A 116265-nucleotide genomic window follows, 5' to 3' on the forward strand; every position below is an offset into this window, starting at 1 on the left:
CCCTCCATTCCGAATTGATCTACATATTTGATAGGTACACCAAGATTAAGAAAAATTAATAACTCTCTCATACTATTTTTACTCTAGCAATAAACTCAATGCATGCACCATCCCCACTATTTCCTACTCCCTCTGTCCCAAAATAAGTGCAGTTTTAGCACTATTCATGTTCAACGTTTGACTGTTCGTCTTATTTGAAAAAAGATTATGATTAGTATTTTTATTGTTATTAGATGATAAAACATGAATAGTACTTTATGTGTGACTAATTTTTTTAAATATTTTTCATAAAATTTTCAAATAAGACGGATGGTCAAAGTGCTAAACATGGATATTTATGGTTGTACTTATTTTGGGACGGAGGTAGTAGCCAATAGCAAATCAAGATATTGCATGTGGGTTATAAATGCTTGTGTGTATGGATGCATGCATCAATGTCCATTTACTCCAATGCACAAATAATGAATAGACTTAATAAATAAACACAAATATGTAGATCAATTTAGAATTGAGAGAGTATAATTAAGTAACGTAGAGAAACAAGGCCCTAGAGAGTTTCTGGCAGCTTTACTCTGAGAATAATTAACACTCTCAAACGGCCTATATTTTTAGTTTAGAGTTTGAAACGGCTAGATAAATGTACGTAGTAACACTTGGTTCTCATATCTTCCCCCTATTATTGCAACCTCAGAATCTCCAGACAGGGACCAAGTTTTAGTTCTGAGATCTGCTCCCCTATTGCAACTTCAGAACCAAGTTGTACTACTGGCAACCTTGCTCCCGTCGCTACTCCCGTCATGTCCAAACGAAGGCTGATGATGGCACGCATCACAGTTTGATACCCTTGAGGGGTGTTTAGATGGGGCTAAAATTTTTTTTTAGCCCATGTCATATTAGATGTTTGGACGCTAATTTAGAGTATTAAACATAAACTAATAAAAAAAACTAATTTCATAAATGAGAGCTAATCCGCGAGATGAATTTTTTAAGCCTAATTAATCCATAATTATCAAAAGTTTACTGTAGCATCACATTGTCAAAATTATGGCGTAATTAGTGTCCAAACATTCGATGTGACAGGGACTTGGAATATTGGACTAATTCCAATATAAAACATACACTAATTACAAAACCCATTTCATAATATTGGACTAATTCGCGAGACGAATCTATTGAGTCTAATTACGCCATGATTAGCCTATGTGATGCTACAGTAAACTTTTGATAATTATGGATTAATTAGACTTAAAAAATTCATCTCGTGGATTAGCTCTCATTTATGAAATTAGTTTTTTTTATTAGTTTATGTTTAATACTCTAAATTAGCGTCTAAATAAAGAGACTAAAGTTAAGTCCCTGGATCCAAATACCACCGCAGTCGTACGCTCCGAAGGCAAGGGGACGTATAAACAACCCAAGACATGTGTAAAATGCTCCAAAACACAATGCAAGGACACCACTAATAACAAAAGTTGGCAGTTTTAATTTAGTTTTGTGATGATGTGTATATTATTAAAGTTCCGATGCAAACCCTCTTGTCGCTACCCAGATGTTCCGTTTCAGGACAACACATTCTAGTAAGGGTCAAAGGTTGTACGCATTTTGATGATGGCTAGTTGCTTTAGGGCTCGTTATTTTAATGCAAAATAAATCTTACCAACTTTTATCAACACCAAAATTTAGTTAATTTGCTACTTTTGTCAAATATTATTGTATTATGTGAAGAAGTTTCTAGTAATCACTAAATATTTGTACAGTAGGTATGGTACAGTATTTGGAATTTAGTTGGATTGCTGCCTTATTAAAATTTACAAATGCTAAAATATGGCATAGTTGAAAATGGTAGCAAACGGATAAACGCCCTTACCTCCCACTTGATTGAAAATGGTCGATCCCGTCGACCGCCAGCACAGACGACATCACCCATAAACCCACTTGACTGTGTGTTCGGCGACCCCATTCTTGTTCCACTGGGGAATGGATTTGTGTCGGGTCGGTGTGGAAGTTGGAAAACAGATGAAAAATTGTGTGTGGTAAACTCCGGGTACATGGACGAAGGGACGATGATGACAGAAACCGAAAAGCTTTTGCATCCCCACGGCCGCCGCAAGGTCGTTGGCTGGGCCGGCAGGAGCAGATCGGTTAGTTGACGAGGGAGAGCGGTAGCGAATGCAGCCGCTGCACAGGTCCGCCCGCAATTGGCCTCGCGAGGGCGCATAGCTGATTGCGCAAGATCTCCCCACTGCGAACAATCTGAAAACGAAACAGATTCTAGTGCACAAATTATTTGGCCCGAACGACAGACAGAACGACGTGCGTGCTTCGGACTCGAAGGGGGTGTTTAGATCAGGGTGTAAAGTTTTGACGTGTTACATTGAGTATTATATAAGGTGTCGTCTGAGGTGTTCGACACTAATAAAAAAACTAATAACAGAATCCATCATTAAACCGCGAGACGAATTTATTAAGCCTAATTAATCCGTTAGTACCAAATGTTTACTATGGCACCACATTGTCAAATCATGAAGCAATTAAGTCTAAAAGTTTCATCTCGCAAATTAGTCGTAATCTATGCGATTAGTTATTTTTTAGCCTAAATTTAATAGTTCATGTATGTGTTCAAACGTTCGATGTGACATGGTAAACAAGGCCGAAGATGACGGACGAGGGTGAGTACGTATACGACAGACCAAATATTTTTGGATGACGAAAGTAAGAGTATCAATGTTTCAATTAGGTAGAGATAGAAGAGCTGCGGCAGGTGGGAAAATAAGGTTGAGTCCATGATATAGGCCATTCACTTGTGAGAATACTGTATTAGTCATAGTCTGTAGTACATATTAATGGAAACATCATATCCAGTTTCCTCACAACAAATATAGTGTTTGGGTTTACGTGTGTGTGAGTGAGACATCCTGGTGGTGGGCAAAATTAAAATCAATGTAAAAATTATCTACTCTCTCTAAAAAAAACTCAAATCTCTAGGATTTATTTTTTTTTGATACAGAAAGATTGTGGCCGTGTTAAGATTTAAAATTTTTTCTTCAAACTTTCAATTTTTTCGTCACATCAAATATTTGGACACATGCATGGAACATTAAATGTGGACGGAAAAAATCAATTGCATAGTTTACATGTAAATCGCGAGACAAATCTTTTGAGCCTAATTAATTAGACTTAATAAATTCATCTCGCAGTTTACAAGCGGAATTTGTAATTTGTTTTATTATTAATCTACATTTAATATTTCAAATGTGCGTTTATATAATTAAAAAAAATTGACATACGAAATAAACACAACCTATGAGAGTGAGTAAAGAGCAGCCAAAAGAGGAAGTATGTGCGAGTGAGTAAGGAGCAGCCAGCAGTAAGCTACTGACCAAGGTTTGAAGCCAGGTGCTCACCGTCTCAAAAATAAGCTCTTCCTCGGAATTCTTATACATATTTTAAGTTTACTTGCTGCTCGTATATAGTGTCGGGGTGTGCATTTTAATCCTAAAATCTAGTGCTCGATTTTTTACACACTCATTTTTTTAGTTATTCAATATTCCGTACTAAGTTTTTCCGTTGGTCGTTAGAGTTCTTTCTAGAACGGTGCATCGCTCAGCCGATAGAGCTACTAGCGTAGTCACTTACATGGGTTAGAATTCATATGAGCTCACCACCTACTAAAATTAAATTCTAGACAGGATTAATGTTGCTTATTTTTTGATAAAACAATACTTCCTCCGTCCCAAAATGTAAGCATTTTTGAGGTTGGCACTGGTATTAAGAAAGTAGCTGAGAATGATTGAATAAGGTGTGTGATTAGTTGAAAAGAGAAAGTAGGTGAAAAAGAATGGTTGTGATTGGTTGAGAGGAGAAGGTAGGTAGAAAAATAGCTTCATTTTGGGACAAAGTACTGTGCTAGAAATAACTACATTTTGGGACGGAGGTAGTACTTAGGGTCTGATTGGAGGAGTTTCTAGTTGATACAGCTCCTCCAAACAATCCATTTTTTTTTGCAGATTTTGAGAAACTATAGTTGTAGAATCCAGACAATAAACTACTCCCTCCATCCAAAAGAAACTTAACCTAGAAGGGGATGTGACCCCTCCTAAGATTATGAATCTAGACTACCCTTTGTCCAGATTTGTTGTTCTAAGAGGGGTCACATCCCCTCTTAGATTGAGGTTTTTTTGGAAGGAGGGAGTAGAAGTCAGAAGCAGGAAAACTTATTTTTTTTCCAGATTCTCAGAAGTTGTTACCAGCCAGCTACTTCTCAGAATTTTAAACTCCTCTAACTAAGCCCTAAGCTTCTTAGCTGGTAGGGAGCCGCTGGGAGGAAGGCACCGGTCTCGGTTCAAACCTAGCCAATAACTTTTTTTTTACTTAGTTCTGGATGTAACACAACAACATTTTAGGACAGATGTGTGCACAGTACGCCCTTCCGAGAACATCACCTTCTAAAAAACGCATATGCTCCTGTTACAACAGAAAACTAGCAGAACTATCGCCCCGACGTACTACACAGCTACCCGACTCACGACGACTCCCAAACAGAAGCCCCCCACTGATCGACTTGACGGACTGACTGAGGGCCTGTTTAGTTCCTAAAAGTTTTTCCTAAAAACATCATATTGAATCTTTAAAGATATGTATAAAGCATTAAATGTAGATAAAAAAAACTAATTGCATAATTATGATGGAAATCGCGAGATGAATCTTTTGAGTCTAATTAGTCTATGATTAGCCACAAGTGCTACAGTAACTTATATATGCTAATGGCGGATTAATTAGGCTCAAAAGTTTCGTCTCGCGGTTTTCAGACAAGTTATGAAATTAATTTTTTAATTCGTTTCCGAGAAATCTTTCCGACATGATATGACACCTAAAAATTTTTATTTCACCAATAAACAGGCCCTGACTAGTCCTATTTGCAGGGACGATCGACATGTCGTGAACTCGTGATCCTTCGGTTTCCCGGCCGTATACATGCTACCGGTAGCAAGCATCAAAACTTTCTCTCCACAGTGGTGCCATGGCAGGTGTACGTGCGATCCCTACTTTGATTGGCTACTCACCGTGACGTCGTCTACACCGACGTAATACGGCGCGGGGGAGTGCTGTGCCGGGGACAGCACCATGCACACGAATCTTGGCCGGATCAGCGGCCGTCGGCATCGGCCGGATCGCGAAGTCGCGGCTACAGGAGAACGTGACGGATCGCCGAGAGAGCGAGAGCGAGTACTCCACTACTACTCGAGACAGGCCGACGAGACGAGAGGAGGAGGCCGTGGGCTCTCGTTGGACGCTGGTGCTCCCCCGAACTGTTGCTGATGCTACCGGTGACACGTACTGTGTGTGAGCAGCTGCTGCTGCTGCTGCGTGTGTAGCTGTGTATGCTGGCGACGGACGGGGTGAGTGGCTGTGAGACTGGAGTATGCCTGTGAGCAGTGTCTCCCACTGTGTGCCTGTGACTGTGCTTGCTTTGCTTCTTGCTTGTTGGGCCGAGAAGCTGTGACATGGCTCCTGCAGTGACTGTATCCCTCACGAGTACTGTAGCTCTGTTTGGACTTCCGGTTGGTTTGGATTTTGATAGGCCGAGAGTTTTCCACTGATAAATGCAAGAGTTTTTTTTTTGTTTGATCAGGATAATCTTGTGTAACGTTTCACAGGCTGAGAATTCAGCGTACAACAGTAGTTGCCGCGACCACGAACATTTAAGGACAGACCATGTGTGTGAGAGGTACTTTTGGGATTTCCATCGTCCTTCACGTTAGCCTCGGCGCTCGCTTTCTCCAACTCACGAACGATGTTTACGTGCCAGATAGAGATAGGTCTAACACAAATAGCACTCTCTTAACCCCTGTTCGTGATGCGTACATCCACATGTGTAGCCAGATGATCCCACCCCTCCCAATCTCAATCGTCGTGCTGAGCCCGGCGGCGCCCACGACGCGGACACGTACGCCACCCACCCATCCCCCATCATCGCCCGCACGCCCGGCTCGCGTCGTAGCCGTAGCCCGTGTTGCGCGATGGCGCACACGCCGGTGTCCCCGCGCGACCACGCGCACGCGTGGAAAAGCAGCTTTTTCCCCCCCGCGCTAGCTGTCCCGGCTGGTTGGTTGGTTGGTTGGGCTTCCCATTTGCAGTGATGCTACTGCGTGCGGCCGGCCCAGCGGAGGGCGGCTGGCCGGGGTCCCCATCCACTACTGCGGAGTACTACGGGGATTGGATGGCACACGGAAGTGGAGGGGTTACCGGTTCGGTCGCATTTACAGTTGGGCTAGGGGGTACGTGCACGTACTACGTGTGTTGTTGTTTGTGTACGTTTTCTGGGCTGCGTGTTTTCTTTTCGGTCTGTTACTCCTGTTGGGCCTGTACCTTGTGGGAGGACGGGGAACAGTAATAGTAGCAGTGACGGGAGCGAGAAGGACTCCGTCGTCCATCCATCATCATGCTCGGCCTCTCCTGAACTTATGAGTTTCACTGTTTTTTTTTAATGGAAAATCGTTTAAAGTTGGTTTTGTGATGTTGAGTTTGGTGCCAAAATTTTGTCAACAGGGAGAGAATGTATAAGGCGATACCATTATTCCGATAGGGCGCCATGTTTTCAAAGGACGGATACCGAACCTTTGCTGGATCACCGTTGGATCACAGATTACCATGGATGAGTCGAAGCAATCATTGAATAACTGAATCTCTGGGCAAGGCGGAACGGCACAAGACTAGTTCTCACAATCAACGAGATGCTTTGCTATGGAGATCGATGCCTATTGCGTCAGGGTCGGCATACATACAAATTAAGCACTGTTCATAGGATCAAAGACTTTCCGGCTATGCCAATCTGAGAGAAAGCCTACTTGACTAGCGCCTCACGCTGCAGGTTCACTTGGGCTAGTTGCACGTCGATGATCTGTGACAAACGATAGGATGAGAAGGAGAGGATTACCTAATCTCAGTAATTGCATACTCTATGATCAACAAAAGAAAACCATCCGCCACATTCTTATAGCATGCTCGAAATCCCTCTAACTTTGGTGGATCATACTAGGATCTATTTGGGGAGTGTTTAGGAACTACAACAACTTCTACCAGAATCTCCACGTACTTCAAACAGTTCATATTCTCGCCCATATTATGAGAATATATAGTTATAAAATTTTAATCTAAAAAATCTAACTTATTTAGATTTTCACCAATAAGCTAGCTTCCTTTGATGCGACAAAATGAAAAGAAAATATTGCCAAACATATATGGCATGGGCTCCCGACATAGTGGCCATCCTCGCAACTTGGTCGATTTCTCTCTGTGTTTTTTTAGCGTGAATATGGTGCTCTTTACTGGTAGTAGAAAGTAATCTGAACCGTTGATCTTATTTGATCAAAGATTTGGATCTACTTTTACTACCACCCCAGTTAGCGGTAGTAGAAATATGAAGGGGCATTATTGTTTTAAAAAATATGTGTGAAAAGGGTATAATCATTATTTTGCATTGACTAAACCTTGTTCTTCTTATTTTTAGCTTTTTCGATGGTAAATTAGCGATGCCAGCGGAATGGATGAACACGATAGACAGAAGAAAAACGTAAATGACAAAGCTACTCCAAATCACTGTTAAAAGTTATTTTAATAATGAACCGGTTCGGATCATTAACAGAGAGCACTACAGCACCGGAGCATATCGATCTCAAAGGAAAAAGGGACAACAGATTGTTCAATCGGCAACAACGATCCTGGCGCGAAGAAGCGAGCACGGCTGCTGAAGCGCGTGGAGGCCACCATCACGGCGCTATAGTACATTGTTGGTTTGCTGCCCTAATGTATGTAGTAGCTTGGTCGTGCGGTAATTAGCCAATGTTGTAATCTTTGTGTGTCCTTTTTTTCTTTCTTTGATCTGTCGTTCCTGTACAACTCCATGTCCATCGAATGAAGTAGCCCATGTCTGGACAAGCCCAATAGCCTCATTGTTTGTTAATGTCTTTTTGAAAGAAAAAGCTTATTGGGTCTCTGAACTGTTGATCTCAGGCTTTTTAAGCTCGCACCAGCATGAAGCGGCTTGGTGCATTGGCCCAATTGGTAAAGGCCACTAGATCAGATTGCCCAAATGTAACGTTTTTCCATTTGCTCCTCCTTTTTTTTCTCTGAACTTACTGCCGTGTAAATGCCTACTCTATGATCTCTATCACTTATATACCTACATGAATGTGAATGGTAGTATCAAGTTGTATGCACCGACCAGTTCAATCCAAAAGCTTAAGATGATGAAGAAATCCGGGCAATTCACTTTATATTCCAGCACTTCTCATGCGAGGCCGTCTCAAGCCTCTAGCGTGGAATAGAAGTGGGTTGCAACTTTTATTTAATTATGCATTAGCCATGATTTTAACTTGAGTCCTTTGGCTCTGATACCATATTGAGTTGGTTGCACCGATCAATTTCAACACAAAAGCTTAAACTGATAAGAAAATGCGGGCAATTCATTTTGTATTGCAATAGGTATAAAAAAAAGTAAACAAACGGAGAAAGGCAGTTCAAGAAGTGAGATGTGGTGGTTTTTCTTAAGAGACTAACAGAAAATTTCGGTCAACTCTCCTAATTATCTACATATTTCTTCTCTCTTTTTGCATGGTTTCCAATACTTTGATTATTAATTTCTTTTATAATATATTATCAACAATTACAAAATTACTAGATATGAAAATATTTTCAAATACGAGCATAATGATACTACATTTTATAATATGTTTTTAGTTTAATTATTAGTCAAAATGTTCAAATATTGACTTTGTGGAAAACCAGGATGTTTTTTTAGATTATATTTTATAATAGAGAGAGTACTATGCATAGACCTATGATTTACGAAACATCAGCCCTAGCTGAACTTTACGATTTGTGAACTATTAATATTTGATCAATTTAGGATGTTTTGGAAGTCGTATGAACTGACATTTAAAAGAAAACCGCTAGCGAAAGCTAACTTGTAATGTAGTCATCGATAAAAGCTCTTATGTCCATGGTACGCACAATTTACCCATTTTCACTAGATCTGATTAAAATATTCTCTCCACAAACAACATCAAGAATGATATATCTGGTAGGGACTTTTCTCCTGTGTTAGATGACGCAACATGCAACCTGGAGTGAGGCGATGCAACATCCTGTGACCATGGAGAAAGGGATGTTACGCCCTTTCTCGACCTCAACGACGGTGGTGATGATGGGTGGTTAGATTTGGATTTGGCACCTATATCTACAGAACGCACGACAGGGCATAGACCTCGACGATAGTGGTGATGATGGGTGGATGGATTTGGATTTAGCGTCCAACCCTCCACAGCACGCGAAGGAGGAGAGAGGTGGGCCATCGAAGGCGGTGTGAGCCAAATCCTTGCTAGGCAAGGACGGGTGTGCCTGGCCCCTAAGATGATATGGTTGATGGCGGTTTAGGTGGCGGCGGTCTACAATGTCAAAGGTGATGGACCAGATGCACGCGTGAGGAGAGCGATGTGCTCGGCTCTACCACGATTTGGCCCGCCATAGAGCGATATGATGGTTCCTGTTGGCAATGTTGATGTTGGCATGATAGACCAACACTGGGGAAGGGTGCTTGTGGTCGACTGGGGAAGGGTGCTTGTGGTCGACCCTCGTGACGGTTCAAGCTGCGATATGACGGTGGTGGCATGTAGGGGGCGCTTGGCATGCAAAGATAGGCGAAGGCTATCTAGCGGATGAGTGTTGGTGTATCGGTGTCTTCACGCCAACAGTAGTGGATGCTAGTGGAGCAATGTGGCAGTGTCTATAGAGGGTGGCTAGGCGACATCTGACAAACAAAAGCCTAGCTCAAAGGACTTCTTGGCTAGCAATGGCAACGAGTGCCATGATCACTCTTTAGAGCGTTGTTGACGGACCTCACTATCTTCTTAGCAGGACATTCACAGTGAAAAACCTTGTTAAATTTTCAAGTCGGACGACATCGTATCCTTTCGGGAGGCGTTGCATAGGAAGTCTCATATCTACCTCTTCTGTCAATTGAGCCAGCACTTTTTCACAGCGGTGGGTTATACAAAGAATAAGTGGATCTTTCTTCCAATGGCGCTCTCTCTCACACCTCTTCTTGCAAGTGGTGTTTGGAAGGCTAGTTTTTCAGCTTTTTGGAGGTTTATTTTTTAAAAAACTGAAGTCCGGCAGAAAACCATCTTTGACTAACTGCAGTTGTGGTTTTCTTTTGAATTAAAAAACACAGTCACACAGATGCCGTGCATAACAACAAACATGGAAGCAACCAATCTCTCAGGGTGAAGTCCCTTCACAAAATTAATGGGGGATGCTATATACCGGAATCCCGTTCAAAAACGGGACGATTTTGATACCGATATGACATCGCTCTGAGCAACTGTCACCACCTGCGTGCATTGCAGCAAAATGAGAATGACGACCAGCGCTTGCCAAACGCCGGCTTCCCGGCATCTCGGCGAAACCTCCTCGGAAGCGCTCACCTCCGCGCGCGATTACTCGCTTCCTCCCGCCGGCGCGCGCGCCGTCCACCGGCTTCTCCCCATCATGGCGAATCCTCCTAGAAAGCGCGTGATTCCTCGCTTCCTTCCACCGCCGCGAGCATCGTCCATCAGCTCCTCTGCATCCCGGTGAAACCTCATTGGAATCGCGCGCCATTCCTTGCTTCTTTCCAGCGGCACCCTCGTCGTCCGCCGGCTCTTCTGCTTCCTGGTGAAACATCCTTAGAATCGTGTTTTGCAAGGATATGATCTTACAATCAAAATAGTACAAGGTTTGACAGAGAAAGCTTGCATCAATGAACTTGACACCAGTGGGAGGACAACATGCTGAGAAGGCCCGGTTTAAGAATCGAGATGTTAGGCAGTAAAAATCTGTGAATGAGAGTAACACCATCAAGACTGTGAGTATCTTAACTGCTATCATGGTGCCTGCGGGTTTCATTGATGATACATTAGTAGACTCATGTGATACTTGGGAGGTTTCACGATCCTTCTCGGTATCATAAAACCTGAAGGTTTCACGCATGATCCCTCGCTAGGTATATATCATCTTGTGTGATACCTGAAGGTTTCATACATGATACATCAAAAGTATCATTATGTGTGATACTTATGATGTATCACATGCTCCTACTTAGATATCATGCATGGTATCATGGTTCCTGCGGGTTTCACGTATGATACTTGAGGATGATCATGTGATACCTAGGAGGTATCATGATCCTCCTCAGTATCATGGATGGTATTATTAGGTTTCACCGATGATACCTTAGGAGGATCATATGATACGTGGGAGGTATCATGATTCTGCTCAGATATCATGTCTAGTTTCATAGATGATACCTTAGAAGGATCATGTGATATGTGGGAGGTATCATGATTCTTCTCAGATATCATGTCTGGTATCATCAGGTTCATAGATGATACCTTAGAAGGATCATGTGATACATGAGATGTATCATGATTCTGCTCAATATCATGACTGGTATCATGGTTCCTGTGGGTTTCACAGATTATAACTAAGTATGATCATGTGATACTTGGGAGGTGCCATGATCCTCCTCGATATCATGGCTGGTATTTACTCCACAAAAAGTCTACAACCATGTAATACACTTCATTTGTTCATATATGGGGAAATGATTTTTACTTCCGTCATCTTCCAGATCAAATATATGTACATGGAGTGGACATGGATAAGTTCATATCATTTGATTCGATCGATGTATCGTCTGACATTGCTTAGAGCAAGAAAATGAAGAACCTCCTGTTGATGGAGACCGTCAACCAAAGAAAACGCGGTGGGTGTCGGCGTCGGCGCCACCACCACGCTCACGCCGCTCTCCCGCACTGACCTCGTGTGCATCGGCGGCGACACTGAAGAGGTGGAGCTGCCACCACCACGCTCACGCCGCTCTCCCGCACTGACCTCGTGTGCATCGGTGGCGACACTGAAGAGGTGGAGCTGCCGCCATCGGCGGACGCGAGCAAGTGCCGCCACCGGCTCCGCCGCCGCAACCGCCGCCGTCGGCGCCAGCGAGATCTCATGCGCCATGCCCACGGTGAGAGAATATGAGTGGGGGACTCGGATAAGCACAAGAACGTTGTGTCTCTGTTGAGAGTGGGACTCGGATAAGCTCGTGATGATTTCTGGTGATTCCTAGAAAATCTGTCCCGTCCCAACCGTGCCCAAACGGGATCCGGTGTTTAGCATTTCCGAAATTAATTGATACTTTCTCCGTCCTATAATATAGCAATCTAATACCGGACAAGACACTTCATAGTACAATGAATTTGGACATGCTTCTTGTCCAGATTTGTTGTATTATAAAATATCACATCCGGTACTAGGTTGCTATATTATACTAGGACGGAGGGAGTACACTAGTACTTACCATTTAATATAGGATTGTCTGACATCAAAGTCTCTTTAATTCATACTGTCAAAAAATCTTAAACACTAGGACTAAGCTACTGAATTTTAGGCTAAACCGCTAGTAAACAAACTAGGTGCTATACTATATATAACTACCTACTGCCATTAGGCAGCTTATCATTCGCACACATTCTCACAAGCCATACATACATAGTACTAGCATGTTGGTGTGCGCTAATGCAGAGATGTCACCATGGACAACTTCATCTACATGTAACAAATGGTGATCACCGATCAAAGATTTCAGAAACTTCCATCACTTGCACTCCACTCCGGCCTCGGCGGCTCTCCGCGGCGTGGAGTTCTTCCGCCGGCTCCCGTGTTGCCGGAACCCGTTCTGCTGCCGCGACGACGACGGCTCGCCGCCGTCCTTCCTCCGGCACCGCTCAATGGCGGAGGCGCTGTTGCTGTTGCTGTTGTCGGAGCCGCGCTTCAGCTGCCGCCGCCTCTTCCTCCCCGGGTTCTGAGCTGCGGCCTTGGACGACCCCGCCTTGCTGGCTTGTGGCGCCGCCGCCGCCGCCGCCGTCGTCTTCGCGGCGTCGTCGTCGATCTTGGCAATGTCGTCGTGTTCTTCCTCCTCCTCCTCCTCCTCGGTCTTGGCGACGCTGTCGTCGTCTTCGTCCTCGTCGTCGCCGGCGGCGTGGTCGTCCTTGAGGTGGTGATGCTTCTGTTGTTGTGGCCTTCCCCTCCTCTTGTACGCCGGGATCACCTCCTCGCCGCCGCCGCCGCTGCTGCTGCCATCGTCGGCTTTCGCAGCTTCGGTGGATTTCCTGCCTTTCCCACCCCTCGGCCTTCCCATCCAGGCGAACCAAACAAACAGGGGATGAGGTGGTGGTGATGTTTAAGTTGGTAACTGCAAAATAATATGATAAACAAATCGAAGTTAGGATATATTTTTTCTCTCTCTACTTATCTGTAATATGTGTGCTGCTAGTTTCAACTAGTCACAACTCACAAACTCAAATAGCTGACTAGATTTGCATCTATGCTCGTGTGAAAGAATACGAAGAACTGATTCTTACAGCTAAAAGCTGCAAGCCTATAAGCATCACATGTTTGAGGCTTGTGGGGTGAAAGATTTGAGCCAGTTATTATTACAGTGGGAAAAGAAGTTTGTTTGATGGATACAAAAGGAGAACCAACCACAGAAATACTATTGGAAGTTTGGAACAACCTAACACAAAGGCAAGAACCATGTGAATGACTCATTCATGTCCTGTAATCTTCTATCCACTGTCTAGAACTTCAATCCAAAGTCATAACTACCTCAAGAGCATGAGCATCCCGAGTACTAACTAGGTAAGTAGAGATTGGAAATCAGAAGAACGATCAAGAACAAGAACAAAAATATGTACTGACCTGTTATGATGTCTGGCAATCCGAAAACTTCCCTCGACAAGCCTTTTCCTCCGGGATTAATAAGAGGGTTTCAGTTTGCAGCAAAGAGATCTTCAGAGACTAGCTAGCTGAGCTATTCTACGATTGCTATCAGGCAAGAACCACCAACCAGGACATGAACAAGAGAGAGAGAAAGAACAGAGGAGATTCAGATATCAAGAAGAAGGCGGCGAGATCGAGTCGAGAGCTTGAGATCGTGCACAAGACTACACGAGTTTGTGCACACAGAAAAGAGAGGAACCAAGAGAGCAGGAAGAAGAACTGGCTACACCATTTCTGCAGATAGAGAGAGAGAGAGAGACTGTAAAGAGATAGGAGAAGTAGAAAAGATGGAGATGGGAGTTTGCTTGCTTGCTTGGTTTGGCTGCCGGTGGTAACAACGTGCAGCAGGAATGTACGGCCCTCAGGTACAGCAATAGCACAGTGAAAGCATTTCTGATGCTCGCTTACTTTCTTTCTTTCTTTTTTTTTTTTGGGAGTGGAATCTCTGTTTCAGGTTTTTTCCTGTTACAACCAGGATGAAATTCGTAGAGCTCCAGTGTCTGGCCCTATTAAACTATTGATGATTTACTGCGAGATGTAATAAGAGTACAAGTGTGTGTACAATGGCGAGTTCTAACTTATACAGACACAGAAATTATGAAATGCACCCCCTGGCTCAGTACATATGTACACTGCTGATACACCTGCTGGTTTCTTGTCTGGTGAAAGGGCGAGATCGATGAAACGGTGAAGAAACAGTAGCTAACCCTGGCATCTTAATTTGGTGGTACACACCCACCAAATGCATGTGCCGTAAGAAGCCAGTTACCATCTCTGCCCGATGGACGAATCGAATCGGTGATGGTTTCGAGCAATACCTGGTGCTGCTACAAAACCGGGTTTATTGCATGTATCACAGACCTGTGGGCCACCTTGTGCAGCCACACAGAAACACCAGTGTACTGTGTAATAATGCACTGGTGCAGGTACACTGGCTGTTTGCAAATTGCATGTAGTGGAACTTAATGCTAATTATGGGCCACTTGTTTGGCTATTTCTAGGTGATTTTCTCTGTGAATGATGTACAGATGTGCAGTGCAGTGATACGGTGTGGTTAGTTGATGGTCCTGCCTGTCACGGAAGATGAAAATATCAACGAAATTTTCACGTTGTTTAGTTACCAAAACAAAAATTTTCACGCTATCATATTGAATGTTTGGACATATGCATGGAGTATTAAATGTAGGAAAAAAAACCAAACCAATTACACAGATTGTGAGTAAATTGCGAGATGAATTTTTTAAGCCTAATTACACCATGGTTTCATAATGTGGTGATATAGTAAACATTTGTTAATGACGAATTAATTAGACTTAATAAATTTGTCTCGTATTTTTTTGGTGGAATCTATAATTTGTTTTATTATTAGACTACATTTAATACTTCAAATGTGTGTACCTATATCCGATGTGATAACCAAACCCAAAAATTTTTTCCCAACTAAACTTGTGATGGCCCTGCCTGTCACGGAAGATGAAAATCTCAACGGAACGAACCACTTCTCTCCAACACCCGACCAAACGCGATTCCCTCTCGCATGCGAGTCAAAGAAAAAAAAAACGTTCTCTTTTGGAGAGAAAAAGGGAAGCGGCCGGCAGGCAGCAGCAGCAGCGAAGGCGCGCACCGCACCAACGACGCATCATGCGATGCTGCTGCTGGTGCTGGTGGTGGTGCGACGGTCGCGTCCGGCGCACGGAAAGACGCCGCCGGTGGGCGGTGGCTTCCTCCTCACTCACTCGCTGCGCTGCCGAGCCCATGCCGCGGCAGCAGCAGATGCACTCATTCATTTACGCCGCTGCCTGCCTGCCTGCCATCGTGACATGCCAATTGAAACATGCTGCGGCGAGAGGTACATGGGCGGCAGCAGCAGCTTCAGCTTCAGCTCGTGTGGGTGTGGGTGTGGGTGTGGGCGGCGCTGGCTGCTGTGACGTGCTTTCCCTTTCTCGCCTCCGTTAGGAAACGATATGAATAACAACAGATCAATCACATAAGATACGGGATTTAACGTGGAAAACCATTCTAAGACAGGAAAGAGAGAACCATGGATACCAGCCAGCAAATCTTCACTATATCAGATAAGATTACAACGTCGAACAGCGACTTACAAAATATATATATAAAGGTAAAACCCCTAAAAGTATGACGGTACATACTGCTATGTGAAAATGAATTTGGATCCTAACTCAACAGCCTCGCAGGAGATATCGAGAACGTACGTAAGAGTCTACGTAGGTACAGCGACCGAGCGAGCGCGAGTGGCGAGCAAAGCAGGCAAGCGGCAGCGTTGGTGGTGTTGGTGGTGGTGGTGTGTTGCGTGTGTCTGCCTGCCTGCCGCGTCTGCTGGCGCCGGGCCGGCCGACAGCCTCGTGCCAACGCCTGCAGACGCGCTCGTCGCGCGATCGCCGATTCGCTTTCCCGGTTTCAAACCAACCATCATACGCGCGCGCGCGCGTACGTACGCGTACGTGAAGTGGTGTGGGTTTGCTGCTGCTGCTGCGGCAGCGCGTGGCCGCGCGCGCCCGTGTTCGAACAGTGGAGGAGGAGGGGAGGGCTCCAATGATCTGTCAGTTTGGTCGGCACGACGACAGTGGGGAGAGGAGGGGAAATCACGGAGGAGCTAGCTAATCTCTCGTCTCGTTTCTTTTGCAGTCGTCGTCGTCACGGTCACATGCGGATGCAGGGGGGGTGAAGTGAAAGGAAGGACAGGATCACAGGAATTTACTGGGGGATGATTGATGAAGCCCATGAGGAGGGTCCGACAAAGCTGAAAGGGCATTGGGCTTCCGGCCTACAATGTCCCCATGGGCCTACATGTAGGGGAACCACGTTCCTTTTCATTTTTATGGTATACTCCTATCTTTTAAACACAGTTTTTTTTGGCAAAATTTTATAAACTATCACAATTATCACTCTAGTTTGAATTTTTTTTCTTTGAAGCAGATCTCTTGTGTTTAAGCGATCCATGAAGAGTAGCCAGAGAAATACTTCAAGTTTTGCAGTACATTTACTCTTTCAGACGTGTGTCATTGGTATTTCTGGCTGTAGATGAGCGAAGAGGAGGGAACGGACCTTCTTTGATATTTTTTTCGTATTGCTCCAATTGTATACCCATTGATCGTGATTGCTGGTTAGAGAGGTGTTCGGTATGATGCAATGTAACTCAGACCACTAATGTGCAGCATGAGTTGAGAGAGGGAGGTGAAAGAGCTCAGATATGTCGTGTGAGTTAAAGAGTGCAGACATGTCGTCTTCTTTTGCAAAATAGAATAAGATTTGAAATTGATCTTGTGGAATATGTCCATGCCATTTGTTTTTCCAAAGTGTATCTTTTACAAGCAAGAGGCTAAAACCTATAATTATGTGATAAGGGAGATACTCAATCTATAGTTTCGTGAGATAAGTTTGTTTTGTGATAGATTTGTGCAAAATACATGTAGTTTTATGAAATTTATTCTTTTTATGATTACATTTGAAAGTTTCTTTTAAAATAATTTATGGTAGTTTTATAAGATAGTCGCATAGTTTTTGAGAGAGACCAAAAGGGAGATATTTAACTATTTATCACTCCTACAAGTGGCAATTAATAATTTGTCACTGGATTCACATGTTATAGGCATATAGGAACCCACATTTCATAAACTATGAATGGCAAATTCTTAATTGCCAGTTTGCCACATCTTAAAAGTGGTAAAAAGTTAAATGCCCCACCGAAAGAGCCTCCGCGTTGGGGTGAGTCTACTATGTAAATATTCGTGGACGACGAACGGTTTCAACAGCCACGTTTGGGCTTTCCTATCCTAATTGATCGTTCCAAAAAGGGACATTTAACTTTTTGCCGCTTTTAAGATGTAGCAATTAATTATTTGTCACTCACTGTCTATGTGTCTATGACATGTGGATCCAGTGGTAAATAATTTAGCACCAAGTGGCAAATAGTTAATTATTCTTCCAAAAGCACAGAAACAAAAGCAGTCGACAAGTTCAGATATAACAACAGCCAGTCAGCAATGGACGTACAATGCCTGTCACACTGTGTAGATCGAGCTCTACCATCTCTCTGACTCTACTCTCTAAACTCTACAGGCCGCCGTCGCAGCAGGGAGGCAGCGGGGCACCACACAGGCACCTGTTGCGAGCGTAGCAATCCGCGCCGTGCGCCGCCATGAACCTCCCCGCCGGAATCTCGCCGCAGAGCTCGTTGTCGCTGACGTTGAGGTGCTCCAGCCTGACGTCCATCAGCGACTTGGCCACCTTCCCGGTGATCCGGTTGTGGCTGAGGTCGAGGTACCTGAGGTGGTGCGGGAACCTCACCCCGGTCATGTCGAACGCCAGCTCGTTCCACGACAGGTCGATCTTGGCCGCCGGCGCTGCGATCCCGAACAGGTGCGGCGACGGGTCGCCGGTGAGGCGGTTGTGCGAGAGGTCGACGGTGTCCACGTCGCCGTAGCAGCGCGGTATCTCGCCGGTGAGCTGGTTGTGGGAGAGGATCAAGAACCTGAAGCTGCCGTGCACCAGCCCCGGCGGGATGGCGCCGGTGAGGAAGTTGCCGCTGAGGTCGAGGTACCGGAGGTTGGGGTGGTCGCCGGCGAGGGACGGCGGGATCGGCCCGGCGAGCCTGCTGTCGGCGATGACGAGGGTACGGAGGTTGGTGGCGCCGGCGAGGTAGGACGCCGGCACCGGGCCGGAGATGGAGGTGCCGGTGATGTCGAGGTCCTCGAGCAGCGAGAGGTTGGCGAAGGAGGGCGGGATGGGCCCCGACATGCCCCGGACGGACGCGATCTGGAGGACGGCGAGCCCCGTCAGCTCGCCGAGCGCCGGCGGCACGGGCGCGGCGACGCCGGCGAGGGAGAAGAGCGCCAGCCCGGTGACGCGGCCGGGCTCGCCGGAGCAGAACACGGCAGGCTCCCACGCGCAGCAGTTGGTCGACGGCCGCCACGACGACAGCCTGACGGGGTCGCCCAGCTGCGCCTTCACCCTCAGCAGCGCGGCGCGGTCGTCGCCGTTGCACTCCACCGCCGACGAGACGGCGGTGCAGGCGGACAGGACGACGACGACGAGGCAGAGCAGTGGAATCCACGACGAGGCTACTACTGTTGCATTGGCCATTTTCTTGGGTTTTTAGGGTTTTTTTTGGCAGCAATGCAAGCTACTGTGATGATCTGCACTGAACTTGACCACCTGCATATATCTATAGAAATCGCCATGAAATTCGTGTGCTAGCTTCTGCATCAGATTCTCGTTTATTCACTTCATGTAAAGGACGTTCTTGTGTTCTGCATTCAACATGCATGTGTTAGCAGCAATAAAACCGCTCAAATCCGTGCAGGATTCTGCAGAGATTGCCTCAACATGTGCCTCAAGGTACACAAGTCAGAATTCAGTTAGCGATCAGTTACTGCCATCCAGAGATCAATTGGATTCAGCAGATAATAAGCAGTGCAAGAACAAAATTATTTTCTCAATAAGATACAGATTTTGGTGGTGTTTAAAACTTATGTAGGTGAGATGAAGATGAAGATTAAGTGTTATACACAAAATGAGGTGGATCTCACCCAATCCAAATGTGGGTGAGATCGAAAAGGCCAAGAAACTTTTGCAAGTGAGTTGGCTTGTCTGTTGTTATGCAGTTTTCTACAGAATTATATATGATGGAGAAAAGCTCCTTATAGATATCCTTCGTCTGAGAGTTGTGAGGTCAAATGGTTGTCCTTGTAGGACCAGGAGCAGTCATTACTCGATGCTATAGCCAGACTTGACGATGCATCAGATAGTGAAAGTGGTAAGTTACTGGCAGACTCTACTTGCACTGTTAACAGTATCTTTGAAGGGTGATGAGTATTAGCCACATTAGTATATTTGGTTTTATAATGCACAACCAAATAATTAGAAAGAGTGAAACCTGGAACTTCAAATTCTGCCCAAACATTGAGAAATTTTGGATGTGACTCAGTATGTTTTGATCGAAAATTTGTCAGTCTTTCGTAGTACTGGCCACCCACTTGTGTCGTCCTTGTCTGATGCCTCAAATTTGTTACAGCTATCAACTATTATTCTAACTAGTCATTTTATATGACAGAAGATATGGCTGTCGGGGCCCAAATGGTTTCTGCTGGTGATCACATGGGCAGGAACGGCGTTGCTTGTTGGTAACAACTGGCAAAGTGTTGGATTTTGAAGATTGTGTTTGTGAAGCGCCTGTGTAGATCACCGGTCAAAAGAAAATCATCGATGGGGCATTGGCAATTTGGCATGCCAAAAGTGGATGTACTGAACATGTCCCTGATAGGGCCTCTTCTTTAGGCTGCGAAAAGTTCAGGTCACAAGGCGCAGAGCGCTTTTCCTTCAGTGATAACGGTGGCTGTATTTGCCCCCTAACAGACTTGAAGGAACTCTAATCTGACTATTAACATTCCAAAACTGTTAAACCCTTTGCCACCATCTCCAATCTTCTTGTCTCTCTAGTGCAGGATTTGTAAACTCCACCTGAATGCAACGTGAAAACGAAGACTGTATCTTGCTTTCCAGTGATCAGGTTGTGATAGGTAAACAACTATAGAGACTATATCTAATTCTTAGGGCACATGAATGCGGGGATAGCTCAGTTGGGAGAGCGTCAGACTGAAGATCTGAAGGTCGCGTGTTCGATCCACGCTCACCGCATTTAACTTTCTTTTCCTTTTCAGCATTGCATTTTTTTTCTTTCTTTTCCTTTTCAGCATTGCATTTTTTTTTCTTTCTTTTCCTTTTCAGCATTGCATTTTTTTTTCTGAATTGTGCATTGAACTTTCTTTTCCTTTTCAGCATTGCATTTTCTTTTCTGCATTGTGCATAGAACTTTCTTTTCCTTTTCAGCGTTGCATTTTTTTTTCTGAATTGTGTTCTTTGAATGCACCTTTTATTTTTTTTCCTTCTCTTTTCCTCTCATCTTGATTTCAACGTTGCATTTTTTTTTAACTGCATTCATTCAATGCACCATTTTGTGTTTTTCCTTCTCTCATTTAAAGAAGGATAACGAATTGCATTCTCAAGGTGTGAATATATTCTCCTTTATAAGATAACTAAAAATTATCTTCCAGTAATAAATAAAAAAAGTAGGTCGACTTTCACACCAACAAAATCGTTAGCCTACTCCCATCCCTGCGTGGGCGCAGTTGTCCCCGATCCCCTCCCGCGAACAGTAACACCTTCGGAGAGCGGGCACGCCTAACTTGTGGAGAGCTGAGAAGCATGGGGTTATGGATTTCAATTTTAAATTTCTTCATAGGGTAACTGTTGGAGCCGATCTTTAAAATTTTTTCTAAAATTTAGCACCTTGAGATTGATGGAGTGGGAGGGAGCAACCATGACTAAACTCGTAGAGAGCGAGAAATATGAATGTGGTTGTGGATTTCAATTTTGGGCATACGGAACTGTTGAAGCCGATTTGTTTTTCTTTCAAAAAAAAAACCCAAAATTTTGAGATTGAGAAGGGAATAAACCAAACGATGTGAGAGTGAGACCCTGGTGATGGGTAACGATCAATTCAAACCATCAATTTGTAAGTGATCAATGGTGTTGCTTCAAACACATGGTGATGGGGAACGACAAATTCAAACAGCAATTTGCAAGTGATCAATGGTGTTGCTACAAACACAGACGACCAGTTAGTCGACTACGGAATGCAATACATTAGCCTCCAAATGCTGCAGACGCAAAACTACGTAATTTACTCATACCTTGAACTATCCACCTTTGCTACTTGCTACAGGTCACATCTGTTCTACTAGCTTACACTACACTACCCCCAAATTGGCAAATTTCTACCTCCTCCCACCCCGCTTCGCCGCCGTCGCCGTCGCCGCCGTCTTCTCCGACCGGTTCACCTTGGCCCTCTTCGACGGCGGCGTCGCCGTTGCGGCGGCGGCACCTCGCTTCGACGGTGGCCGCCCCACGCTTCTCTTCGGCGTGGCGCTCTTGCCGCCCTTCTTGGAGCCGCCGCGGCCGGCATCCTTCCTGCCGGGCCCCTTACGCGTCTTCTGCGGCTGCTCCGGCGACGTCGCCGCCGCAGCACGCTTCCGTGTCCCCATTGGTGAGCCTTTCTTCTTCTTCTTCGACGGCGACGAGCCCTGGTTTAGCCGTTTGAGGAAGTCCACGGCGTTCCGCTTCTTGGCGGGCGTGGCTGCGTCGGCGGCGATCTTCTTGTCGGGCTTCTTGCTTCCGTCGGTCGCCGCCTCCGTCGCTTCCGAGAGCTTGGCCATTTTCCGGCCGCCGACGCTGGCCGAGTTCTTGCCGGGGCCGCGGCCTTTCTTCGTCCTCAACCCCCACGCCTTGTCCTTGCTCGCTGACGCCGACACGGAGACCTTCTTCTCGCCGTCGTCGCTCCCCTCCCCTTCCTCGGCGGCCTCACCCTTCTCCGCGCTCTCCTCCTTCTTCGCCGCCGCCGCGGCCTTAGCGATGGAGCTCCGCTTCCGGCAAACGATGAGCGGCTTCCCTCCCTTCTCGATCAGCGACCCGACGATGCCAGCGCCGCCGCCGCCGCCGCCGACGGAGACGACGCCCTCAGCTCTCCGCGTATCCTCAGCCGGAGGGGACCCTGCCGCCGCCGCCACCGCGGCGGCGGCGGCGGTGCCAGGCTCCTGCTTCGGCTCGCGGAGGCGGAGCGACGAGTACACGAGCGCGCGGGCCTCCGCGGCGGCGCCGCGCTCCGGCCCGGCGCGCGGGAAGAAGACGAGCGCGTTGGCGCAGAGCAGCAGGAGGTCGCGGTAGAACTCGGCGGCAGCGGCGGCGCCGCCGCCGCCACCCGCCGGCGACGCGTCCAGCCTCCGCCGCACCATCTCGATGTCCACGTGGCGCCTGATCGCGCCACGGTACGCGTCGCTCTCCTGCAAGTGAATTTTAAAAAAATGAAAAAAAAGAAAAAGAAAAAGGAAAAAAAAAGGAGAAAATATCTGTGGGGGCATCTGGCTGGAAGGCACCCCACCCGCCCAACTGATTGCTACGCTGCACCCAACCAACCACGCAGAATGATTCAAACCAAAAATCGAACAAAAAACTAGGAATTTTCAAATTCACCATGAGCTAATCCGATTTGAAACTTTCGCGTTCGTTCGTAGGACACAAAAAATATGAGGTGTGCACATGCGTCTCACCTACCTACCACACAACAAACCAACCCGAATTCATAAGCAAGCGATGACGCACACGATTTTTTCTGGTCACGTAATTCGGATTAGTGCTAGTGCTATGTCATCATGCCACATGCGTGGCCCTAATCTAATCCATAATAATCAAGAGGACACCCCGTTAATTACGGGTGGGTCCCACCCTCTGACATATCGTTTGAAATTCCCCGCTTTACCCCTCCCCTAACTTTTGACCGGCGGCGGTAAAAAACAAAGGGTAAAAAGGGTAAATTGTAAATGAGCGGTAAAATTCATTTTTACCTGGCTTTCGTGCAGCCGCTCGAGCAGGGGACCGAACCTGGCGGCGAACGTGTCGAGCAGCGCGGCGAGCGGCTGCGACGACGACGACGACGACGGCGACTGCGAGGGCGGCCGCAGCGCGGAGGCCTCCTCGCCGTCGGCGTCCTCGTCGGCGCCGGGCTTGTGGCGGCGGCGGCGGCGCAGGCTGGCCGAGCTCCGCAGGTCGCTGCTCTCCTTCGACGCGGCCACCGACTCGCCGGAGGCCTGCTGCTTCGCCGCCGCCGCGTCCTCGTCTTCCTCCTCCGCCTTGACGCTATGGTCACCGGCGCGCGCCGCGGGTTTCAGATCTGTGGAATTGGACTCCCTGCACGACCGGCCGGGCTCCTCGCTCGACAGCCGCTCGTCGCCGTTCGCCGTCTCCGGCTTCCCCTCGCCGCCGCCGCCGCCGTGGATGCTTTGTTCTCTCTCCTCTCTCAGCCGCTTCACTTTCGTCTGCAGCGTCCTGAGACATGAAAATAATAATAATAAAATAGTTATTTATTTATTTAATAAGAATTCAATAATTGGAGACCGAGAGATCAGCATCAGACGGCTCATGAAACGCGCGGTTTAGAGGCTTTTTGAAAGAGAATTTGGTGATTAGATTTTTTTTTTCTTCTGGTGTTTTAGTGTTTTTTACCCGATGGAGAGATCGCATCGCTCGACCTCGCGGCGGAGCTCGGCGACGCGGAGGCGGCGGAGCTCGTCCATCCACCCGTCCGCGGCGGAGGCGTCGGGGCCACCCTCCTCCGCCTCCTCGTCGTCGTCCTCCTCCTCCGCCGCCCCGCCGACGGAGAAGCGGCGGTGGAGGTGGCGGAACCGGAGGCGGCAGCTGGTGGGCGTGAGGCCCGGGCGCGCGGCGAGGGGGCTCCGCGTCTGCACCTCCATGGCGACGGAGTCCCAGCTCCCCGTGCCGTGCCTGCTCACGGCGCAGGCCAAGAGCAGCTCCTCCAACGTCCCCCAGATCTCACCTCCACCTCCTCCTCCCGCCGCCGCCGCCGCCGCCGGAGACACGTCGGGGCCGTCCGATCCGTCCGCCATGTGCTCTCGTCGTCGGCGGCTGCTTCCCCCCTTTTTCTTCTCTCTCGCTCGCGCACGCTTCTTTGTTCGATTTTTATCTCGGAGAGATGGATGGGATGGATAGATAGCCTCTGCCTCTGTGATTCGAGCGCGCGGCGGCCTCGCGCACCCAAAAGACAATTTCGCGTTTCTCAGGGGGGTGTTTTGGAGAAGGCGAGCGTGCTGTTTTCAAACTGGGGCCCACCTTCTGCCTTTCTTTTTATTGTACGATCCCCATATTGCCCCTGATTGCGCATACTATTATCCCGTACTATATATGAGACGCAAATGTCGCAACAAACCGTGTTCATTTCTTAGGCCTTGTTCCATTAATCCCTATAAGTAAGGGATTAGAGGAGATTTATTTCACACCTATTATAGTGTGAAATTATCCCCCCTCAATCTCCTACAATCCTATTCAATCCCCTCTAAACCGAACAAGGCCTTATAGGGGAAAATTCTTGCTCCAATTCCAAACCGCAAATTTGATTCGCAATACTCTCTCTAACCAAAAAAAACTCAGCATATCCAGATTTGTTGTACTATAATTCCATCCCAAAATAAACTCATTATGTACAAATTCGTTATACTAGGATATGTCTCTATATCCAATTCGTTGTAATATGTCCAATTCTAGTACGAGGTTTATTATTTTTTTACAGAGGGAGTAAGTTTTTTTTAGAAAAAAATTGATTCACAGTAAACGTGTAAACGATCTAAGCAAAGTCAGACCGTGCACTTTCTTTCTTTTTTGACACGGACGGCAACAAAATGCTTGATCCTGAAGGTGCATGATCCTATAAAGTATGCCAAGAATTCATCAGGATGCGGATTAGCCCGTGAGCTGACACGTGGGATCTGAATAATTTTGGCCCGGATTATCGGCTGCGTTGGATTGGTACGGGTGAACTGTTTGACTGGGCCTCCTTGATGATTCGCCAATGAACCTGTCCTTGCTTCCGTGCTGAACCCGTGTCTTCACTGTGCGGTTACAAGAAAAAGATTTGAACGAACAGGGCATGCCACTCGTCAGAATTCATAGTTTCAAACTAGTATTCCCTAAACTCTCAAATTCATTCATGCCGAATGCAAAAGCTGGCACTCTGTTTATCATCAATTTTTTGTTTAGGAACTTTGATCAAAGGTACAAGCACAGAGATAATGATCATATGGATTGAAATTGTAATAAGGATGATCTGGAAAACTAAAGCGTTTCATACATCTCAATGGAGCTGAAACTTCAACTAACAAAAGAGCGAGTTTATACATGGCGAATTGGAGATAAATAATACTACTAGTAGCAGTCTAGCACAAGCAACGGCCTGGAAAATAAGGCGAGATTATTACATCACCTTATGAGAATTCCATTTGCTTCCCTGGGGAAGCAAACTGCACCTACCAAATGTATTATTGAGCGCAAAATTTTAACCAAGCAGCGATGTCAAGTTGCAGTATTGCAGGGGGTTGCAATTTCAGCAAATTCTGATACTTCTTCACTTCCGGCGAGCCTCCAGTGCCTTCTTCAACTCCTCGCTCGCCTCATTCGACACCGGCTTCGGTCCACTGTCCACCATCTCCTTGCCGTTCCCGTGGCGATCTGGCTTCGCCAGGAATGGTTGTGGTGGTGGTGGTGCCAGGGACGACGGCATCCTTCGGGCGTCGCCTTTACCGGGCATTGAGGCGGCTCTATTGCCACCGATCTCGGCACGCAGGTCCTCCACGGTACGCCGCAGCATGATGCTCTCTGCATTGAGCACCTCGAGCTGCCTCTTGACGAGCGAGAACCCTTCAGTCTGAAATTCCGGCGCATCCTTCTTCTTCCCCTTGTCGGCATCGGAATGTGGAGGATTCCGCGGCGTGTGCTCAATTGTGATCTTGTTCATGACCAGCAGCGGCAACTTGTTGATGGCCAGGTTACCCGCCTTGCGGCCGTACCCGTCGTCGGCGAGGGCGGCCTTCAGCTCGGGCGGCACGCGCAGCCCCCACTGGAACCGCAGGCTCGCCTTGCTCCACAGCGGCAGCACGCTCCTGGTCGTGAGGCGCATCCCGGACAGCAGCGCGCCGACCCCGCCGCCGCTCTTCCCCGCGGCGGCCACGTTCGCGGCGAACCCGTTCCCGCTGAACGAGAACGCCCTGTGGTCGTCGCCGCCGTTGGCGAGGTCGGTCAGCTTGTGCGACGGCGGCGGCGGCGGCAGCGGCGGGGCCGGGGACGCGGACGCGGGCGGGGAGATGACGGAGTTGGCGAGCGAGAAGTCGCCGATGCGGGGCTTGAAGAGGAGGGAGAAGGCCGGCGGGCTGGAGGAGAGGAGGTTGAACTCGGCGGAGATGGCGAACGGCGCGCGGGCGGGGGACCCGAGCGGGCCGAGGCCGGTACGGACGGAGAGCGCGAAGGGCTGGAGCGGGTCGTTGGGGCGGTACGAGAGGCGGAGCGCCGGGCCGGAGGCGAAGGCGGTGGAGAGGTCGAAGCGGAGATCCCGCGAGTCGCCGCCGCCGCCGGCCGAGACGCCGGTGAGGAACGGCAGCCCGAGGACGCCGACGGGCACCTTGGCGCGCACCAGCGGCCGGTCGTCGTCCCGGAACTTGATCGACGCCTTCATGGCCGGCCACCTAGGGTTAGGGTTTGGTCGATGGGGGAATTCGCCGGATTTGGTGAGGTTGCGGGAGGATAGCGGCGGTGGAGGTGGGGAATTTTGAAGTGCGGAGGTGAGGGATTTGGGGGATGGGGCGGAGGTCGTCACGCCATTTCGGAGGAGGGGGCGTCGGCGGCGGGATTGAATTGGGGGGAGGAAGCGGAAATGGAAGGGGGACGGAATTGGGTTGGATGGCTCTCTAGCTGGATGGACCGTTTTTACTCTCCTTCCTTACTCCCTTTCCTACCTGTAATAAGTTTATTTTTAGCTCCTATGTTTATTTAAAATAAATTTATTTTTAAAGCAATTATTGCTCTTTACATTTATTTAAAATAAACTTATTTTAAAGTAATTATTGTTCGTTACATTTATTTTAAAATAAATTTATTTTTAAAATAACTATTGCATTGGAGTTTATGAAAGTATGAAGTTATTAAAATTGAAAATATGTAACATGAGAACATGTTGTATTGGGATTTGATAAAATTGACTGCCCAAACTACTCACTCGAGTGCAGGTTTATTATAATATAATTCGCCCGTTTCATATAAGGGTTTTTATGTTTGTTTAAGTTAAACTATTTTAAGTCTGATTAAATTTAGAAAATAACAATAATATTTATGTTATTAAATGAAAATAATTATTGTGAAATATATTTCATAATTTACTTTTTTATATAGCATATGATAATATTTTTCTCAACAAAACCTGGTAGCACTTATAATAGTTTGATTTATAAAAAGAGAAAATCCAAGAAATGTTAGTGATAAGCACCCAATTTTAAGAAAATGTAATCGGTAAGTATGAGTTCTGTAAAATATCATTGTACAAGCGACTTTTCTCAGAAATGTTATCGTCGACCATCCGCGTTGTTAAATACATCATTCATCCTATAGCACTTAACGGAGGGTTACCAACGGAATCCTAATGATGATGGTATTTATAGAACAAGTTGTTTGTACGATGACATTTCATGACACTCACACTCGTCGATATCATTTCTTGAAATTGAATGATTGTCAATGACATTTCTTAGACTTTTTTTTCTATGAAAAAGATATAGAATCTTTTATATTTTAGAAACATATATGTTCATAATCCACCGTTTGCGAAGCAAATTCTTGTTTTCTCAGAAGATTATTTTCGTAATAATCCACATGTGCATAAATTAATTGTTTAGTTTGTTGTTTTGGACTCTACCGTGCACATCACCACCTTCTTAGTTCGTGAGTACATCCCTCCATGATGGTCTAAGAAAGCCTAATGACAGGTCCAGTCATTAATTCCTGATATGGACTTTAGGCCCAAAATTGTACTCTCAAATAGTCAAATCTAAATCTCATTATTATTTTTTTCCCTATAAACCATCCATTTTTCAAACCTTGGCCATCCAACTGAATTTTTTTTCTTGGGTGAAAAACTGAAAATGCATTACACGGTGCAGTCAAAACTGGCCTAACATCCTCCAGGAAATCAATCCTAAACAAATTATCCAATTGCTAAGCATAAGCTACATTTACAAAGGGATCAACAATTCAGAGTTCAAATTATCCAATTGCTAAACATAAGCTACAGTTACAGAGGGATCAACAATTCAGAGTTCACTGGGCATGGCACGATCGCGGCGTGCCTGCACGCCGCCAACGACGACGACGCCACCGCCGCCGCCGCCGCCCCGGCGCTCCAGACCACGCCCTCCTCCGCCTTCCACACCCCGTCGTCGAAGTTGCGCGCGTAGCTGTCCGAGTCGTACTCGTACCTCGCTGGCGCGGCGAGCCTCCTCCTCGCCGCGCGCCGCCGCCGCCCCGCCGCGCAGTACAGCCCCGCGGCCGCCGCCCGCCGCACCGCCGCCCACCACGCCCTCGCCGCGGCGGCGGCCGCCGCCACCGCCACCGCCACCGCCGTGCCGCCCCCTCCTCGCCGCCGGCTCTCGCACGCCGTCAGCCTCCGGTACGCGATCGCACCCATCTCCAAAAACGCGCCTCTCCTCTTCCGACTCGTGCGCGCGTGTTTTCCATTTTATAAACTCTTCACATCATCATAAATGTGTTTTTCCGGACCAGCTGGCATGTGGGACCCACCCGTCGGGGAGGAGGACCTGTTCGGTGCTACTCCAGCTGCCAGGTGGGCCCACCACCAGAGGCAGTTTAATAATTTTATTGTGAGCTCTAATCCGTGTTAGTACTACTGCTAAAACAAAAGATTTGGGTTGAGTTTAGTTCACATCAAAATTAGAAGTTTGGTTAAAATTAGAACGATGTGATGGAAAAGTTAAAAGTTTATGCGTGTAGAAAAATTTTGACATGATGAAAAAGTTGGAAGTTTGAATAATTATTTTGGAACTAAAGACAGCGTTGTTATCCGAGATGGGAGGCATATTGGCATTGTTTCCGGATGCGTATAATCAAGCTGGGAAAGAGCAGAAGTACAGGCTGTTTGATTGCATTTGGTGACCTGATCAAATCAAACCTATTAGTGTGCCAGTTGCTGGGCTTGATCTTTGTTAGGAACAAAAAAGGCTGGGAGATGAATAATAATAATAATAATATAGTATCAGAACAAGTTCTTCCAAATCATTGGTTATGAACGGCAATGCTTTGGATTTCAGAAGTTGGCATCTGGTAATGAGGGGCCATGACAGCTTCTTAACAGCAGCCAGGATTCCAGACTACAGAGTGCTGGAATACCGACACAGTATCACAAGACTAGTTCTATGTTCTGGCCAATTAGACAATTAGTACCCATAAACGGATATATAGCTGCTCTAATTGGCAATCACCTGTTAACAACATAGTAGCTGGGATTTAGTAGTAGGCATCAACTGGCAAAGCAAGCTTCCATGATCTTAACCTGATTGCAGCTGTTAAGGGAACTACCCCCAAAATGCATACAAATATGAAAGTATGAAAGGCATGTAGCCAAACTACTATGGATATTTTACTGAGTTTACGCACGTTTCAGAATTCCCTGTACAAAAGAATCCAATTTGAAACAAAATAAGGTTTTACCATTACCATGAATCTGTCTTACACAACTACTTCTCGATGCCTAAGTTCATATCTCATTTCTTTGCCTTAGAGAAACGAAGGCACCTGTACTTTTCACCGCTAACAGTGATCTCGAGGGCACCGTCTTGGTTGTCCTGATTCGAAGCAGTGCCCATGAGCACGCTCTTTTCCTTCTCTAAGTTCTCCTTTTCCATCTTCAGCCTTGCCTCTTGCCGCGCAATCTCAGCCTGTGAAACATGCAATTGGATCAAGTCATGCTGCAGGTCAAGCATAGTTCACTCTATCTGTCAAAACAAGTTTGTCATTTCATTTGCGAATAAATAAATATGAGTAAAATCATCAAGCATAGTTCACTCTTATATGTGAAAACAAGTTTGTTCAAGCTTCAAACCATCTGAAAGAGGAATGTGTTCTCAACTTATTCTTTCTACTAATCTGGCAAAGATATAATGGTAACAGGTCACTCTGCACTAATACAGGGTCCAAAATCACTCGGCATGACAAATTGACAATTAACCAGAATGGAACCAAGTGATTGTTTTGGATAGGCAAGAATCAAGTGACTGGGAGTTTAAATTTCCCCTATCAAATAGGATTACCTTATTACAGTCAGAACAACAACATTTAACAAATCTCTTAACCAACAACATAGCCTTCCATACGCAAAACATTTATCCAAATGAATTAAGATCAGAATCCGCCAACACAGCCATATTGCTTATATCTCAATAGTAGTCTCTGAATGGAACTATGAAAGGATTCAGCCATTTTTGGGACTTGCTGACACACCATAATCGATGGACAGGAGGAGGGTAACATACTGACTACTGAGACAAAACGACATGATAATAGGAACGCCAACAAAACATGTAAAGAAGAAACAAGCCAAAATGTATGCAATAAACTTCGGTTGACATAATATAATTCATGTAACTGTACATGTCATGTGATGAAGCAGGTATGACTATTGAGGAAAGATCCCAAATGTACCACGAACTAACCCACAGGTCTAGATTATCTAGGAAAGATTTTGTTCTCTCACAACATGATTCAAACCTATTCATCCTTAAAAATTGAAACCTTGAGAAGGTAGTCATAAATAATACGGCAATCCTACTCATACACTCTAGTCTACATATGCATATTCTTCACATTTGGCAGCAGTTCCACCAAATGAAATTCTTCACCATTAGCAGTGTAGTCAGATTCCTATCGGCATAGGAGCTAAACTACTGAAAAAAAAAATCTAATAAGGCATTACATCCTTGTCCGCTTAGTTGTTTGACTTGTTTTTAAGCCAAAAACTGAGAAAAGAAAAAAAAAACAAAGAAGAAAGAACAGGGGCGGATTTGGAGTGATGGGGGAAGCAAAGGAAGGGGATCATCAACATCAGATCATCACCGACCTCGCGGCGGGAGAGCTCGGCCTTCCAGGCGGCCTCCCGCTCGGCGACCTCGCGCTCCCGCTCCTGGATGTAGCTCTGCATCTCCCGCTCCTTCATGACGCGATCCTGGATGTCCGCGTCCAGCGCCTCCTGCAGCTCCTTCACGAACCTGTCCACCACCGCCTTGATCCGCACCGACATCTCCCTCCCCCTCACTTCGCCGCCTCGCCGCCGCTGGCGCCGGACTCCGGCGGCTGGGCTAGGGCTCCGATGCGGCCGCGGCGCGGCGAAATTTTCGTGGGCCGCTCGTTTCGTCGTGGGAGAGAGCCCAGCCTCTGCTGAGTCAGCAACTCTCCTGGGTCCGTACGCTTTCGACTGCGAAAGCCCGCAGAAAACGTATTCCAGAAAACCGTAATCATCAAGTGAACACGTACTCTTTGTAAACTTGCAACAAGCCAGCAGGATGAAAACGGTTGGGAAAACATCTTCGTCCTTCGACCATTCTAGTAACCATACTTTTCTCGGAAACAGAAATGGTTTAGAAAAATAGAAAATATCAAAAAATCAAAATCACATATTTAATTTAACATGGCTATATAATATAACCACATAAATTCATTTCTATTTTTACCATTTTCATTTTCCTTTTTCTTTTACCATTTCCGACGGTTTGGTAGGTACAAATAAGAAACGGGCTTTAGTCAGTCGGTTGAGAATTTTCGTGACCATTTTCATCCTACCTATGACCTCCTTTGAAAATTTTCATTTTTGAGGATTTTGGTAGAAATTGAGCTAATTTCTAATGTTCCAAAGAATCCAAAGTATCAGCATCTGAGATGCGGCATAAAAGAGATGCCTCTTCTGTTGGCATGTCCTTGCCAACCGAAAACACATGATCTCCCAACTTCACAGACAGTCACACAATGCAAGACATACAGTGACAAATGGGTTAGCATCAGCAACAGAGAAAAATGAAAAATGTGCAGAACATTTTTCAGCTTCACACAGAGAGAGCATACCAGAAGGTAAAAGAACTGAGCCACAAGCTAACCGCAACATGCCAACATAGTTACATAGAAGCAATGAGCTTTTTCATCGGTGTCTGGAAGATAAAAAAAACAATTTAACCACCTAAATAACACATTGAGTCTAGTCTCCAATAGTAACAGCACCTACACCAGAAGAGCTAGCTAGAGATGCAACGGCTACAGTTTTCTTCCCTGATTCAGGTTCAGACATTACACTAGATAGGGGGGCTAGTTAGGATCCATGGCGTCGCACCGGAGTACCTCGAGTACCACCGCCACGACATTTCCTTTTGCAAGTTCTACGGCGGTCAGACGGGACCAAGGTCTGGTCACTGATGATGATGAGGAGGAGGAGCTCACTTCCAGGATAAGCTGGGTAGCCCTGGCTGGCCATGGTTGCTGGCCGTGACACCTTGGTTCAGCGGGCTCCCCGGGCCGCCCGATGATTCACTCAATGTGCCCCTTGATGGCGGGCTGCTTGGCCCCGTCCCGCTCATCGGCACCATCTTTAGCGGTGCAGACATTGGGTCTGAAGGAGCATGCAGCTTTGGCCCCTTTTTCCCTTCGGTGTTGAAGCTTCCCACCACAATCTGTGGACACAGGAATGGTAATTGTTCATTATACATAGTGTGTAACACATAATTGTTCATTCTGTAGTAGTGTGTCACACACTTTAGAAGATAGAACAACCTGACATAAGCTACAGCTTCAAAAGTAAATATTCTATAAAAAATCCAAAGATGTCCACCTAGCATCATTCAGATAATATTTCCTTATCGAAAACTACATGAAAGCCAAAAAACTTCAAAGGAAGTCCAAGACAATGAATGAATTTCAGCAAACCATATACTATAGTAGTTAGTAAAAATAGACAAGATCATAAAACTATAACTAACAAACTTACATACAGAGAGATTTTCTAGAAGTTTATGGTTGATGTAAGGGGGAGTACCTGCACTGGTGAAGCAGCTGTCAGAAGTCCAGCAACTCCACCACCCAAGACGCGACCATCAGGGCCTGCTAGAGAAACACTGAGCCCACCAGTTCGACTACGATGGCCTCCATTCTCTGATAGAAGGAATGAACCGGACAGCGACAGTATCTCAAATCGTCCCTGTTCACAGAAAATAAGAAGGTTTCCTGGTTTATTCTTCAACGGTGGAATAAGAATTTCCACTGTGGTAATTCTACACAAACCTAAAACTCGAGCTAGATAATTCATTAACACCCACAGTTTTACCATATACAAACTCTTGTATTAGTATTTACAGCTTATGCAGTGGTTGCATTTGATGTTGAAAATAGATTTTCTCGATATCTTCTGACGGTCAGAAGCACATACCTCGTATGTTACTGTTCCACCGGAAGTAGCAGCTTGCCGAAGTGTCACATTTGATATGGCGCCGTTTGCTGACAGAACGCATACTCCACGAGTTCCATGCTGGGAGAATGACATGATCTTTGCAGATACATCCTGAAATGTAGAATTCAAGTCATTTCCAATTAGAAGACTGTCCATATTTGATTTCTGCACCCTTATCCTTGTATCTACACACAACCAAAACTTGCCAAGTGCTTCTATAGCATATAATCTTGTGATATGTAAAGTACAATAACTAAGATAATGGGTACTGTAGTTAAAAAAAATCTTAAGATCTCACAAGATAGAATTCCATTCATACACCATGCATAAAGACACAGCTCACCCGTAGAAATGTAAAATGGAACTATGTTAGCATGAGACTATATTTTTTTCACACATTTAATTGAAATTAATAGCTACAAGATAAAAAAATGCCCAGGTGTTAGTATGTGCTCAAGTGACAATAAAAACCAGTAATCTGATCAAGACAGCAACACAATCAACAACAACCAAATGTCCTATGTTGCATCCAAAAGCAAGTAGATGGATGAAAAGAAAAAAACAGAAAGCAAAGACTGAACATTGCTTTACCTCTCCAGCTTTAACAAAAATAACATGAGGTGTGAATCCAGCTCCTGCTGACCCTGCAAATTGCAATTCAACCAATAATGATCAAACACATTTACTGACCTCGAAAAGAAGTGAAAAAGACACATTCCAAAACACCAGTCATAAAAATCATAGTTCAGTAATGTAACAGCTAAATAGTAACCACGAAGTCGCACAAAAATTACTGAAAAAATAAAACCAAACTTTCCTATTCAAATTTTGCACTAAAGAAGGGTTCCCTTCCATGCTAGAAACAAAAGAAAAGGTTTCCTAACCACTTAACCAATAATCTGCATACAGTAAATCATCTCAGATCTAGTAAAAACAGCCAGCAAAACCTGAGCAAGTGCAGAGTTAAGTACTCCTGACAGTAACTTTTTATCCTCTAAACAAACAATAACAAAATGAAAAACCAAATGAGTTTCCTCTAAAACTTCATCTCCTCTTCTTGAACATAACAAAATAACAAAAAACTTTAGCAAAAAATGGAATAGTATTATAGGTTTAGAGATATAGTGATATACCGATATCTCCAATTCCGAAAGAGGGCACGTGCTTCTTGTTCGTGGAGCCCTTTGGCCGCCCCCTCTTCTTCGCCCCCGGCGGCGGCGCCGACGACACGGCGTCCGGCGACTTCGCGGCAGCCGCCGGCGAGAAAGGCCCGGAGGCCGCCACCGCCGCGGTGGACACGGGCACCAATGCCAGCGACATGGAGCCGTCGGGGCCGTACTTCCTTGGCCGGCCACGCTTCTTCTTGACCACCGGCTCGCCGGCGTCGAGAGCCGCCGCGCCATTGCCTCCTGCGGGCGGGTACGTCGCCGCCGGGGCCGGGGCCGGGGCGGAGTTCACCGGAGCGAAGATGGGCGTGCCGTCCGCCGTGTACGCCATGCGCACGCTCTGCATGCCGCCGGACGACGGCGGCGGCGGTGCAGGCGCCGCCGCCGGCGGGCTCTTGGGCAGCACGAACGGCTCCCTTCCTCCCGCCATCTCCGACGACGCCCTCACCTGAGTCACCTCCATCATTCCCACACCTTCTCTCGCAGAAGCTCAGCTCAGCAGCTCACTCGGCTCAGTGATTTCTTGGACCGAAATTTCAAGGCGAGCTGAGGAAGAAGACGAGAGCTGCAAAAACCACCATAAACCCCGCGCTGCTCAAAGCTGTGGAACAATTTTTTTTTTCAACGATTTTACAGCGGAAGGATGGTGATTTCTTGGAATGGGTGAGAAGGAAGCTCAAATGAGGGGAGAAAATGGAAAAGAAAATCGGAGGAAGAAATGGTAAACCCACAATTTCCCAAATAAAAACGGAAAAATAGCTGGAAGGAGTTTTAAAATCCAAGGTTTAATTTGGTTCGGATTTAGCAAGTGAGCACTGAAACACAGATCCCCGCTCGAGCAAAGTAAGCAGCGAAAAATTACCAAGAAATTACCAGGAAATTAGGGACACTAGCGAGTACTTAAGAACAAACCGCAAGAAAATAATCTGAACAAAAAAAAAAGAAAAAGGCTAGAGCAAAGCTTGAAAAGCCTTATGCGGAAAGATGGAAGCTCAAGAGCACTCGCAGAAACTCACTCAAAACAACTCGCGAGGAGAGGAGAGAAAATTTAGGGATTTCGCTTGTCTCCTACGTAAATTCCCCTAACTCGCCCGCCTCTCCAATTTTTCTCTCTCCGTTTTTTTTTTCCTTCTCTTTCTTTTCCTTTTTCTTAACGCCCCTACTAGCACGTAATCTTTGGGGAACAAAAAAGAAAAGGTTTTATAATTTGGGAAATAAAAAATGAGCAGGTGAGGTGAAGCACGTCAGGATTGCATTGGTAAAGGGTCTACCTTATTTGACCCCAGGGGACTTTATTTTATTTACTTTGTGTCCTTCCTTTGCTCTTGGCTTTATCTGCTTATGTATTTCTTCTTCTTTTTTTTATCTTCCTCTTTTGTTCTGTTTGTTTTTCACTGTGCCCATGGACCTAACCAAAACCATTTCCAATCTGCCCACAAACTCCAGCCAAGCACATGCCAACTGTCTTGCAACATCTCATAAAACAAAAGAGCATGCCTTTTGAAGTTTTGTTTTGAACAGATTCATATTGAGGTGAAAAACATGATAAGTTGATGTTTTAAACTGGTATGTCATTACATGTAAATATATATGCCTTCACATGTACACTTTGTATGCTTGTAAAAATACAGGAGGTAATATTTAATATTTTTTACCATCACATGATTTAATATTTTTATCATTTAATTATAAATCATATGGCATGAAAAAGTCACGACTATGAGAAAAAAAATCCAAGAATACTAATGATGACAATGAAATAGGGAGCAGTAGTCGCATATATCCTCCTTAGAAACCACTATATCTCGTCCTTAGATCCTACGAAAATAATTGTAAAACATAGATAATTCTAACATTGTTGTTGACCAGCAGAGTTATGATAAAAACATGGTTATAACAACAAGATACAATAATATTATATAGTGGTGAGATAAGAGATACCTAGAAAAGTCTATAAATCTTGTATTAGTGATTTCTCCGTAACATCCCCTGCAAAGGGAACCATAGGTTTCTATGACACTACAAAGTAGATATGTAGTAACATAGATTGAAATGGAATTTGCTGGGAGAGATGAAGAATGTGGGTGGAATGGTGAAGTAATATAGTGGGATGCGAATGGTTATATATCATTTGAATCTTTCAGTTTGTTGATTTACGTAACCAAAGAAGGAAGCTCTTAACCCATAAGCTTTGTACCAATCGGATATGTGCAACCGTTAAGTATTCACATATTTTATTACCCTCTCCCTATTTCAAAATAGCAGTATGTGAATGGATATATGCCATCTGAACGTTTCGATTTTATCGATTCATCAAAGAAGGAAGCTCATAACCCGTTATTTGTACCAACCAAATGTGTCTAGCCATTATGCATTCACGTGTTTTAGTAACTGCTCTATGTTTCAAAATAGTAGGATGTGAATAGCTAAAAATCATTTGAAAACTTAAAATGATTTTCGCTCATTAGGCATTACACATTCATATGCTCATTAGGCATTCGCTTTTCTGAGCATCCGCTCTCGATTTCAAAATTAAATCAGAAAAAAAAATCGTGTGGCCAATACATTTTGTTTTCCAAAAAAATATTAAAGTGAAACCATCGGAGTCTGCAATTGTATAAACTGGACAAGGCACTTGAGATTCCTACAAACGCACCAATTCTTTTAATTTTGGAAAAGTTGTTGTGACATAATAAATCTGTAATTTGTAAAAGCAATACTCTTCAAATTAAAGAAGATGAATCACCAACCAAGTTATGCAGTCCTAAAAACATCATTGATGTAGTTTCCTCCTCACACATAACATAATCATAGTGTGTAGACCACAAAGACCATTCCAGTAACGAATTTACAAGGAAATTCTAGCCTGAGCCATTCTAGTATTTTGCTAGGTGACACAAAAAAAGAAAAAAGAAAGAAAAAGTCGGCACCACAACCCTGGACCAGGTCAACAAATCCGGATTTAATTTTTGATGAAGAAACGAAATCGAAATAGGACACGGCATCATTAAGTCGAGCACTTTTATTCCCCTAAAGATCCAAACACAAGCAGTACCAATTGCTAGGCATGGCCCATTTTTGCACCCAAAATTTCTAGCTTTTCTTGTCCCATGCAATGCTCCATCTTCACGGCAAAGTAAATGGAGTATATTTACATGAATTTTCTCATGTCCATGATGCTTTGAAATAATTGCAGTCACTAGAGGAATAATAATTATTTGGAATTACCAAAAAGAAAGAGAAAGAGGAGGGCCTAAGCAGGAGAGATTGAGTGCCTGCTAAGAATTAGCCTGCAAATCGAATAAAGTTCTGCACTTTATTTATACCACCACTCTTTATCAAACTTGTCCACCACGTGTCGTTTGCATCGTCCTTATCGCCGTCTGTAGATTTTTTCATTCTAAAAACTTTAATTCGTTTACTGTTTGATACTATCTTCCTCTTAATATAAAAAGTTTTAGAGTTGAAAACAATAATTAAAAAAGTAGCCAAAGGCCGTGTTTAGTTCACTCCTAAGTACCTCCAACTTTCAACTTTACATCACATCCAAAACTTTATACATACATAAACTTCCAACTTTTTTCAGGAACTAAACACAACCAAAGTTAAATAGGAAGATGTTGTGATTGGTTAAGAAGGGTAGGAAAAAAAATGAATGATGAAGGATTATGATTGGTTGAGAAATAAACATTGGTGAAGAAATTATTATATTTTAGAATAAATTTTAAGTGCTAGAAATTATTATATTTTGGAGACGGAGGAAGTAACTATTTAATCCTTGTTTGACGCCTTGACGTTGTGAGATGGGCTGTTATTGTTGTTGCATATATATATATATATATTTTGCCGTCCAAGCTCTAGACTGATCAGTCCAATAAATGATGGTTAAATCCAAGTGTCACAGTTTCATATATGTCTATAGGGAATAAATAAATAATTTTGGTGCATACATCTGAGATTATAACAATATTACTCTTAAAGTCTTGAAACCATAATACAGATGTGCTATGCTGAGAAATCGCAATTTAGGTACTGGTTTGGATTATCACACCAGTCTGACATGACAAGTAATTGTTTGGAATATATATATTAGTATTTTTTTCAACATAAATAGGCAGTTGAGATGTAATAAATATTTTTGTTCAAAATAGTAGGATGGTACATTGAGGAGGTGTGAGTGTGACAGAATGAGCTCCATCTGTACAGAGAAAAATTAAAGCAGAGTGACTTCACTATTTTCAGTTTTGCAAGCAGTGACTTCAGCTAACACATTTGCACGTATTAACTGCATTGGTACAGAAAAATGAAGACGGTGAATTTATTTACGTGGAGCAAAACACGGAGAAAACGATGAAATTGTACTGGATGCATCTGCAATTCTGCATCCTGCTGACACCTTATCACTGGAGCCAGCAAGAATATACTGAACTTTTCCCGTGAAAAGTGAGAAGAATATATCAATATACTCAGTGTTTATCTGTGTTTTCCTTGAGAAAAAAAACAGAAGGAATTCACTACAAAATGAACTTTGAAGCAAGATGGACGTGATTATTATGATCAATTCATGTATAAAAAAATTCATGTCAGTACTCATATTCCCAAAAAAAAAACCAATTAATTCAGATAATTTATTTGGCTGGGTACACAATTCAGATTAATTTTGTACTGCAGGGATTAGCTAAGTCCAAGCTAACATAACCTAACCTACTTGTGAAAACTAACAAAATGCTCAACAAGAAACAAAAGACAAAGAATGTTTTTTTTTTCAATAAAACTGGGTGAAGAGGAATCACTCAGAATTAATATTTGTAAGTGTCATAATCATCTTTAGATACATACACATTAATTCACTGTAATTTCTAGTGTGAAATATTTCTCTTGCCGAAAGCGTGCAACCATTGCATACTGTGATGTTTGCGTGCACTTATTGACCACTTTTTTCCCATAATAAACAGCAAAGCAAAGTGAGAACAAATGAGCATTGTAACTTGCTCCAATATATTTTTTTTCTTGATGGCCATACACGCCATCCTTTTCTCTTTAATACAAAAAACAAGCCGTCTATTTTCGTGTATCTTCACCTTCTGACTTTCTTCTGTTTTAGTGCGGCCAAGCTTATCCATGAGATAGAAAGAAAGAAAAAGAAAATCTTTATCAAAAGTAACCCTTGTAAAATAAATTTTCATTTCTTGAAGCAAGCATTGAGAAGAAGATAAGAACAAGATTTAGCCACAAATTTCCAGGGAAAAAAAAATCTTCTTTATGCTAGAGAATGGATGGAATCTTTTTGTTATTTTAACATGCTAAGTGAGAGACGACAGTGAGTAGATGTGTGGTTCTAAATCCTCCTCCACTGTGGTGTGGTGTTGTTGCCTTGCAAATCAATTATTGGTGGGGAAAACTGGAAAAGGTTGGAGAAAAATCGACCACTTATATTGACTGTTTCTCCTGTTTATGTTCTGAATATTTTTCTGAAGAAAAATAAAGGAAGGGTGTGTTTTTGTGTCTAGGGGGTATGCACAATTGCGCATGCTAATTAGGTAGTAGAGCATTTTCTCCTGTTAGGCAGACATTTGTTGGAAACTATGTACTTATTGACAAATACTAGTGTGGTGACACACTATTGAGTCACACCCTCATCAAGAAATTGGTCCTATTAGGTAAAGGAGAAAAAAAATGCTATACTCAATTAAAGTGATATGATATTGTTGCTTCAATTGAGCACACCAATAGTGTAGGGACTTATGGTGGAGCCAATTGGCATGTCAATTCCACACATATAAAAATAAAACAAAATGCATTAATGCAATACAACAAACTGTAACAGTCTTTTATGTTTAGAAGAAATGGACGCTCTTTTAAGTAGAGGGTTATTGTCAAATCACAAGAGAAAGGAAAAAACAAAAGCATGATTACTACTGGAAAAGAAGGAAAGGAAAGAGAAAGGGAAAGCAGCAAGGAAGGAGGGCTCACCCCCCATGTGAGCTTCCCCCTGAAATTTGATAAATTCCACTTATCTTTTTTTTTTTTCACAACAGCCGGCCATCCATGATGGCTTTTGGAGCCTTGTAACCTAACAATCCGTTCCTGATTTTAATACCACTAGACTGCTATTACATATCTCATTTGGCCAAATTAATACAAGCTCAAATGCGATTATTGCACATGACACAAAATTAAAGCCCTTTTAGTTTGTTCATCTGCAATTTTGTTTGCTCATGAACTGTAAATTTATCTACGGTTTTACTTTTAACCTCAAAGTTTTGTGTTGCTGCTTTTTCTGCTCGTGAGCTCCCGGCTTTTTATTGGTTTGTCGGTGTAAAGATCAATCATCTTTCGACAAAGCTCCCAACAAACGGTACAATCTTCGTTTCACCTAGGGAGTTTAGACTCTACTCTACCTGTTACTAAATATAAATATGTACAGGAATCAAATACATAATATAAATATTTCTGAGACATTGACTCCATTATACAGGAATCCAAATATTTTTAGGCAATCAGGTGCTCAGTAGAGAAATCCAAGCAACTCAAAACTCAAAATTAATCAATAAGATAAATGCAATGAAATCTTTTCTATCTATCTTAACGTTTGCCACTGAGAGAGGTAGCTAGGTGGGTACGTCTGTACCCCCAAAATGTTTTACACAATACTAGTATATAATTTTAATACGGCAAAAATGTACTTATAATTCATACACAAATAAGAGCTATTCAAGAAAATTAAAAAGTCATTTGCATGAAGAAAGATTTCAACTTTCACAAATCAATACAATATATATTAGTTTGATAATTTATTGATAAATATCACTATTTTCTTATAGCGCCACCAAATCAGAGTCTGAACCCATGACGAAAATCCTGGCTCCGCCACTTATTTTTACTACTACAAATAACCTATAACCTATAAAAGTTTATATTTAACACAGTAGCTGCTGAAGGAGTAATTACCACCCTGACTGAAGACTCCTTGTGATCATCTGCTCCAATGTGTTTTCAATGCGGCCAACCTAGTCGTAGACACTCCTAGCTAGGTTCACCACTTCACTGAACATCTTTGAGAGAGAGAGAGAGAGGCCGTGTTTAGTTCACCCCCAACTTTTAACTTTCCATCACATCACATCACATTCAAAACTTTCTTACATTCTAACTTGTTTTTTTAAACTTTCAACTTTCCTTAAATTTTTAGCTTTTTTCAGAAACTAAACACAGCCAGAGTAGTAGTAAATGCGAGCGGCAGTGAAGAGGGCAGTCGCAAGTAGCAGCAGTAATGAAAGGCGTTTCCAAGAGGAAAAGGATGAACCCGTGGATGCAATCACTCATGAGATGAGCAACGTAGGGCCGTCGTCAATGAATGTCCTTTTTCTCCAAGTCGCCAACTGTTTTCTGCTCCATCGCCTCCGATCCGGGGAAGACAGTACAGTACAGTACAGTATAGTTACAGTCACAAGCCGCCGCAAGATCGTCGTCGTAGTAGTTGTTGTTTCAGTCTTCAGAGGCCATGTGAGTGTGGCCCAATTCAAGTTAGATGAAAATAAAAATTAAGATTAAGCTGAAGTAATAGTATGCAGACGAGAAAGTATGAGTTTTAATTATTATAAACTTAAAGTTGAATTTAATTGATATTTTAAAGCAATTTTTATATAGAAAGTTTTTTAACGAAGCGTATTATTCAGCAGTTTGAAAATCGTGCTATAGAAATCGAGATATAATCTGCATCTCAATCAGAAATGAACGGGTAACGGGTATATGTTACTACTAGATGTTAATCGAGGATTTGTCCGGACCTCTGTAAATTCCGAATGTCCTTGCCGGATCTATTCGTTTATTCCTGCTACATTTCTAAAATTACAATTTTGAAAAAGAAATATTTGTACGAAATACATTGCCTAGACCCTTAGTTCTAAACTACTCGTCCACTTCAGATTATCTGTCATCCTAGTATTCAGATTTTTTTAATCAAAATATCACGTTCCAAAGCATTTTTTGGTGTGAAGCTTGCCAAACAACAAATAATCTGAAACGAAAGGTTGTACCTGGCAGGTTTATAATTTACTCTCCCCTTCCACTTATATACTCCATGATGATAGTTAGATCATTTTTGAACTAACAAACGTCGTATATAAATAAAAGAAGGGAGTATATTGTTTATCTATTTTATAAACAGATCGATCATCTGTTAGCCATCGTCCTCATTTCACCTTAGAAAAAACATGCCTGGAAGGAATAGACTGATCCCACGCAAAAAAGATTAAAAGAAAATAAAGGAAATGGGCTGATGGCCTGATGGGTAGAGGAAGCTGCACCGCAAACCTGCACTTGTTTAGCCCATTCAGACAGGTAGCTGTAGCTCACTCCATTAGTGGATAGAAATAAGTCCACTTGGAGTCCCTTAATTATAAAGATCCATAACCCTAAACCATAATACCGGATATCTTGATCCATCCAACTATTAAAACCGGTGTAATTTGACTTTCTCGATGGTTTTGAGAGTGCTTTTCATTGACATGGCATGTTGACCTAGTCCGACTTGTGTTGACATGGCACCCTAATCACAAAATAAAAATGAGGCCCACATGTAAGTCACAAAGAAGAAAAAATAAAAAATTGTAGGGCACATGTGTTAGTCCCCTTCTCCACTCTCTAGTCTCTATCTTTTCCCCAACCATAGCAATTTCTCCCATATGGGCGGCGCAGCTGCGCAACCACGTAGCTCAAGTCTGGATCCGGCGGCCTCGTCCTAGCATCGTCGCCGCCAAAGAAGGGGGAGGGATCCGCCGCAGCGGTGGAGGATGTGGTCATCAGGCGACGATCGGCGGGGAGCACAGCTTGTGGTAAGAGTAAGTAGGGGTGAAAACGGTACGGAAACGGACGGAAACAACCTTTATCGTTTTCGTTTTCATATTTTTTTCGGAATCGGAATCGGAAACCCCAGAAACGAAAACAGAAACGAATATTATCGAAACCGAAAACGGAGCGAAAACGAACCGGCGCTGATACGGTAACGGAAATTTATCGGAATGCAAAAACCCCTCAAACTGAGCTTCAAACTTTTGTCAAGTCCAATTCTCAAGTCTCAACAGTCAACAATTCATCATAAAACACAATTATATGAAATCGTCACAACAGCAAAATATATTCTTCTATAACTTCATATAATTTGCATAACAAATATTTAAAAAAAATTACATCAAAACACCCTTTATAAGATATATAGTATACACTATTATTCAGTGCTATACTGCTAATCTGCTATGAGCTATCACTCCATCATCAGTACATAGTTCATCAATTGTTTCGGTCATCACACAACAGCAGCACACATCAATCCATCAGTACAGTACTTGGATCAATCACAAAACAGCTACTTGCATTTGATGATTCCATCATAAATCTACAGCACAAAAGAAATCAAATCAATGGTTTAGGCTCGTCGGCACGTCGCTGGGCTGTTGGCTGCTGCCGCTGGGCTGTTGGCTACTGCCGCTGGGCTGCTGGCTGCTGCGACTGCGAGGCAAGGCGTCGTCGGCTCCTTGGTGTGGCTGTGGCGTCATCGTCAGTGGTGGTAGCGGCGGTGAAACAGTGGGACGGCGCTGCGGCCGCGAGACGGCGCTACGAAACGGCGGGACAGCGTCGCGAGATGGTGGCGGTACGAGACGGCGAAGACGGTGGGGGCGAGGTCGCGAAGAGCCGAGGACGGCGGACCAGCGGTGGCGCGGGCGCCGGGCGGTGGGCGCTAGCGGTGGGCGGAGCGCAATGCTTCGCCGCCGGCTCGCGGTCTCGCAAAGTTGCGATGCCGTGTGGTTGTCTCTCTCCTCTAGGGTTAGCCACTATTTGGGTAGATGCCGCGATTTGGGTTGGGCTTAAAACTTGGGGACGAGTTATAGACTATTGATTCTATGGGCCTTTTTAACTTCGGAAATTCCGATAATTTTTCCGGAATTTTTCCGACCGATTCCGAGTTCCGACGGAAACTGCTATTATCATATTCAATTCCGTTTCCGAGAAAATATTTCCGTTTTCGATTCCGTTTCTGAGAAATTCCGAAAAAATTCCGACCGGCTGATTCCGTTTCCGAAAACAGGCCCGGAATCCGGAAAGTTTCCGTACCGTTTTCACCCCTAAGAGTAAGAAGGGGGCGGGCAGCCTCACCCTGGCATCGTCGTCATTTGAGGAGGTGGAGGGATTAGCTGAGGCGGTGGAGGATGCGGTCGGTGAGTGGCAGAGGATGCGGAAGGCGGGCAGCATAGGGCGTGGTCGTCGAGCGACAGTCGGCGGGGAGCACTGCCAGTGGTAGGAGGAAGAAGGTACAACTTCTACAGTGGCCACTGCTAGATAACACCGCTACGCGAGGCTCGTGAGCACTGTGGCAGCCATCTGCCGCCCCCTCGCCTCCGAAACATCGTGGCGGCGGGGGAAGGCAATGCTCACACTAGAGGAACATGCGGAAACCAATGGCAAGGGGCAACGGGATGGGTCAAGGGAGAGGGTGGGACTCGTCGGTGGGGGGAGGAGAAGTAGGGAGGAGCAGCATGCGTGGAAGACCTCACCAGAGCACGATAGCTTCCTTTTTGTGTTCGCGGATCCAGTGGGATCTATTCTCTCCAGCTCATGATAGTGGACGAGCTCGAGGAGACTTGCCAACCGACGGCCACCACCCAACTCCATCTTCTCGTCTCCGTGCGCTAGTCCCTCCGTCCTCCCACCTCCCATGCCACGCCACCGGCAGGCGCCACGGCATTGAGCTCCATGATGACGGTGCCCATGACCATGCTACTCTAGGCGAGGGGCATGCTACGGCAGTGGACTTGGTGACGGAGGGCTCATTGTAGCCGGGTGCCTAGAGGACTGCCCTACCGTTGCCCGCCATTGCCCCACTACATCCTGCAGATGCTATGTAGCCGAGAGGAAATATGATGATTAAAAGGAGACATAAGCAAAGGAAGAGAAGAAAGAGAAGAGTCACTAACACGTGGCCCCCACATGCTGACTCTAACATATTGGACTAGGTCAACGCACCACGTCAGCAAAAACCATTAAAAGAGTCAAGTTATACTGGTTTTAATAGTTGGGAGGGTCAAATTATTCAGTATTATGGTTTAGGGATACGAATCAGATTGGACCTGTATTTAAGGGAGTCAGAGTGGACTTAGCGGATAACCGTTTCTCGCTGGATCCTGGGCCATCCCGGCCCGGCCCAAATATCGATTAATTTAGCCAAAATGTGGCGGCAAACACACACGCCGAATTACAGATAGTAATACAAATCACAACATTATTTGCTCGGAATGAGACAACGAACACGAACGCCATGAATTGCCTTAGCTAGATGTCGCGTTGCATCTTCTCCAGCGACGCAAATGCGATGCAGCAGCAGCCGCGCCGCCCTCTCGCCGGCGTCATCTTGCCCGGTCGCTTCATCCTGTCTCGCCGGAGGAATGCACCGTACGTCTCGCCGTCGTCGTCTCTGAACCCCCTGAAACCTCCTCACGCCGGCACGCGGCGTCCGATCGATCGATCGATCTATCACGACAGCGTCCACATGAAGAACGCCGACCACACCGTCACCGCGACGGAGGCGAGGGCGTACACCCACACGAAGATGACGGAGCACTCGCTCTCCCCCACGCCGAACAGCTGCGTGATGGTCCCTGAACCAAAAACACACACACCAAGATTCAGTATTAATTCTTCAGTTGACATGAAGATTCAAGATGAGTGGGGTAAGAATTACGATTAGCCTCTTCGCGCTACAGTGCCACCTTGAAACCCACAAAATCCCTCGTCTTTTTCGTGGGTTCTAGGGTGGTACCGTAGAACGAAGGGGCAAATTGCAATTCTTCGCTGCTACAGGGGGCTGGCTGTAAATATGTTGCCTACGTGGAATGCCACATCGGCGGTCAGCTCCGGTCAAATAAGATTTGGACCTACTATAGTCCATTAAACCAAGATAGTAGAACTAAATGTGCAATTTTCAAGTGTATGGATCTAAGTAGCATTCGCTCTCAAGTTTAAGGACCGGCCATGTATTTTACGTATTCAAGATTATTCCATTCTTTCTTTCCTACCAATGTTCATCGCCGGCGGCACGGCGTACTGAAGCAATAGGATGAACTGGTAGAGGGGATCAGGGTGGATGAGGCCCAGGTGAACCGCCGATTTGACGAGCAAGGTGCCAAGCGAAGGGAGAAGAATGTATCTGACGACGATTACGCTCGCTATCACTGAAGGCTGGACGCTTGCTTCTCCTCGTAATCCTGGAAAAAAAGAGTTAATGTTTCAGGTCATCAGATTAATGGCATTGTTCTTTTCGTCAGTAAAATGTACTGGTATTTCTGTCAGGTTGTTTAGTGTGAGAATAGTAGCATGCTTACCATTGAGGAGGTTCCCTCCCATTATCAGTGTGACAGATGGAATTGCTCCTCCACTGTGCAGGAAAAAAAAACACGTAAAAATGATTAGAGATCGGAGTTAATCCAAAAGGACAAAATGAAGAGAAAAAGGCAGCATTATCATTGATCAATAGGATTTGGAACACCATGAAGAATGTTCAGAAAACAATAGAAATGATGTGGAGGTGTTACCCTATTAGATCAGCTGACTCATGAATGACACGAAGAGGAGCGTTTTCTCCGATAATAGCATTTCTAATTAGAGGCGTTCCTCCAATTATAAACCCAATAATCTATACAAAATGAAAAATGATACTCAGCATAGTTTTATAACACAATGTTAAAGTTTGTAATACTCAGCATACCACAGCAATGGTTGAAGGAGCAAAGATCTTCTTGAAGTCAATTGCTCCGAACATTGATGATACAAATCGCTTCGCTCTCTCTGACAATGTGACCTATGAAAATTTAAAGTTTATAATTCAACAAATTGTCATAACAACATTGTGCACTAAAACAGTGTACAACTTGAACTTGTAAAAGGTAAATATTTCTTCCAGCATTAAGAGACCTTAGTTTTGCTTGAAGGTACACTTGAATTGGATATTAAAGGGAGTGTGCATTGATTGTTATCGTTTGGGATTGATAAATTCTCTTCTGACGCTGTTCCTGTACTGCTCCCTGAATTGGATACTTTTGTATCATTTGTTCGAGCATTACCTTCATCAGCCACTTTTGAAGTGGCTCGCATAATGTTATACGCGACAGTCCACAGAAAGACAGCACCAAGCTGCAGCAAATCACTGACGATTGTGACACCGGTGTTCTTAATCACAATTACAGCTCACAAACATAAGACAGTTGCATCGACTATCTGCAGAATATTTTAGATACAAAAAACAGATATAGCCTTACAGCCATTGAGAGTGAAGAATACGCTAATCCATAAGTGTGACAAACATCAGGTGCTCCAAACGGGCTTCCTTTCTCTTTGCAAAGAGCAGGAATGATGATGAGAAAAATATTGCCCCAATTGCCTGCATCCAACCAAGGGAAATGATCAACGTTAGGCACCGGAAGAAACAAAACGAGGGTTGTAGTATTCTAAGGTGTGATTATTCAAGTTCAGTTAGTCCTCTAAATTGTCCCATTCAATGTTATCAAGTATCAATTGACTACAGACTCTTAGTAAGGTGTAACTGTCCAAGTTCAGTTAGTCCTCTAAAGTGTCCCATTCAATGTTGGCAGAAAATATTGTACAAATAATGTTATAAATCCTCGACATGTTCAATCATGATCTTGTCCTAAGATCTCCTTTTTGTTACATGTACGGTTCAAGTCCAGCAGAGGTGGTTGGTTATCAGTATTATGGCTAGTACAATGGTCCAACAGGACTACCTGATCTATACCATCTGAAATATAAAGACAGCCTTGTCTGTTGTACTCATATTGGCTGATTTGAATTGTGTCAATAATGGCCTACTGGGATGCTGGGACACCTTAAGATTGGATAATTGGAGGTACTGGTAATGACTTACTGTATACATACAATTGATTCTCAGCTTTTCCATTTGGTTATCCATGAAGAGGTAATGTTTTTGACAATGACACTTGCATGATGCGTTGCATACTCAGATTGACATTGATTTGTAGTAGTACTATAAACTCCAGAGGAATAACCAACAGAAAATAAATATAAGAGTTTTATAACTATAAGTGGAGCTTTGCATAAGCATGAGAAGCTAGCACTTCATAAAGCAAAGAGTTTTCCACACTAACATACATGGGCCCAAACATCCACACAATAAATATGTATGTGAAGGATTTGTACTATGTTTATCTACTATAAGGGCATGAATTTTAAAAGATATGTGCTGTCGATTTACAAGAGCAGAGGAACTCCTAGTTACCAGCAGAACAGCAACCCAAAATGAGGCCTCTTAGCCTAGCCGGTGCTCTGGTGACATGTACCACGATCCATCCAAGGATTAACCCAAAGGTACAAGCAAGAAGAATATTCACAGGCATGAACCACCTGCATTGTGGGTAAAAAGAAAATAATTGTTTTATTTCAGTTGTTCAATGACAGTTTGGCAAAGAAACATGGGAGACTTACAATTTAGCCAAGCTTTCCAATGTGATTGTTTGTGCTAAATAGGTCGCAACAAGAGATGGATTAAATACATAAAATACTATCTGCAGGCAAAAAAGTTTATTTATTCAGAGATGATGTATGGCTTGTATTAGCAAAATATTTACTACAATTTTGCACAATTGAATTTACCCCAATCACCACAACTTACATTGTTTAGATATTTCCGTGCATCTTTGTTCAGTATGCCAACAAAATCAGTTGCCAGGAATGATCCAACACCAGTAACCAGAAGCATGTTCAGAACCGGCACACATGCTGTAATAAAGAGCTCCAGGAGGCCCATGATTGTTGTAGCTTAGTTCAACAAGCAGTCACTGTTCCCTGTCCTGAAAAGTAAAACCATCAAACATGCTAAGTGCATCGCAACTAATAATAGTTCTCATGTTTCATGTCGAGAAATGCGTATTTGATCGTCTAAAAGATAAACTTCTAAAATAAAAAACGTTTTTTTTTTGCTACAATGATGAGAAAGGACCATTATTGGACCAAATGTCATGTCCATGGTACAGAGATTGCAAATTGTACAGCTCCAATAATTCTACTACATGCGAAACCAAACAAGTTTTAGAAGAAGGGCGAACTACCAGTCTACCACAAGGAAGAAAAACTAAGGGCTAGAGGATAAATAAACTAAGAAGTTGATTTTTTTTTTATTTTTTTAGAGCAGGGTATTTTTTACCCGGCATCTACATCCAACCGGATATATGCGGCCATTTAAATTAGGAACTTAACTCCGCAAACAACTTAATCTGAAATTCAACCCAATCTGAAATTCGCTTCTATGGAGATTTGAACTCAGAACCTTAGGGTACTGCTCAGGTCACTGCAACCACTAGGCTACAAGAAGTTGATGCAGCAAAGTATCACAAGATTAGCTTTTAAAAAGAGCAGGTAACTGAGATTCTCCCAAAGGAGAAGAACACTACAGGAGCATGTGAAATGAGCTTCAGAGTTTCAGACTTCACATGGTTCCGATCCACCCCTATATCGATATGCTCATCCATGCAAAGTGCAAGATCAAAACAGCTTTGAACTGAGTCAATGCAAAGCGCAAGATCAAAACAACTCCAAGGAGTCAGTCAACTGTACAAAATACTAGAGCTCGACTACCTTATCTCTAAACGACTTACAGAAACAGAATCGGGAGAATAGGGAGGAATCCTAAATTCCTAGCCTAATTCATATGGAAACTTAATTTTAACAAACTCTAACATCAACTCCAAGTGCATGCAGCTCATTCGCACAGCCGTGCAGCAAATGCCATCAGTAGCCTGATCTGATCGTCGCCGACGATGGAGCTTGCACTGTACTATACTATTTACTGACAAACTAAACTGTAGCTTACATCTGCCAATCATCTAGCTCTGACTGATGACTGATCGAATGAGCACACTCCAATAGGGAGAGTACTATAGCTTTGACTGAAGAACAATTTTTCTTCTTCTTCTTCTTTTTTTTTTTAAAAAAAAAAACAGATGCAGATAGGAGATAGCAACGCGCGCGGGCACACGTCGGAATCGAGATCTCCTCCGGGATCATGCGGCCGAGGAGGAGGTCGACGACGGGAGGTGGGCTTGGAACGCGTACCTTAGCTTCGTTCTTGCTGGCCTGCACGCGCCGCCGCAAAACCGCAGCGGCCGCCGCCAATGAAGAAGATGGAGGGAGATGAAGAAATTAAAGCGCGCGCTCGCCTTCGATTCCGAGAGAGGAGAAAAGCCACCTGGCCGATACCGGCGGAGCTCTGCGCCGGCGGCGGAGGTGGCGGCGGCCGACGATTCCGTGGCCGCCTTTTCTTCTCTTCTTCTCCAGCTCGGGCTCTCGAGGGTGTGGTTCTGAGGCTTTTCTCACTGAAGATTATATATATATTGCTCGTTCGAGTTCAAAGTCGTCGAAGCTTGTCTTGAAGTGTGGGATCGATCTCCGCAGAAACGTGCCGTGTATGCGTGCCGGTGACTCAAGGAGGGTTCGGCTTATCTGATACAGGTGATTATTATCTTGATATCTTGTCATGTTTTGTCTTTTATTAGTATTGATATTGTTGACTTTTTTCATATGAGGTTTGTCCATTTGCGTCTTATTATTACTCCTTCCGTCTCTAAATAAATATAGTTTTTAGCTAGTCAAAGTTATATTAAGAAAGAGATTAAAAAATACTATATATATGCAATACGAAGAGAAAATGAGAAACTTAAGTTATTGGACTAAAATTATATTATTTAGAGACAAAGATAGTAGTACAAAAGAACAATGTAAATACTCTATTTGTCCAAAAAAATAATAATTTTATCTTTAATCATAGGTGTTCAAAAATAAGATAGAGTAAAAAAATTGTCTCTGGTAGCTAAGTGATAGGTAAGTGTGTCCTGAAAGAATAAAATTTATCGATTTACTAGTCAAGGGTAGATTAAAGGGACGAGAGCAAACTTATTTTGGGACAAAACGTAGATGCTAAGTTATTTTTGGGACAGAGAGTACTGTCTATTTTGTTGTGACTTGTTTTATCATTAAATGTATTTTACATATGACTTATATTCTTATTATATATTTTCTTTGAATAAAATGAATGACTAAGTGCTCATTCGAAATGCAAGTTTGAAAAAACATAAGAATATCATTAACACAAAACTATGCTATGAATACATATACAGAACATGAAAACACAAGAATCTTCGAAAAGAGATTCATCAAGCAGGATCACAAAGCGACTCAAGCGAACAAAGGAAATATTATTTCATCAATAAACCTTCGAATATTTTAAATTGTATAATACTATGATATAGAATTATACATGCTAGGGTGCAAAAATATAATAATACAACGAACTAAAAAAAAAGAAGTTTCCAATGGAGAAAGTTTGAATAATACTGGAAACGCTTAGTATCGGACGTCTGACGTATCGTGAAAAATCGGATGGGAAACTACTATCCCCATATCCACTTTATATATCCATTACATGACATAATGATCTTTAAAATATTTTTTCTCCTAAACTACTTATCCAATCGATGATATGATCACACCATTATATTTTTTATAATTAAATCTTTACAACAAGATATCACATCATTACATTCCGATGAAAGAAAAGTATATGTTTCAATCCGTTAAAATTTAATGTTTCAGACACGATAGCAATATGTTTCAACACATGTTTTCATTATGTTTCATAAAAAAAATTTAAATGTTTCGATAACTGAATTTTTTATTTCACCATATATGACCTAATGTTTCATAAATGACCGAGAAAAAGTATGGGATGTTTACGCCACTACTCTCTCATGCCATTCGATTGGCTTTCTCCCCACACCATACATGTATGCATGTATTTAGTGATCTTAAAAATACTTTTTCTTCCAAACTATTTATGCGATGAGTGATTTGATCATACCGTTGAATTTGTTATAATTAAATCTTTACAATAAGATATCACATGACTATATTCTGATGAAAGAAAAACATATGTTTCAAACAATAAGAACTTAATGTTTCATACGTGATAGCAATGTTTCACCATGTATTCTAATTGTGTTTCACAAAATTTTTATATGTTTCAGAGGTTGATTTTTTTTGTTTCACCATGTATAACGTAATGTTGCACCAACGGTCAACTGAAACATTTGACCGTCCGATTTTTTTTATATCATCGGGCGTCCGATTTGTAGCTCTCTCCGAATAATACTCACAAGAAGTATAACTACTTTGCCTTTAATGGGCTACAAAGCCTGAACATGTCAAAGCCCAAAACTTCTACCCCGAATCTTTCAGAACCGGCCCAGCCCACGAGCTTAACCCAAAAAGCCCACAACAGCAGGAACCTTCTAGTATTCTCCCGTCCAGCGCATCTGGACCGTCCATACGACAACCGACGGCTGGATTTCCCTGGAAGGCCTTTATATGCGCTTCCAGACGCTACTCGAAGCAGGAAACCCACCACCGAATTCGTCCGTACTCCTCCTCCTGCTTCCCCTCCGGCGACGGCGGCGCAGATCTCCGGTAAGCCTCCTCCGTCTCCGTTTCCCGCGTCCGATTGCGTATGTCACAGCGGTTAGCGTAGTAGTGGTAGATTTGATTCGGATTTGGATTGACTGTTCCTCTCTCGGTTGTGATGGATGGATTGATTGATGTTGTATTTTTGCGTGTCTTATTATCTATCTATCGATTCTTATCAGGTTGGAAGTTAGGGTGTTCATCTTGACACAAAATCATGCCGAAATCAAACTGTACCGAAGCGAAAATAAGATATGGATTAGCTCTCCTTCCAATTGATTTATCGTTCTGTCAATATTGATCCGAATACGAAAATTTTAAGTGCTGTTATTTTGAAGGTTTCGGAACCGGAATTCGGAATTGCAGTAGCAGTGGATGCCTTTATAAATCAAGTTCTTGTCCTTGGCTTCAAATACTCGATGTGTTTCTTGGCTAATCCTAATCCCTAGCTGCTTGTGTGTTGCGTGTGCAATTTCTGACCCTTTTGTGGTGGTGTATATCAACAGAGAAATCTCTAGCTTTTTCAGCGGCGAAGCGAATCCATGGCCGAGCACCTCGCTTCCATCTTTGGCACGGAGAAGGACCGCGTGAACTGCCCCTTCTACTTCAAGATCGGCGCGTGCCGCCATGGCGACCGATGCTCCCGCCTGCACAACAAGCCGTCGGTCTCGCCGACGCTGCTGCTCTCCAACATGTACCTGCGTCCGGACATGATCACCCCTGGAATTGATGCTCAGGGCAACCCCATCGACCCTGAGAAGATCCAGGCCGACTTCGAGGATTTCTACGAGGACATCTTTGAGGAACTCAGCAAGTACGGCGAGATCGAGAGCCTCCACGTGTGTGACAACTTCGCCGACCACATGATCGGCAATGTGTATGTTCAATTCAGGGAGGAGGATCAGGCCGCCAGAGCGCTGCAGGCGCTGACGGGGCGGTATTACTCCGGCCGCCCTATCATTGTCGAGTTCTCGCCGGTGTCCGATTTCCGGGAGGCCACCTGCCGGCAATATGAAGAGAACAGCTGCAACCGTGGTGGGTACTGCAACTTCATGCACGTCAAGGAGATCGGCAGAGACCTGAGGAAGAGGTTGTTTGGGCACCTGCATAGGTCCCGGAGAAGCCATAGCCATGGCCGGAGCCGCAGCCCGAGCCCGTACCATTACCGGAGGGACTATGATCGGAGGAGCTCATCGCGGTCCAGGGACCGCGACGATTACTACCGTGGAGGTAGCCGGAGGAGCAGCGAGAGGCACCGCAGCAGCTACGACAGCGATGGCAGCAGGCGGCGGCACAGGTCCAGGACTAGGAGTCCTGTCAGGGATGGTAGCGAGGAGAGGAGAGCTCAAATTGAGCAGTGGAACCGTGAAAGGGAGGCTGCACAAGTGTGATCTCTGGATTAGTTGCTGTTTGCAATGGCCCATGTTTCTCATCTTGTACTGGTAGCCCTAGATTAAATTAGCATCATATCTTATCTTAATGATCTGAGCTTGGATGTACTCGAGATTTTCCTTACTGAACTTGAATTTTCTGTCAGATGCATGTGTTAACTGGACCTATTTGGTGTTAAATTATATTTGTACTGATGGTTGTGTGCTTTCGGTTTTGTTCAGCATTCAGTATGTTTTTGTGCATGTGGTCAGGACTAGCTGAATGGTTGAGTAAATCTCGAGTGATCACGATCCATAATGCATTCCCCATTCGGTAGTATGCTATTGTGCATGTGATCAGGTCTAGCTGCAGTAGAATTTGTTGACTTGTAATGATAATTGCAGCTTGGAGCACCAATTGTTTTTTGTTTTCATTCAGAGGTTTCAGCACGTTGCATCTTTTAGCACCTGTTAGTGAGATGAAATGATTTACAGGTGAGATCATTTTAAGCTATCATTCAGATGTAGTAGTTGATCATTCAGACGTTTCAGTATGTTGCATCAGTGCAGGTAAAACTAAGATGCAGGTGGGAAGAGCGACATACCAGCTATATTTCTGAATTTTCTGATGTTTCGGATCTTTTCATTTGTAACCTCTGAACTTATGTTTCGCATATTTTAGCACCGTGAGTTGTTATGATACACTGCCGAACTACACATCTTCAGCGACTAGGAGCAAGCTAGCAGCGGCCTCGTCCATGATACCAGTATATGTTTCCTATAACTGATTGTTCCACTGATAGGATATATTGCCTATTTCTCATATCTCAGACAACCGAAGAACCCACAAAGAAGACATCTACTGCAAATAACAATCATCTGAACGAAAGAGCTCGATAACAGATGACAGGAAAAGGAAAAAGAAAAATCATGAACAAAAGGAACATGAGAAAGAAATCAGGGAGCACAAACATGCACAACAGATTAACAGCACTGCAAATACTGAGCAAGCTGGACATCTGACGAAACATAATGAAATATTTCGTGGATGGCTCAATTAACCAATGAGTTTGTTCCCGCTCACAATTTATCAGCGATTCTCCGCCCAAAAAAGCTACAGGTATAGCAACCCTCTTATAAACCTAAGAAACCAGGGGTGGGTAAGATGTCAACTTCCTATTACATGAACAAAAAAAGGTAGAAACTAGATGTAGATCAAATCTACATCTTAGCTTCCTTAGCAGCATCCTGGTATTCAGCCTCAGGAGTCTGGTCACCACCACTGCTGCTGTTGCCGCCGCTGCCACTGCCGCCACCGCCACCTTGTTGCATGTGCTCTCCAATCTTTGAAACTGCCTTGTTTGCAGCCTCAAGCTTCTGCTTGATCTTCTCCAAATCATCCTCAGCCATTGCTGCTCTTAGATCAGATACAGCAGACTGAATCTCATTGGTGACTTCAGCAGGAACCTTGTCCTTGTACTCACTGACACTCTTCTCAATGCTGTAGATCGTGGTGTCTGCAGAGTTCTTCAGATCAATCAATGATTTCCTTTCCTGATCCTTCTGAGAATGTAGCTCAGCCTCCCTCACCATCTTCTCGATATCACTTTCAGACAGACCGCCTGAAGACTTTATAGTGATTTCTTGCTCTTTGCCAGTGGACTTGTCCTTGGCTGACACCTTGACAATACCATTGGCATCGATGTCGAATGTGACCTCAATCTGAGGCATACCTCTTGGGGCTGGTGGAATACCTTCAAGCTGGAACTCACCAAGAAGCTTGTTGTCTGTGGCCATCTCCCTCTCACCCTGGAGCACCTTGATTCCAACCTGGGTCTGGTTGTCTGCAGCAGTGGAGAAGACCTGACTCTTCTTGGTTGGAATGGTTGTGTTCCGGTTAATTAGCCTTGTGAAGATGCCTCCAAGAGTCTCAATACCAAGGGAGAGGGGAGTGACATCCAGCAAAAGGAGCTCCTTCACATCACCCCTCAAGATGCCACCCTGAATGGCAGCTCCCATGGCAACAGCCTCATCAGGATTGACACCCTTGCTTGGTGTCTTGTTGAATATCTGAGAAACAATATCCTGAACCTTTGGCACCCTCGTCATACCACCAACCAGTAGAACCTCATCAATGTCTTTTGCAGATACGCCTGCATCCTTCAAGCAGTTCACACAGGGGATGCGAGTTCTCTCAATGAGAGACTGCACAAGAGACTCGAACTTTGATCTGGTCAAGGTAATATTGAAGTGTTTTGCACCAGTGGCATCAGCAGTAATAAAGGGGAGGTTGATTTCAGTCTGCATGGTTGAGGAAAGCTCGACTTTGGCCTTCTCTGCAGCTTCCCTGAGCCTTTGCAAGGCCAACTTATCCTTGCTCAGATCAATGTTGTCAGACTTCTTAAACTCACTAACCAGGTAGTCAAGCAATGCACCATCAAAGTCCTCACCACCAAGGAAAGTATCTCCATTGGTTGCCTTGACCTGAAAATGGTACAAAAAGTTATGATCAGCACACATGTGGTACAAAAAGTTATGATCAGCACACATGTTCAACAGATATGCTTAGGTTTAGAGTATATGAACATGCAATGAGAAAGAAAATTACCTCAAAAACTCCATTGGAGATCTCAAGGATTGATACATCAAATGTGCCACCACCCAAGTCAAATACAGCAATCAGACCCTCCTTGTTGTTCATCCCATATGACAGAGCTGCGGCAGTGGGTTCATTGATAATCCTCATCACCTCTAGCCCGGCAATCCTACCAGCATCCTTGGTAGCCTGGCGCTGAGCATCATTGAAATAAGCTGGGACAGTGATAACAGCCTTGGAGACAGTTTTGCCAAGGAAAGCCTCTGCAGTTTCCTTCATCTTGGTGAGAACAAATGCACCAATCTGGCTTGGGGAGTACTGCTGCCCACCCATCTCCACCCAAGCATCACCATTAGGTCCCCTGACAATCTTGTAAGGCACCATCTTCATTTCCTTCTGAGTCTGTGGGTCATCAAAAGTTCTACCAATCAAGCGCTTAGACCCACGGACCGTGTTCTGGGCATTGGTCACTGCCTGCCGACTCGCGGTTATGCCAACCAAAAGATCACCATTCTGGTTCTTGGCAACAATGGAGGGTGTCGTCCTTGCGCCTTCCGCATTCTCAATCACTCGTGGTGTCTGCACAAACAGATTCATTACTTCTATAACAAAGCATGGCTAGTTCAATATTAACCGAATATATAGATACCAAACTAAAAGAATGTAACAGTAAGTCAGAATATCCTGTTAATCACAAATTAATTCCACACAACAACTATATTCATCACTACTATACTAAAGCATCCATAATTCACTAATAACTGAATGTATCACTATCCAATTAAAAGAATTTCATGACTAGTCAGAATATCCTATTAATCACAAATTTAATCACAAATTGATCCAATTCAGAATATCCTATTAATCACAAATTGTTCCAATTCAACAACTATATTGCAGTTCAAGATATGCTACTGAATCAGCCACCAATGGACGCATCAACTGTTTTACAAACAAGAAAAGATAACAAATTTCGAATGGAACAGGGAAAGAAAAAAAAGACCACACCTTCCCTTCCATAACGGAGACACACGAGTTGGTCGTTCCCAAATCGATCCCAATAACATCCGCGGCGGCAGGCTTTGAGCTGTACACAGAGCGAATCCAATCAACCACCCATCAAGCGCAAAGAAGAGCAGTTGAGATCGACACAAAAGACGACTACTAAATTACCTGAACGCACGAGCCACTGATCCAAGCCTGGACAACAGAGGAGACGCCGCCGCGTGACGGGCCATCGGAGCCTGGTCAGATCAATCAAACAAACAAAATATATTACATGAGATCACCTCAACCATCGCACGCAGGCAAATCAACACTACAGATCCCAAAATAATATTACCACTTCACCAAGAAAAGAAAGAAGAGCAGAGAGGGGTGGAACCTGAGAGGCGGCGGAGGCGAGGGCATGGCCGGTGGACCTGGCCAGCCTCGACGCGATGAGAGATCCGATGGCCATGGCGGCGGCGGTGGTGGTGGCGGCGGAGGTGGAGAGGAGGAGGAGGAGGCGGCGGCGAGATCCGGAAAAACCCTAGGCGGGGTGGCGGCGAGGGCTTCGCTCTTAAACCCCTCGCGGGATGCGGCTCTGGCTTGCAGGAGGGGAAAGAAAGGCGCGGCCAGGGGCATTTCCGTCATTCGGTGGGGTCGGGTTGTGTGACTGACGGTGGGCCCGGGGGTCGGGGGTCGGGGGTCGTGGGGAGAAGGTTCTAGACCGCATCTTAGCTCTCGATAGGTGGCGAAGTCAGAATAATTGTTTGAATTTGTTTTTTCTTTTTGCGAAGGAATACTGGTAGTAGTGTTTTTCTTGATGAAGAATGCAACAAAACAAATCAAATGCATCTAGCGAAGTTTGATTTCAATCCGACAGATATTACGGTAGAACTGAAAGAATACCCTGATCAGGTTATACCGAATTCGGGTCTAGCCGCCTAGGGTCAGATCGGTAGAAAGTTGATTTTTTTTTTGAAAAAAATACATTTTTTTGGATGCTCTCACCGAATCGAATAGCATGAAAATTCCGAGCTCTATTACATTTGCCCAATGATGAAGATTTCAAGCAAATGCAGCCCATTAAATCTCCTAGGCCCAGCTCAACATTTGGCCCATAAATTCCATGATCCATCTCACTAAGGCCGACTTTCTTGTGCTCACTTGCAAGACACACCAGATGAACCTCTGCTTTCTGAGGCCTCCAAACCCTCTCTTCTCTAACTGAATTTTTGTTTACCAGCATTCGAGGGTCTGTTTGGAAAGCTGAAGATTATGAAAGAAGTTGTGATTGTTAGAAGCTTTTCCAAACAAGATTTGCTCTGGTCCAACAAAAAATATCTCGAGATATGGTACCTCACGCTAATAAATCGTTTCCGATCATTGGATCTACCTGGACAGGACATTGTTAGATCCAACGATCAGAAACGATTTGGTACCTCGAGGTACCTTTTGTTGGATAGAAGCAAATCTCACCCAAATTACTCTGCAGCTATAGAATTAATAAAATGAACTAGAAACTAGCTCTTTCAAAATCTCATAAGCTAGTTATCAAACTGTTTCTCAGAAATAAACTCTCCATCCGTTAGTTACCGTGCTGGAGTTTTAAGACCATAGGAATTAACACTTCTCTTGAAGAAGTGCTACCTGCTGCTGCATAGAGCATCAGAAATGACTGCTATAAATCACAAGCAGTTTTCCACGGATCAACAGGTTGAGATGAAAGCCTGAAACGGATGCATATACACTGAGCACAAAGCTGCATCTGAATCCTGAATGGAGCAGAGCAGCTGAGAATGAGGACAGAAAACACATTTACTGAAAAAATGTGTTTCAGTGACAAGTTCAGTGTTCACTCCTGGGTATCAGGCATACGGTAAACATGGGGAAGCCGGCAAGGTTCATCGTCTACAAGGCCTGCCTTCTTGTAGGATTCGACGCTGTCGGCGAGCGTCTCCTCAAGTTTCCTAGGTTTCCAGCCCAACTTTTTCGGTTTCTCCGATGTCAATTCGACCTTGTTGCCCACATCAACCAATCTGACCAAGGAAAAAAAAAACAGAGAGAGAGGAGCTGCTCAAATCGTGTTCATGTTTTGAGCACAAAACACTTAGGGCTTGTTCCCTTCGTTGAGAAAAAAACAACTTACAAAACTATGGTAATACCAAATTTTGGTAAGTTAAAGTTAGGTGGTGTATGGCCTGAGGTTTTGGCAAAATTTGGCAAGTAGCTGCAGTTACTTAAACGAGTAGCTGCAGTTAGGGTACATGCTCTTCATCAAATCCACCAAATCCTTCATGTCCATTTGGTCTTGAGCACATATGTACCTCTCACATGGCCCTGACTTGTCATACATGATACACTAGAAGTAAAGAATCAGTGACATCACGGACATCCACTATGGGCCAAAAATTGTTGTTCATAACATCAGGGCGTCCTGGATTGCAACCAAAAATCCAAAACTAATTTAGTCAGCGTACAAGAGGAAATACGTGTTAGAAAGCTAGAAACTACTCCCTCCGTCCTAAAATTAATTGACTTTTGTACACGAATCTAAACATAGGATACATTCAGATTCCTTTACACAAATTGATTTATCATAGGACGAAGGGAGGAGGGTGCCTTTGAGGGTGAACCTTTCATGATGTAGAGGAGAACTCTGCTGCTGGTGTTGAGTTGCATGGTATGCAACAGTGGGCCAAAGACAAGGGCAGGGCAAACTGTAATGACATGCAGTCCATTTTTCTCTGAATATTCCAGGGCTATCTCTTCAGGTTCGGTCTTGGCAAAGCTGTACCAGTTCTGCCAACACAAGAATATATTTGGAGGTCAATAAATTAGTCCCCGAAAGATAAATTAATGCTGCACGAAGAACAGTTTAATTTGCAATATCTGACCTTATTTTCTCTGCAGAACTCCTTGTCTGACCAGCAAGTCTCATCTCTCACCCTGTCTTGAGGCCAGCTCGGGTAAAGCACACAGCACCAATGGAGGAGACCATGACGAGTTTCTGAACACCGGAAGCTGAGCAACCCTCGAGCACATTTTTGGTGCCTTTCACAGCAGGAACCATCATCTCCTTCTGCATGTATATATGATCACCAGCTAGATTGTAAGATTGTAGAAGAGTTATTGTACAAATATATATTTCTTTAGAGAAGGGTATTTTTTATCCGGCATCTACATACAATCGGATATATGCAGTATTTAGTTACTTAGCCCTTTAAATAACCAAATCTAAAAGCTTTTTTTAAAATTGGAAACTTAGCCCCTCAAATAACCCAATTTAAAATTCGTTTATATGGAGATTTGAACTCAGAACCTTAGAGTGCCACTCAGGTCACTGTAACCACTCAGGTCACTCATGTCCTTTCATGATTGTACAAATATATACTTATCGGACACGTATCCTATTCGGTGCTGCATATGCAGTAAGTGTAACTGACACGTGGGTCGCACTTGCACCAAACCCAGACCCAGTGACCCACATGTCAATGACGCATGTTACGCATATCAGGGTTCACATATCACATATCAGTGACACCCACTGCATATGTAGTGCTGTAGAGGATCCCGCTCCACACTTGCCTATGGATCAACCGTCTCGTCTTCCAGCACCGAAGTGCCGGTATGGAAGACCCCCTCGCAGCCGGCGAACGCCACCGTCAGAGTGTCGCTGTTGAGCTCGTCGGCCTTGAACAGGTGCAGGTTCCCCGGAGCCAATGTCCAGCTGCTTCAGAAACGCGTCCCTGGGATCATCTGAAACAAGAACACGTATAATCACCATACCTGACCTGACAACAAAGGAAAAAATCGATGAACATAAGCAAATATACTGACGTGCAATTCTTTTTGCGCGTTTGCAAAAAGCTGAAAAAGATGAACATCCGCAAGAAGTCGATCGAGAGGTCCATGCCTGGGTCGGCTGCAACACAAAACTACAAAAGTCCATCGCTACTGCTCTGCTAGTAGCATCAAACATTTGTTTAATAGGGTGGCGGATATATTAAAATTACACACACAATTGTCCATCTTAATCAGTAGACAATATTCAATTATTGCCAGGCATAAATTGTGTCATTGATCACAGGCTGAATCAATTCACTAATGGAACAGAGCAGATGATAATGTGGACACTGGACAGGAACACCTGATCCCTCATCTATTACAGTATTATTGGAAACATTTTTTTTTCAGTGACAATTAGATCAAGAACAGTAGCAGCAAGACGGCGCCGGCTGTTCACTCCTGAGCATCTGGTGCACGGTAAAGATGGGGAAGCCGGCAAGGTTCGTCAACTACAAAGCCTGCCTTCTTGTAGGATTCAACGCTGTCGACAAGCGTCTCCTCGAGTTTCCTAGGTTTCCAGCCCAGCTTCTTCAGCTTCTCTGATGTCAATTCAACACTCGTAGTCATATCCACATCAACCACTCTGCAAAAATAATTGTGTTCATCTTGTGATACTGATGCAATAACCTGATGTCATTTCAGTTTCTCTGTCATGAATAGGATAGTTGATGATGATAATGATACAAGGCAAATTACTTGGCTGTGTAGCTGTAGTTAGGGTACATGCTCTTCATCAAATCCAACAAATCCCTCATGTCCATTTGTTCTTGAGAACAGATGTATCGCTAGATGGCCCTGCCTTGTCGTACACTAGAAGTAAAGCATCGGCGACATCGCGGACATCGACTATGGGAAAGAATTTGTTGCTTAGTGCATCAGGGCCTCCTGCGTTGCAACCAAAACTGATGGAATCAGTGCACCAATCACCAGAACAAACAAAAACTGTAGAAACTATAAACCATTGAGAAAAGCTAGAAAACAGATACCGTTTGCACGGTATAGTTAGGCCAGGTTTAGTTCCCCAAATTTTTTTCCTAAAAACATCAGATCAAATCTTTAGACACATGCATAGATTAAAGAAAAACTAATTGCACAGTTTGCATGGAAATCGCGAGACGAATATTTTAAGCCTAATTAATCCATGATTAGCCATAAGTGCTATAGTAACCCACATGTGCTAATGATGGATTAATTAGGCTCAAGAGATTCGTCTCGTGGTTTCCAGACGAATTATGAAATTAGTTTTTTCATTCATGTCCGAAAACCCCTTCCAACATCCGGTCAAACGTCCGATGTAATTCCTAAAAATTTTCTTTTCGAGAACTAAACAGGGCCTTAATAGAACCTGCTCCCTGCTTGCATATGATCTGACACATGCATTCTCACAAATCACAAGCAACTTTCCACTTCTCATACGGATAGCTCGGGAAGATAAAAAATGACGAGAAGTAGGGTCCATGTTGAATATGTGCGGATGAGATGACATGGGCCCTCCGGATTTCCATTGATGTCCACATATAAAATGGACCCTAGCTTGGCATGCAGCTACAAAATTTTTTAGAAATGTGTTACGTTGTACTATTGAAGCAGCACCGATGAGGGGAAAGTCACTAAATTGTCCCCTTTTCTTTCTTATTTTTTGATTTTGTTTTTTTAAGATGAAACCTTCTAATTTTCATCTCAATTAATCGGTACCTAGGTACCAAACATGATACTATACCTATATTACTATCTTTGATATATATCTAGGTACCTAGTGTAGGATCGAGATGTCGACTAGAGGGGGGGTGAATAGGCGATTTAAAACTAAATAACACCTAATCAAATCTAACCTAAGTTGCTAGGCTTGGTGAGGGTGAACTTTAACTAAGCAACTAAGTTATGTTTTGCAAACCTAGGGTGATAGTGACTCAATTATATCTCTAGGAAAGTAAATCACGCTCCTATGTCAATGTTTTGCAATCCTAGGGTGATATGATCTCAAGTATGTCTCTAGAAATGTAAATTGCACAAATGTAAATGCGACAATCAAATGAGACAATGAGACAAGAGATTTTTCACCGAGGTTCGGAAACTCGCCGGTTTCCTACTCCCCGTTGAGGCGAGCCCAACTCCACCGCTCAACCACGAAGCCACCGCACGCCCCCTTCGTCAAGGGGTGGGCAAGGCGGGAGCCGGCCACGGAGAGGACTACCCAAGCCTCGATCACTCGGGGTAGTTCTTCCTTCACTCCGAAGGTGGTGAACTCCAAACCACTCACAAACCGGCGCCAGGCCTCCTCCACAATCTTCTCGGAGAGGTCACCGGGCAACTCCTCCACAAGCCGTCTAGGAGGCGGCAACCTCCAAGAGTAACAAGCAATGACCCGGTGTGGAGATGATCAAGTGCCACACTAGCTCTACAATGGAAGCAAATGCACTTGACTCTTGGCTAAACAACCCTCTAACACACTAGATGGATGAACACAAAGCTCAAGTGAGTGTGAGAGAGGTGCAAGGGGTGTATGCAATTGAATTGGGTGCCAAGAGAGCCCCCTTGTTGCTGGTGTGGGAGTATTTATACTCCCACCCACCAAAACTAGCCGTTGGGGGCAAAATCCCCCAACTTTGTGCTCTGCCGGTCTGACCGGAGGTATGTGGCCGGTCAGACCGTGCTACTCTGCAACGGCTAGAAAACTAGCCATTGTAGCCCTGTCAGAGGGCCCCATCGGCCTGGCCAGTCAGACCGACATAGGGTGGCCGGTCAGACCGGCCTCGGCTCGGTCAGACCGCCATCGGCTTGGTCTGACCGAATACGGCTCCGTCGGCTCTGTATCGGCCATCCCGAGAAGCACCATCTCGGCCTCCAGGGGGCCGGTCTGACCGCGCATGTGCCGCCGGTCAGACCGGCCTTATGCGCCGGTCAGACCGCCGTTGTAGAGCCAGTCAGACCGGCCAGGGCACTCCGGTCAGACCGCCACTATGTGGCCGGTCTGACCGCCCCTGGTCAGGCCGAACCCAGTGAAAAGTGTGTGTGAAATGTGAGCACAAGTCTAAATGCATAATGACCTAATGTGGCAATTAAAATCATCTCTTTGCTAGGTCATTACCCCTCTTAATAGTACGGCGAAACTAAAAATAAACTAGCAAATTTGATCGCCCTACACCTCGATCAATTCTAAATTAAAGCGCTAGTTTTACCTTCTTCTTTCCCTTTGCTTTGCGTCGTCAATTTTAATCCATCGATAATCATCCATGCGCACATATGACATGGACCTAACTTAAAATGTATAGCTCAAAGACAACGGTTAGTCCACAATTAGCGCTTGTCATTAATTACCAAAATTAACACGGGGGGCCTAGATGCTTCACCTAGTCCGAGACCCATAAGTATCATATCCGATACAATAAGTGCCATGTTTGATACCTATTAGTACCATGTTCAATACCTACGTACCTGGTCTGATACTCGTGGATATCACATCCGATACTTAGGTATCAAGTCTAGTATTCGTGGATACCACATCCGGTACCTAGGTATCAGGTCTGATACCTATGGTACCATATCCGATACCTAGTAACCAAGTCCCATACTTATGGTACCATATTTGAGACCTCAGGTCTGATACTTATGGTACCATATCTGATACCTAGTAACCAAGTCTAATAGTACTTATGGTACCATATTTGAGACCTCAGGTCTGATACCTATGGATACCATTTCCGATACCTAGTAACCAAGTCCAATACGGTACCATATCTAGGACCTAATTACCATGTCAGATACCCATGAGCACCAACAAGTTTGATACAAATAGACATGATATGTATCTCCAAATATTAGTATCATCACATGTATCAATCTAGGTGACTCAACCTAATTGGTCAGCCTAGCTCTCATTCCCTATTTTATAAAAAAAAAAGAAATAACAAAGAGCATCTATCCATTACATATTGGCCCGACTCCATCCAAGCCACCTAGCACATAGGCATGTCAGAGCATGTGGCCTAGCTCTGTAGTCGTCCCATCTATCAAAATTATACATGAAGCTTGAAAGTTAGGGAGTGTTTAGATTCAGGGGTGTAAAGTTTTGGCGTGTCACATCGGGTATTATATAGGGTGTCGCATGGGGTGTTCGGGCACTAATAAAAAAACTAATTATAGAATTCGTCAGTAAACCACGAGACGAATTTATTAAGCCTAATTAATCCGTCATTAGCAAATGTTTACTGTAGCACCACATTATCAAATCATGGCGCAATTAGGCTTAAAAGATTCGTATCGCAATTTCCTGGCTAATTGTGTAATTGGTTTTTGTTAATCCACATTTAATACTCTATGCATATGTCCAAACATTCGATGTGATGGGTGAAAAGTTTTTGTTTTGAAAACTAAACAAGGTCTAACTATGCCGTTCGGACGGGATAGCGTGCTCTAGTTTCTCTCCATTGAGAAAAGAGGGTGAGGTGAACCTTTCATGATGTAGAGCAGAACTTTGCTGCTGGCGTTGAGTAGCACAGTCTGCAACAGTGGCCCAAAGATAACGCCAGGGCAAACCGTAATGACATGCAGTCCATTTTTCTCTGAATATTCCAGGGCCATCTCTTCAGCTTCGGTCTTGGCAAGACAGTACCAGTTCTGCCAACACAAGAATTTGAGGTTCATAAATTAATCCTAGCTACTATTAACCAGGAAATCCAACGAAAGGCTAAAAGAGCTTTTTTTTCCCCTTTTCTTTTTGCAGTTGTCTGAACTCTGAAGTGTTAAGCTGCTATCTGTAGAACACTAGTTTGGCAACATTTTGCTCAAAATAAATTAATCCTAGCTACTTTCTAGCAATCATCCCTAATAACTAACTGATGAATCAAGGAAAAACTAACGATAGAGAAAAGCAAGAGAGGCCAATTTCTGACCTCATTTTCTTTGCATGACTTCTTGTCTGACCAGCAAGTCTCATCTATGAGCCTGTCTCGAGGCAAGCTCGGGTTAAAGCAAACAGCACAGATGGATGAGACCACGACGAGTTTCTGAACGCTCGCAGCAGAGCAAGCCTCGAGCACATTTCTGGTGCCTTTCACAGCAGGAGCCAGCATCTCCTTCTGAACAATCGTGTTTAGCAAACATAGGATCAGCAGAAGAACTGCAGATTGCAGAGAAGTGTGTGTGTAAATGGAGTATTTACCTCCGGATCAACCGTCTTGTGTTCCGGCACGGGAGTGGCCGGATGGAAGACCCCCTCGCAGCCGGCGAACGCCGCCGTCAGCGAGCCGCCGTCGAGCACGTCGGCCTTGAACAGGCGCAGGTTCTCCGGAGCGTTCTCCAGCTGCTTCAGAAACGCGTTCTTGGGATCATCTGAAACCAGGAAAAGGATGAAGAAACCCACATACAAGAAGATGCAGCACAAGAGGATACTAGGAAAGAACAGAAAAATTAAGAACTCAAGAAGAGACATGGGTCGCGGAGGGTGGCGTGGACGGCGTAGCCACGGGAGAGGAGGAGCTTGACGAGCCACGAGCCGGTGAACCCGCCGGCGCCGGTCACGCACACGGGGCGCCGCGGCGGCGGAGGCGGAGGCGTCATCTCCGGTTGCCACCACCTCCGTATCCACTGGACCACTGCTGCAAGCCTGCAACTGTGCTTCGATGTGTCCATTAAGAGCAAGTTTAATGGTACAGCCAACTATGAATCTAAATCACCTATAGTCAATTTAATAGTCAATTTATACAATAATTATCAATAAATATATTCTACATAATTAATGTCTGGTCCCACCTATCATACACTCATGTATATTGGAGTCAGTGTTGTAGCTGGCTATAAATCTGTTGTCCGCTACTCTTATCTCTCCTCTTTTACCTCCTTTATAGCCGGCTTATAGTTTGTTATTGTACCTGCTCTAAGCACTTGTTTAATCAGCAGACTGCTTTTCCCCCACCTTTCCGACGATGTTCCTCGTGTTCCGCACGTACTTTTTTAACGGTTAAATGATGTGTTTTTTAAAAAATGTTTATATGCGAAAATTGCTTTAAAAAATCATATTAATTTATTTTTTAAAAAAACAATAAAATTAATAAATTAATCATAAAAAAATTGTGTCGCTTCATTTTGCGTGGATAGAAAATGAGTTCCCAACCTCACCTCCCGAACATAGCCAAAACTCGCGTGTAGCCGCCACGACGAGCATATTACTAAGAGCAAGTTTAATAGGATAGCCAACCACTGGCTCCAAATTATCTATAGCCAATTTAATAGCCAATTTATATAATAGTTTTCTATAAACATATACTACACAACTAATACATGTTTCCACCTATCAGAGCAAGTTTAATAGTATAGCCCACTACTAGCTCCAATTCATTATAGCCAATCTAATAATCAATTCATACAATAGTTGCTTACTATACTATTAATATATGGTCCCACCAGTCATACACATATTGCGTCTTAGAGTCCGCGCTACAGCTGGCTACAGATCTGTAGCCCGCTGCTCTTCTCTCTCATCTTTTTATCTCATTAAAATATGTTTACAGCTGGCTAATAGTCTGCTATTGTACCTGCTCTCATACACACATGTATCTTTGAGTTCGTGCTGCAGCTGGCTACAAATCTGTAGCATGTTGCTCTTCTCTTTCCTCTTATATCTCCTCAAAATATGTAACTGACTTATAGGCTGCTATTGTACTTGCTCTAATTGTACTTGCTCTAAGAGCGAGTACAATAAGGTGATATAAGCGGGCTATACAAGTTGCCACATCAAATTTGTGCTTGTGTGGAAGAGAGATGAGAGGAGAGAAGTGGGCTATAGATTTGTAGCCAGCTATGTGAAAGAGGTGGGTGGATTATACATTAATGATTTACTCCCTCCATCTATAAAAGTTATACCTATTTCACATTCTAGTTTTTCCAAATAAGTTGTTCCTATTTGTAGTCTTTATGCATTCAAGACTTAAATGAAGAGATAAATTAAATGTTTTATTAGAACCCAAGGAGTCATCTAAATACTCATTGGTTGCATGCTTGCATTCACTACTTGATTTTGTAACATCCAAGGTGATTTAATTTTTTCTTGGTCTTGGTGTCGAAAGTAATATGTGTAACTTTTATAGATGGAGGGAGTAGTATGTTTCTATAGCTAACTATTGTATGAGCGAGTTATTAAATTGACTATAGATGATGTTTTAAATTTTGGAGCTAGTAGAGGGCTATATTATTAAACTTGATCTAATAATTGAAGGGCGGCTGGTAGTGTGCTGAGTGCTGAACAAATCTTATATTCTAATGCTGACAGTGCTTGCGAGCTTTGATTGGGCGACCTGATACCGTTTACTACCTCCGCCGTCCCAATATAACTATAGTTTAGGTTTCTGTGTCCAGCTCTTGATAGTCTGTCTTTATTTAAAAAAATATGATTAGTATTTTTATTATTATCTTAACACTTTCCTTTTGTCACATAATTTTCGACCGTACGCATGATTTCTTTTACTCTTCTGTGTGCGATCCGTCCCTCCCAAATTTTTGGTTCGTCAGTCCGGAGAGATCTCGTCACTCCCGTCCCGTACGCACGTACAGGAGATCAAATCCGATCCATCTGAGCCAAGAAATATGCACGGAAACGAAAGAAACTGGATCACAAAATCATAAATTCAACAACAATGAATCAAAATCATTCAAAAAAATTAAATCACAAGAACTAAATCACTGGGGCCATTGCTCATCGGAGGCCAAGCAGGCCGCTGCCCTGAGGCTGTCGCGGCTGGCGGGGCGTGACGCCGTGTGCCACGAGGAGGATGTTGTCACCAAGCCACTTCCGGAGATGAGGGTGAGGGCACTGCCCGCCGGGGAAGGAGCTCCGCTGGCCGGGGGTAGGACGCCATGAGCTGTGGCGGAGGGGGAGCGGGAGCAGCGGCACTGCCGATGGGGGTGGGGGAGGGGAGGAGGAAAGCCACCATTTGGTATAACTGACATCTGAGTCATGCTTGCACCAGACCCAGACCTAGTGACCCACATGTCAATGGCACACGTTACACATATCAGGGTTCACATATAAGTGACACGTACCTACTACATACACATGTAGTATTATAGAGGATCCCACACCACACTTGCACATTGGTGGTGCTTTTCACAGCAGGAACCATCATCTCCTCCTGCATGTATATATGATCACCAGCTACAGCTAGATTGTAAGATTTTAGAATAGTAGAAGAGTGATTGCACAAATATAAACTTGCCGGACACGTATCCTCTCTATTGCTGCATATGCAGTAGGTGTAACTGACACGTGAGTCTTGCACCAGACCAAGACCTAGTGACCCACATGTCAATAACGCACGTTACACATATCGGGGTTCACTGAACCCTAGCCTGTGGCACCAAGCTTCGACGGTGTCGGAGCAGTGGGAGGCTACCGCAAATACAAAAGACGCTCCAAAGAAAGCCCTGCGCACAATAACGCTTTTGGTAGCCTGGGAAATCTGGAATGAAAGGAACCGCAAAACCTTTCAGCAAAAGGAGCTATCGATGGGTAGGCTTCTGGCTAAAATCAAAGAGGAGGCCGAATCGTGGTCCTTGACAAGCGCGAGAGATCATGGTAGTTGGCTTTCTTTTTAATTGCTCTGACCGAAGGTCCTGAGCCTTGATTTTTTTTCACACTTGTAAAGTTTACTCCTGCTCTTTTCAATGAAATTGGCAGCTTGTCAATTCATTCAAAAATAAAACATAACAGGGTTCACATATCAGTGACACCTATTGCTTGTGGATCAACCCTCTCGTATTTTGGCACCGGAGTGCCGATATGGAAGACCCCCTTGCAGCCGGCAAACGCCACTGTCATAGCGTCGCCGTCGAGCTCGTCGGCCTTGAACAGGTGCAGGTTCCCCGGATCCATGTCCAGTTGCTTAAGAAACGCGTCCCTGGGATCATCTGAAACAAAGAACATGCGAAACAAACAAAGAACAATGTCGGTGATATAGGTGCGGGGGTATCAGGACCGTATGGAGGAGGCTCCCCCGGTAACCACGTGGCACTCCCTCGAAGGAGGGTCGGGCCCGAGGTAAGGAGGCAGCCGTCCCCTCCATGCCTAAAGGTCGGGTTGCCCCGACCCCCTCTGTATGACGCCGCATGTGCAGGGTTAGGTGGGCGTCCCCAACGCCCACCTAACCGCATTTAAGCGGCATGAGCGAGCGCGCCACGCCGCATTAAGTGCGGCGCGTGGTGCGCCTAACCGGTCTGTGACCGGTTGAATGACCGATGGGACCAGGGTAGTGCGCCTGGTTGCATGTCAGGCATCCCTGTCACATCGTGATGATGAGAGGGTTTTTAGCCCCTCATCATCAGCCGGAGTCGATTCGTCTGCCCGGTTAGAGCAAGGTTTTCGTTTCCTGGCGCAAGGACCCAAAAGTCTTCACCCATTAAATGATGAATGAAACGAGTGTCCCTCATGCCAGCCGGTTAGATTTGATGGGCCCCATACTGCGGCGCCCGTGCGTGTAGCTTCCAAGTCAAGCTAAAAAAAAGGCATTTAATGTAAAGAGTGTCCTCTCTCACCCCTAGACAGACTTCTAGGCCCATATGGCAGCCCCTTGAGATATAAAAGGAAGTCCAGGCCTGGTGAGGGGGGATCAATTCCTTGGCTAACTCACGCTTAGTTCTGTGTTTCAAGCGCCTATATTCCTTAGTCGATCAATCAAGCATAGGAGTAGGGTATTACGTTTCTCAGCGGTCCGAACCTGTGGGATGTGTTAGTTTGGAATGGGATGTGGACTATCAACAATGCACTTTGAAGAGCTTGGAGAACGACCTTGCAACAAGGGTAACATGGGGCAAGTGCCAACAGGTTATGGCATGACCACAGGTGAGGAAACACCGTTCAAAACACAGATCCACGAGCCGACGAACCCGCCGGCACCGTGACGCACACGACGCGCCGCCGCGGCGGAGACGTCGACGTCGTCATCTCCGGTGGTCGTCTCGTCTCCCTCCCGATCCGTCCTGCCCTGCCTGCCGCCAACAGATGCCCTCCGTATATATGCCGCTTCGGCTGCAACAGGAAACTAAAAGTCCATCCTTCTCTAAAAAAAAAAAAAAACTACAAAAGTCCGTTGCTGCTGCTCTGCTACTAGCATCAAACATTGCTTAATCGGGCGCAGGGTGGATTAAAAAATTACATTACAGGAGTATTCAATTTTTGCCAGGCGTAAACTGTGTCATTGATCACAGGCTGAATCAATTCATTAATGGAACAGAGCAGATGATAATGTGGACACTGGACAGGAACACCTGATCCCCCATCTATTACAGTATTATTGGAAACATTTTTCTTTTCAGTGACAATTAGATCAAGAACAGTAGCAGCAAGACAGCGCCGCGGCTGTTCACTCCTGAGCATCTGGTACACGGTAAAGATAGGGAAGCCGGCAAGGTTCGTCATCTACTAAGCCTGCCTTCTCGTGGGATTCAACGCTGTCGACAAGCGTCTCCTCGAGTTTCCTAGGCTTCCAGCCCAGCTTCTTCAGCTTCTCTGATGTCAATCCAACCCTCGTATCCACATCAACCACTCTGCAAAAAATAATTGTGTTCATCTTGTGATGCTGATGCAACGAACCTGATGTCATTTCAGTTTCTCTGACATGAATAATTAGTTGCTAATTAGTTGACGATGGTAGTGGTACAATGATAGGATGGAAATTACTTGAATGTGTAGCTGTAGTTAGGGTACATGCTCTTCATCAAATCCAAAAAATCTTTCGTGTCCATTTGTTCTTGAGAACAGATGTATCGCTCAGATGGCCCTGCCTTGTCGTACACCAGAAGTAAAGCATCGGCGACATCGCGGACATCGACTATGGGAAAGAATGTGTTGCCTATTGCATCAGGGCCTCCTGGATTGCAACCAAAACTGATGGAATCAGTGCACCAGCCACCAGAACAAACAAAAACTGCAGAGACTATAGTGCATTAGAGGGTGAGGTGAACCTTTCATGACATAGAGGAGAACTTTGCTGCTGGTGCTGAGTAGCACAGTCTGCAACAGTGGCCCAAGAACAAGGGCAGGGCAAACTGTGATGACATGCAGCCCATTTTTCTCTGAATATTCCAGGGCCATCTCTTCAGCTTCTGTCTTGGCAAGACAGTACCAGTTCTGCCAACAGAAGAATTGGGGAGGTTCATAAATTAATCCTAGCTACCCTAGTAGTGAAGGAGCTTAATTAATCCTGTTTGCTTTAGTCAATGCAGGACTAAAGAGTATTTTTTTTCTTTTTGCAGTTTTCTGAACTCTGAAGTGTTAAGCTGTAACTAAGCGGACTGTATTTTTTACCTTCTTTCTGTTAGCTGCAGAACTCTACTTCTCCTCTTGCTATATGCCTATTCTTAATTAAGTTTGGCAACATAATTCTCAACAAATAAATTGTTCTTAGCTAGTACTTCCTAGAAAATTTTTAAACGAACTAATGATTAAGGAAATACTATTGGATGGAGAAAAGATTGGCAATTGCTGACCTCATTTTCCTTGCATGACTTCTTGTCTGACCAGCAAGTCTCATCTATGATCCTGTCTCGAGGCAAGCTCGGGTTAAAGCAAACAGCACCGATGGATGAGACCACGACGAGTTTCTGAACACCCGCAGCAGAGCAAGCCTCGAGCACATTTCTGGTGCCTTTCACAGCAGGATCCAGCATCTCCTTCTGAATATATAACCGTGTTTAGCAGATATTGCAGTATCAGCAAAATTGCAGATTGCAGAAGAGTTGAATGTTCAGACAATGTGTGTGTTTGTGTCTATGAATAGATACTTGCCTCCGGATCAACCGTCTTTTCTTCAGGCACCGGAGTGGCCGGATGGAAGACGCCCTCGCAGCCGGCGAACGCCGCCGTCAGCGAGCCGCCGTCGAGCACGTCGGCCTTGAACAGGCGCAGGTTCTCCGGGGCGTTCTCCAGCTGCTTCAGAAACGCGTTCTTGGGATCATCTGGAACAAGAAAATGGATAAAGAAATTAAACCACATATAAGAAGACGCAGCACAAGGTGCTACTGTAACTGACAAGAAGAACAGAACAAGAAATCAAGAATACGTGGGTCGCGGACGGTGGCGTGGACGGCGTAGCCGCGGGAGAGGAGGAGCTTGACGAGCCACGAGCCGATGAACCCGCCGGCGCCGGTGACGCACACGAGGCGCCGCGGCGGCGGCGGAGGAGGCGTCATCTCCGGTTGCCACCACTGCACCTCCGTATGCAGCGTCGGCTGCAGGCTGCAGCAAATTAAGTCCACTGCTGCAACTGTGCAAGCGTTTGTTTACTCGGCAGATGACTAGATTAGGAAACTCGCGCGCAGCCGCCACGATGAGCAGATTACTAATAATTGATGGGCGGCTGATGGTGTGCCGTACTCCATCCATCCAAAAGTCTATCACTTGTTTCATCCTTTTGATTTTTCCAAAAATCTAAATAAAAAAAATATTTTTTTTATTGGAACCAAAAAGTCAGTTTAGTACTTAATGGTTTTCATGTTCATTAGTTTTATCATGGTGAATAAATTAATTGCTCTTTAGTCTTGGTGAAAAAAGAAATAAGTCTTAGATTTTTGGATGGAGAAAGTATATTCTAAGAGCAAGTTTAATAGTATAGCCAACTACTAGCTCTAAATCATTTATAGACAATTTAATAGCCAATTTATATAATAGTTACATATAAACATATGCTACACAAATAGTACCTTGCCCCACATGTCATACGCATATTATATCTTGTAGTCTGTGGTTCAGTGTTGGGTCCTAAAACTAATGATTCGGTAACCGACATGTTTAGACTGTATCAAGCCCTGGATCAGTAGATTGATACAGGTTCAACAATCTGGATCTTCATTGCATACATTTTGACAAGGCTCCAAAGGTGATGTAATTATAAAATAATAGGATATTTACAGGATTGTGGCTAACTATTACAGTAGAAGCTATAGGATGAGCCAACTCTAATGTTTTGCTATAGACTTAAACCATCTATCTAATATATGCTTGAGAACTAAGTTAGAATGAGATTAACTTATATGATTGAACTCCCGGCTTCGGCAAGAACATCAAATGGACTCTGAAAAAGGGGGTTAAAGCAAGGGTGAGTACAACGTACTCAGCAAGCTATTATATTAATCAATAATGAATGAATGGAATGGTAATATATGAGTAGAATTAAGTTTACTTGCAGAAGGCTGAGAATATAGAGGAAGAAAGCCTGTAATGTTTTAGATGCAACATTATTTAATAAAGTTTGGAATTAAGTTTCTAACCAAATACAATATGAGTCTCCATACTCAATCCGTGAGTACGGCTATTCACATAGATTCATTTATACTTTATTGCAGTAAATGTACGCTTTACCCACAGCCCACGACTTGCTGATAATCATCAGTTTCATCATGGCCTAGTATTAGATTACTAACAATTGTGGTACCTGTTCTATGAACTCTAGTCCCCATACGCTCTGAACGTGACGTTATCAGCAGCGAGAGGAGTTCTGGCGTTCCCGGGGTATTTAGAGAGGACTGATTGTATGACACCATGTCATCGCAATTAGGGTTCACAAACAGACTAGTCATCATAAATTATCTCAAACAAATATTTACCTACGCCTCGGTAAATATCACAATATTGCCCTGCTCGGTATAAGTTTTCCTCTTGCGCGAGGACTTAAAAAGAACCACTATATATAGGTACCACCTTGTTAATAACATAATACTAGATCTATACCCACACTTAGAGCTGTGGTTGTACCCGTTCGTTCTTCATAAGTATTTGGGCAGTCTTATGTCGGTTGAAACAGTACTAGCCACCCGGAAATCAACTATTTTCTACCATACTGTTCCAATCTAAGTTCATTATATTTTATGCAGTCTAACTAGGCAGGGCTAAGCAAAAGCTAGCATATCTGGTTTGCTATGTTCAGGTTATGCATTCGAAATCATGAATGACTAATGCATAGAATAAAGATATAGAATATAGGGCATTTATGCTCAAAGGAGAGGAATAATAACTTGCCTTGCTCCAGCGCAAATAAATCCGAGATAGGCAACCTGATTATCCGATGCTCGAAATACCACAGGTTATCATCCAAATATAATAGACTCTACTGAAGAAGAGGAAGAACCAAATTCAATAAACGCCATAAAATAGCAAGAAAGAGAAAAACGGTTAGGAGGGCTAGGGTTTAGGATATAATCTATCTCTTCTATAAGGTATAAGCTAATATTTCATGTATAGATCGGAGGCTAAGGTGGAGAGGGGTTTAAGCAACTAAGGTTGCTTATACTTTATGTGAAGACTTTGACTGGTGAGGGGATAGAATGTATATTGGATAATTGAACTGGTTTAGTTGGTATATGGCTAGTGGTAGGTTTAGGTAGTATAATACCTAGGGTTTGGTTATATTTGAGTTGAATGTGGAGTAGGGTAACATATCAGCTAACTCTATATTATATATATAAATTCTAGGTAAGTGGTGGATATGCGAGTTTGGAATTTGGGTGATGACTGGAATTAACTAGGAAGGTATTGGCTAGGGTTTGGTTGCTAGTTGTTGCTGGAGCATAACGACTAGATTTGATATCTTTTCTAGCCGGTGTCGATAGACAGCATATCGGCTAGAGGAATAGGAGGTGGGTGTAGGTTTCGTGGAAGTGTTATGGAAATCGAGGAAATAGTGAAGCTCCAACCATTATGCGCATTAAGGAGTAAGGTGTCAGGAGCAGCACTTCGACCTTAGGTTTAGGTTTTGTCGGGCTTTACAACTAACTGTTCAACGTCGGGACCAGTAGATCGCACTGACGTCCACATAGAAGGTGTAAAGTTCTAACCGGCAGCTTTTAGTGGCTAGAGGGGTATTTTGAAAATAAAAGGAAATATTTGAAAGGCATATATAAGTTTAAATCAAATATTTATTCAAATAGAATTTGAATAAATTAAGGAAATTCAAATAAAATCTTAAAATAGAAAATTTGGTATCAAAATGTAGATTTTGAATTTGGATAAATTTAGGTCAAGTTTCATCGGAATCGGATCTACGGTTTAGTAGATATGGGTTGATTCAAGGTGGAAGAGAAGGGGGAAAAGGGTGAAATGGACTCGCCGGAAGGAGGCAAAGCCGGTGGTGCGAGGAGAGGGGAGGAGGAGCTATGGATGGGGAGATCGACCGACGGTGTCGACGATCGGCCATGGGAGGAGAGAGAGAGCTCGGATGGGTGTGTAGGAAAAGGGCGGCCTCGTCGTCCTTTTATAGGGTGTGAAGGTCGGTTGCCGATGGCGGTTCACAGAGGAGGAGGCGAAGGAGGATATGGCTACGGCGGCGTGGAGGAATAGAGTACGGCGCCGGCTCCCATTCGCGATTGGCTGGGCGACGGCAACGGAAAGACGTGGCCGGCTGCGACGGATTTGGGCGGCGGAGGAGGACGAACACGGCACGGCGTCGCCGTTGGCACAAGTTGGCGGCGGCGGCGTGCATACTGTGGACGGCAGCGGCACTGTGGCCGGCATACGCGCCCACAGGAGGAAGAAGGAGGGAAGCAATATGGACTTGTGTTGGTTGGGCTGAGAAGGAAGGTGGGCTGAGGAGGGAATTCCGGCCCAAAAGAATTGTGTTGTGAATTTTTAATAGAATTTGAATTGGAAAAATTGAAAGGAAATTATATTTGGATATAATCTCTAAAAGAGATATTTTCTAGTTTATTTGAGTGCAATATTTTTAGAGGTGGAGTTTAAGGGAATTTATTTGGAAGCACTCAAATAGGAATTCAACACCATAAATAATATGGCTCTAAATTTGAATATATTTCTAGGAGTATGGTAATAAAATAAAGAGAGAAAATAAATAGGATTTTATCCCCCACAATGGGTGGTATGGGTTTAGAGAAATATTTTGTGGCTAATAGAAAGTTTGAATGAGAAGGATAAAATCTATTTTCTTAGCACAAGAGCAATTATTCACAATATTTATAATAATATTATTCTTGTGCCGAAAAGAAAATCAAGCCACATGAATTAAATTGGCGGCTAGATCAAAAGGAGGAATTTGGATATTTTGATCGAGAATCAAAGGATAGGTTTAAGATCAAAGGATGGGTTAACAATTAATTCCAATAGAAACAGAATTTCGGTGGTTTAGGTTCAAGGGTAATATAGGAAGGTTTCTTGGACCATAATTCATAAAAGGGTTTTTAATTGAATTGAAATAGAGGAATTTTACAAAAGAAGGTTTAAGGTGCAAAATCATATCAAAGTAAATACCTCGGTTTAATAAGATCAATTTTTAGAATAAAAACCACGAAATATTTTAAATAGCAAAGAGAGATTCTACGCAAGTTAATTTTTGGAGGTCTCTCTAATTATATTTTCCTAGGTTTAAAAAGGTTATTAAGAACATAAGAATCGGCATGATGCATAATTAGAAAACAGTAAATTTTCAGGATGTTACATTCAGCTGACTACTTGATGCTCTTATCTCTCTTCATTTATCCTCTCAATACTCCCTCCGTCCCATAAAAAACCAACTTAGTACTAAATGTTACATATTCTAGTACTACGAATATGGACATGCCTAGAATGTGTACTAGAATGTGGATGTAACATATTGTACTAGAATTAATGTGTCACATCCAGTCCTAGATTTATTTTTATTTTTGACGGAGAAAGTATGTGTTTATAGCTGACTTATAGTCTGCTATTGCACCTGCTCTAATGCTGACAGTGTTTGCAAGTTTTGATCGGGCAACGTGGTGCCTTTCATTTTGCAAATAAATATCGGGATTTATTGAGAGAAAAATGGCACCGAGATGTGGTCACTTTGCCAAACCATCTCCAGACTCCCACACTCGGCTTGATGGAGAAAGAAAAAAAGATCTGTCAAGAAAAACAATAGAAAAGGAGAATTGGGCCACTATGATACATCACTCGATCTATCGTACACACAAAGGAGATAATTGCAAACCAACAATGGGAATTCCCAATTTAGAAGAATCGATGGGGTCTTAAATTATTTTCAATAGAGGAGCAATTATCAGTGGAGCTGGTGAGACTATGGTACCATCAAATATAGATTTTGTTACGGCATCAGTGGCGGATCCAGAAAATTAGTTCGTTGGTGTTATAACGTGTCTATCGGTGTCATAATATGCTAATTATGCTTAGAACATGATGTTATAGTATATGGATAAACAGTTTTGCTATAGCTTTTGCCAAAAGTTGTCGGTGTCACCTGACACCGATGATTATACTGTAGATCCACCCCTGTACGGCATAGATACCGGTACTGAGGTTTTGTTTGGTACAGTTTTAGATCTTAGATACACGACATATTTGAAATTTGTATGTTAAATTATAGTGGTTTAAAATTTTAAATTTAATCTAAAATAGAAACAAAATGACTTATCCAAATATTATGAACTCAATCATAGATCCAAATCTATAGATTTGTGGAGCTGCGAATACCCAAATCTAAAAATTTTAGATCTAGAGTTGTACCAAAGAAGTCCTAAATTCTAGTATTTGTTTATAGCAAGATTTCTATACATTTGCAAACAAAACCTATAACACTGTTACAAATATAATCACATATTTTATCATTCAATAGAAAATTCAACTATAATTTTACACAACAAAAGAACCCTAAATAGTATTAACAAAAAAGATAAAATTTAAAATATTTTCTATAACTCCTAATTATTAATAACATATGAAAAAGATATGCACAAGCTATATCATTGGCACGCTGAGTTTCTAGTACTACAACATCTAACGAGTAGAAACGTGTACATAGGATTAGGTAAAACGTAGCACTCCCACCGTTTTATATTATAAGCCATTTTGATTTTTTCAAGTCAAAATTCTTAAAAGTTTAATTGAGTTTATAGTAATATTTATAGCACTAACTTAGTTTCACTATATCTAACATTAAACATATTATGATAGTTTCTTTTGTTTTGTGTTAAAAGTATCATTATACTCATTTTGAGTAAAGTGTACGGACGGTCCCTAAACTTTTAAAGAACTTGTCATAGTATGTCATCTAGGTCCCAAATCGCCACAACCCCTTCAGGATCCTACGTGGCGTTGACGTGGCATGCCACACGGACACGACGTGACATTATTTTGACTGACAAATAGGACCCATTTAATTTTTTTCCTTTTTCTTTTTTTTCTTCTCTTTTTTCCCCTTCCTCTGTGACCCGTGCAGAAGAAAGGGAAAAAAGAAGAATGAGAAGAAAAAGAAAAAGAAAAGAAGAAAAAAAGAGAAAAGGACACGTCACGTCCACGTGGCATTGCCACATTAGCGCCACGTAGGATTCTAGAGGGGATGTGTCAATTTGGGATCTAGATGATACACTTTGACAAGTTATGGGACCTGGATATACATTCTGAGAGTTTAGGGATCTATATGACACAACCCTACAAGTTTAAGGACCGCCAATGCACTTTACTCATTTTTCTATACACTTGATCAAAACTAAAAAAAAGTTTGATTTAGAAAAAAAAAGTCACAACAAATTACAATATGAAACAAAGGTAATAATAAATGTTATATTTGTTTCTATGGAATTTGGAGACATGGAAAAGTTTCAAAACCACTATTTTACTGCACACAGAAAAAAAGCATTATTGAGAAACACAAGAAAAGGATTTTAACATAAATAAGTGAAAAAAAGTAACAGTTTCCAATGAAGGCAGGATGGTTTATAGAGGACCAACTGTCAAAGTAATATTTTTTCAGTCAAAATTACACACAAAATGACAATCTCAACCAGCAGACAATGTTCAGAGGTGAATACTTTCTTTATTAAAAAGAAAAAAACTTCTAGCTACAAATCTAGATATAATTTATGTTCAAATTAGTAACCAGAAGTTTATTTTTTATGAGATGAAAGGTGTACGCATTTAGCATAGGAGCACAACAGGATAAGCTTAATTGGCGACAACACGTTACTTTGTACTGAAAGATATACTGTCACCGCAGAACTGAAGGATTGATGGAAGTTATATGTCGTGCCAAGATAGGCCTTTTGTGTTATTCCCACACACACATATTCAGTGCTAGTGTCTCAAGCATACAGAGAAAACACAGCTCCTGAAGTGCTCAGTTCTCAACAAGAAAGTGAAAAAGGTAAGGCAGAACGCAAGGTCTTCCACCAGCATCCTGCAAAATTCCTGTCTTTTCATAGTACTCAATGCTGTCTGTGAGTGTCTCCTCCAATTTCCTTGGCTTCCAGCCCAGGCTCTTCAATTTCTCTGACGAAATTGGTGTAAATATTTCAGTCTTGCCATTCACTTCAGCACTACTGCATAAGCAAAGAAAGTTTCTTAAAAACAGCCATGCCAATGCAACTCAGGAGTATTCCCTCCATTTCATAGTATAAATCGTTTGATATTTTCTCTAGTCAAAATTCTTTAGGTTTAACTAAGTTTATAGAAAAAATTAGCAAAATCTATAACATTAAAATTAGTTTCATTAAATTTAACATTGAATATATATTTTGATAATATGTTTATTTTATGTAAAATATTACTATATATTTTATACAAACTTTTAACTAAGAAAAAATTCAAATGACTTATAATATGAAACGGAGGGAGTACGATATTAGCAGAAGTGATCAGAGACCTACCACTTTACATAATTGTAGTTGGGGTAAATGTTCTTGAGAAACTCCACAGTAGCCTTTGGGCTGATGTGATACGGTGCGCAAAGATATCTGCCAGATGATTCTGGTTTCTCGTATATCAGAATCAAAGCTTCAGCCACATCACGGACATCTACTATGTGCAACAACATGTTCCTCATTACGTTTGGACCTCCTGAAATGAAATTTGTCGCAGTTTGAACAGAGGCAAGGAAAATGTTTCAGTCTGAAGTCTGAACTTGCTGTCAAAAGGATGAATTGTATAAAATAAAGTGGTGCACAAAAACAGAAAACTTCCCAATTAAGGGCATGAAACAATTTTCATCTGGTAAGTGGTAATCCTCAGAGTAAACAGTAACAAATGGAGAGATAATGTGGAAACCTTTTGTTATATAGATGAGGAGTTCATTGCTGGTATTGACAGTTGGTTGCAACTGTGGACCAAAAACTAAACAAGGGCAGACTGTAACAACGTTTAGACCTTTTTTCTCTGCATATTCCAAAGCCATCTTTTCAGCGATAACCTTGGAAGCACTATACCACTCCTGAAACACAGAAATTGTAAAAATGAAAATTTCAAAAAAAAAATTTGTAAAATGATGAACTTTAGTTCCTCCCTCAGTAAAATAAGAAAACAAATGTTCTGTTGTAGCAACAACATGAAGCTCTAATTTCTGACATTACTAACCTTCTTCTCCATGCATATCTTTCTGTCCGACCAGCAGCTCTCATCTTTGGGCTTACCTGGAGGCCAATTGGGGTTGTAATGAACTGCAGCAGTAGATGACACCACCACAACTTTCTGAACCTTCTTAGACGACGAACAAACTTCAAGAACATTCAGTGTTCCCTTTACAGCAGGAGCCATTACTTCTAACTGCATGATTTGGATATTTGCACTGATATGTTATGATTAAACCATGAAGAATCACTGGTGCTCAAACAGTTAGCAGGACATCAATATAAACAGTGAGCCAGTCTGCCAGTGGCTTATGGCAGTCAACTTCTAAAAGGAAGTGGAAAGCGAAAAAAAAAAAAAAAAAAAAAAAAAAAACCTTCTAAAAGGAAGTGAGCAGATTGGGCAGACAAGTCTTGACAGTAATTTTGATTCTTTTGGAGTTAATGCCATTTCAAATGCTATAGAAAATTAATTTTAAATTAACACAATTATTAATAGTCTTCTTACACTAATTTACTGATCCTACTACACTTTAATTGAAAGCCTGAACTGAAGCACAGGGGTGATGATGATGAATGATGGGATCTTTACCTCAGGATCGACGATCTTGTCTCCGGGCACGGGAGAGGCGACATGGAAAACCCCCTCGCAGCCGGCAATGGCGGCGGACAGCTCGCCGGCGTCGAGCACGTCGGCCTTGAACAGGCTCAGCATCTCCGACGCCCCGTCCAGCTGCTTCAGATGAGCGTTCTTGGGATCACCTGAACCACAAAACACAGCAGCACACAACCAAATTCCCTCAGCTCAATCACAGCAACGACGATGTATATACACGCGAATCGATCGGAATGGGTAGCAGCTTTGATTTACACGGGTCGCGGAGGGTGGCGTGCACGGCGTAGCCACGGGAGAGGAGGAGCTTGACGAGCCACGAGCCGATGAACCCGCCGGCGCCGGTGACGCACACTCTCGTCGTCGGCGGCGGCGACGCCATCGCCGCCATGTTCCTCCTCCAATGGCGCCGGCCGACCTGATGGTGTCCAATGCACAAATCGATAAGAAAACCACACCACTAATCTCTAATGCGCAAGTCGACAAGAAAACCATGACCGGATCCCGGCCGGCCAAGTAAATTCCTCCCTAGAAATCATCGCAAACCGTATTTTATCTGCTTTGGCGCGTTTATGAGATAGATAGGTGGTTGTTTCCGTTCGGATTTGGGGAAAAAAAAATGTGGTGGTGAGTGGAGCATGAAGTCAATCGGCAGTCGCCAGCAACTCTGGAGAAGTCAGGGTGTTTCTGATGCAAATTTCAACAAACCATAGGTTTTTACTGTTTTGGGGCATTTGTGACACAAAACTCTAGGTTTTGTAACCTGGTTTAAGAAACCCCAAGTTTTAGAGAAAAATGTTTCATAGAACCTCACATTCATGCCTAAATTATTTGTTTGGCCATCATACTCATGCATAATACATGTATAAAAAATGGGTTTTCTTACAGTCTAGTAGGCTGAGGAGGTAAAAAATCGTGGTCATTTGTTGCTTTGGATTCAACAGTTGGCAAAGGTATGTACATTGAGGTACGGAGTACCACTTAATTCCTTGAGGATGTGTTTGGATAATGGGAAATGGGGGTGGGATTGAGATTGGATAATGGAAAGAGGGAGAATGGATGATTATGATTTAAAGATGTCTTCTGATGGGTGGGAAATCATTTCCCTATCCCATTAGCTAAACAAGGCCTAAGTGATGTTCCATAATGAAGGGGAGGTGAAAGGGTAAGACTGTCATTTATCATTGTAAGATAAGGGATGGATGAATGTGAGGTCGTATTGATGGATGACAGGATAAGGCGAGGCATTTGGCACAAACAAATGCATCTCGTCCTATACTCATGCTTGGCCGATGCCGCTAGTTTCTTCGCCGCATTGCTGCTTTGCCTTTCCCCTGTCCCCTCCCACACGAGGGGTGCCGTCTCCCCTTCTCCTACCGTTTGTGCCAACATTGGTCATTTTCTCAATAAACATCGGTTGCCAATTACATAGTTTGATTTTATGTAATTCATTAATATGCTGTATTATCAGGGCTTGCATCTTCATCGTTCCCATCCTGAACTAGGGGAGTTACTAAGGAAACATAGTAGATAGTATAGGAATGCCTAATCCAGCCCCATTTGATATTGCTAGTACGTAAAAAACATGCACGCTGCATTCTTATTTTTTAAACGTTAGGATATTACCTGCACGTTGCAACGGGATTTTAATTAATAAAAAATATCATTAGCCCGTTATTACATAAATTTGTTACTAATATGTGAGCTCTCTAGTGAGTTGTCTTTTTTTTTTCCTTCCCACAATAAGTAGAGTTGGTGGATGTACCATCTATACTTCTTTAAAAAGGAGTAGTGCTAGCTAGTGGTGAGTGATATAACACTTATGTTCTGGTCTCTTCATCCCTCATCTAAATTCACTAGTATTTATATGAATTTTAGACAAATATACAAAGCACATACGTGAATCTATATATTAATTTATTCAAAATAAAAAAATAATGTGAAACAGAGGATGTATTAATTAGTCCCTCCGTTTTATAATGTAAGACTTTCTAGCATTGCTCATATTCGTATAGATGTTAATGAATCTAGACATATATATGCCTAGATTCATTAACATCTATATTAATGTGGACAATGCTAGAAAGACTTATATTATGAAACGGAGGAAGTAGCTGATAATCGGCCTGATGCCAACTTATTATTACACATATTTTCAGTTCATTCCTAGGCAGCCATACGGTAGAGATAGGGAAGCCGGAAAGGTTGTCCATCCAGAAGGCCTGCCTTCTCGAAGAACTCGATGCTGTCCGCGAATGTCTCCTCCCGTTTCCTTGGTTTCCAGCCCAGATTCTTCAGTTTCTCCGATGTCACTTCGGCCTTGTAATCCAAATCAACCATTCTGTCGAACAATAGATGAGCTGTTCAAATTAACCGTGTTCATGTTTGCAGTAGAAAACACCAGTACAAATTAAGATAAGCTCTGGAATAATAGGTTGATGTTGACACAGCCATATATAGGAATATTGCACCTACTTTTGTACATTTTCTTTAGATAATGACTTACTTGTCTACATAATTGTAGTTAGGGTACATGGTCTTCATCAAACTCAACAAATCCTTCAGGTCCATTTGTTCTAGTGCGCAGATGTATCGCTCAGATGGCCCTGCCTCTTCATATGCTAGAAGTAGAGCATCAGCGACATCACGGACATCCACCATGGACAAGAATTTGTTGTTCATTGTATCAGGGCCATGGCCTCCTGCATTGTTATGTTTGTTAGTCGTATTCTACTACTAGTATTATCATCAACGAAAATAATCTTGATTACTGATTTATGAGTTCTACTATCAGTAGAAAAAAAAAACGAGAATCATGCAACCTTGGATGATATAGAGGAGAGCTTTGGTGGTAGTGTTGAGTTGCACAGTCTGCAACATTGGGCCAAAAACAATTCCAGGGCAAACCGTAACAACATGCAGACCATTCTTGTTTCCGTATTCTAGGGCCATCTCTTCACCTTCAGTTTTGGCAAGAGAGTACCAGTTCTGCCAACACATGTAGAGAACTGATTAATTAATGCTCGCCAAAAAACACATGTAGTTTTGGCAAGAGAGTATTAGTCCTAATTAAGAACTGATTAATAATGCTCCCAAAAAACAAATACACCCTTTACATATTATGAGTCGTTTTGATTTTTTTTTACTCAAACTTATTTAAGTTTGATCAAATTAAGATTTTTTATGGTCCAGCAAATTGTACCGCTCGGTACGCATCTGCCGTTCGTTCCGGCATGGGTAGGATCGGAAGAGAGTGGCGCCAGCCATGCGTTGAAGCAATCAAGTGGCGGCGAGCGGCGGATTCTGGCATGCGTTGAAGCAGGCCGCGGCGGCGGCATCGAACTCGTCCTTCCCGGCTGCAGCGGCGTTGAAGCAAGCGGCGGCAGTAGCGAACTCGTCGTTCCCAGTGGCGGCGGCGTCGATGTCGTCCTTCCCGGCGGCAGCGGCGTCGATGCCGTCCTTCCCCGCGGCGGTAGCGGCGGCGACGTTGAAGCAGTCGACGGCAGCAGCGAACTCGTCATTCCCGGCGGCGGTGGCAGCGTCGATGTCGTCCTTCCTGGAGGCGGGAGCGTCGATGTCGTCGTTCCCGGCGGCAGCGGTGGCGACAGCTGAGTTCACCTCCAAGAGTCGGCGGCGTCGATCCAGGAGGCGGCGGCGGCGTCAATCGATCGAGAATCCCAGCGCTTCTAGGGTTCGAGTTGCCCGTCCATCCCTCCCGATCCGGTTATTATACGCAAAGTTACGTTTTTGCCCTTCCACCTCAGTTCTCCGCGTGGTACTACACAGGGACAGAATTGGTACCGCCCGGTACCAAACTCTACCAGCCGTTGGATCGGGCCAGATCCAACGGCCAGGATTTTGGTACCGGGCAGTACCGGTACCAACCGCTGTACTGTAACAACGCTCGATCAAATTTATAAGAAACTATGCTATAATTTTTAACACAAAACAAACATATTATCAAAATACATCCAATGATAGATTTAATGAAACTAATTTGGTGTTTTAAGTATTGCTAAATTTTTCTATAAATTTGATCAAACTTAACAAAGCTTAACTAAGAAAAATATCAAAATGACTTATAATTACGAAGAAGAGAAGAGAGTATGATGAAGGTGACATGAAGAGAGGACTGGACATGTCTAACTAAAGAATTTCAGGTGACATTGATGTGTTAACATGGGGATTTGATCATTTGATGGATGCCTTAAGTTGCTTAATCTGGCAAATTAATTTCTGACCTCAGTTTCCATGCAGAGCTTCTTGTCTGACCAAGAAGTCTCATCTTTTGGCCTGTCATGAGGCCAGCTCGGGTTAAAGAATACAGCAGCAATGGAGGAGACCACGACGAGTTTCTGAACACCTGCGGCAGAGCAAGCCTCCAGCACATTCCTGGTGCCTTTCACAGCAGGAGCCATCATCTCCTTCTGAATTCGAAATCGTGTTTAGAATCATCATCATCATCAGCAGCAGCAGCAGAGATATGCAGATTTGCAGAAAGCAAAATCACGAGAGGTTTCTGGTTGTTCAGATGGTGTGTGCATAGATATATACTTGCCTCTGGATCAACCATCTGTTCTTCCGGCACCGGAGTGGCCGGATGGAAGACGCCCTCGCAGCCGGCGAACGCCGCCGTCAGCGAGCCGCCGTCGAGCACGTCGGCCTTGAACAGCTGCAGATTCTCCGTGGCATTCTCTAGCTGCTTCAGAAACGCGTTCTTGGGATCATCTGGAACAGCAAAACAAGAGGAGATTAAAAAGAAAAACACATCTAATTAATCACACCAAGATGATATACTTCCTAGTTTAAAGCAAGATGCAGCAAACCTGGGTTGCGGACGGTGCCGTGGACGAAGTAGCCGCGGGAGAGGAGGAGCTTGACGAGCCACGAGCCGATGAACCCGCCGGCGCCGGTGACGCACACGCGCCGCGGCGGCATCTCCGGTTGAACTTTGCCGCTCTGATCAGATTGGAATCGAAGCCCCTTCGTACGCACGCAGCCACAGAATTTGGTTGCAACAAAGTCCATCGCCACGGGGGTATATGAAGTGTACGAATGTACACACATCATCGACTAGGACATTTCTAATTTGCAGCCACAGAATTTGTTTCAAGTCCAATGCCACCAGGACACGGATGTCCAATTGGCCATAAACAATGTACATCCACAAGGATGTCCAATTTGCACGATGCGATCTTTCATATGGATATGGCATAAAAAGGATATATAAAACTACCCCGGAAGGTTATAATCAAGAAAAAAAGAGCACACCATCGTGGGGGAAAAAAAAAGCTTTTATCCTTGCAGAAGATGTTCCCTTCTTTCTTGCTGTACATATGTCATCTAAATAATTATGAAAATTTAAATAAGTTCTAATAAGATAATTAATATGTGATATATCACTTCACAAATTAAATATACACGTATAAATTTAACATCCTTATATTGCAAAAAAAACAAAATACTCATATGTATGTGAATATACACATACTAGCTAGAGTTTAATTTGAATTTACATGTTGTAAAGTGATATATCAAATATTAATCTATCTTGTCAATTGTTTTAATTTTTAGATGATGAAAAGATTTTCGGTCTTTACTTCAAACAAGTTACAGCAACTTATTACATAATTCACTGAACGGAGAGCATAAAAAACATCAAGGACTATACAAGAAATAATAATACCAACACAAAATAGATAAACATTTATTCAAGTCTATTTGTAAACCTCCATCTGAAGTTGACAAATGTCTGTATGACCATTAATTGTCTCTAGCTTCCGGCATGCAGTATATATTAGTTCCTTGTTCTCATCACACATTTGTAGTTGTCCTAAATAGTATCTGCATATAATATTTCATTGGGAATTTGTTAATTTAAATGATATATTCCCCATCACCACACTAATGGTGCCTACACATATAACAGAGAAAAGAAATGGCACTGGGTCGATCGTCACTATGTGTGACCGATCATCACCAAAATCTATGATAGACCCACAAACGTACCGCTTACCTCCGTCTCCAAACAGATGAACACCCATAGGCTCCCAGACTTCACCTCCCTCACACATACTCTCTCCATAAAAAAATAAAGACAATCTAGGGGATCGTTTTGGATTGTCTCTTCCTAGTACAACGAATTTAAACAACACTTTATCCAGATTTGTTATGAAAGGGTCACATCTTTTTCTAGATTTTTTTTTCATGAGAGAGTCATAATATATTATCCAAGAATGCTGCCCGATATATCTTAAGGTGGATTAATCAATGATGCTTCTGGGCAGGATACGACGCCGGGGTGCAAACCTTGCCACTGACGGTGATAGGGCTTAAAGATAGCCGCAAGCCCGCAACTTGGTGATTCAGTACATGCCAATTACAGCCAGATGCAAAAGTAGCATCCAACGGTTGTTATAATTTAGGTCTCATCGGGTACTCATATTCTCTGATAAGTCAAAATGGTTTATTACGAATAAACATTAATTTATAGGTAAAACTTTTATATATATGTTTTTAATGACTTAAAGATCAATGTAAAAAAGAAACCACATTAAAAATATCTTAAAATTAACTTCAAATTAAATTTGAAAAGTTAAATTTTAACTTTAGCTTTGATTTATTAGGGCAATTAATGGGACTGTTAATATGACATGGCTGCATGAAAGAAAAATCGGTATTAACTGTAGCTATGATCAACTTTTTGTAAGTATACATGATACCGGCCTCCTAAGTATCAGTACAAGATACATAAAAAAAACATGCATTAACTTTTTTTTACAAGGTGCATCCATACTAGTAAATGGGGAAGATTAATTAGCTGAGAATTGGGACCAAGGCCATCTTCAGTTCATTCCTGGACAGCGAAATAGGGAAGCCGGCAAGGTCGCCCATCTAGAAGGCCTGCCTTCTCAAAGAACTCGATGCTGTCCGCAAGTGTCTCCTCCCGTTTCCTTGGGTTCCAGCCCAGATTCTTCAGTTTCTCTGACGTCACTTCGACCTTGTAATCCACATCAACCATCCTGTCAAACAACAAAGCTGCTGCTCAAACTAATCTTGTTCATGTCGTGAGCACAATTGCACAAAACACCCTTGAGAGTTGAGACTAACTCTGGTATTATATATAGGATGATGCTGATCACAATGATAAGGAGATTTCACTTACTTGTCTGCATAATTGTAGTTAGGGTACATGTTCTTCATCAGATCCAATAAATGTTTCAGGTCCATCTGTTCTAGAGTGCATAAGCACCGCGCAGATGGCCCTGCCTTGTGGTATGCTAGAAGTAAAGCATCAGCAACATCACGGACATCTACCATGGGCCAGAATTTGTTGTTCATAACGTGAGGGCCGTCGCCTCCTGCATTCCAATCAAACTAATTAATCTTAAAACCAAAGTCCAAGATTTAAAATCAACTTGGAAGGTTGAAGTATTTATACTTGCTCTTAGATCCTTGGTGCTTCCCCGTTTAAATTATTTGTCGTTTTAGCTATGTCCAAAGTCAAATATTTTTAACTTTGATGATTATTTTCTTTAGAAGTTTATATAGTTTTCAGCATATAAAATTATGTATTATGAAAGTATTTCTTATGGTGAATCTAAATACATAAATATTATGATATTTTTAAACTATATAAATTTCTAAAAAATTATGATTAAAGTTAAAAATGTTTGACTCATGATAAAGATAAAACGATAAATAATTTAAAACGGATGAAATAGTTAGCAGCGGGGAGGGAATGCTATAGAAACTATCATGTATAAGAATCTGTCCTATGGAGATTATGGAGTTATGGATTTTGCGTTCCATGAATTTTCAAACTACAATTTCTCTAAAATTTCAGTATCTTCTATTTTTTAGTTTGCAACATATAAAAGTTTAATTCGCCCCTCTTTACATATTTGACCATAATATGTCCAATCATCTGTAAAGAACAAAGAATTAAAATGGTGAACCCTTAATCATATAGAGGAGCACTTTGCTGCTTGTGTTGATTTCCACTGTCTGCAACATTGGGCCAAAAACAATTCCAGGACAAATCGTAAGTACATGAAGCCCATTTTTCTTTCCGTATTCCAGGGCCATCTCTTCAGCTTCGATTTTGGCAACAGAGTACCAATCCTGCCAAGTGCCAACACACCAAGTGAAGAGTAGTATATTAGTCCAAAGAAGCAAGAAGTACTTCCTCCGTTTTACAATGTAAGTCATTCTAGCATTCCCCACATTCATATTGATGTATGCCTAGAATATTAATATGAATGTGAGGAATGCTAGAATGACTTACATTGTGAAACGGATGGAGTACTTAATTATTTAATGCTTCTCACAAAATAAAAAGAGCTGAAGAACTAATTAGTACTACATGGATAAAAGGATTAGATACATCTAAACAATTTCAGGTGCACATTCACGTGTTAACCAGGGTTTACACTTTCGATTTGGGTGATTTAGGTAGCACTGAAAAAAAATTTCGGTTCATACATAGATTTGCCGGTGGGGTCCAAAATTACAAAAATTTCGAACCGAAGTTGCAATCACTGGTGTTAACATGTGTTCTGGGATGGATCATGGATGCCTGGTGCTTAATTTGGCGATTTCTAACCTCATTTTCAATGCAGAGCTTCTTGTCTGACCAGGAAGTCTCATCTTTCGGCATATCTTGAGGCCAGCTCGGGTTAAGGCAAACAGTAGCAATGGAGGAGGCCACGACGAGTTTCTGAACGCTCGCAGCTGAGCAAGCCTCGAGTACATTTCTGGTGCCTTCCACGGTAGGAGCCATCATCTCCTTCTGAATATATACTCGTGTTTAGCACACAAGATAAGCAGAGATGCAGATTGCAGAGGGACAAAAACACGAGAGGATTTTGGGTTGTTGAGATAGATTACTTGCCTGTGGATCAACGATCTTTTCTTCCGGCACCGGAGTGGCCAGATGGAAGACACCCTCGCAGCCGGCGAACGCCGCCGTCAGTGAGCCGCAGTCGAGCACGTCGGCCTTGAACAGTTGCAGATTCTCCGGAGCATTCTCCAGTTGCTTCAGAAACGCGTTCTTGGGATCGTCTGAAACAAGAAAAAGAGAAACACAATCCAAAAGGGGAACAAGAAAAATGAGCACCTAAAGATGAGTTCTGTTTTCTGAGGGAACGGGCAGCTCTGCCATTTTAATTATAGAGTTAATTTTATTTGGACCACCTTTTATTATCGATGTTTCGCTTTGGACCACCTTAGAACCAATGTTTTCACTTTGGACCGGGTATTTTTACCTTTATTTCATATTGGACCACTAGAGGGTCTGTTTGGTGGGTTCGCATCAGGGGGTAAATGGCAGAGGGGAACAGTGAATTGTGAGTAGTGCTACAGTGTTTTGCCATTGCTACACTAGCAAACAGCGAAAAATCACCGAGTTACTTTATTGGAATTACTGTAGCGATTGATCTCGGCATCAAACTTGATTTGACGGCTGTAAGTAGCCAACGTGACTGCAATAGAGTCAGCAGCTGCAGCAGTATAGCAGCAGAACAGGGGCAGACATATCAACTAACTTTTCTTAAAAAAATTATAACTTGATAAAATTTGTCCATTTTTTCTCCATTTTGCACCGTTACCGCTCTAGGAAACCCCGAAACCGACGAGAAAGATGCAGTACAAAGATTGGGAAAAGAGAAAAAAAAATGAGCAAGAGATGAACAGCTTATACATATACCTGGGTCACGGACCGTGGCATGGACGGCGTAGCCGCGGGAGAGGAGGAGCTCGACGAGCCACGAGCCGACGAACCCGCCGACGCCGGTGACGCACACGACGCGCCGCCGCGGCGGAGGCGGCGCCATCTCCGGTTGCTCCTGCTGCCCCGCCATGTCAAAATCTAGGTCGCTTCGTACGCAGGCACGTACTGAGTTTGGTTGCAACATGTCCATTGCCACAAGGTGGTTAATTTGACGAAGATATCATCGGCAAAGGATGACTCATTTGGCAGCCACTCAATTCTTCCACAATAAAGGGGTGTTTAGATTTAGGGATGTGTAAAATTTTAAAGTGTCACATCAGATATTATATAAGATATCGTATGAGGTGTTTGAATACTAATAAAAAACTAATTATATAATCCATAATCCGTCAGTAAACCGCGAGACGAATTTATTAAGCTTAATAAATCTGTCATTAATACATATTTACTGTAGCACCACATTGTCAAATCATGGAGCAATTAGGCTCAAAAGATTCGTCTCGCAAATTAGTCGCAATCTGTGCAATTAGTTACTCTCTCTGTCCCAAAACACAAGGGATTTTGAAGGGACATGACACTTTCTAGTACTAGGAATATGGATAAAAATACATGTCCAGATTCGTAGTACTGTAAAGTGTCACATCCCTCCAAAATTCCTTATATTTTAGGACAGAGAGAGTATTTTTTTAGACTATATTTAATATACTTTATGTAGGTGTTCAAATATTTGATGTGACAGTGTGTAAAATTTGTTAGTGGTATCTAAACAGGGCCAAAGTCCAAAGCCAAAGGCCAAAACGATGTAAAACACTGCATCATCGACAGGGACGTCCGGTTTGCAGGGAAATTGAAAGCTAACATTCTCAAGCCGGCGCCTTGCCCTCAAAATGATTGGACCACGTGGCATGCTTACCTTGGAGATAAATCTTGGATTCTACTAAGGTAAAAAAAAAAAGGTCATATGAAAAAAAAAAACTTTTGAGAGCACAGACTTCTGTAGTCTTCTAGGCTACAAGTCCCAAATACTCTTCTCTTGCATTGTTTCCTTTGCGCTTCAACAACAACAATATATCTCCATCAACTTCTACTAAAAGTTCCCAATTGAAGTCGACAAAATAATATCAAAAGAAAAAAATATAGTGCTTGTATTTCGTTTTGAATTGCTTGAAAATTACTAATATCACATCTAATAAATCACATACATATAGCAAGTATTTTTGTCTACGTCTCTATGTTTGAGATGATGAAAAAAACAAAATGAGTCCAACACTAAGGGCCCCTTTGAATCACAGGAATGAAAAAACGGAGGAATAGGAAAAACATAGGATTCTGACAAAAATGTAAGTGTAAAACAGAGGATTGCAAAACACAGTAAAAACGTAGGAATGACCGTTTGATTGGACCACAGGAAAAACACAGGAATTTAAGGAGAGATAAAGACTCAAAGGATTTTTTCCATGAGGTTCTACCTCTTGCTAAAATTCCTTCAAAACTTGTATTGGAAGAGGCATTCCATAGGAATTTCATAGGATTCCATAGGGTCCATTCCTTTGATTCAAAGGGCTTTATAGAAAAAATTACTATAGAAATGAAATCCTCTAAAATTCCTATGAAATTTCTTTGAATCAAAGGGGGCCTGAGTATGTTTGAAGAGAAATTAAACTCTCTATCTTCCATACATAACTAAAAAATCTATTGAAAATTATACTGTATATTTCATGCGAAAAAATAGAATATATTGAATAGGGGAAATATCAAGATTTCTGGTTCCAAGAATAATAAGAAAACCTCGATATATCATATTGGTTAAAGTTGGAAGCTAAATTCCCTTCACTAATTATTTTACTGCTTAGTGTTTCGTTATTGTATTCTGAAGGAGATTTACATAAATAGAATGGGAACAAATGCGATGTGGAAGAATGTCACTAGCTCCAATAAGAATATGGAAGGTGCCCCAATCGATCCAACCCCAATATTTAGATTCACGAGAGCTAGTGAATTTTGAGGTTTTTCAATTAAAGAAATCTACTATTACGTGTTAAGTTACAAATTAATAACCCATCAAGTGTTCCTTCCAAGTCTTAGAAGAAATTTAATGGGAGTTGAACTAATTCCATAAAAAGCACAGTGAAAGTACAATGGGAGTTATAATCACAAAGTAGAATTACAAACACAGTGGAAGGTATGGTATTTATAGTTTGAAAGAAAAACAAATATATTTTTAACAACAAAAAGTGGTACACAAATATAAGCTTTTTGCTGAAATTAATTACAAAACGGGCTAAATTGGCTAAGTAATACAAAGGATAAGTGTGGTATTTATATGATAATTCTAAGTAATACAAAACGGGCTAAATTTGACAGGCTCACCAACAGGTGCGCCAAATTTCTACTCCTAGTTAACATAAAGTTTCTATTTTCTGGTTAATTAATTGTGAGTTAGTTAATGATTTGTCTCATTTTACGTGCCATTAGCTTAATCCCTGATTCGAACGGAACGATATGGCCAATTTGAGGTTTTTCAATGAAACTGTTTTTTTTAGAAACTTCATTGAGCCACCGTCGGTGATCAAAACAGTACAATGAAGGTCTAAAAAACCCTTAGTACAATGAAGTTTCTAAAAAAACAGTTTCTTAAAAAAAAACAGTACAATGAAATGTTTCTCTGGCTCTCTGCTACTTAAAAAAATGAAATGTTTTTGGCGCCCAGAATCGTCTGATGAGATCCTAGCCCTTGGGCCTCACCGGCCATAAAAAGCACATGGCCTCACGTGAAACTGTAACGGGCCAAAACATTCGTAATGTGGATTGCATTTGCATGTCATAAAGCCCAAATGCTCATACTATCGCGTGGCACAGATTAGACGGTTCAACACTTCTATCTACGGAATAATTAATTATTTACCACTCTTACGAGTGGTTCTAGAAGATTTTGCCACTGAACATATATCATAAACATATAAAGGCCCATATGTCATAGACATCGAGTGACAAATCATTAATTCGCACGTCTTAAGAGTGGTAAATAATTAAATGTCCCTCTCTCTACATCACTTGTAGAATTCTGGGATCACAATTCCGAAATGGTCTCCCATGCCGGGCGCGGGTAGTATATCGGTTTTCGTGAAATATAGTTGAAAATCATCAGATTTCAAACAAATTTCACGAACCAAGAATTGAATTCAAATTCCCTAGTTCAACCGATCTTTTGTCGAAAACTGAACTAGTTGTTCCAAGAGAAATTTGTATCTATGGCACAAACATTTTGTCAATACCAATAAATATAACAAAATTCTTTCACCTTCTAGAAATACCACAAAAACCCTATTCCTTCCAAAATAATACCACAAATCTCAACGAAATTAATGGGAGGGATACGACGCTACTTTCCAAAGACTGAGTTGTCTTTTCGCCCTTTTCTTTAATTTGTCGTATCTTCTCCCTTTTTCCTCGTTGTTCACCAGTTTTCTGTTCGAGCCTTGAGTCCACATCTATGGCAATGGCGCAAGGTGATGCTTGGGGATGGGTTTCTAGCGCCACCATGGATGCTTCAGTCAATTTTTAGGGCTTGGGGATGGATTTATGGTGTCGCTGTGGATACTTGAATCGATTTTTAGGGTAAGGGACAACTGGTGAGAGAGAAGATGCATGACAAGAGGAAGGAGGCGCAGGAAACTTTGTCTCGGAAAGTCACGGAGTCTATTTCGGTCAATGGTACCTGACGTTTGTGGTAATTTTGGAAGTTAGGAGAATCTTGGGGTATTTATTGGTATTAGCAAAATGTTTGTACTATAGATGAAATTTTCCCTTGTTCGAAATTTTTATTTGAAAATTATTTTTGTATATTTTGATTTTATTTTTAAAAAAACAATTTTAAGTACTTTCAAATTTGAGTAAGATAATATTTTATAGACTTTTCAACTGAAATTTTATTTCAAAATTGTAAATTTAGAATAAACTTTGTACCTAAAAAAATTGTAATTTCAACTCAAATCTTAATATTTCCGTTCCACTTTTAAAACTGTCAACTCTAAATTTACAATATTAAACTTAATAATTTGTTTATTATTTCATTATAAAACGTTATGCTACTTGCGTCCTCGGCGCAGCTGCACGCGTTAGGAGCCCCTGGTATTGGATGCCTGTAACAGGAATCACATATAAGCCCATCACGAAGAACCCATACTGAAATAGATAAGAATGTAAATAAACCATTTCTCTCCTCCAATATTAATGAAAAAGAGGCAGTCCTCCTGCCCTCTTATTCGAAAAATAATAATGAAACAGAAAAGGGGCCCAGAAGAGAAGGAAACGACAAGCGCAGCCGTCATGGCATCTACAAGGACACAACAAGAGGTCGTGATTATCATTAACATATGCACACAGAATCAAAGGTTCCATACTAAAAGACATATAAATGGAACAGCTGGGAGTTGGAACCATGAACATCATCACTACATGATGATCCTTCATTAATTATTATTGCCGGACTTTGAGCCTCTGCGAGGGCGCGACCATAACGATATGAAGCACTGCATATGCCACTGCAGCTGGTTCAATTATCAGCAGACAACCTGAAGAGATGGGGAAGTCGGCAAGGATGCCCATCCAAAATCTTCAGAATGCCTGCATTTTCGTAGCAATCGACGCTGTCCGAGAGTGTCTCCTCCAGCCTCCTTGGTGCCCACCCCAGGCTCATCAGCTTCTGCGATGTCAATGACGCTTTATGCTCCACATCAGGGATGCTGTAGAAGCAAATTAAAGATTTGTTCAAGCCATGCAAATACTGAAGACACAATGAGGATTATTCCATGTTGTTCTAAGTCTTGACAGAAACTGGTATGAGGGAAATTTGACCTACTTATTCAGATAGTTGTACTTTGGGTACATCTTCTTCAGCAAGTTCACCAAATCCCTTGTGCAGATGTGATCTGATGAGCAAATGTATCTCTCAGATTATTCTGGTTTTTCGTACAGTAAAAGTAAGGCATCGGTCACATCACGGACATCGACTATGTGCCACAGTTTGTTGTTCATCACGTCAGGGCCTCCTGGAATCCAATTAACAGGGTCAAAACTACAGTGAAACAAAATAATTTTGCCAAGTAGTAACTAGCAATATTCGCGGTTGCAACAGTAATAAGACAACTGTAAGGTTTCTTTCAGTACTGCGTACTCATTTTCCTAAAGATTTAGTGGCACATTGAATGTTGGTTGTAATCTGACAGTGCCACCACAAGCACATTCAGGCGTGAAATATCTACAATAAATGAGCCAAGTGTAGGAATCACATGCAATAGATTGCATAGAATCTATGCATCTGGATGAGTCAAGTGTAGCACCATGAATGAAGTAAACAAATTGTCAGAACTAGTAGGCTAGTAGCAATGTAGCATGATGGCTTGCACAATGGCAAGAACATGACAAGACAATTATCACTTCTTACATTTACAGCACTACACAAAACATTTTTAAAAACTTTCAGTGACACGTAAGAGTGCTTTTCTTTCACGATTCATCAGTTTTAGCACAGAATTCGCTGTACACTGCTTCTTGTTGTTGTTGTTGTTGGTTTTTTTTTAAAAAAAAAACCGAGCCAGCAAACGCTGGTGCTATATTAAGTAGAGCTGTACACTGCTTTGTCCATTGCCATTCAATATTAAGCGTGTAATATCAAGTTATGAACATTAATGAGCTAAGTGGGGAATCACATGCAATAGATGAATAAGTAGATTGTAGAGAATCTGCCTCAGGATGATTATTCCCATCTTGCAACTATACACTGTAGAGCATCTGAAAAAGGTCAAGCAGCTATATCTGAAGAATACAAGGATAAACATGGGGCAGGCAAAGAAATAAGTGATCACTCACAAGACAGATTCTAGATAATGGCCATACCACATTATTTGGATTTTTTTTCTTGATTGAGTTGTAATAAAGTGCATCTAAGTATCTAACCACAGGAAATAACTAAGCAATCACATCTAAAGCATTGGGCTGGACCAAATAAATGCATTTCAACACTAGTAACAGGGTTTGCATTAACACAAGTTGACTAATTGTTAGGGAGCATAACTAACTTGCATTGTCAGGGTATTCATCAGAAAAGCAACAATTCAGGCAATAAACGAGAAGAAATAAATGGAGGAGTCACCAACAAGGGACCTTTCATCACATAGATGAGGAATTTGCTGCTGATATTCACCGTAGGCTGCAACATCGGACCAAAAACCAACGGAGGGCAGAGTGTTACAACATTCAGTCCATTGTTCTTCACATATTCGAAAGCCGCTTATTCAGCCATAGGGCCTATTCACTTTGATGTCATTTTCAACCTTACCAAACTTTAGTAAAGTTACCAAAAAAAGTGGCTACATTTAATTTGCTGCCAAATTTTGATAACTATATAAGAAATCCTGCCAAAATTTTGGTATAGTTGCCAAAATTTTGGCAACTTACCAAAATTTTGGCAATGCCAAATTTTGGTAAGTTTTTTTTCATCAAAGTGAACAGGCCCATAATCTTCGCAACAGGATACCAATCCTACAAACAGGAAGCAGTAAATATCACAGTTTAGTCATCGTGTAAATTCTCTATGAAAAGGGCAGGCTGAAGTTGCAAAACCAACGAGGAATCAGACATCTGTATGGACAGAACCTAGTCATTTACAATCGGCTGCTTGAAAGTGATTTATATTTATTGTTCTGGCAAAGTGGCAATCAGTTGCAGTAAGAAAGTATTACTTCCTCTGTTTTTAAAGATATGGCACAATTGACTTTTTAATATAAGAGTAAAACACACGGCCGGTGTAGCGCCCGTTCCGTCGTGGCGCCTAGCGGGAAAATTATCTCTTAAAAACCCTAATTGCGAAATCCGTTTCCTTGCTTGTTGTCTAGTGTCCGTGCCATCTCAGATCTCAAATCCCCGATCTATCGTCGAGTTCAATCCCGAATCCAAATCCTTCCCAAATCAAATCCCTCCGCAAAAGTCTAATTCGCCTCCCTAGGGTTCGATGGGCCGAATCCCTCTCGGCCCATCTCCCCCTCCCTCCCCGGCTCTCTCTCTCTCTCTCTCTCTCTCTCTCCCTCTCCCCCCCCCCCCCGCTCTGCCCAAGCGCTGCACGCGCGTGCGCGCGAGCCGAGCCCTCTCTCTCCGCATCCCGCTGCCGTTCCCGCCGACGCCGCCAAATCGTCGCCGCGCGCCGATGCTTCCCGCACGCGCGCGCCGTGGTGGCCGACCGGCCAGTCGCCGCCGCCGTCAGCCTCTGCCGCGCCTGCCGCCCGTGTCGCCGCTCCGCTCCAAGCCGCCTCCGCCGTCATCGCCGTCATCATCGATTCGGCCCCGCCACTCCCCGCGCGTGCCTCCAAGGGACGGAGGCAGAGCCCTCCGCCCCCCCTCTGCCGCGTCACTCTCTCCCCACCCCCCCTTTTTCCCGAAGCGGCAAGGAGGCAAGCCCCCTTTCTTCCCTCCTTTTTCTCTTTTTCTTCCTCCGCCGGCGTCATTCCCCTCCTCCCTGTCGCCGATTTGGCCGCTAGCCGGAGCGCCAGCTCGCTGGCTTGATCGTCCAAAGTCGGTTCCCCTCTCCCAAACCGACATTGTCGCCCATACAAACCCAAGTTCCCCCCCTTTCCTTTCCTCTCCCATTCGCCCTCGCCCCACCGCGCCATTGCCGTCCCTCTGCCACACTCTCGCCGACCGCCGTCGTCGCGTGTGCTGGAGGAGCCGGTGCGCGCTAGGACGCGGAAGGGGACTCCGGACGCGCCCTCTTCTTCCTCTTCCCCGGCCCGAGGCCGGAGAGATCGCTCCCGTGCCGTCGGCCCATCGTCACTGCACCCTTCCTCGTCGCGGTAGTGTCGCCCTCCGTTCTCCCTCCTCGTTCCATCTCCCCCCCTTAGTTTTCGGTAGTAGCATGCGTAGCCTCCCCATGGCTAGCCGGCGCCGCCCCGACGGCTACCGTCGCTCGCCGCGTGCTCGCCGCCGTCGCCGCCCGAGCTCGGAAGCGCCTCTCGTTGCCGGCCTTCCTTGATGCATTTCCGCCCAATCCGACGCTAGCAACGGGTTCCCATAGCCGCGTAGATGCTCTCACCGCCGGGAATCGGCCCCTCGTGACCTCGTCGCCGTTTCCCTTTCCCTCGCCGCCGGTTGCCGCCGCCGCAATCCGCCACCATCGAGCATCCCCCGGCGAATCCGAGCTGTTGGCTCGTCTCCCCTCGTCCTGCGCAACATCCCGGTGTGCTCGCCTTCGCTTGTATCGCCGTGGTTCACTCCACCGCTCGCCGCTGTCGTCTGCCGTCCGTTCCAGCCGGCATCGTCGTCTACCTCCCGCCGGTCCGCGTGGCTGCCACGTAGGCGCCACGTCGGTGCCACCTCGGCCGCAACCAGGCCGACCGACTCGGCCAGCCGCTCCCTCCGTTTCCCTCCCCGTGCGCGCGGTCCACCGCGAGCCGTGAGGCTGCGCGTGGGCCCGCCGCACCGCGTCCTCCGCGAACCGCGCGCATGCGCCGCGCCTCCCTCCACAAACCCTAACTCGCCCCGCGTGCACCTCGCTCACGGTGAGCCGAGTCGCTGACAAGCGGGTCCCACCCGGGACCACGCGGGATAGACCCGGCCCACCGGCTCTCTCTCCCCTCCCCGCCCGCGCGCGCGCCTTGGGCCGCCTTCTTGGGCCGGCCGGCCCGTTAAGCTCGGCCGAGCCGCCCCTTTCTCTCGGGCCACGCCCTAGCCGCCCGAGAGAAGTCTAATTTCCCTCCCTCCCTCTTTTCTTTTCTTTTCTTTTTCAAAAAGGATTTAAATAAATACTTTTCCTTTAGACCAAAAATCCAATAATCTTAGAAATTCAATATCTTCCCAACCGTAAGTCCGTTTGACTCCGTTCAACTTCCAAAATTCCTCAAATCTCGAGATCTATCTAATGGCACGCTTAGAGGTCAATAATAGGGCTTTATTTTCGCCGTTTGTTGAGTTGTCCCGTTTCGCGTGTAGTTTCGGAGCCCGAAGACCCGCAGTGCGAGGATTTCGAGGATCAAGCTCAAGATCTTGAACAAGGCAAGCCACCCTTGAACATCTTGAGCCTATATTTGAACTTAATTATGTTGCTTGAAAAATATTATGCATAGGTAGGATTGCACTTAATCTGTTTACACCGTCTGCAAGGCAGACTGGAGTGCCCACCTAACTTGTTGCATCTGATCCTTCCATTGTAATTGTTATACCATGCTCCCTTGTAACCACCTAGTTGCGCCTCGGTAATCATGCACTCTGCACGGGTATCGACGGTCGCCTTCAAACTTAAAATCTGAGAAACACCTTGGGTAAAACTTGGGTTTTACAAAAGACTTGGAAAACCCGACACCTGGGTCGGTGCTTGCAAACTAAATGAATTTCCAAAATCGCGGACCGGGGAATGTACCGGGAGTACGGTTTCCCGCTCTTGCACTTAAGGACCATTTCCTTGGAATTTCATCCGAACATAAGACAAGTACGACCACATGGGTGGAATGGGACACCCCTGGCTGAGTAATTAGCTAATCGGGGGAGCCTTGATGCCAAGAGACATGTGGATTCGCCGGGGTGGTGTCGGGGAGGACCCCTGGGCTTCCTGGCACAGTATGGTCTAGGACCTAATCTGGTGTTGGTCTGGGACCCCTCTCGTTGGCATATGGTGAACCTGTGTCGGCTTTCGAAATGCCTTGTCATGAAAGCCTTAAGGTCTCTAGTCGTGGCCGTTCTGCACGGGCTGGATGATCCGGGTTAGTAATGTCGTGTGGGTAAAGTGTACCCCCTCTGCAGAGGTTATTAAACTGTTCGAACAGCCGTGCCCACGGTCATGGGTGGATGTGAGGAGATTCCTAGCGTAGTTTTGTTTGACCACCGCCTTGTGAAATTTGCTGTTGAGAAATGGGTTTGATGTTTAGAAAATCTGCGGCTGATGGGATCAGCCAGGCCCGGGTGGCCGTTTGAAAGCTATTGGCCGGGTGCCAATCTTGATCAATTCAAAAGACTAATACATTGCATATACTTCGACCGGACGAGACGCACTGTCTCATCCGTGTCGTTTGAGAAGCACTCAGTTGTTTATGAAAAGAGTCAAATAAAATCAATTGCGAAAACAACAGCCTTCCCTTGAAGCCTGCATTAAACACTTATTTCCCATGGCTTGCTGAGTACTTCCGTACTCACCCTTGCTCTATATAAATAATTCCCCCCCAGTTGCTGAAGAAGACGAAGCGGATCCCGCTGATGAGGAGTTCTTCCAGGAGCAAGCCGGCTACGACGAGTTTTAGGGTTTCGGCCTAGTTCCCAAGTCGCGCCTGTGATGTGTGGTCCAAGTCTTGGCTTCCGTTTCCCTTTTGTAATGCAGTTGTGAGCTCGGGATCTGTCCGCAGCCCAACATGTCTGTACTCCTACTCTATAATAAAGAGACCTCTGTTGCTGTGATATTCTGTCTTCCTGTGATACCAGCACTGTTTCCTAGGACTGGTATCGATTAACAGGTTAATTTGGAGCGTCACGGGCTAGTTCCTCTCGGGACTAGTTCGGGGCGTGACAGCCGGTCCTTAAAGTTGAGCGCGGGTGTTACTTAGGTCCACAATCTTGTAAATTGCACATCTAGTTCCACCATCTTGTTTAAGTGACTCATTGAGGTCCAAAGGACCTCCGACTGGGTTGATTGGCTTACATGGCTTACACGGAGCGCTACCTCCTCCTCCGCTCCGTCGACGGCCGCCCGAGCAACCTCTGCCGCCGCCAGCGCCCGAGCGTCGTCCTCGTCGTCGTCCTCCACTCCTCTGTCGCCATTTCTCAATGCCGCCGTGCTAGTGAGCTGGTGAGGGGCGGCGCGGCAGCAGGATCCCAACGCCGCCGCGATGTTACGGATCCCGACGTTGCCGCGACACTGCTGTCCACCGCCCGCCCTCGTGTGCTCGCCAACCGCTGCTCTACCCTCCGCCGCGCTTGCTCACCGCCGCCCGTAGCCGTGGTGCACGATGAGGGGGGTGTCCGGTGGCGAGCACGCATGGAGAAGGAGGAGGGGGTGGCTAATGGCGAACGCGCGAGGAGAAGGAGGAGACGGAGAGGCGTTTTGCTCGGCCTCGGCCTCGTCGTCTCTCGTGCGCCACCGCTGTCTCCACTCGAGCGTGTGTGTTGTGCTAATGTGCTGCTTGCTACTGGCGCTTGCGGCGCTGTCGGTAGCGGCGGCGGTGTGGCATGACTACGACGAAGGATTTGGGGTTTTTTGTGTTGTCCTTGGCGCTACTGTTGTGGAGGGGTTTGTTTGCAAAATTGGTGCTTGCGTGGCGTGCCACGTCGGCGGTCAGGGCCGGTCATGTGGGGTTTGGATCTCAATGAGTCCGGCCATGCATTTTACTCTTAATATAATATTGGACTATTTGTCTTATTAAAAGATCTAGTGTAAATATGCTAAAAATATAAGTCATGTTTAAAGAACATTTAATGATAAAAAAAGCACAATAAAATAAATAATTCTTACATAGATTTTTTTAATAAGATGAAAGGTTAAATATTATATATGTATATATGTATATATATATATGTATATATATGTATATATGTATATATATATATATATATATGTATATATAAGTCAACAACATCATATATTTAAACCGAGGTAGTATAAGTTATTTGTAAGAAAAGTACTAACAAAATATATAACCTCACTCTTTTCGCAGAGCGCTAGGTCTGACCAGCAACTCTCATATTTGAGTCTATTTGGAGGCCAGTCCGGGTTAACATCAACAGCAGCATTGGAGGACATCACAACAACTTTCTGAACCTTAGCAACCGAGCAAGCCTTCAGCGCATTCAAGGTTCCCTTCACAGCAGGATCAATCACTTCTGACTGCAACGGATGCATTCAAAACATTGTTTTTTTTTTAAAGCACATTCAAAACATTGTGAGTTCAGAGTTTCAGCAACTTAGTTGAGCAATCAGGACAAGCTTCAGTTGAGCTATCAGAACAATATTCCGTACTGTAACACATGAACTGAGTTACTGGTGGAGAAATGCTCTGTAGTCCCGGTTGGTAGCCCATCGCTATCTTTAGTCCCTGTAAATAACCGGGAGTAAAGATCGATCTTTAGTTACCAACCGGGATTGTTACCAACTGGGACTAAAGATCTTTTTCCTTTTATTTTTCTCTTTTTCATTGTTTTTAACATTAAATATTGATTTCACCTCATCCTTAAATTATACCAAGAAATCACAAATCCAAATCATCACGTATCACATAACATCTCCAAATCCTCAAATAGATCATCTCCAAATACATCACAAACTCTTAAAAACATTACATCACAATTTCTAAAAAATACATCACAAATTCTCATCACACACAAATTAAATTCATTGCAGGATAAATCATAAATTGTAAAAAAAAAAGAAGAAGGCCGGCCACTGCCGCCTCCCCTCCTCCCCTCCGCGCTGGCCGGCCACCGCCGCACAGGCCGTCTCCGTGCGGCCCCCACGCCGCCGCGCAGGCCGCCGCCCGGCCGGCCCGCCCTCTTCCTCATGCCGCTCCACCTTCTCCACTGTTAAAAAAAAGGAAAGAGAAGGCTTGGAGTTAGAGATAAGGAAAAAGATAAGAAGTTAGAGAGGAAAATAGAGATAGAGGGAGGAGTTTGTTGTGTGGACGGGAAAAGAGAATAAGTACTAGGGATTATATAGTGCGTTTTGATTTTTATTCCCGGTTAGTAACATCAACCGAGACTAAAAATAGGTTTTTAGTCCCGGTTGATGTTACTAACCGGGACTAAAGATTTTAGGGCCCTGACACGGCCTGTCATGGAATCAACAGGGACTAAAGATGAACTTTAGTCCCGGTTATGATTTTTAAGTACCGGTTGGTAACAACAACCGGGACTAAAGATCAACTAGTCATATTTCTCTTATAAGCTGGGACTAAAAAATTATTTTTAGTCCTGGTTTTTAATGAAATCGGGACTATTGTGGATTTGGATCGACCAATGAATGATGGTTTTCTAATATTGAGTTAAGAGTACACTGAAGATGCATTAGCAGTAGCAGATTGATTAGCATCAAACTTGCCTCCGGATCGACAATCTTATCCTCGGGCACCGGAGTCGCGAGGTGGAAGACGCCGTCGCAGCCCTGAACCGCGTGCGTTAGCGCGTCGAGGTCGAGCACGTCGGCGGTGAACAGCCGCAGATTCGCCGGGGCCGCCTGGGACGCGTCCTGAAGCCGCTCCAGATGGGCGTTCTTGGGATCACCTGACGGGAAATCAGAGAGCATTACGCCATTAATTAATCAAGGACACTATGCAAATGCGTCACTCTCCTGTTTGGCCATGAATGAATCACTCCAATTTTCTTGGCTGAACTGTTCAATCTTCAGGTTGGAAATGGATGTAGCAAGAGGCCAAGAGAGCGGTAATGGTGCCAATATATTGGTGAATAATTTGGTGATGAACAGTTACTATACATGGGTCGCGGAGGGTGGCGTGGACGGCGTAGCCACGGGAGAGGAGCAGCTTGACGAGCCAGGAGGCGATGAACCCGCCGCCTCCGGTGACGCACACGCGCGGCGGCGCCGGCGCCGGCGCCGGCGACGCCATCTCCGGTCGATCTCCCGATTAAAAATTTCCTGAGATATGTGCAGTGCACTTGTACAGTGCGTCCAAGTTTTCAATGAAATTAATTAATCAAATCGAGCGAAGACAAGAACAAGATTAGCATCCAATGCCGCGATCCATTTTATTTTAAAAAAAGAAAATCGGCCATAAAACAAACGAATTTGTTTTTTTTTTCGCCGGACTAAACTACACGAATTTGGAGAGACTGGCGCAGGAAGGAACAAAAACACGTGGAACGCACGTAGCCGAGCAGGGAGACGACGCGCGAGATCGATCAGCCAGCCACCGTGTGCTGCCATCGCCCAGCGCGCGCTGCTTCGCCGGCGGCTGCACGCGCGTCTCGTGGATCAAGTACGCGACCTCCGTCGGTAAAAAAAAAAAAAAATCTGCAGCGCCGACGCCGCTGATTGGCAGCTCGATCACCCCAGCGACGCCGCTTTTACTTCGGTTCCAGGAAGTCAAAACCAATATACATTAGGATAGTTACCGTCGGCCCACAGAGCCTGTTCACTTTGATAGCAGTTTCAACCATACTTTTTTTTAAAAAATTGTAAATTTTGGATACGTTTAATTTGTTGCCAAATTTGATAAATAAAAAAAAAATCCTGCTAAAATTTTAGTAATATTGTCATCTTGCCAAAATTTTGTAAGGTTTATTTTGGCTACAATCTGAACATGCCCTAAAAAAATAAAAAAAATGACAGGCCAACCTAGGCCTTGCATTGTTGCGGATAGCTGGCCGATAAAGGAATTTACGCGATCAGTACTTAGCTGCAGCAATCATAAATGACAATTAAAACGATCATACATGTGTGAACTATTTAACTTTTTCTTTCTTTCTTTTCTATATGGTATATGAGGGTAGAATTGTCATTTCATTCATACCATTGCATGCAAGGATGACTTGGCATGCTCACGTGACACTTTTTTAGGTCTAAGGACTATATTAACCCAAATGATTAATTTGGATTTGTTTGGACGATTTAAAACCTCAAGGACTAAACTGAGCCCGAAGCGAAACTTCATATAACGTATTACTAGCTATTTGCCCTAAAAACAACTAATAAACCCATAAGCATATTATAAAAACTACTCCCTCCATTTCACAATGTATGACTTTCTAGCATTGCTCTCATACTGTCTCTAGATTCATTAACATCTAAATAAATGTGGGCAATGCTAAAAAGTCTTTCATTATAAAACGGAGAAAGTAGTAATATTGATGACAGATCATTAAACCGTTGATTAGGCATGCAGCTTATAGCACTAATGGGTTATGGCTGTGCTTCCAATCATCTGTTCGTTGGTTTGATCGAGTTATGTTGAACACATCTTTCTGCAAAATCGGTGAAAAGCGGCGACTCCTGCATCCTATGCTAGCTCCAGAATGGCAAAAAGACATCTTGAAACTGCTTAAGCGGCTGATTCCCACAAACGTTCCCGTCATCAGGCCCAGGCGCCCAGCCCAGCACCCCACACCGCCGCCCGCACGTGGTACGAACAGCAAATATCGCCATCATGAAATTCATCCAAGGCAGCGGGAATACTCAATAATGTACTCAGTGTATCGCTTCAATGGGGTGATCGTAGGGGGTGTGTGTGGTGTAAAGTTTTAACGTGTTACATTAAGTATTATATAGGATGTCGTATAGGATGTTTGGACACTAATTAAAAAACTAATTACTGATTCCATCATTAAACCACAAAATTAATTTATTAAGCATAATTAATCTATCATTAGCAAATGCTTACGGAAGTACCATATTATCAAATCATGGAGCAATTAGGCTTAAAAGATTCGTCTCGCAAATTAGTCACAATCTGTGTAATTAGTTATGAGTATTTTTTTTACTATATTTAATACATTCATATGTGTTAAAACGTTTGATGTCACAGAGGGTGGGATATAAAGTTATAAACAGGCCTGTAGCCAATTAACCCGTCTCGATCGAGTTTCCGGCCGGCCATGTGTTACCGTTGTTGTTAGGCACGTAATCCTGGGCTTTGCTTCTAGAATCCCTCGATCGATGGACACCTCGCGTACGTACGTACGTCCTCAGAGAATCCTCACCCTCTCGATCGGCCCCTCTCCACGTATACCACACGCGCCTGAGCGCGACATATGTACGTATCGCTTGACTTCCGCTGTCGTACTCCCCCGTGGTCCGTGCGGAGGTAAATTATGGATCGTAGTAAGTACTACTAGCTCATCATCCGCGCGTGTTTTCGCTTCTTCACGTGCACACTGATCAAAGCACACATCAGCAGCAAGGTGATGACGACGCGCCATACGTACGATACGTGCATGCGTGACGCGTCACGCGCGCGGCTCGGAACAAAACAACCGTTCTACTCGCGCCCTCGCTCGCGCGCTGTGTAACGAGTCGTCCACGGCCACGGGACCGGGGGGCGCATCCGCGCGCATCCCGCGGGCGCGCGTCGTCGTGCGCGTACGCGCGGGGTCAGCGTACGTCGTCGTGGATCGTCGTATAGCAGCTGCGGCCGCGCGCGTCGTGTGTCCCGCGCCTAGCTAGCTTGTCGTCGCTGGTGTGGACGACTTGGTGGTAGGTGCGCTGCGGGCGGGGCGCGCACACGGCTAGCTAGTAGCCAGCTACCAGTAAAAATCGCGGCGCGCGCGCGTGGGCGATCGATGGATCCGCGGGCCGTCGTCTTCCCAACCGCCACCGGCCGGCCGCCGCGCGGGCGCGCGCGTTGCATTTAGTGTGTCAGCCATGGGCGCGAGCGCGTGGCCGGGCCGGCCACGTACGTACGTACGCAGCTTCACATGGCGGAATAGATGGTGCATGGCTGGTGCACTGCACTGCGCGGCGCGGGCGCCGCAACAGACCACGGAATAGAGATGGCCGCGGCCGGGGTCGCGGAAGGAGACAAGAGGCCGCGTTGTTTGACCTAACCTGCATGTATGCATGGACGATGGATCATTAGCCCTCTTCATTTTAGTCTCCTAAGAATCTTAACAGAGATGATTTAAAGAGACCAAAAGTATATATTGAGACTAAAATTCATTAAGCTGCGTTCTTTTCATTGGGTTGGGAACTTCTTCCCTTTTCACGGAAAACGGAGTGATCCATTAGCGCGTGATTAATTAAGTATTAGTTATTCTTTTTTTCAAAAATGGATCAATGTGATTTTTTAAGCAACTTTTGTATAGAATTTTTTTTAAAAAAAAAACACACCGTTTAGCAGTTTGAAAAACGTGCGCGAGGAACATGAGGGAGAGGTGTTGGGAACATTGTGCAAAGAACGCAGCAAAGTCCCTCTTGAAGGTATTAAAATGATATCTTCTCTTTTCTCTCTTTCTCAGTTTACGTGTATTTAGGGGGTGTTTGGGAGAGAGGGGCGACTTATGTTTTTGAGAGAGGGGCTAAAGTTTAGCCTCACTTTAGACCCTGTTTCTTTCAGCTTAGGATTATTATAATCTAGATTATTGAACCAGATTACTATAAGCTAGATTGTTATAATCTGTAGTAGAATAAGCGGTTAGTTGTTTCTTTCCTAGATTATTAGAGCCTAGATTATTAGGTTTGCAAGTCTAAAGAGGGAGTGGGGTGGTATGGTGGGTAATTTTTCACCCAATAATCTGGAAAAAGCTCACCTAAATGAGCTTATCAGATTATAATAAGCTGAACTCCAGATTATAATAAGCTACTTCAATATAATCCCAAGCTGAAAGAAACAGGACCTTAGTCCCTCCAACCAAAGACTATCTTAGTTCCTGGATTAAAATAGTAGGAGACAAAGTTTCTAGTCTGGATTCAAACAGACCTCAATAATTCGATCGATAGGATCGGATGGATATGTACGCGTGTGTACGTGTGGCGATGAGTGAGTGTTTGACGAAGGACACGAACACTATTTGTTAATTAATTTGTGTCGCTCGCCGGAGAGAGAGGCGGGTCAAGGAGAGGCCGGCGTGACCATGCCTTCCACACAGTAGTCCACGTACGAAGTACTCGTCGTGTTATATATATATATATATATATATATATATATATATATATATATATATATATATATATATATATATATATATATATATATATATATAGTACACGACGAGTACACGTGCACTGTTCCACAGACCGCGACAACGCGTGCATGCACCTGATGCACTGGTAATTAACGCCGAGAGTCCCAGATAGCGAGACTGCATGCGTTTGACGAATGGGTCGTGCCATTCGCATCTGGATGTATATATACTCCTTATCGATATACATGCGTGTATTAATATGGGCTTAGTTAAGCTTGTCCGAATAGATGGTTGTGTTTTGACGAATATATGGTTGTGTTTTGATGAGTTTAAGATTTTAAAAAGCTACGGGTGGTTAATTAACCAACTTTTGAGAATCTGGATAACCTGGATAACCTGGGTTCCCTAAGATTTTAGTATCTTTCAGAAACCAAATGAAAAACTGAACTATTTGAAAATCAGAAGCTCATCCAGACATATATATCGTATACCGTTGTATGTAGCTTTCCAGATCGACTATTTGAATTGATCCCTGGATTTCGAAAGTTGGCTCCTCTCTCTGTTTTTTTTTTCTTTTCATACTCCTTTTTTCTTTCTTTTCATGCTCCAACATGTGCCCGCGTAGCCTCCTATTCTCTTCTTCCATCCTAGTAAATCTCACCACAGGAGGGACGCGTGATTAAAAATTATGGGGAAATTTCTATTCCAATTTAGAGAAAGTTATTCAAATTTAGCAAAAACTACTCAAATTTTGAAAAAAAAATATCTTTTGAAACTTCTAAATTAATTTTAGAATTCGATGACCCCCGGTATAACCACTACTGGAAAAACATTTTTTTCCCAGCGGCCAAAACACATTTTCGCAGGCGACAAAACCTTCCGCCTGTACCCAAACGACGGTAAAAATCCCCAATTTTTGCAGGCGGACCTGATTTTCGCAGGCAGCCGTTCCCATCTTCACAGGCGTCTAAAAGTGCTACAGTAACCCCGCCTGCAAAAATACCCTTGGCGCCAAAAAAAATATTCCCGCCAACCCCACCCCTCCCTAGGGTTTCAAATCACAAATCACAAATTTTATCTAAGAAACAAAATCCATTCACAGGCATTGTAAACTTGCAACACAAAAGCATTGGATTCAAATTCACAGCAAGTTAACATCAATAACATCAATGAACATGTAAAGTAAAAAAACACGTCATCGTCGCCGACGCCGCCGTTGCATGGGGTGGCTGGCAGTGACGCGGCCGGCGGTAGTCGTCGTTGTCGCTCGTAGGTGCCATCGCCGGCCACCTCCGCCCGCGCAGCCGCCGCCGCCTCCGGCCAGATCCGGGAGGGAGGGAGGGAGGGGCCGCGCCGCCCGCTGCCGGTAGCCGCCGCTGCCTCCGGTCTCCCCCGGAGGTAGTCGTCGTCGTCGCTCGTAGGCGCCTTCGCCGGCCCCCTCCGCCCGCGCCGTCGCTGGTAGCCGCCACCGCCTCCGGCCTCCCCACGCCTCTCTCCGGCCAAATCCGGGAGGGAGGGAGGGAGGGGCCGCGCCACCCGCTGCCGGTAGCCGCTGCCGCCTCCGGCTTCCCTGGCGGTAGTCATTGTCGTCACTCGTAGGCGCTGTCGCCGGCCCCCTCCGCCCGCGCCGCCGCCTCCGGCCAGATCCGGGAGGGAGTGAGGGAGGGGCCGCGCCGCCTCCGGCCTCCCCCCGCCCCCCTCCGGCCAGATCCGAGAGGGGGGAGGGAGGGGCCGCGCCGCCCGCCACCGGTAGCCACCGCCGCCTTTGGCAGGCAGCCGGGGAGAGGAGAAGAGGAGAGGTGAGGTGAGGGGAGGGGAGAGGAGAGGAAGTGTTGAGGGAGGGAGAGAAAGAGTTGCACGATAAGGACTTATGAGTGGTGAGGAGGGGGTGGGAGGATAAGATAAAGATTTCAATTTTTTTTTTTGGGGGGGGTTGTGGGCACAATTTTTGTAGGCGGAACACACAAGATTCGCCTGCGAAAATTCGCAGGCACCGCTTAGGTGGTCCGCTAGCAAAAATAGATTTTCGCAAGCGGACAACGAACTTCACTCCGATTTATATTTTTGTAGGTGGTGATTTGGCTTCAAGGGTCATGTCCGCCTGTGAAAAAAATCCCTATGTTGAGAAAAATGTTTTTTCTAGTAGTGAACTATATATTCCAAAAACAGTGAACCCTCTTGAGGGACGTACGGCCAACTCGATCTAGCTATTTGGCAAGTTGTACCCTGATGTAAGTTGGCATCAAAGATCGTCGTCACAAGTGTTTTTACCACACAAGAACTGGTTTTTGCTCCTGCCTGATAGCAAATTACCCGGACTATATATCTGACACATTTGCCTGATGCTCTCTCTTGAATCTGGCCCGCCACAAGCTAACTGCAGACTAGCAATCGGGCCAGGCTTGTGCCATGCAACTGATGCAAGTAAACAGCTGTGCCCTCCGTGTCTCAACGCCCCTAGTCCAGGACACCGCCGCTCAGCCGCTAATCGTCTGCTCCACCGAATGGAGAGGTCGGCCGGGGTGGGGATATTCGAGCCGGCGCCGGATGCTATGGCGGCCGTCTATGGTTTCGGCTGGAAAACGGTATTTCTTCAGTAGTGTATTATACTGTTTTATATTGGTCTACCACATAATTGCAGTATATAGACGGAAATATGGCTATGGGGCATATATCCATCGAATGATCAGGTTATTAATTAGTTCGAGTCACAGAAAAGTAACCTAATTAAGCTGAGTTTCTAAAAAAAAGTAACCTGAGGTGTCAGAGTAACTATTAATCCTTTTGACATTAAGGTTGTGTTTAGATTTTAAAAAATTTTGACCAAAAACGTCATATCAAATGTTTGGACACATGCATGGAACATAAAATGTGGATAAAAAAATCAATTGCACAGTTTGCATGTAAATTGCGATACGGATCTTTTGAGCCTATAGTAAACATTTGCTAATGATGGATTAATTAGGTTTAATAAATTCGTCTCGCAGTTTACAAGTGAAATCTCTAATTTATTTTGTTATTAGTCTACGTTTAATATTTAAAATATGTGTCCGTATATTTGAAAAAACTTTTGGACGGTGAACTAAACACGACCTAAGATTTTTTTTTTCTTAAAAGAGTATAACTAAGCTAGTATTAGTATATGTAGCTAGTCAAATTGTGACTAGAGAAGTAAACATCACTTGTACAAGGTGGCAACGAACAACGATAAGGATATATCGACCGGACGAAGAGACACTGACCATGTAGGCATGTACAAAGTATATATCGTTAATTCCAAATGTAAATTCAACTGCACAGTGTCAGGAACATGAGAAATTCCAATAGATCTTCATATTTCTACCAGCTTTTAGTAAGTACAAGGCCAAAAGGACAGCGGAAAGCCAAGATTCCAAGAGAGAAATCGGTGCATGGCGTTCTATGTATGCAAGATGGTCAAATGCTAGCCACCAACTGCCGTGATCGACGAGAGAGTTTCAAGTTTAGAAGGGCTGCTAACTAAAGATGGCGATGTGATGGTCAATTTTATATTAATAGCAAGGTGTCGTCTTCTTTAGCTAGCATATATCCCCTTCAAATTAAAGAGTGTGTATCCAAATTTTCTAAAAAAAATTGTGTATAACAAAGCTTATATCAATGATCAAATATGTCGACGGACGATACCCAACAGAACAGTGTTCGGGAAACCTAGCTAGTATTCGGCGATGGGGGTCTAAGGTATGTTGTGACTTCATCAAGAATATACCGTTGTTTATCCAAGTTCGAGCCTTTCGGAGAATAACAACCCTACTATTATCTTTTTTAAAATTATCGAGTGGTAATCATACAATTCCAAACGACTATGCCAGTGTGCCTAGGAGTCTATTAAAAACTTTTACAATCCTCATTTTTGGCGAACCCCTGCTCCTTATATACTATAGTCGGGAGAGTCCCTGTGTGCAATCTTGATTGTCCAAACCCTAACTCTAGTGCTACCTTGCTTAGATTGGTGCATAAGTCAGAAGCCACTTTGTCCGCCGCCAAGAATTCCTAGGTTGATACTCGCCCACAGCTTAACATATGTTTGGTTCAACACACCCTCAGGCAGGGGCACGCTGGACGGTCCTGATTTGTCTGCACTGCCACATGGCCTCTCTCGGGTAGTTAATCTGGGCTTGCCCAACTCTCAGTGGGACGCCTCCACTCAACCCCCGAGCAATGTACTAGTGGATAGCTCTAAACTGAACACGTGTCCCATAGTTATTTTTAAGATATGCACATCTTGTACGTCTCTATGCTTTTCTAAAGTTTCTTCTTGATAGTTATCTCTTATACATCACTACATGATACTTTGCTTTCTTCTTTAGATGTATATATCTTCTACGTCTCCACTCTATTCTTTGCCTTCTCCACACCCATCATTGCACTTTCCACCGTCTGTCACATGTTCCGCCGCCTCCTTGTTGCCTTCAATTTTGGTAATAGAGCGGGTTGGCTGTCCTCAATGGGATCATGGGACGATGTAGCCAGGAGGCATGCTTGAGGGAGAACATGAGAGATAGGGAGAGAAAATCATTGATCATAGTGATAAAGCGTGCATGTGGCACGATCTGCCGATGTCAGGGTGTGGGGACAACATGGCCCTCTTCTAGATCCCTTTGCCTCGTCTTGAACTCTTGATTTGTGAGGGCCGGCATACTTCGAGTTGATTTAGGGACGTCCAACATATTAGCTAGGATGCTCCCAATCACCACCACGCGTCAGCCTCCAACCAATGGCGTTGTAGCTAGCTAGCACCTAGCAAGAGGCCTTGCTAGTGGTGACCGCCAAAGAAACCACCGCATGGTTGATCCCAGTGTTGATACTGTACCACACATGTTAGCCTCTGTGCATCCTTTTATTGTCGGATAAGTATTTCTGCAAGCCTCTTAACTTCTTTTTTGTGTGCCTTTCGTTCTCATTTTTTCTGGTAAGCTAGGGGAGGGGGCTCAACTCCTTGACTCCCACCCGAGCCCCGACGCTATAGAGAATGCGGGACCCATTTATCTGTGACGCTGTCAATATGAAATAGTTGACGAGCTATAGGTAGGTAAGAAAAGAGTGTTTCTCAATTTGTTATTTCCAAATATTGATGTCATTTTAGAAAAAAAAAAGACATATGTTGATCGATATAAATCTATTGAACCAACACATTTGCTTTGGCCTTCTACACGATGAACCGAGCATAACTCAGATAGAATCCTCATGGTGAAACCTACTAAGTGCCTATCTTAGTTCAATTCCTAAACTTATCATGATATAGGTGCGTTCTTGGTAAAGCTTATGCCCGCGCTACATGAGACTTGACCACCAATCTCGTTTAGACATGTGTTAAAAGACACACCACATGGCTATGTGGATGTGAGTGCGATAATATGTGCATGTGTGCTTATCCGTGTCCAACTACTCGAAAAAAGAGGAATGCTTCCACAAGTAATATGAGATGCACAGGTTGGGATTAATTAATAAGATTTGCGGTGGATATATATACATAAACATTTCTCATATATATTATACTGGTATGTACTATTAGTCATACAAATAGCCATACAGCCATACTGTTAGAGTACCACAGTACTTGTCATTTATCAGTCTACTGTAATAGAATATGGATTGGAGACAAACTCGTAATAGTAACACACACAATTAGTCGCCACTGTGTAGTACGTATTCGTACTGTGTGGAAGGGAAAATTTGTATGCAA

At 43.7% G+C, this 116265-nt stretch overlaps 14 protein-coding genes, 1 non-coding gene and 3 pseudogenes across 18 annotated transcripts; 2 read left to right on the plus strand and 16 right to left on the minus strand.

The window, feature by feature from the left end:
* Positions 1-12141: 12141 nt before the first annotated feature.
* Positions 12142-14177, minus strand: LOC127784052 (uncharacterized). Its single transcript, XM_052311231.1, has 2 exons — positions 13798-14177; positions 12142-13291 (listed from the first exon to the last, which is right to left on the minus strand). The coding sequence occupies exon 2, from the start codon at positions 13235-13237 to the stop codon at positions 12695-12697; it is 543 nt and encodes a 180-aa protein (XP_052167191.1). The 5' UTR covers positions 13238-13291; positions 13798-14177; the 3' UTR covers positions 12142-12694.
* Positions 14178-17812: 3635 nt separating this feature from the next.
* Positions 17813-19065, minus strand: LOC127785189 (polygalacturonase inhibitor 1-like). Its single transcript, XM_052312614.1, has one exon. The coding sequence runs from the start codon at positions 18982-18984 to the stop codon at positions 17956-17958; it is 1029 nt and encodes a 342-aa protein (XP_052168574.1). The 5' UTR covers positions 18985-19065; the 3' UTR covers positions 17813-17955.
* A 1400-nt stretch (positions 19066-20465) lies between these two features.
* Positions 20466-20538, plus strand: TRNAF-GAA (transfer RNA phenylalanine (anticodon GAA)). Its single transcript has one exon. It is a non-coding gene; the product is annotated as a tRNA-Phe (tRNA).
* A 916-nt stretch (positions 20539-21454) lies between these two features.
* LOC127785008 (uncharacterized) lies at positions 21455-24523 on the minus strand. The gene is made up of 3 exons (XM_052312437.1): positions 23959-24523; positions 23301-23781; positions 21455-22739 (listed from the first exon to the last, which is right to left on the minus strand). The coding sequence occupies exons 1-3, from the start codon at positions 24357-24359 to the stop codon at positions 21678-21680; spliced, it is 1944 nt and encodes a 647-aa protein (XP_052168397.1). The 5' UTR covers positions 24360-24523; the 3' UTR covers positions 21455-21677.
* Positions 24524-25548: 1025 nt separating this feature from the next.
* Positions 25549-27217, minus strand: LOC127783561 (uncharacterized). Its single transcript, XM_052310751.1, has one exon. It carries the CDS (start codon positions 26972-26974, stop codon positions 25871-25873), a length of 1104 nt encoding a protein of 367 aa, XP_052166711.1. The 5' UTR covers positions 26975-27217; the 3' UTR covers positions 25549-25870.
* A 1180-nt stretch (positions 27218-28397) lies between these two features.
* Positions 28398-28975, minus strand: LOC127785457 (uncharacterized). The gene has a single exon (XM_052312908.1). It carries the CDS (start codon positions 28973-28975, stop codon positions 28583-28585), a length of 393 nt encoding a protein of 130 aa, XP_052168868.1. The 3' UTR covers positions 28398-28582.
* An 872-nt stretch (positions 28976-29847) lies between these two features.
* Positions 29848-31747, minus strand: LOC127784110 (uncharacterized). The gene is made up of 2 exons (XM_052311302.1): positions 31421-31747; positions 29848-30242 (listed from the first exon to the last, which is right to left on the minus strand). Exons 1-2 carry the CDS (start codon positions 31598-31600, stop codon positions 30069-30071), a joined length of 354 nt encoding a protein of 117 aa, XP_052167262.1. The 5' UTR covers positions 31601-31747; the 3' UTR covers positions 29848-30068.
* A 699-nt stretch (positions 31748-32446) lies between these two features.
* Positions 32447-36203, minus strand: LOC127784961 (AT-hook motif nuclear-localized protein 10-like). Of its 2 annotated transcripts, XM_052312387.1 has the most exons (6): positions 35973-36203; positions 34924-35521; positions 34382-34434; positions 33770-33901; positions 33380-33541; positions 32447-33017 (listed from the first exon to the last, which is right to left on the minus strand). In XM_052312387.1, the coding sequence occupies exons 2-6, from the start codon at positions 35420-35422 to the stop codon at positions 32784-32786; spliced, it is 1080 nt and encodes a 359-aa protein (XP_052168347.1). In that variant the 5' UTR covers positions 35423-35521; positions 35973-36203; the 3' UTR covers positions 32447-32783. The 2 variants fall into 2 exon arrangements, with proteins under 2 accessions (XP_052168347.1, XP_052168346.1); XM_052312386.1 differs by having other exon boundaries at positions 34924-36203.
* A 9916-nt stretch (positions 36204-46119) lies between these two features.
* Positions 46120-51354, minus strand: LOC127785394 (protein PIN-LIKES 3-like). Its single transcript, XM_052312829.1, has 11 exons — positions 51091-51354; positions 49652-49829; positions 49465-49544; positions 49259-49383; positions 48264-48385; positions 47920-48138; positions 47714-47806; positions 47541-47641; positions 47331-47383; positions 47025-47213; positions 46120-46607 (listed from the first exon to the last, which is right to left on the minus strand). Exons 2-11 carry the CDS (start codon positions 49784-49786, stop codon positions 46483-46485), a joined length of 1242 nt encoding a protein of 413 aa, XP_052168789.1. The 5' UTR covers positions 49787-49829; positions 51091-51354; the 3' UTR covers positions 46120-46482.
* A 2026-nt stretch (positions 51355-53380) lies between these two features.
* On the plus strand, positions 53381-55088 carry LOC127784366 (splicing factor U2af small subunit A). Its single transcript, XM_052311604.1, has 2 exons — positions 53381-53496; positions 53673-55088. Exon 2 carries the CDS (start codon positions 54033-54035, stop codon positions 54879-54881), a length of 849 nt encoding a protein of 282 aa, XP_052167564.1. The 5' UTR covers positions 53381-53496; positions 53673-54032; the 3' UTR covers positions 54882-55088.
* A 729-nt stretch (positions 55089-55817) lies between these two features.
* Positions 55818-59037, minus strand: LOC127784365 (heat shock 70 kDa protein, mitochondrial-like). Its single transcript, XM_052311603.1, has 5 exons — positions 58841-59037; positions 58630-58700; positions 58465-58543; positions 57469-58035; positions 55818-57344 (listed from the first exon to the last, which is right to left on the minus strand). Exons 1-5 carry the CDS (start codon positions 58913-58915, stop codon positions 56082-56084), a joined length of 2055 nt encoding a protein of 684 aa, XP_052167563.1. The 5' UTR covers positions 58916-59037; the 3' UTR covers positions 55818-56081.
* Positions 59038-60295: 1258 nt separating this feature from the next.
* Positions 60296-62354, minus strand: LOC127783812 (cinnamoyl-CoA reductase 1-like; annotated as a pseudogene).
* A 45-nt stretch (positions 62355-62399) lies between these two features.
* Positions 62400-67900, minus strand: LOC127784286 (cinnamoyl-CoA reductase 1-like; annotated as a pseudogene).
* Positions 67901-72418: 4518 nt separating this feature from the next.
* LOC127784287 (cinnamoyl-CoA reductase 1-like) lies at positions 72419-74603 on the minus strand. The gene is made up of 6 exons (XM_052311487.1): positions 74340-74603; positions 74066-74235; positions 73768-73953; positions 73243-73408; positions 72959-73148; positions 72419-72825 (listed from the first exon to the last, which is right to left on the minus strand). Exons 1-6 carry the CDS (start codon positions 74467-74469, stop codon positions 72642-72644), a joined length of 1026 nt encoding a protein of 341 aa, XP_052167447.1. The 5' UTR covers positions 74470-74603; the 3' UTR covers positions 72419-72641.
* A 6640-nt stretch (positions 74604-81243) lies between these two features.
* LOC127784284 (cinnamoyl-CoA reductase 1-like) lies at positions 81244-83905 on the minus strand. Of its 3 annotated transcripts, none has more exons than XM_052311484.1 (6): positions 83471-83905; positions 83192-83361; positions 82610-82798; positions 82403-82466; positions 81907-82096; positions 81244-81579 (listed from the first exon to the last, which is right to left on the minus strand). In XM_052311484.1, the coding sequence occupies exons 1-6, from the start codon at positions 83601-83603 to the stop codon at positions 81378-81380; spliced, it is 948 nt and encodes a 315-aa protein (XP_052167444.1). In that variant the 5' UTR covers positions 83604-83905; the 3' UTR covers positions 81244-81377. The 3 variants fall into 3 exon arrangements, with proteins under 3 accessions (XP_052167444.1, XP_052167443.1, XP_052167445.1); XM_052311483.1 differs by having other exon boundaries at positions 82304-82466; positions 83471-83902; XM_052311485.1 differs by having other exon boundaries at positions 81431-81529; positions 82304-82466.
* A 1203-nt stretch (positions 83906-85108) lies between these two features.
* Positions 85109-88230, minus strand: LOC127784288 (cinnamoyl-CoA reductase 1-like). The gene is made up of 6 exons (XM_052311488.1): positions 88039-88230; positions 87771-87940; positions 87454-87639; positions 86035-86200; positions 85719-85914; positions 85109-85553 (listed from the first exon to the last, which is right to left on the minus strand). The coding sequence occupies exons 1-6, from the start codon at positions 88148-88150 to the stop codon at positions 85379-85381; spliced, it is 1005 nt and encodes a 334-aa protein (XP_052167448.1). The 5' UTR covers positions 88151-88230; the 3' UTR covers positions 85109-85378.
* A 1644-nt stretch (positions 88231-89874) lies between these two features.
* Positions 89875-93178, minus strand: LOC127784283 (cinnamoyl-CoA reductase 1-like). The gene is made up of 6 exons (XM_052311482.1): positions 92919-93178; positions 92106-92275; positions 91818-92003; positions 91171-91336; positions 90378-90573; positions 89875-90234 (listed from the first exon to the last, which is right to left on the minus strand). Exons 1-6 carry the CDS (start codon positions 93130-93132, stop codon positions 90063-90065), a joined length of 1104 nt encoding a protein of 367 aa, XP_052167442.1. The 5' UTR covers positions 93133-93178; the 3' UTR covers positions 89875-90062.
* A 4319-nt stretch (positions 93179-97497) lies between these two features.
* Positions 97498-106537, minus strand: LOC127783813 (cinnamoyl-CoA reductase 1-like; annotated as a pseudogene).
* Between the last annotated feature and the right edge of the window lie 9728 nt (positions 106538-116265).

Source organism: Oryza glaberrima, chromosome 9, assembly GCF_000147395.1.
Source record: "Oryza glaberrima chromosome 9, OglaRS2, whole genome shotgun sequence".
Lineage (NCBI taxonomy): Eukaryota > Viridiplantae > Streptophyta > Magnoliopsida > Poales > Poaceae > Oryza > Oryza glaberrima.

Coding starts and splice junctions, on each gene's coding strand:
- LOC127784052 (XM_052311231.1), bottom strand. CDS start 13,237: ATGGGAAGGCCGAGGGGTGGGAAAGGCAGGAAATCCACCGAAGCTGCG.
- LOC127785189 (XM_052312614.1), bottom strand. CDS start 18,984: ATGGCCAATGCAACAGTAGTAGCCTCGTCGTGGATTCCACTGCTCTGC.
- LOC127785008 (XM_052312437.1), bottom strand. CDS start 24,359: ATGGCGGACGGATCGGACGGCCCCGACGTGTCTCCGGCGGCGGCGGCG. Junction 23,782..23,958: donor CGATGCGATCTCTCCATCGG/GTAAAAAACACT, acceptor TTCATGTCTCAG/GACGCTGCAGACGAAAGTGA. Junction 22,740..23,300: donor AGCGGCTGCACGAAAGCCAG/GTAAAAATGAAT, acceptor ATTCACTTGCAG/GAGAGCGACGCGTACCGTGG.
- LOC127783561 (XM_052310751.1), bottom strand. CDS start 26,974: ATGAAGGCGTCGATCAAGTTCCGGGACGACGACCGGCCGCTGGTGCGC.
- LOC127785457 (XM_052312908.1), bottom strand. CDS start 28,975: ATGGGTGCGATCGCGTACCGGAGGCTGACGGCGTGCGAGAGCCGGCGG.
- LOC127784110 (XM_052311302.1), bottom strand. CDS start 31,600: ATGTCGGTGCGGATCAAGGCGGTGGTGGACAGGTTCGTGAAGGAGCTG. Junction 30,243..31,420: donor CCGAGCTCTCCCGCCGCGAG/GTCGGTGATGAT, acceptor CATGTTTCACAG/GCTGAGATTGCGCGGCAAGA.
- LOC127784961 (XM_052312387.1), bottom strand. CDS start 35,422: ATGATGGAGGTGACTCAGGTGAGGGCGTCGTCGGAGATGGCGGGAGGA. Junction 34,435..34,923: donor TTTCGGAATTGGAGATATCG/GTATATCACTAT, acceptor TGCAATTTGCAG/GGTCAGCAGGAGCTGGATTC. Junction 33,018..33,379: donor CAGCTGCTTCACCAGTGCAG/GTACTCCCCCTT, acceptor CTGTGTCCACAG/ATTGTGGTGGGAAGCTTCAA.
- LOC127785394 (XM_052312829.1), bottom strand. CDS start 49,786: ATGGGCCTCCTGGAGCTCTTTATTACAGCATGTGTGCCGGTTCTGAAC. Junction 48,386..49,258: donor TTTGGGTTGCTGTTCTGCTG/GTAACTAGGAGT, acceptor GGTTGGATGCAG/GCAATTGGGGCAATATTTTT. Junction 47,642..47,713: donor CTCCTTCAACCATTGCTGTG/GTATGCTGAGTA, acceptor CATTTTGTATAG/ATTATTGGGTTTATAATTGG.
- LOC127784366 (XM_052311604.1), top strand. CDS start 54,033: ATGGCCGAGCACCTCGCTTCCATCTTTGGCACGGAGAAGGACCGCGTG.
- LOC127784365 (XM_052311603.1), bottom strand. CDS start 58,915: ATGGCCATCGGATCTCTCATCGCGTCGAGGCTGGCCAGGTCCACCGGC. Junction 58,701..58,840: donor TCGCCTCCGCCGCCTCTCAG/GTTCCACCCCTC, acceptor TGATCTGACCAG/GCTCCGATGGCCCGTCACGC. Junction 58,036..58,464: donor TCTCCGTTATGGAAGGGAAG/GTGTGGTCTTTT, acceptor CTGTTTGTGCAG/ACACCACGAGTGATTGAGAA.
- LOC127784287 (XM_052311487.1), bottom strand. CDS start 74,469: ATGACGCCTCCTCCGCCGCCGCCGCGGCGCCTCGTGTGCGTCACCGGC. Junction 74,236..74,339: donor CGCCACCGTCCGCGACCCAC/GTATTCTTGATT, acceptor TTCTTGTTCCAG/ATGATCCCAAGAACGCGTTT. Junction 72,826..72,958: donor AACTACAGCTACACATTCAA/GTAATTTCCATC, acceptor TATTTTTTGCAG/AGTGGTTGATGTGGATACGA.
- LOC127784284 (XM_052311483.1), bottom strand. CDS start 83,603: ATGGCGGCGATGGCGTCGCCGCCGCCGACGACGAGAGTGTGCGTCACC. Junction 82,097..82,303: donor CCTCATCTATATAACAAAAG/GTTTCCACATTA, acceptor ATTTCATTTCAG/GAGGTCCAAACGTAATGAGG. Junction 81,580..81,906: donor AACTACAATTATGTAAAGTG/GTAGGTCTCTGA, acceptor TTGCTTATGCAG/TAGTGCTGAAGTGAATGGCA.
- LOC127784288 (XM_052311488.1), bottom strand. CDS start 88,150: ATGCCGCCGCGGCGCGTGTGCGTCACCGGCGCCGGCGGGTTCATCGGC. Junction 87,640..87,770: donor AACAGATGGTTGATCCAGAG/GCAAGTATATAT, acceptor TTTCGAATTCAG/AAGGAGATGATGGCTCCTGC. Junction 86,201..87,453: donor AGCTCTGCATGGAAACTGAG/GTCAGAAATTAA, acceptor ATGTGTTGGCAG/AACTGGTACTCTCTTGCCAA.
- LOC127784283 (XM_052311482.1), bottom strand. CDS start 93,132: ATGGACATGTTGCAACCAAACTCAGTACGTGCCTGCGTACGAAGCGAC. Junction 91,337..91,817: donor AGCTCTGCATTGAAAATGAG/GTTAGAAATCGC, acceptor GGCACTTGGCAG/GATTGGTACTCTGTTGCCAA. Junction 90,574..91,170: donor GCTCCTCTATATGATTAAGG/GTTCACCATTTT, acceptor ATTGGAATGCAG/GAGGCGACGGCCCTCACGTT.